General features: G+C 42.1%; 1 protein-coding gene across 1 annotated transcript; it reads left to right on the forward strand.

The window, feature by feature from the left end:
* Positions 1-30,084: 30,084 nt before the first annotated feature.
* On the forward strand, positions 30,085-88,993 carry LOC145401385 (uncharacterized). Its single transcript, XM_080273718.1, has 10 exons — positions 30,085-30,096; positions 54,484-54,763; positions 56,578-56,870; positions 69,754-69,841; positions 73,805-74,141; positions 74,673-74,752; positions 76,018-76,191; positions 80,074-80,303; positions 80,602-80,728; positions 88,347-88,993. Exons 2-10 carry the CDS (start codon positions 54,503-54,505, stop codon positions 88,503-88,505), a joined length of 1,749 nt encoding a protein of 582 aa, XP_080129844.1. The 5' UTR covers positions 30,085-30,096; positions 54,484-54,502; the 3' UTR covers positions 88,506-88,993.
* The last annotated feature ends 12,010 nt before the right edge of the window (positions 88,994-101,003 follow it).

Raw genomic sequence — 101,003 nt, forward strand, 5'->3', positions numbered from 1 at the left:
TTTTACGCCTAGTTAAACTGAACAGAGTATAGGCGTAAAACTGTCATCTCTCCATCTTGAATGCTGAGTTGTGAGGTAACCTATATGTTCTCGTTACGAAGAAGTGCTATGGAAAGGATGCATGTAAAGTCGTAATATTGTCTCTGCCGCTAAGCTGTGGGACATGCTGTAGGCTCCAATAGGACGAAAATCTCAACCAAGTTAAAGTACCGTAAATGAACTAACAGATGAGTTATAAATTCACCCGTGTCTGTACAGTATGATTGAGCATATCTGAAAATGTTGCTTTCGATTTTCAGTGAAATGTGGACAGGTGGGCACTGTGTCAGAAAGGAGTTGATTAGCTTTTGATGTGGATACAAATCTGAATTCAGGAACAAATAATAACATTTATTGTCGTCGGCGGAGGTATACCTGCTTTGAGATGGTGTGCATGTAACAGGGCAGACTAAGACAGTAAAATTAATTACCTCCGTCAATAACGCTGAACAGAGGTTGGTTTATAGATCATAGCTTACATTGGCGTCGGCTGAGGTATGAGTATGCACACTGTTTCCCAGTTGTACTTGCTACGGCCGGACTATTTTGTTCATCCCTGGTAGATGCTGGTACTGACGGGGTTAGGCACAAAAGTCATCAGCCCTTTCTATGTAAGGACATCTTATATATATATATATATATATATATATATATATATATATATATATATATATATATGTGTGTGTGTGTGTGTGTGTGTGTGTGTGTGTTTTATACAGGGAAGAGGAAACCAAAGGCCAGAAGCCCGCAAACCGTTCCTTCCAAGAAAAAAACAAAAACAATACGAAAGAGAGCCAAATTCAAGATTCGTTCATTTCGAGATGCCTGGACACACTGTGATTGAAAGACTGGAGATAATAGGAAGTAGGAAATACTGACAGAGCGAGACAGTTCCAGAGTTGACCTGTTGCATAAATGAAGGACTGGGAGTAACGGTAACTCTTGCATAGAGTTGACAGAGAAGGGATGAGAGTTCGTTGCTAGACGGGTGCGATGTGTGTGTGTGTGTGTGTGTGTGTGTGTGTGTGTGTGCTATTCTTGTGGCAAGGCTATGATGTTTAGTGTAGGAGACCTCAGCCATTCCTAAGAAGAAGATCGTCTGGCAATAGTTAAGAATAAACAAGAAGTCATCGAAGTGAAGCGGCTGTGAGGAATTCACTATTATCGCATTATCACAGGCAAAAGTTCGCTTGTTATTCTACTGATTCTACTTCAACGAAGGGCGTATCCTTCACTTTCCTGCCACACACATCAAAAAGCATCGACTATGGGCAGAAAAGGATACCAGGTCCTCAGCTGAGGAATATTAGACAGCAGAGAAAACTAAGAAGTGAGAGGTGAAATAACATGCAGTGACGTACCTGAGGGGGGCGGGGGGACTGTTTGAAATTGCCTCTCGGGCCCTTAATTGAGGGGGGCCCCCAAAGCCTTAAAAATTTATAAGCTTGTTTATTAATATTTAAAAATATATATATATTTATCATCCCGACAATCCTGGCTGAGGTATTAGATAAGTTTTGAGAATGAATGGGGCTAGGTTCATTGCGGGTGCCCCCCTCCAGGAGGGGGGCCCCCGCAAAGAGCCTAGCCCCCCGGGCTTCCAAATCTCTAGGTACGCCCCTGATAACATGCAGACTTTTTTGCCTCGAGTCTACAGTACTTGAGTTTGGACGGGCATGAAGGAAACACCATGAACGAGATGGAAAGATAAAGTGGGAGTTCGTGAGGCAGGGTGGGTTGTACTGGCAGGAAAGAGAGAGAGAGAGAGTATTGTGTAATATGTCGCCCACCCTGCACCTCAAACCACCTCACCCCACCACGCCTGTATTAATGAAACACAGTTCTCTATACTAAGACGCCGAGGGAGGTTAGTACTCAAAGACGCCAGCCCTTTGCTCCTTCCATCTTAACTTGGCTCAGATTTCCGTCTGTTTGCTATTTCTTGTAGCTCAGTGGTAGACTAAGACAATACCACGACTCGGCGTTCTTTTCATAGCACTTCTTCGTGACTAATACCATTTTTCACTGCTAATGTGTTGCTCAGACTCTGCATTCAAGATGGAGAGATGGCAATTTTAGGCCAAGTTAGAGTGGACAATGGTATAGTTAGAGGCAGGTGTTGTGGAGTGCATTGCTTTGACTGAAGTAATCTGCGGGGAGGATCTCTGCGTTAGGGAAAATTCAAGCACGTTTTCCTCAGCGATTTATTTTCCGCACAATCATAGGTGATATCTCGTTGCGTTAGGAGGATTAGAAGGACATTTCCATAAGCGACATATTTTCCATACCATTCTAAGGGTGTAGACTCTGACTGGTGGAAGCAGGAGATGTGGACTGACTGATGGAGGCCGAAGTATGGAGCGATTGGTGGAGGTGGGGGTGTGGACTGACTGGTTGAGGCAGAGGTGTGGACTGATTGGGTCAGGCGGAGGTGTGGAGTAATTGGTGGAGGCGGAGGTGGGGACTTTGATTGGTGGAAGCAGGAGGTGTGGTCTGTCAACAACACTTCATCAAAATGCATGCCAACTGCTATATGAGGGAACCAGTTTTGCTCCCTTCCCCCCTCCTCCATTTTCATCATGCATTGTGTCTTCTTTTCTTAGCCTGGCGATTTAATTCAACTTGAGAGTCATCTATGCCCGTTTTACTCTAACTTGGCCCATATTTTCATTTTACAGCTTATATTGCGTACCTCAGTAGCGAAAAACACAGCGTATCTGCAATCGTTCCACAGCATTTTTTTATGACAAGCATCACATTTTAGTGCTAACGTACTCTTACAACGAAGAATTCCTGATAGAGAGAAGACTTTTTTTTTTCTTTTGAGGTCAAGTTAGTGTGCAAAGAATATACTGGAGAAGGGGATTGATGAAGGGTTTGTCCAACCCCTCCTGCTTGAATAGTTTTTGTTGAGGTGAAGAACATAGGCCTAGTGTGAAGCCAGCAGAAAAGAAGAAGGAGGAGGAGAAAGAAAGAGGAAAATGAAAGTACAACACCCTCTCCTTACAAGTCTGACCTTCCCCGAGTTCTTGACCTTTGACCCATTATTCTGTAAATCAAATCACTTCATTTAACTCCGCGTTTACGTCATCGATTAAAGCGGTTAATTACACCACGGTGATGTCTTATGTGTTATTCTTGGCGCTACGAAACAAACGTAGTCTGTTTAGGTGTGACGTTTGGAACGGCTGTGGTTAGAGGTTGCGTTCATTTCCTCGTTCACTGCGAGAGGTTAAGTGTAATTGTCTAGAGGTAAAGGTAAACTAATGGCGACGTTACCGGAATGAGAGAGAGAGAGAGAGAGAGAGAGAGAGAGAGAGAGAGAGAGAGGAGAGTTACACAACACTTCCTTACCCAGTTCCTCGTGGCTTTAGTTACTGGCCCATTGTTTCGTTCACTTAATCCCTTCACTCCGATTGCCTTTATTTATTATGTTGTTATTTGTTAATTCTTTCAAACGGTTACATTAATTTTTTGAGACTTCGAACTGGGAGAATTACACATAGCCATCATTGCCCCTTTAGTACGAGTTTTAAAATTTAGTAAAATTTTAGGAGTAACAAAAATATAATACGTCATAGTGTAGAGAATAGCCCCTTCAACCCGGGGACGTGGTTTTCTGTTTTATGCTTTTCTGACGATTTTATTCAACTGGGAGAGACTTTTCAAACTAGAGGGGTTAGAGATAGGGCTGTATTCTCGTCGGGTTGCGGAAGCTCCCCGACACCTTTTCTTGAGCGATTTATTTTGCTTATTGCACCGTACTGTCCTGTGTTGTATAAATCCTTCAAACATGGCCACCCTTTGCATAGATAACCTGTAAAATTCTATTAACCAACCATATCCAAAAATAAATCGCTAAGGAAGAGGTGTCAGGGAGCTTTTTCAACCAATGAGAATACCAGGTCTAGTGCATGAATGATATATAGAACGAAAACCTGCGTAGTATGTGTGTGGGGACAATTTTCAATTGTCACATTAAATCCACTACATTCATTGACATCTTGATTCCATACAGAATAAAATACCAGGTGCCAGTGGTAATGTAGTCTCATCACCAGGCGTTTATTAGACTTGAATATATAAAATCCTTAGATAATAACCTGTATTGAAGGGAAATATGACTTAAAATTAGTGCCGATCGGCTACACGCGGATCCGTAAAGCAGTCTATCTCTGCTGCATCCCAGTCGTCAGATTTGCACTTCAGGTCCCTATTTAATGAGAGGGGGTGACGGGATGAAGTTGAAGGCCATTGGTCTCCCATATAAGAGAAGGGTGACATTCCTATCATCTCTTCTTTACCGACTGGTACGTCTAATATTTCCTCGTACGTTACCCATGCATATGTATTTAATATTGACATAGTTTCCACAAAATATGTATATGCGAATCTTACCATGCTTTATGCGGAAGTACGATGTGACCTGGGATAACATGTGAGAAGCTTGGTTAATTCTTGGCCTGATTTGGAGTAAAAGAGAGAGAGGTGGGGGGGGGGAGCTGTGTCAACATGTATCCATATACCAGTCGTTATTGTGCTAGTTACTGATGACCTTATGAGTAAATTATGAAGGAGACGATTTTTGGCCATCGGGTAGTCAGTAATCTCAGTTCCATAACGCCTGAGACTGGACCCATGTTGATATACCATTTATTACTCAGAAATTAACCCAAGAATAACCTGAATTCTCTCACACAATTCCTGGAGCACCTTCTAAGCTGCGAAGGAAGAAGTGGTGGAGTCCCCTAACGTGTGGAGAAAACTGCCCTGGCTATGATGATCAGGTGGCCAAAAAAGGGCATGGCTTATTAATTATACTCGTGGGACTGGTTAAAGGCTCATTTAAGACTGGTGGTGGTGGAGGGAGGGGAGATTGGAAAATTCCCCAACTATGACATATAGTTAAAACACGATACTTCCCTACAGTAATCTAAGACCAAGTCCTTACCTTCTTTCTCTAGCATTATTTTAATTTCGTATATCTCCTACTAAGCCCGTGATTGAAATAAAAACAATAGCAGTGCCCCTAACCTCCTCTCTCCCCTTCTGCTCTTCCCCCCCTTATGCTTATATTCCCAGCTACTAGTTTGACAGGGTGACGCATTTTGTTGTGTGAATTTACAAGGAGGTGGAGCGCCCCTTTGGCTGTCAGTGTGGTATTGGATGTGAGGAGGGGCACACACACACTCTGTGCTTCCTTTTTTCTTACTAATTATATCGACAGGACACACGAACTGGACAATATATATATATATTTTTTTTTTTGTACTACCACTTGCAACGTACCCATTAACAATATCATCCTTAATACAAGTAACGCAACATCAAACTCCAGATTCATTCACCTCCCATCACATCAAGGTTAACACCATCCCAACACTGCTATAACCACTACTAACACCAGCCCAGCACTAGTATAACCCCTACTAACACCACCCCAACGCTACTATAACCACAGCTAACATCATCCCAATACTACGGTAAATAGCCTGGTTTAGTTAGACTGGGGGATCGATTTGACTAGTAACCAGTACCACGGAGATGCATTACTGCCTTATAACTAAGGCTCATCGAAATTCATGTCCACTGCGTTGTATTCAAGCTGTGGGAGTTGCTCAGTTCTAACAAGTAAAAACAAACGGAATATAGTAACACCATTGCTAGCTCCAAACTTGTACCACGCCGCAAACCAATGAAACCACCCCAACTGCGCTCCTACAAACACTGACTCTAATTTTCCCGCAACACACTATCACCTCAGTTTCTAACACCATCAGAAATTGCAGCACCACATCTAACACCATCCGTGTCACATCCCACACATCCCTGTCACAGCACAAAAACCCCTGATATACCACACTATACCATACCACCCCTGTCACACCACAAAAACCCCTGATATACCACACTATACCATACCACCCCTGTCACACCACAAACACCCCTGCAAAACACCTAACACCCTAATCTGACCCCATCCACACACCTTTGCCAAACTCCTCCCACCCCCTCTGTCAGCTCCACTCCTCAGCAAAACACCTCTTCATATTTCTCACCCCAGCACACCACTCCTGCCACACCCCACACACCTTTCTCACCCCACACACCATCCTCGTCACATACCGTACCATACACATCTGTCACTTCCAGCACACAACTCCTGCCACATCACAATTTTTAGCACCCCACGCACCGCTGACCCCCCACACACCACCCTTGCCACACCTCTCGCACCCCATCATCCCTCACACCCATCCCACTTACATCCTGCCACACCTCCCACACTTATCAAACCCCACACACCACCCTTGTCACATACCACACACCTCTCACTCCCCGCACACCACTCTCGCCACATCACACACTCTTTATCACCCCACGCACCTCTAACCCCTCACACACCACCCTTGCCGCACCTCGCGCACCCCTCTGTCATCCCTCACACCCCTACTACTTACATCCACACACCCACATCTACTCATTCCCACCCACCGACATCCAGTCACCCCACACGCTTTACACATTTCTCACCCACACTTACCCCCACACACCCCACACCCTCTACGCCCCCCTCGCCCCCGCACACCCCACATCCTGTACACCCCTCACCCCCACACACCCCTCTCACCTACACACCCATACCCATCACTAGTGCTCCAAGATGTGGGTGGGAGGTGTGGGGTTGCTGCTGCGATCGGGTGCCATTCTGGGCCTGCCCCCACACTGCTTCGGTGTTCGGTGAGTACTATCCATCATGTCGTACTTTAAGATGCTTTGGAGATTTCGTAACACCTTTTCCTTAGCGATTCATTATGTACAATACAAGTCAATACCTCTGTATGCTACTGATCTAAACATTCCTTTTTATTTTTTTTATTTAACCTGGCCTAAAATTGCCATCCCTTCATCTCAAATCCTGTGCTGTAACACTAGATTAGCACTAGAATATAATGCTAGTCACAAAGAAGCGCTGTGTAAAGGATGCAGAGCTGTGACATTGTCTTTTTGTGCCATTTAGCTTCGTGAAGTATGCCGCAAAAAGGACGAAAATCAGGGCCAAAGGAAGGTGAAAGAACTATAGGCGTGATCTGATTTTTACTTATATGTTTATTTTATCAATTTATTTATTTGACCCTTTAGAAGCCAACGGATATTAATTAACCTCTTCAGTCCGATAACGCGATTTATTCCTGCCACTTCCAGACGATGATAGGTAAGATTCTCTCTCTCTCTCTCTCTCTCTCTCTCTCTCTCTCTCTCTCTCTCTCTCTCTCTTTTAGCTGTAAAATTATAAAGATTAGAATAATGAGCAAAGAATAAAATTAACTACAACTCGGGACACTGAACATGGTCAATATTTTTCGATTTCATCTTGAGTTTCAACTTGATTTTTTTGCACTCCCTCCACCATGTGTTTGCCCGGAAGTCAAGATGAGGTCGAGAGAATATTATTCTCTCTCTCTCTCTCTCTCTCTCTCTCTCTCTCTCTCTCTCTCTCTCACACACACACACACACACACACACACACACACACACACACAAATAAACCGGTCCGTACAGGAATAATGAGTTTAGATGAGGAGGACAAGCAAACAGGAACGCACGGCGGGGAGCGGGGGGGGGTGGCAGGTCACAGAGGACGGCTACTGATCCAAGTCACAAGGTGAACAAGGGATAAAAATGTCATGTGGACTGCGATGGGCTTGCAAACAGAAGTGGTCATGGTGTTCAAGTTACTACAGGGAAGCCGTCTGTCCGGAACTGAAGAAAATCGCCTTGTGGAAGGAAGAGCAAAATGTACGTCGTCATTGCCATAACCCCTCCATTCCTTTGACGCGCGCGCGCGCGCGCGCGTGTGTGTGTGTGTGTGTGTGTGTGTGTGTGTGTGTGTGTGTGTGTGTGTGTGTGTAAACTGGAAGCATAAGCCAAAAATAGTATATATATATATATATATATATATATATATATATATATATATATATATATATATACTGTATATATATATACATTTTTTAGAAGTTATATGAACGTATGGCAATAAACAACCACGAAATTATGATTTAGTATCCGGTGATATTTCATGTATTTTCCGGGCTGTCATAGTAACTGTAATGTAAGCAGGTTATACTATTGGTAAATTAGCTTTCCTTCACCTGTATTAACCTGGAAGTATAATCGGTGAAATTATTGGATGGATGGAGTAGAGAGGTATATGAGAGAAGGGACAGTAAGTTGGGGGGAAGGCAGCGAAATGGCAGGGGACAGGACGACGTGGAGGCGATTTGTTTGAGGCCACCCTTTACGGGATTAAGGCGTCTGGCTGTAGAAAAATGTATCCGTATGACGTCGTGGGTCGAAGAGATTGTCTTATTTCCAGATTGTGGGCTGCTGCCGAAAAAGGTTAAGAAGCACAAATCCCACCCCAGCTTAGCAAAACTCTCACGTACCGAAGGGGGTTATGTCCCTTTACCCCTTACAATACGATATTGTCTTGTTTATAATATCCTTGCTACTGCCAGACAATTATCAGGCTTTTTATGGCAAGAGTTTTCGTCTACAAAAAAATCGTCTGGATTCCTCCGTTCTAAAAAGTGATACGTTCTAAAGGCGGTATTCTCGTGCGATGAGGAAGCTTACGAACACCTGTTCCATACCGATTTAATTTTGATTCTGTTCAGTTAGTATCGTGTGTTATTCATGCTATCTACGTGGACATTAAAAAGATACCAGAAGCAAAAAAGATCTTAATGGGTAGTTTAGAATATGATGTGTAAGGAAGAGGTGCTGGGGAACCTCCTTACCCGACGAGAATACGGACATAAGAGTCGTATTCTAGTCGGTTAAGGAAGCTCCCTAACTCCCTTTCCTAAGCGATTTATTTTGCTCATTACGTCTTACTGTCATATTGCGTTATATATATATATATATATATATATATATATATATATATATATATATATATATATATATATATATATATATATATATATATATCTTTGATGTCACCATACTCCACATAAATAACGCACAAAAGGATATTAACCATATCTATATCTATATCTATATATATATATATATATATATATATATATATATATATATAGTCACCATACTCCACATAAATAACGTACAAAAGGATGTTAACCAGCCATCCAAAAATTAATCGCAAAGGAAGAGGTGTATACTATAATTATAGGCAGCTTCCTTACCCAACGACAGTACGGGCCTAAAGCCGTGGTCACGTGGGGCATTCTCGAACAATTCATGCTTCCAGATTTGCTGTTTTTCTCGATATAAGGACATTCGAAAGTTTTCGGAGCAATTATTTCGGAAAATTTGCGGAGGAGCGTGTCCGCCTCGAGCCGAAAGACATCCAAAAATAATAGGGGTCAAATCAGTGCTAATAGACTTCCAAAAATAATAGGGGTCAAATCAGTGCTAATAGACTTCCAAAAATAACAGGGGTCAAATCAGTGCTAATATTATAATTAATTACGTAAGCTGTAATGCAGATTTTCATATTTGATTATTATGTGCCGTATTAATATTATTATAGATAAAAAATTCAAGCAATTTTAAAAGCACAGGGATAGTCGGGGCTATTCAACTGGCGGCTCGCCGGCCATATCTGGACCTTTAGTCGTTTTTGTTTGGCCCTTTGACCGACTCAGAAGAACGAAAATAAACAAGCATAAAACAAAGTTTTGCGCATTCCATTTTATTGATGTATTTAGCGTAAAATGTAAACGCAAATAATATATGAATTTCTCGTTTCTTTTTGTGGATAAGTCATTAGATAGAGGGAAAAACTACAGGTAAAATAATTTATGGCCTTTTTGTTAATCTGAGTTCCATAATTCGGCCCCACTTCCAGAGTAGCCCTGCCGTTGATGTTGGTTTGTCCACCCTCTTGTTTACCCAGAAACCGGCCACAGTTCAGCAGCAGTCACCAGTACCATCACGCGAGTCCAATAACATAACCAGAATAGCAGCAGTATGGTTGATGTTCATTTGTTTTCCTACTGCTACAGAATGATTCGTGTGATCACCTTTGAAAGACTTTCATTGCCCTTGCGTGTGCTCTTGCTCGAAAATGTCCCCGTGTGACCCCGGCTTAAGAGTGGAGTTTGAAACGGTGTCCATTAACCACATCAGTATCAGGAATCTATATTTTACTCATGCTACATTTACACGGCTTTACTAATCTGTACGGTAGTGAAGAGATGTGCAAATTCCGGCTACTTCAGCTTCCTTACCTTGTGTTTGTCGGTACTGGGGATAAGGTTGAGGTGGTGGTGGTGGTGGTGGTGGTGGTGGTGGTGGGTGGTGGTAGGAAGGGGTATGGTGAAGGTAACAAGGACTCTCGGCAATTAAGCTTTAGCGCACTTGCTCAGCTGTCAGGCAGGCAGGCAGCAATGGAGTCTGCAACGAAACACCTTCTTAGCCCTCCACAGTGCAGGCCGACCCCCTATCATGGCTGATGCGCTGTGACGGACGGAGATGGCACAACTTCGCATATATATATATATATATATATATATATATATATATATATATATATATATATATATATATATATATATATATATATATATATATATATATATATATATATATATATATATATATATATATATATATATATATATATATATATATATATATATACCGGTATATATTTACTTATTGGTGCCTGTAGGTCGTATTCTAGGTGACCTTTGCAGTTTTCTTGGCACCTATTCCATAGCGATTTATTTTGCACGTTCTACCTGAGTATCCTCTTGTATATTATTTATGCAGACCCTCGATATTGAAGTTTGTAAACATCATACAAGAAAATGTTAATTTGTAATATCTCAGAACAAATCGCTAAGGAAAAAGTGCCACGAGGCCTCCAGAGATCCACTAGAAGGCAATTTTAAGGCTGAACGACTATGCGGATGACAGGCGCACCACTAGGGAGTAAGTTGTCCCATCTCGGTTTATCGAAGGCAGCAAGAGACCGCCAATATCAATGACCCACGGAGGATGGTCAGAAATGCAGTATACAAATAATGGAAGTGAACTGAGCTTAGGTTGAGTTTGGAGGAGGGAAAGTTAAGTAAGAATCCATTTTTTAAAAAGTGCAGTACTTGAGACAGGCTGAGGAGCAATTTATGGAGGACAGTACATCGAGAAATGGTCAAAGTATTAATCTAGGAAGTGCAGCACATTATGGATTAGGCAGGTTGTTAAAGTATAGTACATAAGAAAGGTCCATCCATAATGACAAACACTGCCCTTAATATAGCCAGTTATTAAATCTGTGAATTATATCAAGTTTCGAAGCCATCACGAGAAATTATAAAAGATTTGATCAAAATCAACCCGTTCACGACGGTGATGTCAGTTTTATTCTTGAGATGACAAGAATAAGAGATTTCACCGTGCTAAAAAGGTTGAGATTAACTTTTACTATTATTATTATTATTAGTATTATTATTATTATCAACACAAAACCAAAACGCGTACGACACAAACACAGTGACGTTTAACAACGACATGAGGCACAGGGGCAGACGGTGGGTCTCAGAACAATAAGGATAGTGGTTGTGGTAAAACAAATAAGAAAGTGGTAGTGGTGTGGTCAAGAGGGGATATTCATGAAGTGGAGAAGAAGGTGCTTCATTTCCGCCACGTCATCATACAAAAACACACATGCAGGTTGCTAAGATCTAATAAGACGCAAGAAGGGCAACTTAGGCGAAAACAGGTGCATATTAGTAAAAACTCACTATTTGTATAAGTGCGCGTCCACACGTGTGCTGGAACAAGTGCTGGCAACATGTATACAACACAATAACAAACAATCTGCAAGCATGCTGGGAACAGAAGCGTCCAGATCATGTTGGCAACATAATGATGAAGCCTCAGCTGCCTCGTATGGACACACTTATCCCTTCACCTCTTCTGCCAGCAGGTTTGAACCTGCACTGTAACATGTTTGCATACATCTGTCCAAATACTGCTGCACACATGTATCTAAACATATTGCCAGCTGTGTTGTCAAAACATGTTCGAGTACACGTGTGGACGCGACCTAAACTTACTCTTGACGTTTCGAAACTAACTACTTCCTCTTTTGTCAGTCTGTCACATTGCTTTGCATTGCCGAAGAAAAATGCAGTTGCATTCGAAACGTCCAGAATAAAGTCTCGCCTTTCATTAGTACGAGCTGACAGGGTGCGAACATATGTTGCCATAAGAAAAGACATTACCTATGTTCACCTTCAATGTCTGTCACGACTTGGATGTCCAACTTAGTTTTAAAACCGTAGGAAACTAGGAAGCGATCCCACTTCCATTTGTATCAGTGGCTCTGTCTTTTCACTCCACTGAACCATTCCCCCTTCGAAGAACTGAAAATCTTTTTGGTCCCTTCCAGTTTTCTCAAAGACTGCCACGAAAAATAAGAAAAATTAAGTAGTTAGATCAGTGGTTCTCAATCTTGCAAGGCTGCAAAGTGATTGCACACGAACATGTACGGGACGTTTTAGTTCAGCGCTCAGTCCTTCGTCTGTGACACACTGCACTGGATTCGTGAAATCTGACCTAATCCTTGAAAAAAATGAGCAGTACCTCTAGATTCAGGTACAGAAATATTGAGCACTAACAGTCGCATTCTTCACACAGTTCACAAAATGTTTATGCGAGCCACCAATTTCTGACGGTTATTGATGGAACAGTTGACAACCCTAGCCTAGGTTAGCCTACATGCCTCGTTACAAAGCGTATGCACCACCACAAGTACCTTAAGTTGGGGGCTTGCTAACACCTCTGCAATCTGTTTTAATCACTTCCATATGAAAGATCATTCAAAAACTTAAAAATAAAAATAGATATTCAGTATAGTCTAACGGATGTCAGAATTCGCCTGAAAGTAAGTTAGATGATTTACGGGGTTTACTGGAGACTACTTCTAACAGTTCAAAAAAATTTTCTGTGCCGTACGTCCATGGTTAAAGGTTCTAAGCTTACAAAAATAAATACAGATAAAAAATACTGTACATGCAGATCAAGCCAAGCACACGTATCATGCAAGAGAAGCAGTCACGGATTTGGGTTGTTCATGTTGTAACCCGGTGGACTGCAGGCTTAAATTTCTCCTCCCCTATAGTCCATCATTCTCCTTTCGGGGGATAGGGAGGGAGCTGAGGGATGTTTGTATAACCGGGCAGTGGAATCACCCGGTTATAACAGTGCCACCACATGAACGTGTCTTTCTCCAGCACTTTTTTTTTTTTTTCCTCCAAACATATCCCCTGACACCCTAGGCCGTGTTCTAAAAAGGCTCCCTGCTTCACCTCATTCCCAGTTTCTCTCTCTCTCTCTCTCTCTCTCTCTCTCTCTCTCTCTCCGTGTGTGTGTGTGTGTGTGTGTGTGTGTGTGTGTGTGTGTGTGTGTGTGTGTAAGGGAACATTTTTCCTACCACAGTGCGTTTAACCAGACAATGATCCCTATCCCCTTTCAGTTCAGCTGATGCCTAATGATAGTCATACTGGAGAATTAATTTAACTATAGTCGCGGCGCACGACTATGAGGTCGTCATTATCGTACCGTGGCAACCTACCATTCAAAAGTGCGTCCGATTTCATATCAATTTATACACGAATCATATTATTATACACGAATGTATTATACACGAATATTATTATACACGAACATATTATACACGGATCACATGCGTCTCATATTATACACGAAATCAGACGCACTTTTGAATGGTAGGTTGCCAGGGCACGATATTTTCAACCTCAGAGTCGCGCGCCGCGACTGTAGTAACAAGTGCTCGTGGGCCCTTCGGGCCCCTCGCACTTGCTTCGCGTTTATGTGCTGTTCTAGTGTAACGTTGTCACTTGGATTTTTTGCAGCTAACCAATTACTCGTGTTATTTGCAGCTTCGGGAATGGAACGCAAGTTGTCCGAACGCAAGTCCGAAATACTTTAGTTGTAGCTATGGGCAAAAATTTCTACGGAGATCCTATGCCGGGCGCCAGGAGTGGCGTTTTTTAGTCAAAATGTGATCGCTAATTAAATATAGTAAAAGTTTTTCAATCGTGATGGGATCAAGTTTTTTCACATCAGCGAATTTTTTGCGATTTCTGTGCCAATTTTGGTGCGATTTGAATGTGTAATTTCGGCTGCCCAAAACACACACACACACACACACACACACACACACACACACACACACACACACACACACACACACACACACACACACACACACACACACAGGTGCAGTGGTAACGTTCCCGCTTGCCAACTGGTGGACGGGAGTTCGCGCCTCGCTCAGGTTGCGAAAAGTTTCACTGACGAAGTGGGTGGTTACTGTCCCCCTTGAGCAAGGGGACGAGTGTGCGCGTGTGTGAAGGTCACAGCCTTGCCCTTAGATTGGACTATATGAGCTCTCAGCTCGCTTCCGGGAGGGTAAAAGCTGACCATCACGACCATCAAGTGATCCTGACCGACCCGGTGAATTACACACACACACACACACACACACACACACACACACACACACACACACACACACGTCTACTGCTATAGTATATTAGAAGGAGACTCCTACTTCAACACAAGGCTCATTGAATTTCATGACACCACGACTTTGTAGGCCGTTCAAGTTGTGAGTGTGGTCCAGTTCCCTCATAAAAAAAAAAAAAAAAGGATTTATTTCGTCTTCACATAAATCATTTAAAGACTGAATTAATATAAAACTGTTGATAAGCATTCAATCTGGCCACCTGCGAGTTTTTGCCCAAGAGGAAGTTGAAAATGTCGACAATAATAATTTTCGATGTATTGGCACAAATCGTGTTTAAAATCGCAAAATATTAGGTCAGAATAGCTTTGCCAAAATATCCAGTACTTGCTGAATAGTGTTATGCTTCGACTAACTAAGGAAAGTACAGTATCGAAGACCGTCCTTCCTTTCAGTGTTTTATTGATTATTATTTTCCTTATTTACGGCTAAACAGAAGCATAACATTATTCAGCAAGTGCTTGATATTATGTTAAAGCTATTTTCACACGATTTTTTTTTTTTTTAAACTGATTTATGCTGCCACTATGAAAATGATTTGTGGAAATTTTCAACTTCCATGTAGCCCATAAAGGTTCAAATTATACCCCTCTCCTCCTTTTTAAAACTCTAACTTTTACTAAAATCGCCATCTCTGTCTTGTGAGTTGTATGAATAGATTAGCGCTAGATCACGGTGTTAGGCACTAAGTGCGATGAAAAAGACATAGAGCCATTGTATTGTCTTGTTTTGCCGCTGAGCTGTGTGAAATTAGCTGCTAAGGGGACAAAGATCTGGGCCAAGTTAAGGTAAAAGGAGTGTAGTAACAGACTTGATCAACGTGTTTCGCTAAATAGGTTTCTCCCGGGCACAAGGTGATATATTTTATTTATTAATGAAGTGCCGTTTTCAGCAATGAGATTTTGTGTGATTATTCATGTTCCGTCTAATTATACGGTACTCCCTTTTACTTGGCCTAAAACTGTCATCTCTCCATCTTGAGTGCAGAGCTGGAACAAGAGATTAACACTATAATATGGTGCTAGTCATGAAGAAACGTTAAGAAATGAATGTAAAGCCGTATTACTGTTCTTCTGCCATTAATCTACAAGAAAAAAATCGCAAAAGGACGAAAACTTTCGACAGTACTTGCTTCACCCTAACTTGGCCTAAAATCGCCGTCTCTCCATCATTAATGATGAGTTAAATCAATAGATTAACACTCAAATTTGAGGCCAGTCACAAGGACGTGCTATGGAAAGGTAGTAGAATCGTAGGCTTGTCTACTTCAGCCGCTTAGGCACATGCAATAAGTTGGATAAGGACGAAATCAGGGCTAAGTTAAGGTGAAAGATTTTGTTTAGGTGGACAATATAATTATCATCTCTTCCCGTCTTCTTTCGCCTCTTGTGTAGGTTGAAAGGCGGTTAGGTTATTGAGAAGTCTGCGTTTCTTACTTTTTATCCCTCTTTCCTCCCGTGTACTCCGTTGGTGGGGTAATGTATAGGTGTTGTATGAGAGAGTTTACTGGGAGTTGTGTAGGAGAGAGAGAGAGAGAGAGAGAGAGAGAGAGAGAGAGAGAGAGAGAGAGAGGGAGGAAGGATGTGTGTCGCGTCTATGGCTGTGGGATTATCTAAAATATTTACGATTGATTTCCTGTAGTAACGTAAGATTTATTGTTTTGCAGGGAGGGCTAGAGACACGGAAAGACTACACTCTCCTGTCTTTGTCCCCTCTGTGAAAAGACATGAGTCAAAAGCCTGAAATTGGTCGTAAATATGTTCGTGAATCTGGGTCCTGTTCTGCTAGCTGGAGGATGAATGTGGCGTCTGTGCTGCCTCGTATTGAACTGTTCTGTAAGCTAACCTCTGTGCCCAGCCGTCACCTCTGATACCCTAATTCAGAATATTTAAGGTGTGACTGCATTTGGCTATTTGTGACAGTACGATCCGTAGTTTTAGTATTAGTAATAACAGTTGTAGTAGAAATTGTTGTTGTAGCCCCAGGTTCATGTGAAACATGAACCCTGTGAACTGCAGGCTTAAGCTGACCTGCAGTTCACCCTCCTCCTCTCGGGGATAGGGAAGTAAATGAGGGACATTTGTATAACCCGCCCAGTTATATTGGCGCCACCATATGAAGGCGTCCCACTCTAGCACCAGTACGATCCGTCTAATAATGGTGTGCTTATACATTTTCCTACTGTCCGCACCACTAGGCCCGTTTTCTCATCAGTGGAGGAAGCTCCTTAACACCTTTTCCTGGGCGATTCATTTTATTTATTACGAGTAAAACGAGTGTTGAAAGTACCAGTTGGGTGACGCAGCTGTTTTAGTTATGAACTCTTCCATTTTCGATCGAGATTTTAGCATGACTTTGATATGCATTGCTGTTAATGACAAAGGCAACAATTAATACACCTCACTAACAACTTCCTCCTGAACCGAAAATGGCACGTTGATTTTACTAATGGGGTCTTTACCATATGCAGTGAGGTTTTATGAATAATCGATTAGTGTTATATCTAAGTATATTTCAGATTTTTTTTTTTTTAATAACTAGATGGGGTTTTTCGTCTTTCTGTAGATTATTTCCCGTCGTTCGTAGGCAGAAGAAGATCGACTCTGCACCCTTTCCAGAGCATTACTTAATGACCAGCAACATACTGTAGTATTAACCTGTTGTTATATTACATCATTCAAGATGGAGAGATGGTAGTTGTACGCTTAAAAGTGAACAGACCATAGCTGCGTACGATTTTAACTATTTAGAGAAGGGAAGACGCTGAATTAAACAGACTATATTTCACCTGATTTCACCTGCGTTCAAGATGGCACGTTAATTAGCTAATGCATTCCTTTAATTTCTGCAGATGACGTAAAATTGAAGTTTTCCACGACCATTGACAAGACTAAGATAGAAATGCCGAGGTAGCTTTACTCGTATTTCATTAGGCAGATTGATTCCAGCGTTCAGGATGACAAACTTATAAAGCAGTGGGGTTTGTACAATGTTATCGATGTGTTGTCTTACTAGTTATCTGTGCTGTATAATATTTAGAGAAAGGAAGACATCAAGTTCAGTAGTCCATATATTTCACTACATTTCACCTCAAGATGGCATGGTTTTAGCTAATTTAGCTAATGGAAGGCATTTCAAGACTGGTTTTCCACAACGTCAGGGAGTGTTCAGATGATTAGACAGGTAATACCCATATATTCCACTATACTTGGTATCCTTTCATCTGACAATGTTCTTATGAGTAAGACAAATAATGCCGATATATTCCACTATAGTTGGTTTCCTTTCACCTGACAAAGATCCCTAACCGCTTTGGTCAAGTGTGGTAAGACTGGAGGGCTGATTTGACTAGTAATCAAAGAGACTCATTCGTACCTCAGAACCAGGGCTTATCGACTTTCGTGCAAAACGAGTAATATTTACGTTGTGTGAGTCATCCAGTTCCGTCAGATGAAAAAAAAAACTATAGATAGATTTCAACCGCGTTCAAGACAACACACACGATTAGCGAATAGAATCGGTAAGTGTCTGCAGTGAGACTTACAATGACTGTTGGTAAGTGTTGTAAACAACCAGGTGTTTGCATTTGTCCAGTCTGGTATTTCGACAAATGGAGAGGAACGTGCAATCAACTAACATATATATATATATATATATATATATATATATATATATATATATATATATATATATATATATATATAGAGAGAGAGAGAGAGAGAGAGAGAGAGAGAGAGAGAGAGAGAGAGAGAATCTATATTTCGAGGCATGACAGTTTGTTTTGTTTATGGAGGAGTTGTATTTTAACATTCAGTCTGTTGTCTGGACCGTAGCCCACCCTTACTAATACGAATAGACTGGCAGATGGAGAGAGGAACGTGGGATCAACAATGCAAATTTTAGTCGATATTTCGAGGTAGCATGATTGTTTTGCCTATGGAATCTTTTAGTTTCTACGTAAATTAGCTGTGTTTGTTTTTGTCTAAAATTTCAGGTATGAGAATGTAGGCAGATGGAAAGAAACGTGGAATCGGCAAATATTAGTCGTTGAATTAAACTAGATACCAAAGCAGCACGTTTGTTTCTGGCAGTGTAGTTGTTTAGTTTCTACATATATCAGCTGTCCAAGAACTGTCTAATATTTCTAGATATGAGACTCTAAGCCGATGATTGGGAAATTGAAGTCAGCAAATATTAGTAGATTAGTAGATATATTACGATTGATACCAAAGTAGGCGTTTGTTTGTGGCAGTGTAGTCATTTAGAAGTCTTTGCTTTATCCTCCTTCCCCCACAACGGTACTGGCGGTCTCTCACCTGGAACAAGATTGGCTTCGTTTGTGTCAGGATAGTGGAGGATGGGTGTGGTTAATGTTCCGAGGTGGTGACACGGGGTGAGGGGAGAGGTTTATGCTTCCCCTCGCACCACCAAGCTAGCCTCCCTCTCCCTCGCTCTCTCTCTTTCTCTCTCCCTTCCTTCCTACTCCTCCCTCCCCCGCCCTCCTCACCAATCCATCGATTACCTCACATTTCCAGATGCACTTCTTGCCACGTCGGCCTTACCTTCCATGACAGTGTTGTTTGGAAGCGGCTACTCTTTCCAAAAATGCTTAATATAGAATTGTGGCAGTACACTTGAAGCTCGCAAGCAGAGATACGATAATGTTCACCAGCCACACCGGTCTCTGCCCTTCCAGCCGGAGTTTGCCTCTCTTGAGAACTGTCAAGCTCGTGTCTGCGCGCGCATCCAGACTGTTTTTGTTGTCGTTGCTGCTTTTGCCGCTGCTTGTCATAATCGCCCTAAAACTATTTCATTATTTGATGGCATCCTCATGTATTGAAAAAGCTTGTTTGGAGTCCTCGATAGTCGTGAGTCTGGAAGTAACACTGTGGTTGTTTTTGGCACTTCGTGTGGGTAGGCTGGCCAAGTATGGCGGGTGGGGTGGTGGGAAAGCGCAACAGATTGATATCGCCCGTTGTCTGTGTCTGTCGGTCCCTCGGCCCTCCAATGGCTCACAGGTCACGGCTTCATTCATGCCTCCATCATGTATATTAAAGTGATTTCCCTCATACTAGGGTTCCGTTTCTGGGTCGACATGAAGGTTCCAGGGAATCCGTAGTAATTAATAAATGGATGGGTGGATGTAGATAAAAAGATAGACGAGTAATAATTAAATAAATATGGTACTCGAGATAATCCCACTTAATCTTCAAACAGTGATTTGTTAAACTCGGAAGTGTCGGACGGGAGTCCTTTGCCAAGAGCTATAATTTATATTACAGAGGCCTTAATAATTACAGTAGACCAGAATTTTTAGAGTTTTTAAAAGTACAGTATATGTATGAATGCTTACCGCCTCCTCCTATCTCTCTCTCTCTTTCTCTCTCTCTCTCTCACACACACACACACACACACACACACACACACACACACACACACACACACACACACACACACACACACCATCATTCACTCCCCTGATTTTTCATTTCGCCGTCCTCAGACATCTCTGCTTTCTGTCTTTGGTCTCTGCTTCTTGGACTGTAATTTTTGCGCTGGGTTTGTCGTCGCCGCGCCGCCAGCCGCCAGACCCAAGCCAGGCAGCGGATTTCCGTCATGAATACCATTTTTCCACTTCGTCCTAAGTTTTATTTTCTTTTTTTTTTTTCTCTTTGTCTCAAACCAGGCCTGACCTAACGTAATCTAACCTAACCTAACCTAACCTATCCTATCCAATCCTATCCCAACAGATTAACCAAAGTGACAGACTAACCTAACCTGACACTACGAAAACAAACCTAACCTAACCAAAACTTTCCTAGATAAGAAAGAGCGCAAAAATCGTACACAGAACAGAAATTAGCAACCACGCAACTCTGTGGGAGACGAAAGAGTAAGTTAGAGTAAGTTGAGTAAGTTAGGTGAGTAGCTTGGATAGCATTTGTCAAGAGCTGGGGATCGGGATTTGGGTTATCAAACTCTCTCTCTCTCTCTCTCTCTCTCTCTCTCTCTCTCTCTCTCTCTCTCTACATACATACATACATACGAAGCATTACTAATTTTTTTACTAGCAGGCTGTTTTGTTGGTGTGTGTGAGTGACACTTCTTTTATTATTATTATTATTATTATTATTATTATTATTATTATAACATTTCTATATTATTATTATTATTATTATTATTATTATTATTATCATCATCATCATCATCATCATCATCATCATCATTATCCGGATTATCATCATCATCATTATCAGGATCATCATCATCATTAACCGGACCTCCTTTCCCTCCGTAGGGCAGGGTGAGGAGTGGCAACGTCCAGACAGCCTAAGTTTGTCCAATCCAATGGGCCACGCTTCTATTCACTCATCATTCAAGCCCCCGGAATCCTAGGTCTATCTGATACGCCAAAAACTTTCACCACATTCTGTAACTTTACACAAACGTATCCGATATTATTATTATTATTATTATTATTATTATTATTATTATTATCATCATTATACATTCACTCTGTCTGCCCTTTCCTTACTTCCTTCCTCTTCTGTCTTTCTTTCCTTCATTCATTTCTCTTCCTTCTGCTTACGGGTGACTTTACACTCCCTCTTCTGTCGTTCTTTCCTTCACTCTTTCCTCTTCCTTCTGCCTATGGGTGACTCTACACTGAGTGACTAGTCAAGTGGTTTCTTGTACACTAGGAAACCTTTTACTAAGTTGGGTGGTAACAATCGCTCCAGTCGGACTGAGCTTTTGTTGGTTTATATCCAAGGAATGGTTGAGGTTTATTGCTCACGTAATGCCACTCAGGGATGAGGCTGGTCACCCTTATCTTACAGTAAATGTCAAGACCAAGTTGCCTAGCCCTGGGCTCTTACTCCCCTCATTGGGCAACATAGGATTGGATGATGGATGGATGGATTATTATTATTATTACAGGGTATTATTATTATTATTATTATTATTATTATTATTAATGCTATTATTAATATTATTAATATTTTATTTCTGCATTATTATTATTATTATTATTATTATTATTATTATTATTTTATTATTATTATGTCCTCCGTACGATTTTATTAGACTTAGATACTTTTGGAACTGTGAGGGTTAACAACAGCCTTCATTCACTCTAATACAATGTGTCTCCCGAAAGATGAAGAAAATCGTCAGGAGGAAACAAGAATAGATAACATAAATGCTTGATTGAAGGTGTTAATTTTTGACAGGTGTTCTACTTGCCTTAATTCTTTTTGGTCGACTAACACACACACACACACACACACACACACACACACACGTCAAGGTTAGGTCTGAAGGATGCCAAGGTCAGGTCTGAAGGATGCCAAGGTTAGGTCTGAAGGATGCCAAGGTCAGGTCTGAAGGATGCCAAGGTTAGGTCTGAAGGAAGCCAAGGTTAGATTTGAAGGATGCCAGAGTTAGGTCCGAAGGATGCCAAGGTTAGGTCTGATGAATGTCTGTGTTAGGTCTGAAAGATGCCAGATATAGATGCGTGGGATGTCGAAGTTTGTACTCGTATTGTCCAGTAAGTAGCATGGAATATTTCGTGGTTACTTCTCGTTAGCGATTTATTATGCGTATTACCCCTAGGCTATGTATCCTCTTGTTACGGGTACGTTAGAAGATACATAGGTTAGTACTAAAATTGTAAAGTAAAAGAATATTTTAAGAACTGTAATATTTATAATGAATCGCTAAGGAAAAGGTGTTACGAAGCCTTCGATGCCAGTTAGAATGCAAGCAGTGTGTGACTCATTCTTTTTTCTCTTTCTCTTTCTTTTTCTTTCTTTTCCTCTTCCTTTTTTTTTTTTTTTTTTTTTTTTTTTTTTTGCGTCAGGTTAGTGTCATTTTTCGGTACAGATCGCCATATCCGGAACACATCGTAATTTCTTGAAAACTACGAATTTTCAGGAGATTATGATGTTAAAAATTGATGTGAACACCGAAAACAGTGGCAAAACTTCATTAAAAAAAAAAAAAAAAAAAAAGCCCCGTGGTAGATGAAATCTTGCCTACATTTTTTACATTTTTTAAATTTAGTTTTTGTACAAGTCGCAGAAGTGACGGTGTTGGTAGGTGGAGGGGATGGGGTTGGGGGTAGACATTTAACGAGGCTGACAACACCAGGGGGTGGCTGCATCATGGGGGGTACTTGTATAACGCTCGGACGATCAATGTTTTGTGGCCGTGGCACTACACCCAAGTCTCCTGATATGCTATACCTAACGTGTGTATTCGATGTAAATATGCAGTAACAATATTTTTCATAGAACATAATGCATATATATAAGCGGAACAGCCCTGTTTAAAATAACGGGTTAACAACCACGCAACGTAAAAGCAGTTACTTCGTGTGTCTGAACATTGATATATTATGTCCACGACCAGTTTTAAAAAGATTTGGCGCAGTGGCATGTCAAGTAAAGGTGTCACAACTCAAAACTCTTGATTACAGTCGCCATCTATTTTTTTCGGCCAAGTTTAACGCGTGTTCTCGGTCGGTGGTCATGGTCATTGGCGCAAATTTTGTCCGTGATGTAGACTGGGACGCAAGGCGGGGGCGTGCGTGTGCTGGTGACGTCACTGGCACTCTGTAGTAAACATGGGACAACTTCCGGCACTGCGTTGCTGCTGTGATGACAAGCCATATTGGGTCGTATTTTCGTTGGCATTGAAAGCATCGTATTTTTTTTTTTTTTTTACTGGGATTATGCATGTTATACATTATGTTCACCAGTTATTTATATATATTTTTTCAGTACATTAGTGTAATGGATGCTTATAGAGGTTGAGGGAGTGGACTTTCTGACCACTACTTGGCGGTGGCCAGAATAAAGATCCAAGTAAGGTGGAGAATAGAAGGGAAGGATGGGAGGAAGGAGTAGTTGCAAAGAGAGTGGAAAGGTTACAAGAGGATGAGAAAAAGGCAGAATATAAGAGAGAAGTGGAGGAACGATTGGGTAAATATGAATTGGAGCAGATGGGGGACGTGGAAGGTGTGTGCAAGATATTCACAGAAGTATGTGCAGCATGTGATGTGGTGTGTGGGGTGAAGAGAAGATGGAAGGGGGTGCAAGGAACAGCATGGTGGAATGAAGAGGTGAGACAGGTTGTGGCACAAAAGAAGAAAGTATACAATTAATAGATGAGAAATAGGGACGTGGAAGAAGTTGAGAGGCGGAAGAGAGAGTTATATGTAGACAGGAAGAGAGAGGTGAAAAGATTAGTAAGAGAGAGTAAGAAGAGATTGGATGAGGAATTTGGAAGGAATTTGAGTGTAAAGTGGAGGGACTGTAAGAAAATGTTCTGGAAAGAGGTGAAAGAGTAAGACAGGGTGGCAGTGAAGTTAGTAGGGGAGTGAAAGATAAAAATGGTAGATTACCGTATTAGTGGAGAAGGGAGAAAAAGTGAGCAGATGGAGAGAACACTTTAAGGAATTGTTGAACATACAGGATGGAAGTAATGCGAGTATAAGTGGCTGGGGAATGGCAGAGAGAAGGAGGGAGGTGAGAAGACAGGAAGAAATCAGTAGGATAAAAGTTGTGGAAGCAATGAAGAAAGTCAAAATGGGTAAAGCCCCAGGAATTGATGGAGTGTGTAGTGAAATGCTGAAGCATGGGGGAGAGATAATAGTAGAATGGATGTGGAAGATGTGCAGATTGGCCTGGGAGGAAGTTTTGGAAGTCAGGTATCATTATTCCCTTGTACAAAGGAAAAGGGGAAAAAGAAGTGTGTGGTAATCATAGGGACATTTGTCTTCTTAATATAATAGGAAAAGTGTATGGTAGGGTACTTACTGACAGAGTTAGGGAAATAACAGAGGAATTAGTTGGAGAAGAACAGGGAGGCTTTAGGAAGGGAAGAGGTTGTGTAGATCAGATATTCAATCTTAAATCTTTAGTGGAAAAGTTTCTAGAGAAGGGAAAGAAGTTGTATGCGGTCTTCATGGATTTGGAGAAAGCATATGACAGGGTGGATAGACAAGGATTGTGGAAAGTATTAAGAATATATGGAGTAGATGAGTTGTTGAATGCTGTGAGGAGTATGTATGATGGTGCTAAGGCTGCAGTGCGTGTGGAACTGAGTGAATTTTTCTCTTTGAAGGTTGGGTTGAAACAGGGATGTGTCATGTCTCCATGGTTGTTCAATCTGTACATGGATGGGGTAATAAAAGAGATACAAGGTAGGGCAGTAGATGTTGGAGTGGCCCTAGTGAGAGAGGGTAGTGTTTGGAAACTCCCTGTACTGTTGTTTGCAGATGATACTTTGTTGTTAAGTGAAGACGAAGGGGAGCTGCAAGGCTTGGTGGATGAGTTTGGGAAAGTGTGTAAAAAACGGAATCTAAAGGTGAATGTAGGGAACAGTAAAGTGATGGTCTTTGAGAGAGGTGAAGTCAGTGAATGTACAGTGAGGTTGGATGGTGAGGAAATGGAATATGTGAGTACGTTTAAGTACTTGGGTAGTGTGATGAGTAAGGATGGAAGTTTGGAGGGTGAAGTGCTTGAAAGGGTACAACAAGGAAGAAAGGTTGCTGGTTCCATGAAAGCAGTGATATGAAATAGGGAAGGTAGCATGGAAGTGAAAAAGTTATTATATGACAGTATTGTGATACCAACTCTAACGTATGGAAGTGAAGCTTGGACGTTGTTGGAAGGACACAAGTCAAGAGTGAGAGCAGTGGAAATGAGTTATTTAAGAGAAGCCTGTGGAGTCACATTAAGATACAGGCTGACAAATGAGGATATGAAGGAGTGTTGTGGTGTGGATGTGGATGTGATAGGAAGCGTTATGAGGAACACACTGAGGTGGTTTGGCCATGTGGAGAGGATGGAGGGTGAGAGACTGACAAGGAGAGTGTATGTGTGAGGTGGAAGTGGGAGAGGGAAGGGGAGGCCGAAGATGAGATGGAGGGATGGAGTGGAGAGGTATATGAGAGAAGGGGGGGGGGGTGAGTTGGGAGCAGGGCAGTGAAATGGCGGGGGACAGGCCGACGTGGAGGCGATTTGTTTGTGGCCACCCCGTACGGAATTGAGGCGTCTGACAATAGATAGATAGATAGATTTTCAGTAGTGTTATTTATACATTCTTAGTAGTTGGCAATGTTATTTATATATATTTTTGCATGCATAGTGCCTCAGCAATATATATATATATATATATATATATATATATATATATATATATATATATAATATGAGGAAGAGACGCTACCTGGCTTTCTGTGCTTACGAAACAAGCATGTAATACAATTGTATCAAGGGGAGGGGCAAGGGAGACGAGGCAGGAAGGGAAGGAAAACTTAGCTATCTAAAACACGAACTATTCACTTATGCATCAGTCATCTACTTCAGCAAAGCCCTATCAGGAGCGTAGGAGCCCCAGGCAAGGCCATCCATCCCTTAACTGCTTTACACTAACAATAAACCGCAACCACCCATGGGAAATAGACCTTTATGAGCCATATCCGGTTGGAGCGCCGTGACTCACTACTCCACCAGGCATCTAAAAATACGTCCGTACTCTATTTTTCCTCTTCTCACTGGCCTTTCTGTCCAACCCCGTCCCTTCCTATCTGTTACTGACCCCCAGGGTTCTGGCTTAGGATTTACTCCTTCACTGTCATCACGTTTTTATTTCAAGCTTGCTACCCACATACAGTTTTGTTCAGTTTAAGGAGGGGCTTTACGAACTGGTGGGGTTAGATACTGGCTTCAACAACTTTCACTACAAATCTAACTTAAGCAGAAAAAAAAAAAAAAAAAAATCGTCGAGGCAACAAGAATGAACCCTTTAACCCTGATAACATGTTTTATACTGACTTAATGATTTTCTACTATATTATTTCTATTATACTATTTCTGCTACACTATACTATTTCCTACTATACTCTTTCTCTTATACTCGTACTCTACTATTTTCAACCACACCATCTTTTCTATACTGTATTATTTTCTAATGTACTGAACTGATTAGATACAGTAGGCTATTGGGCTTCATTAACCCCTTCAGTACGAAGGTGTTTTAACCTAGGAGATCAAGTACCAGCAAGAATGTAGCGAAAAATACGTCCTTAGGCTGAAGGGAGAACTTACCATCAGGCTCAAGTGACACGAAGAGATTGTCACCCCTGCTAGGCCTCGGGGAACGGGCCGTTATATGTCCAGATTCGGGAGGGGGGGGGGGAATGGAATTACCCTGACTCAGAGTAGTCAAGAATGTGCTGCTTAAACTCACCGTATGTACTGGCGGCAGCATAAGTCTTGTTATCCCTCCTGCATCTACCCCCATGGGCAGAGAAAATTAATGTAGTGAATCCGTGGCAGCTGACACCGATGAATTTATTCGGCCAGGAAGTCAGTGTCATCAGCTTCATTGCTTCGGATTCAAGAGGGTGATTTTCAAAGTCAGTGGAAGGAAAAGCAATGGAGGCGATTTTTTTTTTTTTACTGCTGAGTAGGGCGACTTGTTTTTCAGTGATCCAGGATAACCTCGCAAGAGGCGTAGTCCTCGTCTGAACCAGTTATCACGGAAACTGCTTTACTTCCGGCATATTTAAAATTATATAAACATCCAAACTCAGCTATAAGAAAATAAATGCATTGAAAGTAGAACCATCACCAGTGCTACATCCATTCATCAATAAGTTAAAATCTTTCAAAGCCTCTGCTCCTCCTTCCCTCCCCCCTACACGCATGCACGCAGGCGCGCGCACACAAACATACACTATCTATCTATTGTCAGACGCCTCAATCCCGTTTGGGATGGCCACAAACAAATCGCCTCCACGTCGCCCTATCCCCCGCCATTTCAGTGCCCTGCTCCCAACTCACACCCCCCTCTCTCATATACCTCTCCACCCCATCCCTCCATCTCATCCTCGGCCTCCCCCTCCCTCTTCCCCCCTCCACCTCATTCACATACACTCTCTTCGTCAGTCTTTCACCCTCCATCCTCTCCACATGGCCAAACAACCTCAGTGTGTTCCTCATAACGCTTTCTATCGCATCCACATCCACACCACAACGCTCCTTTATATCCTCATTCGTCAGCCTGTCTCTCCATGTGACTCCACAGGCTCCTCTTAAATAACTCATTTCCACTGCTCTCACTCTTGACTTGTGTCCTTCCAACAACGTCCAAGCTTCACTTCCATACGTTAGAGTTGATATCACAATACTGTCATGTAGTAACTTTTTCACTTCCATGCTCACTTCCCTGTTTCTTATCACTGCTTTCAAAGAACCAGCAACCTTTCTTCCCTGCTGTACCCTTTCAAGCACTTCACCCTCCAAACCTCCATCCTTACTCATCACACTACCCAAGTACGTAAACGTACTCACATTTTCCAATTCCTCACCATCCAACCTCGCTGTACATTCACTGACTTCACCTTTCTCAAAGACCATCACTTTACTCTTCCCTACATTCACCTCTAGATTCCGTTTCTTACACTCTCCCAAACTCATCCTCCAAGCCTTGCAGCTCCCCTTCGTCTTCACTCAACAACAAAGTATCATCTGCAAACAACAGTACAGGGAGTCTCCAAACACTATCCTCTCTCACCAGGGCCACTCCAACATCCACTACCCTACCTTGTACCTCTTTTATTACCCCATCCATGTACAGATTGAACAACCATGGAGACATGACACATCCCTGTTTCAACCCAACCTCTAAAGAGAAAAATTCACTTAGTTCACCATCCACACGCACTACAGCCTTAGCACCATCATACATACTCTTCACAGGAATCAACAATTTCCCATTTACTCCACATATTCTTAATACTTTCCACAATCCCTGTCTATCCACCCTGTCATATGCTTTCTCCAAATCCATGAAAGCCGCATACAACTTCTTTCCCTTCTCTAGAAACTTACACAATCAGAATAAAATCGCCTGGAGATAGCCGTAATAATGAAAAGGGTACAGTAGCTCTGCACAGGATATACTGATTGGCTATGTAATCCATTCAGTACTGTTGGTTTACCTAGAGCTAAAACTGTCTCTCTGTAGCCACACAGATCCATCATCCATCGTCTAGTCCTATGCCGCCCCATGAGGAGCGTAGGAGCCCAGGGCTAGGCAAGTTGGTCCTGACATTTAAGATGAGAGTGACCAGCCTCACTCATAACTGAGTGGCATTACGTGAGCAATAATCCCCAACCACCCCTTGGGTATAAACCTACACAGGCTCAATCCGATTGGAGCGCCGTAATTACCCATTAAACCACCAGGCGCCATAATTTGGGTATATGGTTACCACCCAGCTGAGTAAATGGTTTCCTGGTGTACAGGAAATCGTTTGGTTTGTCACTCGTTATAGTCACCCATAGGCAGAAGGAAGAGGAAAGAATGAAGGAAAGACAGAAGAGGGTGTGTAAAGTCACCCGTAGGCAGAGGAACGAGGAAAGAATGAAGAAAAGAAAGAAGATGAAGAAAGGAACAGAGGAAAGGGCAGACACTCAAAGAAGTACTACATCGAGTGAGTGAATGGTGAGCGCCCCCACCTACCACAAGCCACATTGATACAGTAGATATTTATTTATACTGTAATGAATATATGAGAATATCGGATGCTTAATTGGACAGCCAGCTCTTATCTACGATATTAATACTCGGATATTAGCCTCTGTGGAGTTATGAATATACAAATGATACGGGATCTTCTGTAAATGCCGCCTTCCTTGCCAGCCCGTCTTAAGACTGCACTGAGGCACAACAGTTCACCTCTTCTTCGTTGAGGGGTCCGGTCCTACAGTCGTGTAGCGAACGGACTACAAATGAAGGCATTTGGTCATAACTTTCATTATCTTAAGGTAATACTTATGAAACAAATGAATGAGTACATTACATATGTGAGCGTACGGAATTTCTTGGCGTATAAAGTGCAAGGCGCGTAAGTTACATATGGCACTCAGGAGTTGCGCAACATGGAAGATGGCTGCTCTGCGCTCACGTGTCGCTCATAACACTTCCCATTGCATTTCGTCCACTTCCAAATTGGTTTGAAAGCCCTGCGCACTAGTCGAGACTGTGACGAGTGCTCTGCTTAATAACTTCATAATCCTTTGTTAAAAACAATTGGAAATAATTTATTTAACTAACATTCTGATATTGGATACATGTAAAGAAAGCGAGCTAGAAAAATTAGTATGTTTGTTCGAGAAGCAGACGCTGTACTGTGAGATTTGTTTATGTTCTTCTTGGGAACCAAAAGACTGTCCCTATTGCCATTATAAGTCCTTCTAAAATATTGGTGCTACCATAATTGACCTTCCTAAGAATTGGTATATTTTTTAAAATTATATATAATTCTTAAACTTTAGATAAAATAATTATAAAGCTAATATTTATAAAGAGTTAAATGCTCTATAGTCATGTTTTCATTCAGGGAGGCTCACCTGCGCCACCCTTCATGGATCCATCCCTGATTCAAATGCTAGGTACGTGAATTATATCTTGCACGTTTTACCATATATTGTCATTATAGTCTAGAGATTCTGTAGAGATGAGGAAGAATGGGCAGTTCTAGTACGCGTGTTGCCGTTGTCACGAATCGTTAAATGGAGAAGAGGGAGAATTTGGCGTTTAAATAGATGCGCGGGAAGAAGCTCCCCAAGCACAGCGTCCATGGCGGCGGTGGGGAGATGTAACGTGAATTATCCTCCCGCCCCATACGCCATCACCACTTTAGTTATGCTGTGCCTTATATACTGATAAAGCCTCTCGCAGATGTAAAATGCTCTCGCAATAATGAGCTTTCCACCAACTTTGTAAATTGTGTACTCTTGGCGCAATTCTTGAAATAAGCGAATTAAAGTACTTTAGTGTATGGATGCCACATTAATATACGAGATGTTAAGGGTGAATTTTGGGAATCATCTGGGTGGGAGAACATCATTACGTAATAAGTGCAGAATGCCCGGTCACTTATTAAAATGAATAATGCCCTTAATGTACGCTGTTAGATTTGCCAATAAATTGTACAGGTTAGGACCAATTATATGTATAGCGAGGTACTGGGTATGATTTTCCTACGTGTCATCAGCATATGCTCATATTATGACCAATCCACAGTATATTGTGAGGCAGATTGTATACGGATTCACAATCGTTTGAGGAGAGTAGTGTTGATTTGGTGCTAAACTGTTCAATTATCTTGGTTTGGTTAGTCAGTAGTTGTGCTTTCTGGTTGTAGTATACCTCTGGGTGAAGAACTTGTCAATACTCGTATATTCATGTGAATAATGTATATTTTTTTCCCTTTCTAATGAGAAATTTGGTAAAATTGGGGAATTTCACTTAACCGAGGGACAATGAAATTCACCTGATCATATGTGAATTTAAGCAGTGCTAAGCATTTTCCCTTGTATAAGGATCAGTTACAGGTTCTTTTTTTTTATATACTAAGTAAACAAGGAGATGGGGAGAGATTTTTTACCTTCTTTTTCTGTATTTTAGTACATGTAGCTACGTTACTAACCTCACCTTGTTTAATTTTAATGTAAATGCAATGATTGAAGGAGCTGCACAGCTTCCCCCCCCCACTCCCGGCTCTTTATTTACTAAGCACTTAAAAGTGAATATGCAACAAATGTGTATACAGGAGAAAATGCTTAAAATTGCATTTACCAGTGGTGAACATAAATTCAGTCTCTGTTAGTTGAGTATACTTCCAAGAAAATACTAAGTTTTAACATTTTGACTTCAAAGAGTCATACTTAGCATATTATTTTGGCTATTAACACCAGTACTGTGCTGAAGAGGGACATAACTTAGGGGAAAAAAAGAAAATGCACATTTGGGCCAAGAGTAAAGAACTTCGTAGTACTGTAAATTTTAACGAATTGTATTTTATTTAACTCATGGCAGTCAAAGGATTAATCTTTCATTCATGCTGCAGCCAGATCATTTAATGTGGCATAGGAATGGCCACAGTGTATAAAGGTAATATCAGTCTCCACTAACATACTAATGAAAAGAAAACACCTTTTGTTAAAGCCAGTCAATTTTATATAGCTTACGGGTGGCCATATGATAATTTAGGGTTAATGGTTCTGTCTGGTGTCCTCAGTGCCACTTTGTAAGCTTTAGAGTACTTAGTTTCTTTATACAGTTCATTTCATTTTTTTTTTTTTTTTTTTTTTTTTTTTTTTTTTTTTAAATGATAGCTCATACATGTCTCAGTTGTACATCTGTCTGTTGCCAGACACCATAATCCCATAGGGGGTGGCTGTTTGTCTTTGAGTTAGCTGTCTTAGGGGAGGGGCACTAACCCTCTGCCATTGTTGACATGTAAGGAACATATGTGGGTTGGGTATTTTTTTTTTTTTTTTTTTTTTTTTTTTTTTTTTTAAATGTGTCTGACTCTGGGCATAGGCTTCACAGCCTGCTATCAAGGCCCAGCAGTCCTCCTACATACCATACACCTCTACATGTCACCACTTCGGCGCCAACACCCACCGTCCATATTGAATACATGCTAGGGCTGTCTCATACAGGACTGGTGCATTGGTATTAGCGGGGGTATTTTTACGACATGTCAGCGGGTCTTCTGGTAGATCAGTAAAGCCTGATTTAATGAAATTCAAATCCTTAAACTGTTCCCTGCCCCAGCCGGGATTTGAACCTGGGCCCGTTAGGACCGCACGCCACCTCTCTACCGGTTGAGCCACCGCGGTTGCCACCTAGTGTTGTAAATGGTTTCCTGGTGTACAGAAAACCATTAGGGTTGTCACTCAATGTAAAGCCACTCAAAAAGGAAAGAATAATAATAAAAAGTGACGGGATTGAAGGAGAAAAGAAGAGGGAACACAGCAAAAGAATGATAAAGGTGAAGGAAGAAGAATGCAGCACTACATCAAGTGAGTGGATGATGGTTGCCACCACCTACTTACCGGGCTTATGAGTGTACATGTGGCACACTGTAAGTTGATTAAATACTGTAACATTTTGACACCTGAGGGGTGGGGGGAAGAGATTGGCTTCAGTATATATATGAATGAAGTAGAGATTATAATGTTATACTTCCTGGTTTAAGATAATATCATAGTATAATAAAAAAGCGGACAACTCTACTTAGTGTGCAGTACGGCACACGAAACCCCCCTTCATAACGTACCCCTTCAGTCAGAGGGGCATCTCCTAACCCTGATGAAATCATCAAGCTTTTGTCACGTGTATTGAATTAACAGTATGCAAACATGTGGAAGCATATGAAAATATAAAGTGGAGGCACCAAATTTGAATAACTACTTCTGCTAACATTTTAAACTGTGGACTTTGTGGACATGTAGGTCACAAGCAGAACACACCATCACCAAGATACCAGTGGTGTGGAAAAAACATAAATTTTATTAATTTCCACAAATCTCTGACAAGAGAGCAGTATAGTAAACCCTCCTTTTTATGAACCTTCATTTACAGAATTTCAGTCTTATTAAATACTTTGAATCAACAGAACAATTTCCTCTTGTGGCGGTTAATTTAAGAAGTAAGTTACTCTGGAAGTATTTGGATCAAACTCATTGAAGTGCAATATTCAGAAGTGTGTCAGCTGTTAGAATGTTTACTGGTTGGGTGGGACAGTTTTTGTGTTACCAAAATTTTTACTTTTTATTAAAGACTAAGTGTTTTTTTTTAGTACTGTTCTGAAGAGTGGAGCACTTACGGGATGCTACATCATTAACCGATCCACTGTCAGAAATGCATTAAAAAAAAAAAAAAAAAAATTGGAGGAAGTGCTGTGTCCTACAGACAAACACCATATACCTGTACTTGGTGAAAACACCAAACTTTGACTCTCTGTCATCAGACATTAAAGTATTTTATGTACAGTATTGATACTGTGTACTTAGGGTTAGGAACTATCTACCCCCCCCCCCCAACTGCTATATACATACAGCACACCCTCGATAATTGCTAGCAGACCCTTGATGCTAAACCCAATAGTTCATTAAAGCCAAACACCATGCGGTGTGGTAATTTCCCGGGCGTTGTGGCTTTTAGCGCACAAAGATTGTTAAATGTATAGTGTCGTTCGGCCATACAGTTGTACACAATAACATACAGCTTGGTCTAATGGCCCCTTTTTTCAGTAAACGCTCTATTTATGGCTTCTCACGATAATGGTCACCCAGAGACTGATGCAGCTTTCTGTGGGATACAGAGGAATGCAGGTGTGTGTGCTTATATGTGTGTGTATAGGGGATGCCACGCTGGTCAATATTTCCCGCCTGTCTATTCTTTTACTGAACAAATTTTGCTAAAAGAACAACGTTTGGCCAGCACAGGGTCGTCATTAAAACCAACATTTGTTAAAACAGGATTTGGTATATCAATGGTTTACTGTACAAGATGTATCGTGCATTGCAAACTTGCGTACTGCAGCAATACACTGTACACTCTTTATATTTGTTTCCATGCAGTTACTTGTGTGCTGCAGCAATACACTGTACACTCTCAATATTTGTTTCCATGCAGTTGTTGGCTAAGTTGCTCATTTTATTTGGCAAGACATTCATAGCTTATTTTGGTTTGTCATACCTTGCTGTGCTGGTTGACACTCATTACCTTCTACACAGTACATGTGCAGCACTGCTTTAAGTGTTATTTTGCTTACATGGGCAGATATTGTAAAACGGAAGAGTAAACTACTGTACAGGCACTTTTAACCCATGTATGATTTTAAGCATTCATTTTGCCATCAGTCAGTTTTATAACCACACAGGCACACGTGACCCATATATGATTTTAAATATTCTTGCTGCTGCTAGACAGTTTTATTCATCATAAGGCAGACTTTTTATGATGAAGTTTGAAAGTTTATAGTATAATATCTGTGTGTTATGAGGCACCAGGTGTATGGAATGGTGTGTGCTTACTTTCTTAATGTCAGAAAAAGCTCTGATTTAAATCTTTATCATGCCCATAACCAACCTACAACACTCCTCTATATATTAAGTACAGCGTCGCTGCAGTATTGTTGCCTGCCCATTCCACCAATTTCATCTCAGATGTGAACATGCAGTATACCTCGCTGTTACGGATAAATTTTGGGGTAATGCTATGTAATTTGACGTGTCTGATGTTTGGTAGGACAATAAGGAATCCATGTTTGGTATGCAGTGTACATTATCATTTGGTGGGTTCCATGGAAGGACAAATGTTCACACTGTTATACATTCTGTGGGATTAGACTGTGCCTTGACACTCAGAATGTAAAAATTAGTTTTGAATCAGTAGTAAACTACAGGGTCATTCCATGAAGATGTCATCCTTTTGTGTCAAAATCAGAATTGCTTAAAAGTATACAAATTATACATCATTTTAAAGCTTAATCATTGAATTTTATGAATCTGAAGAGAAAAAGAGCCTAAACTGTCAACTGAGGGAGCTGCATAAAAAATTGTCATATTATGTCACCAAAGAAAAATCAATGCTGAATTTAGCAATTTTCATATCATTGACCAGATTATGTTATTGTTTGGAATGCTGACATTGTGTTTTATTAATGGATCTGTTTGAGTTGTGATTAACACTACAGATGTTTACGTATATGTAGTGGTCAGAATGTAGCATGACCTTTAAATGGAAGTATTTCAGGAGTAACGTGTCTCTCGTTTTTTCCCCATTTTTCCCATACACAGCTACTAAACTGGAGAATACCAACATAACCTTATATTGTAAATAGGCATCCCAAGGCCTTAATAATGTAATGTTGGGATACTTTGAAACAAATCCTGGTAAGCCGTATGGTCTGTCACACATGCTACATGCCCACTGTGAGGAACATTACCAGAAAATGATGTAACGTTTCTCACACACACCTTTGAACAAAAAATCAAAGTAGCTGCACTGAAGTCCAATGATAAAACCCCTGTGTTTGTACCTTTAAGTTTTTATTTTTTCTTGACAGTAAATTGATTTTGCCTGGTAGCTGGCGAGTGTGCTTTACCATCATGTCCCCAATGACTCCAGCTGATTATTTGAATTCTGCTGGGATTCATTTTACACATGTATCATTGTGGAGTGATGGGTCAGCAGCCCACTTCAAGAATAGGTATTCTATGGCAGCTCTAACCTTTTGCAAAGACATCCACAACTGCACTGCTGAATGGAACTTTCAAGAAAGTTATCATGGCAAGGGCCCTCATGATGGGATTGGGGCTTTACTAAAATGAAATGTCTACAGGCAGCTTTTGCAAAGGCGCTGTACACTAAGGTCTGCTGTTGAATTTTATGAGGAGGTTGAACAAATAACAGATAAAACTGAACTAATGTATGTGTCTACTGAATATATAAACACTGAGAAGTCAAAATATGTAGAGATTTGGAAAAACTGTAAGGCAGCAAAATCCATTCAGCAGTGCAGGTCAGTAAAACCTCTTGACCACTATAAAGTACCGGTAGCATTGTATCATTTGACTGCAGACCAATTACCTTTTAAGCAGTGCTATCTTCAGGAGACTGGCTATGACCTACAGTCTGATTCCAGTACTAGCAGTGATAGGGAAAGTACACCATCTCTTGTAGAAATGTCAGTCATTCATGTCCCAGCCTGAGTCACAGAGTACTACGATATTGAGACAACACAAAAACCATCCCCAGGTAACTATGTGCTAGTTCATTACACTACCAAAAAGTTGTCAAAGCATTATGTTGCAGTGGTAGAATCAGTTCCGGAGCCAGGCATGTTCGAAGTTAATTATTTAAGAGAGGCACTGAGAGAATGGGTGATAGCCAGTTTCATTTTCCTGACAACCCGGACAGAGATGAGATCTCAGAGGATATGGTTGTGCAGGTATTGCCAACTCCTCATGTGTCAAGAATGACAAAACATTCAAGGGGGTGAACTTTCCTTCCTCAATCAATTAGTCTAAAAGGATGAATTTTCCATCTTCGATGAGCAAATAGTTGATCCTTAATTTTGTTGTTGTATCACTGGTGTGATTTATGGGTAAGCTTATCATGTAACTTTCAGTTCAGTTATTGGCTGTAGGGTTACATACATGTTATAAGGTAATTCATGTTCATAATATTCAAAATTACTTTGTTCTTTTCCACTGCATCACCCCCAACCCTGCTTTACAAGAATCATGATGTTTTGGTTAATTTATCATGTTTCACATTAATACATGATTTACATTGTTTTGTGATAATTACAATTACTGTAACCTTCACAAGAGATGATTTTGTAATTATATGAAAAACAAAAATCGCACAAGTAACATTTCTCACTTTTCCTGTAATGTGTCTCACGGTCATATTTTCAACAGTAGCAAAATTCTTAGGAAAAATAGAATTTGCTGGGTATCGTTATGGTCCTCATACATGACATTACTGATATAAAGCACTTCTTGACTGAACTAGTAAAATCACAGAGTTACTGAAAATACTCATGCAAAGTAAAAGGTGGGGTAGCATCGCGGTAACGTATCTCACGCCACTTTTAAAAATTTATATAAAATCAGAGTAAAAACATATGAATAATCTGATTATGGCATAATGTAGTGTGAGGTGTTGGTAGTATACCTTGTAAACGACATTTATTTATATTGCCTACATAAGTAAATACAAGTAAGAGTAGATCAGTAACTTGTCTCTGATTGTAACGTTTCTCACGATGGAATGACCCTACAGAAGAGAGAGAAAAATAGGCAAAAAGTGGTACCTAATTTATTTACTTCGTTTGATCAGCCACTGTCACTTTGCTTAATTGGCCCTTAGCTAGTTCATTTGTTAGGGTCAGTGTCGTCGGTACATCCAAGTTTGGATTAATGTGATTTGATATATAGAGTAAGGATTTATTTTAATATTGATTGCCATGACTTATGGCTGGCCACCAGTGCCCCTCATCACAGAGTACAGTATACTTCATCTACCGGTAGCTACTATATAGCTCACCATCCCAGCTTATACCCACCATCTCCTTCACATCCTCCCCACCCAGAGCAGAAAGACCTTAATTGACTTACTGTTTATCATAAACGGTTTTATGACAGAACTAGTTTGGCACATGCCTTCATAGGACTCACCTGAATTTATCTAAAGTACCTGATGTAACAAAAAAGATGTAGACTGGTAGACTTGGACTTCTGTTGAGCTGTATTTAGAGCTTAAATTGGTTGAAATGAACTAGATATTTTTAGATTTTTGAATGGTTGTGAAGAAATCTTCATAGACCTGCGATTTCGTTTTGACCTTAAGTAACATTTGAAACTAAAGTTTTTTCATGACTGAGCAGGAATGGATGGATGTGAAGGGCCTGGATGAAGCTATATTGGTCTCAGTGATGTAGTGCTACCATCATGTGACTACACTGAGTGACAAGCAAATGGTTTCTTGTAACCCAGGAAATCATATACTACGCTGGGTGGTAACCATACAGTATAATCGATTGGACATTGATCTAGTGGGTTCAGGCGCACAAACCAATGTGTCTCAGAGGTTTTAATTTGAGTGGTGGTTAGGGACTGGTGGCCACAATAATCACGGGAAAGACTGGTCATTGGTCTGAAATGTCTGGACTGAGGGAAAGTCCACTCCTGGACGCTCCCGGTGGAGGAAGTAAAGAACTACGTACGGTAGTAGATAGATATTCAAACGACCTGAACTTACCAGAAAGAATCCGAATTCACCCAAGCCGACATTTTAATAAAGTAAGGCGACACTGCTTTATAGTGAGGATATTAAGATGGATTAAATTTCACGCATTCGCTCGGACATGACTTTTGGCTGCTGTGGCGTGAGGGACATTTAACTCCCGGGCTGCCATGACTCACCCTAGTTCAATATATCTGATGTTAGCTTGTAACAAGGTATTCCGGCCATGACATGGTTAATGTTAAATGTAATAACTCCCAGGCTCACATGACTTACCCTTCGCAGAACAAAATCGTTTGCCGGTGAAAGAAATATATCTGAGTTGCTCCGACCCTGAAGGGGTAAAAAGCTTCATTATCGGGTGTGGGCGGAAGTTTCAAGGTCACGTGACGCGGCTCCACTACGCGCTGGCAAACCATTGGAGGGGAAGGTATAAGTTTTTTTCCTTTGCCAGGCCACTCATGATTTACGGTAGTTTTCCTTTCGTTTCTGGTATTTGTTTTTACAGGAAGAATGAGAGATTTGGTAAGAGATTTGCGCCGTTTACCACGTGTCTGTCTGCAGAAACGACTCTTTCGACAAGGAGTTGATCATGAGTCCCAGTCAGCATCTGGTGTTGTCAGTACAGTAATAAATTTGTCGCTCATTTCTGTATTTACCGATGTGGAAATTTTTTTATTGTTTTACCATTTTCTTTCGTTATTTTCTTACAGTAATACAAGATCTTGGAAATTGGCGAAAAAACAACTTAGTTTCTCCAGAATAGTCAGTTGGAAATTACAGTCGCCAGTGGACTGGGGTAAAGACAGGCCACGTAGCGCCCTGAGTGTGCTTCAATTAGGTCACTTCCCCCCTCCCCACCCGTTAACGTCTTAATATGTCACCCCGAGGCTGTATTGACCGCTTCACTACGATGAGTAAAATCGTTCATGTTTCGAAACAGTTGCGTCGAGCAATATGGGCAAGCATCATGTTTTCTCATTTCTCCTGCTTTGGTTTTTACCCTTCCTGCTTTTCTTGTTCCTCGTTCTGCAGTATAGTTTTCCTACACAGTCCCTCTCCTTTCGTCGTAAGAGGATTCTCATTTTCCCTCTACTCCTCGTTCTGCATTATGTATATATTTCCCTCGTCTATAACCACCACCACCACCACAGCCACCACACAAGGTCATTCTGTGCCTGCATAATGCCCATGAGTGTGGTGGGGCTACAAGTGTGGTGCTAGAGTCACTTCGTCATAAAAAGATAAGCTTTTGTGTTTCCATTTTCCTCGTAGATCCATCCTACCGAGCATAAAATAGTGGGAATAAGGTTATGACGCGTTACCTCCTTTCCTGTTTTGATATACTCTTCCTGCTCCATTTTCCATCTTCATCTCGATCACTCCTTTCCCTTCCCAACGTTAGCGTCACCATAATTGCGTTAAGTGTCTGTATGAGGTTCAGTGCAGGGCCGAACCTTTTCTTCAGGAGAGTGATAACTATAGCCAAAATTATCCCTCTACTATTAGTCAGGTACGAATGGGAAAGAAGTGAGGACACTGAACATATTGAAGAACTAGTTGTAATACTGGCGTCAGCTGTGTAATATTAGGGTCAGTTTTCTTTGCGGTGTTATTAGCTTGAAAGTTGAAATTCTTTAGTTGTTTTATTATTGTCAGTGTATAGTATTAACTAGAAACCTGAAGTGCCATGGTTTTAATAATAGTGTCAGTTGTGTACACATTATTAGAAATCAGCCGAACATTTGTCGCATATAAAAGGAAATACTGCCAGCACCATCATCAAAATTTGATGCTTAGACTCGGAACGCCATCAGATCTCTAGACGAACACGCAGCAAGCCCGCGACCCTGACTAAAAGACAAAGCACTGTTATTCCCAAAATAAACCTTCGTGAGTTGCAGCGACCTCAAAGCTAGTCCAGGATATACTGTAAGAGTAGTAGTATGAAAACTTCCACTTTGGGATTCGAACCAATGCGCCGCAGTGCGTGAGCTATACCCCGACTAGAGAAACCTCAAGCATTAGACCACCAAGTGAGTTATTTGTTCTCATATGTAAATCCAATGACCGCGATATGAGAGAGAGAGAGAGAGAGAGAGAGAGAGAGAGAATACACTTAACGGGTAATCAGAAAAAAGGATACCCAGACATCTCGCGAGCACGAAAGCGTTTAAGTTTTGAGTACGATTCTCTCTCTCTCTCCCCCCATTATTCTGGTTATCACGGGACTTCCCTTGGAGAAACATTTTGCTTGCAAGGAATCATGAACTCACAACCCTGTCAGCACTAGCACCATATTTTATTCCCATTCCGTTTATTACATACGACCTCATTCAGCATAGGAAAGACGTCGTACTGAGAGATGGTGGATTGCGTAACATGTAGTAGCTAGTAAAAGAATAAGTAGATCAGTAGAAATTGGATAGTTATAGACGGAGACTGAGTCATAGATATAAATAAACTGAGATGGATATAGACATTAGGTTGGATAGATATAGACCGGCTGAGATGGATAGATATTGACGGAGACTAAGATAGATAAATAGCAGACGGTTAGATGGATCGAAAGGCTTTACAGCAGTCAAGAGGGTTAAGAATTCCGCTTCACTTAAGATGGAACCTCAGGAAGTGTAGAGGACCTTTTGTGCGAGAGTCTTGGTAGATAGACGCAGAAACTTGATGAATCGGATTCGCATCATCAATCTGGAACCCTAATAATCCAAGTGTAGAAGAAGTTTTCGGAGACTGAATCACCCGCTGAGTTTGTTGGCCTTGTGACTGCTGCAACATCAACAACAACGACACCCTCACTCCTCACTTTATTGTGTGTTCAAGGGCGCATCTGTGTTTCCTGACCCTCCCCCCCCCCTACCCTTCCACCGCCACCAGTCTAACTTACCGTGGCCAGCATTAATCTTATTGCCACTGTATCATTATCATTATTATTGCCAGCTGCCTTCGCTCTTTCGTCTTCTCTGTCTCTTTGTCAGTCTGTGTAATTATATATGTGCATGTCTACCTGTAGAATTCTCTCTCTCTCTCTCTCTCTCTCTCTCTCTCTCTCTCTCTCTCTCTCTCTCTCTCTCTCTCTCTCTCTCTCTCTCTCTCTCTCTCTCTCTCTCTCTCTCTCTCTCTCTCTCTCAGCTGGCCAGAGTCAGGGGGCGTCTGCAACTCACAAACCCCCTATCCTCCCCCCCCCCTCCTTTCAACCTTCCTCCACCTCTTGCAAACCTCTCGCTCCCCTCCCGGCTTCACACATTCATCCCTTCCTTCCCCCCCCATCTCCCTTGCATCCCTTCCTCTTCTCTCCACGCTTTTAACCCACCTTCCCTCTGTCCTTCTTCCCCTGGCCTCTTCTCTTCTCCCCTCCCACACATCTTCTCACATTCTCTTTCACTATTCCATCCTTGTCATTACCCTTCTCTCCCTGTTTCACCTTCCCAACGCTCACTGCCCCCTCTTCTTCCCCCTCCCTGTCTTGTCATTATGCTTCTCTCCCTCCCACTCCTGTCATCACCCTTTCCTTCCCCTTTTCCCCTCCTCCTCCTCCTCCTCCACTCCTCCTCCCTTGTATGGCTGTCCTCTCCTCTCCTCCTAATACCTTTCCCTCCCTTCCCTTCCACTTCACATAGCCTGTCTCACAAAAAAATAAATAAATAAATAAGTAAAAATAAAAGCCTCGTGATCAAACATGTCAGGAGGTGAATTCTGTACACAGGTATGGTTCTGTTAGATCTTCAGAAAGCATTCGACACGGTTGATCATGGCATACACAGTGACAAACTACAAGCGATGGGCATAGGATCTGTAGATTGGTTCAGATCATACCTCAGCAACAGAAGACAAAATGTTGATGAAGTAGAATCAAAATTGATGAATAAAACTTGCGGGGTGCCACAGGGAAGCATTCTTGGTCCACTATTATTTTTATGCTGTCAGTGACATGATTCTGATTGTCACCTGTAATCTTATGTTACATGCGGATGACAGTGTACGTTATTTCTTGTGTCCAGAAAGGAGCCTAGAGTAGTATAAGACACTTTATCCAAAAACTTTGAATCCTGTCAAAAGTGGCGCGTAGACAGAAGATTATCACTACATCTGGGGAAAACAGAATCGATTTTGTTTGGCTCAAAAAGGAAGTTACAAGCAGCAGAGAATATCCAAATACAGTGCAATTCAATTAATATTTTGGAAGTACCTGTTGTGAAATTTTTAAGACGCAGACTAGATGCTACTATGTCTGGGGATGAAATAATGGGCTCAATATTAAACAAATCTACCCGTAGATTAGAATTCCTGTACGGACAGGCAGGAAGTTGGCCAACAGCAGCAAAGAAGACCTTGTGTCAGGTTGCTCATACAGTTTCACACAGTGTATACGATGTCAGCATGGTACTGTGCCCTCGGCAAAAAATCAAAACAAGCTCCAGGTCCTTCCAAATAAAGTAGTAAGGTATATACTGAATCTAGAATCTAGGTCACATGTAGGCTGTCACGAACTGAATGAACTTGGAATGTTATGGATAGGAGATAGGGCAAAACAACTGAGACTGCACAATACTTATAATATCTATTACAGCGTTACACTTGAATATCAAAGGGAAAATTTTGTAAAATTTAGGGCCTGTGCCTGCCATAATACAAGAGGCAGAATGTTAAGTTTTGAAGTACCAAACATTAAAGGGCAGGAAGTGTGTACATTCTGTGCAGCACCCAAAGACTGTAACAGTTTGCCTCACAGTATAAAAGCAAGCAGAGGCCTTTATTCTTTCAAGAAAAAAAAACGATAAGATACCTTAACAGGCTGCCTCTGTCAGAGCTGCTGACTTTTTTTTTTTTTTTTATTTTTTTTTTTTTTTTTACCACTACACGCTGTCAGTGTTAGTTTTAAATCTGTTACCGACAAATTATTATTATTATTTTTTTTGCTGACTAATAATACTTAAGATTACATGTAGAATAAGACTAACTACTCCCCCTTGCCCCCAGCTAACCCTGATCCCAAAAGAAGCACCCCAGTAGCAATACGCCGCAGAGGCCTTATTGGGTTATCCTTGGTTGGTTTCAAGCACGGCTGATACTTTTAGACACAGGTTCAGTGTTTAATGTGCCACTTCTAATTGTAAATGCCAAACCGGGTAAACAGTATTAGCTGTTATTATTATTATTATTATTATTATCATCAAGGGAAAATGGCTGTGTTGCTTACTCCATCTCTTAGAGTAACTAATAGATAGACAAAAAAAAATGTTAATCCAATAGTACCCCATTCGAAACTAGGGGCCTGATACTAAGCTACTCTAGTCCAACAAAAATGGTTAGGAGGTTGACCCACGCCCCTGGTATCATTTTATGTGACAAAAGAGCCATCTCACATGCCTACTGTATCACTAAACCACCAGGCAAGTAGACCACATATATACTTCACCGTGAACTGGTATAATGACAGCTAGTCCATGTACTATGGGTCACAAAAGTATACTGTAGGTGCACAGGGGGTCCGATACCTACCGAGAACATTCGAACGACTGCTGATGTTCACCAACGTCTCATTATGTATGAACAATGTCTTCTCATATAAACATAACATTTGCTATATGTTTGCAAGAGGATAGTGCTAGTTGGCTATATGACACCCAAGGTCAGGGCAACCTTCGTGTGGTAGGTCGGACACAAATATTTCGGTGACCTTCCTTCTGTGGTCCCAAATGTTTTACGCATATTGTGCACCGATACTTTTGTGACCCACAGTACCCTTTCCCAGCTGTAAGGGCCTCTTGCCCACAATACTCTCGTTTACTGTTTTGGCCTTGATATTGCACATCTTCATTAGTTTGTCCTTGTCTCAGAAAGTTATCGAATGCTTAGCTGTCTTTATCTGATGATGTAATATATGGTTCCTTTTTGCTTTTGCTATCTCCAGACGAATTTGTTCATCTTAGGAGATATTCTGAATTGGAAGGGTTTGGTAAAACTCCTCGGCAGTACGTTTCCCTTTGCTAAATAAAAGTGGAAATAACAGGATCAGTATGAGGATTGCGGCGGTGTATCGAAGGGAATAAGTATAAAAAGTCACTGTTAACTATGTAAGGTATCATTTCTTTTTCTCTGGAAAGTGTGTCGCCTTTGGAAATAATAAGGGCTGAGGTTCACAGTCTTAATGATCAGTTCCTTGCCGTAATGATAGATGTGTTTTGGCTCGAAGAATTGTAGGCACTGAGTATTTACTACATTCCTTCCTTGCCCTTCCAGTTAATAAATATAGAAATAAACATCTCAGTCACAGCAACAAAATTGTGGTAAGAACAAGTGTCATGGAAAGATTTTTACACTCGTGACCTTGTCGACAACTTGCAAGAACAAATCGTAACCCTTTGTATCCGGGTGACACTTTTAGTTTATTCTTACTGGTGCCAGAGGAGTTTATTCGGTTTAGGAAAACCCTCTCGTAATAAAGGGTTTCTTGAGGCTATATCTAACCCCACCAGTTCTAGAAAGTTGAACAAAATCCTCAGGAGATGGCAAGAATTAAAATGGAGAGAGAGAGAGAGAGAGACGTCCCCAGGCTCAATGGAATAGTAAACAAAAGGTCATTGGTTACAAGTTGTGTGTATCACGGTCCATCGCCGAGGATCCCATACGCGCGATAGACATTCCCTGTCGCTACTGCTGTAACTTTATCTTATCGTGGTCCTGATTTTTATCCTATTGCAGCTTATTTCACGTACCGCAGTGGCATAATAAGACAATACCGCAGCTCTGAATCCTTTCCATGAGGCTTTTTATGACTAGCATTATATTTAAGTGTTAATCTTAATTCATGATTAAAAAGTTGCAGTTTTATGCCAAGTTAGAGTAAAAAGGGAGTCAGAATTTTTAGTTTTTTTTTTTTTAGGGAACAGCAAGAGAACAGTATCTTCCCTTTTCTCTCATTCTTCTTATAAATACAGATTAATTATAGAGGGGGAGTGATCAGATGTTTGTGGATTTAAACCTGGTTATCGAACTCCCAGAAAAGTGTTAAGTCCTTTTAACGTCTGAACTGTGTCGACAGTGAAGTGGTGTGTGTGTGTGTGTGTGTGTGTGTGTGTTTGTACAAATAACAAAGATGGTATGTGTACAGGTGAAGGTGCAGAGGGATGGTGTGTGTACAGATAATTGTATACATGTGACGATGGGATGGTGAGGGATGTTATGAGCGTGGTGGTTGCTATGGTAACGAGTGCACTGTGCAACGCTGGACTACCATAGCAACTCTTACATTCTCACTCCCTGGACATACGCTGCCCTAATGCAACGCGTCTGGAGAGAGAGAGAGAGAGAGTGCATGGGACGAGGAAGGGAAAGGGGAGGGGAGGGTGAGAGAGGGAATGAACGGGGAGGGAGTGGTGAGGAGTATGTGGGAAGGAATGGTGGGAGAGAGAGAGAGAGAGAGAGAGAAAGAATGAACGGGGAGGGAGTGGTGGGGAGTATGTGGGAAGAAATGGTGGTAAAGAGGGAAGGAAGGGGGAGTGAAGGAAGAAAGGGAGTGGTAGGGATGAAGGGATGTGAGGAAGGGAAGGGGGATGGAGGGAGCGGTGGGAGGGCGGGAAGAAAATTATGTGATGAAGGGAAGGGAGGGAGGGAATGGTGGGAGGGACTGGGAGGCGTGGTGGGGGAATGGTAGGAGGAGGGGAGGGGGAATGGTGATTGGGGGGGAGGAGGTAGGGAAGTGGGAGGGCAGCAGAGAGTGAGTCATATTTGGGAGGGAGGGAGGGAGTCGACCGAAGGATTTGCAAGGGTAAGGAAAGAGAGAGAGGGGGGGAGGGGGGGACGGGGGGAAAAAAGATAGAGAGGGGGAAGGAAGTGAAGGAAAGGATAGGGAGTGAACAAAAGAGAAAGGGGAAGAAGGAGGGAATCTCGAAGAATGGGGAGAGGAAAAGATAGAGAGGGGGAAGGAGGAGGAGGGAGGAAGTGATGGAGAGGATGGATGGGAGGGGTAAGGGGGAAGAGGGGGCGTTAGAGAGAGGGAGGGAAGGCTGGAGGAAGGGAGGGAAGCAAGAGGGAGAGAGTGTGCGCGCAGGAATCAATGACAGCCAGAGAAGGGAGGGGGACGGGAGGTATTAGGGAGGTGGGAAGGAGGGAGGGACGAAGAAGGAGACGAGGGGGAGTGGAGAGGAGAGGGAGGAGGAGGAGGAGGAGCAAAGTGGAGCCAGAGCAAGGAGGTCGACCACTACACCCTCACCAGGTAGCTCCTCATTCTCCACCAATCCTCTCCTCCACTCGCTTCTCCTCCTACTCTTTCCCACTTCTCACTTTGTCGCTCGTTGGCTTGTATCCTTGCATTCCCCCCCTCCCCTCTTCCTCTCCTCCCGTTCTTCTCTCCCTCCTTTCCCTCTCAATCCTCTCCCCACACTCCCTCTCACTTCTCATTCAGTCCTCTCCTCTGCTTGCTTCATTTCTCCTCACCCTCCAACAGTCCCCTCTCTATCCCACTCCGTCTCTTCTGTTCCAACCACCACACGTCAACTCTCCTCGTCCTACTCCCAGTTCTTCCTCCCACTCCTCCCATTCTTCTTCTATCTTCCTCTTCTCATCTTCTCTCTTCTATCCTCACTTCCTCATTATCGGCGTTTTTCTGTGACCTTGCCCTTCACCCATTTTTTCCACCGCCGTTGCCTCCTCGTGTCTCCGGAACCCATCATTGTTGGCTTTCCTTCTTCCTTTATTCCACCTCTTTTTTTCTCTCCTTCCCGCATATTACCTTCGTAGCCTTTACTACCCACTCATTTTGCTTATATTTTTTATTTCTTTCCATCTCTCTTTTCTCCACTTTCTGTGAATTTATTCCCTCGGTTTTTTCCTCCTCAGTTTTTCTTTTCCTTCCATTATCTTCCTCCTTCTTTCTCACATTTATTGAACTCTTCTGCCTTCACTTCTCTTCGCCCCACCCACATGTATCCAACCATCCCCCCTCCGAGCATGCACTCAAGCACATACACCCAACCTTCAGCCAAACCTAACCCAACCCAACCTAACAGCCTAACCTAACCTAACCTGACCTTCACTCCGCTCTACCAACCTACCTTGGATGTCGAGACAATGGCCTTGGGAGTTTCATCAGCGACTGTGTGTGTGTGTGTGTGTGTGTGTGTTTGTGTCATTTTTACGTGCATGGACGTGACCGTGCAGTAAGGGTTGGGGGAAAAAAATGTTGGACTAAATCCAGTGTGCAGAATTTTGCTGTCGAACCCTGAAGTGTGAAAGACAAGAAAGTGTGAGAGAAAGAATAAAGTGATATCTAACTGTTGGAGAAACGTTAGTTATTTCTAGTGGAGCCATATTAGTAGAGAGATACATAATGTAAACCACCCTTAAGCTACATGAAATGGTTTGGTGTGTTACGTGAGGCAGTGACAGAGGTAATTAATAACAAAATATGGCAGTGAAAAGATTAATATAGACCGGAATCGTGTGGGGGTGACCAAAATTTATACTTGTGCCTATACCAACGAGGGAATGTGATCGATACTGCCCACTGAGTGATGTCATTTCTCCTCACCTGTGTACAGTATAATCGCATGGTGCATTTATGGCAGTAATTATACTTTTTTTTTTTTTCCAAATTGCCGTCTTTCCATTTCGACTGCCGAGTTATAACGAGAGGTTAACTCAAGAATATGATGCTAATCCCTAAAAAGTGCTGTGGAAAGGTAGCACTGCGGGACTGTCTTTTTCTGCTACTGAGGTACGCGAAATGAGCTGCAAAATAACGAAAATCAGGACCAAGTTAAGGTGAAAGAACTATAGTGTTAATCGAAGTGACAGGATTTGCTCATCTGAATAAAATCGGCTAGTGTTTGTATGTCCATAGAGGTAAAAAGGTTATTGGCAAGGTACGGAATTGCTTATCCGAGCAAATTTGTCTGTAGGCCAAAATCTGTACCCAGTGCGTGCATCCCCACTGACCAATTACTTGATACCTGTTGAGTGTTGCGATTTGTTTCACCTGTGTAAAATCGTATCTTGTAAGCTTGAAACGTGTCAGTGTGTCCATAGCAACGAAAGCATGAACCAGATTGTCTGTTTTTTACGTGAAGAAATACAACCAAATAGTTACTCAGGACTCTTGTTTAACCGATTGATTGTCATGGTGTATCTATTGTGCCTAAAATCGTTTGGTGTTAGCCTGAATGAGCACGTCCTTAGTAGCGGAACAGTTAATCGATATTCCTTGTAACGCCCTGTCGGCTGGAAATCTCACCCAAACAGTACCGCCTGGTTTTAGTGTGAATAAAGTGACTGTGTCCACAGCAGCGAAAAGATTAATAGATAAACTATAACTTGCAACCCTTGTATTGGCAGGATGCATCTCAGCTGAACAAATCATAGTGGTGTTATTCTGTATAAGATACTGTATCACAGTGGTGCGGCAGTGCCAAATTAATTGTGTGGCGTTAGCGTTAATAAAACATAGTGCTTCCACAGCAAACCAAGATTTAATGGTGATATGGAAACCAGTCTTCAGTAAACACATGTGGCATGACGGTGAGCAAAGAAATAAGGTTTGCATAGTTCTTGCAGAGCAATGATACAGTTTAAATAGTTTAATTCTTTACATATGTGGGCGTGAAACCTGTTACAGCAGAAATAATCAGGCAGTGGGGCGTACGACGGAAAAGATCAGAATCAGAGTCGGTTTAGTGCATCCAAACATTTGACCTTTTAAAATTATGGTAGTCCTAATACGACAGATATTTAGAGCTGGTTTACATAGTCCATACATTAGACCTGTGTTGAAAGAAATGATAACCGAGACAGTCCTTGCATCAGCCTTGGCCTATTACTATAGAAATAATCAGAACTGTTGTAGCGTATCCTTTTTTATACCTGCTATTGATTGAATAGTCTAATTTGTTTCATGACACTCCAGCAGTGAGGCGTATTACTTTAGAAATAGCCATAAGACCTATATAACATCTACATTTGAGTTGTATTACGGTAGAAACAATTGTTTTATCCATACATGGCATTACCTCAGAATGCCCCCCCCCCTCTCTCTCTCTCTCTCTCTCCACACACACACACACACACACACACACACACACACACACACACACACACACACACACACACACACATTGAAGACATCTTTGTTATTTATATATTGGCATCTTTTATTTATTAATTTTATTTATTTATGTATCAGTTACTATTGGGCAAATTGATCCTGTGTTTGTTTGGCATGAAGTACCGAATATTACCTTCACAAACTGGGCTGTAATCCTCAGAAATCTGGCTTAGTTAATGTGTGTGTGTGTGTGTGTGTGTGTGTGTGTGTGTGTGTGTGTGTGTGTGTGTGTGTGTGTGCGTGTGTGTGTGTTTCGGGATAAGTTACGTGTCATGTGAAGTGTGTTTGTCAGGATGTATATGCCAGATGAAGTCAGATGTCAAGTGAAGTGCTGTGTTAAAGTGTTATACAGTTAAGTTAGGTGTTAAAAGAAGCCAGGTCTCGTGTAGTTAATGGAGGTGTGTTAAAAGATAAGTCAGGTGTGTCCGAAGTGAAGTCTTGCGTTTCCGGTGTGAAATCAGGTATGTTGGATAAATAACGATACAGGTGTCCAACCGTTGGGCAGTATATAAGTTAATGAGTAGAAGAGGGGCGGGGGGAATAGAGGGAGGGAAAGCTGGTCTCTCTCTCTCTCTCTCTAAGTATGCTTTCTAATGTGTTATTACTTATAGGCTTGATAAGTTTTATGGCCAAATGCCCCATTTTGGTGGGAGGGGGCTTTTAATTCGTGCTTTGTAAGAGTAAGGCTAGAATTATTTTGATCCTCAAGTGATTATCGTCCTACATCGCAGTACAAAATTCCAAAATATTCCCAAAATTTTATATAACTCTCCAGAGTCCCGCTAAATTTTTGCCGTTACAGGTAAAAAATATAAACACTAGATGGATTTGAATAACTACAGAATTTAGTTTAAAATTATTTCCCAAAGGAGGGGGGTGCATCAAAGAATCTTAGACAAATGTGGGGAATGACGAAGGAAAAAGTTGGATAATAGGTGAATAAAATCGAGTAGCTGTAGCAAAAATAGCCCGGTAAATATCCCGCAGCTCTGAAGGGGATTGATGACGTCGTGATATTCAGTGACGTCTGTGAGGGTTGCCATTCTCGCCAGATGAAACACACACACACACACACACACACAGCCTTGACCATCGTCATAACTTCATTCTCTCTCTCTCTCTCTCTCTCTCTCTCTCTCTCTCTCTCTCTCTCCAAAATTAGGTTGAAGCAGGTTAGCACAGAGAGATAAAGAAACTGAAGAATATAGGATGCGGTAAGATATCTAGGATGGAACGTGATTACTGGCGTTAAATACATGATACTTGTGTAGGTGGAATTAGGATGGAGCATGTCAGTTAGATAGGATGGTTAATAGAGGTTAGATATTGTGAATGTTGTAGGATAAGACAGGATTAATGGGGTCAGGATGATGGTGTAGGATGGATGGGGATGTGAGGGTGGTGGTGTAGGATGGTTGGATGGAGGTGAGGTTGGTGGTGTAGGTTGGATGGAAGGGGTGAAGATGGTGGTCTAGGATGGGTAGAGGGGGTGAGGGTGGTGGTGTAGGTTCGAAGGAGTGAGGGTAGTAGTGTAGGATGGATGGAGGGGGTGAGGGTGGTGGTGTAGGTTGAATGGAGGGGGCGAAGGTGGTGGTGTAGGATGGGTGGAGGCGGTGAGGGTGGTGGTGTAGGATGGAAGGAGTGAGGGTGGTAGTGTAGGATGGATGGAGGGGGTGAGGGTGATGGTGTAGGTAGGGTGGAGGGGGTGAACGTGGTGGTTTAGGATGGGTGAAGGGATGAGGGTGGTGGTGGAGGTTCGAGGGGGCGAGGGTAGTTGTGGTGGATGGAGTGGATGAAGATATTGAAGGGGTGAGGGTAGTGGTGTTGAATGCAGGGGTGAGGGTGGTGGTGGAGGATGGAGGGGGTGAGGGTGGTGGTGGAGGATGGAGGGGGTGAGGGTGGTGGTGGAGGATGGAGGGGGTGAGGGTAGTGGTGGTGGAGGATGGAGGGGGTGAGGGTAGTGGTGGTGGAGGATGGAGGGGGTGAGGGTGGTGGTGGAGGATGGAGGGGGTGAGGGTAGTGGTGGTGGAGGATGGAGGGGGCGAGGATGGTGATGGAGGATGGAGGGGGTGAGGGTGGTGGTGGTGGATGGAGGGCATGAGGGTGGTGGTGGAGGATGGAGGGGGTGAGGGTGGTGGTGGAGGATGGAGAGGGTGAGGGTGGTGGTGGAGGATGGAGAGGGTGAGGGTGGTGGTGGAGGATGGAGGGAGTGAAGGTAGTGGTGGAGGATGGAGGGAGTGAGGGTAGTGGTGGTAGATGGAGGGGGTGAGGGTAGTGGTTGAGGATGGAGGGGATGAGAGTGGTGTTGGTGGAGGATGGAGGAGGTGAGAGTGGTGGTGGAGGATGGAGGAGGTGAGGGTAGTGGTTGAGGATGGAGGGGGTGAGGGTAGTGGTGGAGGATGGAGGGGGTGAGGGTAGTGGTGGAGGATGGAGGGGGTGAGGGTGGTGGTGGTGGATGGAGGGGGTGAGGGTAGTGATGGAGGATGGAGGGGATGAGGGTAGTGGTGGAGGATGGAGAGGGTGAGGGTGGTGGTGGAGGGTTGAGGAAGTGAGGCTAGTGGTGGAGGATGGAGGGGGTGAGGCTAGTGGTGGAGGATGGAGGGGGTGAGGGTGGTGGTGGTGGATGGAGGGGGAGGGTAGTGGTTGAGGATGGAGGGGGTGAGGCTGGTGGTGGAGGAGGGGGTGAAGGTAGTGGTTGAGGATGGAGGGGGTGAGGCTGGTGGTGGAGGATGGAGGGGGTGAGGGTAGCCTAGTGGTGGAGGATGGAGGGGGTGGTGAAGGATGATGAAGGATAGAGACATGGAGCATGGTGTAGTATTTGCGCTTCACCAATTATTGATCCCCTTGCCTCTCTCTCTCTCTCTCTCTCTCTCTCTCTCTCTCTCTCACACACACACACACACACACACACACACACACACACACACACACACACACACGCAGGAGGGGGGGAATTTTTGTATAATTTCAGTATTGATGAGTCTTTACCCTCAGTAATTACCCATCCCCACCCCAGGGGGGCTCTGAGACGGGTATTGTTTTCACGTGGTTTGTCTGTCAGTCTGTCTGTCTGTTTACAGTTTTACGTGAAAACTATCTATCTATCTATTGCCAGACACCATAATCCCGTAACTGGTGTGATTTTGACTAAAATTACAGGGATGATGGGCTATGGCCCTCTGATTGAATTTTGGACCAAATTGGGCCAAGGCCCAGGCTGTAGGCCCCCCAAATGTAATAAAACGGGGATGAGTAAAATTTTTTTTTTTTTTTTGCCATAACTTTTTTCAAATTCGTTATATCGACATGAAACCAAAACCTAAAGGTGCATCTTTCAAATCTGCATCCTATAACATGCCTCATTACATCAGGGGCATCACCCCTGAGTGAGTGGTAGGGGAGCCAGTGTCAGGTGAGTCAGGCCTAAAATTTCAAATGGGCTCAAAATTACCAGTTTTCACCAGATTTACTCCAAGTTTGATATGTGACATCTTTGACTAGATATCCTGTTGTGTTTATGCGTCAGCACTAAAGTGACTGCTGGGGATGGGTTTGCTGTGCCTTGGAACTGCTTCTTGATGGGACTTTAGTATATTCCCCTTGATATATTCTGTATTAGCCCTCTCATGGTCGGAACAACTCGAGTACCATACAGTATTGTGTTTTATTTCATTTAACATTTTTATTTCATTTAACATCTTATTCAGCAAAGAGTGAGTAACACTTGCATGGTTTCTACAACATACTTTTAATTTATTTATTTACTTTTTTATCACTGGGACATAGGAGCCTGAGTAACACAGGTCTGCTCTATACATACAAATAAAGTATACAGTATATATCCCACATATTTGGGTACTGTATATTGTAAGCTTCTGCTCATGATAATCTAGCACGTGTCAGCGAGATGGGAATGTAAGTGAAACCATTAACGCTAGTTATGTTTATGACTTCAAAGTTATGACCTCAAGAAACACAAATTTCTAACATCAAAGCTAGTACTATAGCATACTGAGCTGAAAGTAAAAATACAGTACCGGTACCGGTAGTTAGCGGTAGTTGATATTTACTCAGAACCCTAATGAACCTTCTTTAATGAGGAGTGCTCATATTTGCAACATATTTAGCACAGACCATGCATACTTGTTTCAGTGGAGAACTTTATTTTTATTTATGTTATATTCTTTGTACTGCAAAAGATTTTTTTTTTTAAAGTCAAGAAAAGACCACTCATATTGAAGCGGTTGTTGTTGCTGTGGCTCCAGGCTTATCTGAGTGAACCACTCATACTGAAAGAGATGTTGTTGCTTTGGGTCCTGGCTCAACTGATGGAACCCAGTGGACTGCAGACTGAAACTTTCTGCTGTCTACTATCCTCCTTTCAGGGGGTAAGGAGAGACATGAGGGACATTTGTTTAACCAGGCAGCAGAGCCACTCTGTTATATCAGTGCCTCCAGACGAAAGGGTCCCACCACACCACATATTGTTAGGGCAAGGGAGGTGGTGATGTGTATGAAAGCCAACACAGCTGCATAAGCAAGAGATGCACAGTAGTCTTCTCAACTCAGGTGATACAGTGTGGGCAAAACTAGTATGTGATTCCCCCTCAGGTCTTGATTAGTTGTAGGATTTTGTGCATTACATTACAGTGTGCCCCTAATAGAGTTGCTCTTTTCTAATTACAAGCCAGTAATATTTCCGGAATATCAGTTGGATGTTGTTTTAAACTTTAGCTGGAGTTGGAAAATTTGAAGACCTGAATGATAGTAATTTCATGTGTGGTCCATTTCACTGTGCACTGTTGATAATCCTTTTTTTTTTCTCTCTCTCTCAAGCTGGTCCACTCCAGTTTATAATAGGAAAGCCAGTTTTGGTGATTATGATAGTGATATTTGCTCCATGACAGTTAACTTGTGATCTGACATAGCTTTTTGTACACAGCTTTGTAGTAGAACCAATAATGATGATGTTTGTTGATGGATGTAATTGAGCAAATGATGATGATGGCTTGACAGGAATGTGGTAAAGTTGAGGATGATGATGATGGTAGTGGTGATTGTCGACTGGGATATAGTTAAGCGTGATAATGATAATGATGTTTGTGTGCAGGGATGTAGTAGAGTCGAGGATGAACCTGCGTTACCGAGTGAGTCGCAGCCAGAGCAGCGGCCCTGTTAGCAGCAGCAGCAGTGGCGGTGGCAGTGGTGGCGACGGTGGCGGCAACAGCACCAACACCACCACCACAGCCACTGCCAGCACTCATCACTGCCGCACACCCCTCTCACCGGCACCCCCAACACCTCACAACCCTCACACCACCCTAACCAAGGCCCCTGTGAAAGCACCTAGAGCACACAGGGCAGTCAAGAAGTCCAGCCATGCATATGAGGTGACTTGGTTGCATTCTGTACATTAGATCATATATACAGTATGTATGCTTTGGTTAGGTTAGGTTGTCTAGATGTGTCTAGATATACAGTCCTGTATATTGGCTCATAAAACAGCATAAAAAGTTATTCTACAAGAAATTTAGCCTTGCATTTGTGGTGAGGTTTGTGTGTATAGGTGTACGTAGTCTGACATATTGTTTGTGATCGTAAACCAGAACAAATTACCAATGCACAGTCTGAAAAAAAAGCTTCCAAAGTGACCCTCACACAGTACGACTCCAAACAGATATGAGCCCATCTTTATTTAAAAAGAAAGAAAAAAAAAGCAATGACTTCTAAAAATCATTGTGTTTCTGTATGTGGTTTAAGGAGCTCCATTTACACTTACAAAATTAAGAGATGCACTTTATAACAAGACATACCAGCTATTTCAGAAATGACATGAGACTTTAGTGTTCATTCTAATTTCTGTCATACCCAGATGTTCAGATTCAGTACGGTACATATTTTGCTGATTTTATGCATGAAGGATCAGGTATGCTCACAAACTGCAGTGTTTTTATTGTTAGCATGTCACTTTGACAAAGTATTTTTTTATCAAAGTATTCTGTTATACAAGTCTTAGCGAAATAGCCGGAGCATGTATTCACTATGGGCAGTGGTTATTAGGGCCAGAGTGGTTACATGTGAAGATGTGTGGAATGTGGAGTGTCTGCTGACCTTAAAGGAAGAGACTGTCAAAACTTTGTCCACAGAAAGAGAGAGAGAGAAAAAAGTGGCCAATAATCCTTTCATTAATGTGGGGTCCTGAGCTAATGGAAGGAGATTCAGACCCCTTTTAGTCTCTTTGAATAATACTGGTTGCTTCAGCAAATGAGGAAGTGAAGGAGCATTGTGGTGTGGATGTGGATGTGATGGGAAGCATTAGGAGAAACACATTGAGGTGGTTTGACCATATGGAGAGGATGGAGAGCGAGAGACTTAAGAGGAGAGTGTATGTGAGTGAGGTGGAGGGGTAGAAGGAGGGGGAGGCCAAGGATGAGATGGAGGGATGGCGTGGAGAGGTATATGAGAGAGGGGGGTGTGAGCTGCGAGCAGGGCAGTGAAATGGCGGGGAACAGGGCGACATGGAGGCTATTTGTTTGTGGCCACCCCTTACGGGATTAAGGTGTCTGGCAATAGTTAGATAGACTTGCACAGTGTTGAGATAATGGAGGACTGCAATTTTCACTGCACATATAAAGATTACTGTTAATATATCTTAATAATAGTTGTCACTTAAATCTTCTCTTGGTAACCACAGGAACAAAACAAGAAACTAAACATAATGCTATATAAAGACTAACTAGGCAGTGTTGATAGTGCTTCCTCTTTTCTACTTTCGATACTCACAGGACCCAGCCTCACCTCATCCTGTAATGGGAAAAAATCTCATTCTCTTCTCTCTGTACCTTACTGTACATTACCCTTGGCTGGACAAAATAGGTCATGTGTTACTGATGACAGTGGTGATGCCGACAATGACAGTGGTGACAATGGTGGTGAAGATGATGGTTAAATTAACGTAGTCCATATTTAATTCACACAGTCCTCTTAATTCACATAGTCTTCTCTGAATCCACATAGCCCCATCTATATTCACATAGCCCCATCTTAATTCACATAGTCCCATCTTAATTCTTATAGCCCCATCTTAATTCACATAGCCCCATCTTAATTCACGGAGCCCTCTTGTTAATTCACTTGTCCCTCTCATGATGCATATATCCCTCTCTGATTCACATGTTTCTCTTACCTTTTCTTAAAAAAACAGCAGGAACAGAACGAGAACCTGCTGTTGTCTCCGGCGCAGTACAACAGTGTGGTGAATGTGTCCCCTCACCACAACTATCACCACCACAACCACCGCCATCCTTCACATCTCCACCACCACCATCACCATAACAACAACCACCACGCCCCTCTTCCGCCGCCTCTCCGCTCACGTCGGTATGTCTCCAAGTTCCCAAAGGTGCGGCGACGCCCTTCTCCACCTCCGGTGATCGACTCCGACAATAACATCATCAAGCCCAAGTTACTCTCACCGCGCCCACTCAGAGTTAGCAAGTGAGTTTGCAAACCCGTGTCTTTCTCCTCATCCCCCATTGCCATTTCTCACCCTTTTCTGCCACATTTCAATTCCTCTCCATTTCTTATATATTTTGTGTCTTCCCTCATGGCATTTTTCACTCATTTCTTCCTCTTCTATTTCTTACTTTTCTTCCTACTTCATCAGTCCCTCCATTTCATACTTATCTTTTTTATTTCCATTCCTTACCTTCCTTTTTAAATCTGTTTGTCCTTAAACTTAATTTTGTACATCTCTTCTATCTTATGGCATTTATCACTTTTTCCTTCATTTTCCATTTCATATGTTTCTTTCTATTTCTCCAGTCCCCTCTATTTCTTGCTCTACTTTTATTCTTCTTATGCCTTCATTTTCTTCTACCCTTTGCCTCTTCTTGCTTCATGTATTTTTGGCCCTGAATTCTTTTTGCTGCATCCCTTCTCGCTCAGTGTTAATTATTTCTTTTGCCTTTTCCATTTCAGACTTTCCATTTCTTCATTCTTAGCTGCCTTTTACATCATTTTGTTGCTGAATTTAATTTTGTGTGTGTCTTGGTGGTAGGTGGTGGTGACCATCATCCACTCGTTTGTAGTGTTGCCTGCTTCTTCCTTCACCTTAATCATTCTTTTTCTGTCTTATTTCTCCCATCTTTCCTGTCACTTTTTATTACAGTAAACCCTTGATATATTGAACTAACTGGCGGGAGGGGTGGGTCGTTATATTCGAAATTCGCTATATCCGATGGTGGTTATTAACCCCTAAACCCCGGGTTTGGGGCTCGGCCGCTTACCCTCTCAGCCTAGGATAATCAGCGATTTTTGCCTCGTTTTTAAATATTTGCCAGAAAAAAACTACTTAACCTAGAGTCAGAAACTAAACAGGAGATGAAAGTACAATACAAACCTTTGGCTATGCGATGATGTTATCAATAGACTGGTAGGTAGGCAATCAACAGTGGGAGGAGGAGGGGAAAACAAGTGACCAAAATCCACTTTTTTTCGACATTTTGCTGCCTGCCTGGATGTACTGTGCTCGAACTTCTTGCTTATTCCTTGTTTATGGTGAATTCAGACATATAAGCAAAAATATCTCCCTTTTTATTATGGCCATGCATAATATATGAGTTACTTACACGAACCATGTTTTTTTTTTTTTTTTCGTACATCGTACGGCACAAATCTTTATCACAATATTTTCACATTATATATATATATATATATATATATATATATATATATATATATGTGTGTGTGTGTGTGTATGTATACCATCATCATCATCATCATCATCATCATCCAGTCCTACATTACCCCATGAGGAGCGTAGGAGCCCGGGGCTAGGCAAGTTGGTCCTGACTTTAAGATGAGAGTGAACAGCCTCACTCATCCCTGAGTGGGATAACATGAACAATAAACCCCAACCACTCCCTGGATATAAACCTTCACCAGCTCAATTTGACTGGAGTACTGTAATTACCCACTAAACCACCAGGCACCATAATTTGGTTATGTGATTACCACCCAGCGTAGTAAATGGTTTCCTGGTGTACAGGAAACCAGTTGGCTTGTCACGTAGTGTAGAATTACCCATAGGCAGAAAGAAGAGGAAAGAATGAAGGAAAGAAAGGCAGAAGAGGGAGTGTAAAGTCACCCGTAGGCAGAAGGATAAGGAAAGAGTGAAGTAAAGAAAGAAGAGGAAGGAAGTAAATAAGGAAGGCAGAAAGGAAAGGGCATACACCCGAGAGCAGCACTACATCGAGTGAGTGGATGGTGAGTTTTATATACATATATATATATATATATATACACACACACACACACACACACACACACACACACACACACACTATTTTCTAAGCTATCTAACTGACTGCGACAGGCAGAGTGATGGTGGAAGGTGGCAGCGGGGAGGAGGTCACGTGTCACCACCATACTAACATGTATACACTCGCAAAACACCCACAATTTTTCACATTATTATTATACAGGGAGGTCCCAATGATACGATTAGTTAGGTTCCATTTGGCATAGTTGTATAATGAATTCTCGTATAACGTAATACGTAACTAATGGTAAAATATGGGTGGAGTTCAAGATCCCCATCAAAGGTAAGTTTTCAAGCTAAAATATACGATACCAAACGCAGCAAACATATCTATATTACTGAACTGTAAAGAAAGCAACCTGAAAGAGCAAATAGTGTGCAAATAATGACTTCACTTTAATTAAACATATAAAACATGCATCACTCATCAGTAGGTGGTAATGATGTGTTGGAGGTGGAAAGGTGGCCTGCCGGTCGCCAGCTGAGCAGTGTTGCCAGATTCCCAAACCCATATTATCGTACCCAACGTGTTAAAATTATTGCTTTTTTATCAAAGTTATCGCATTCGTAAACAAAGGCATTTCTTCACATAAATCGGTAATTACAGTGGAATTAATATGTTCATATGTGGAGTGATTAACATTACTGAATTTGTTTAACTGTTAAGGACCTACCAGATTATAATTCTGGTTATCATAAGGGTTACTAAATCCTACTGTTGTACTAGTCTTACAGTAGACTTGTTAATTTTGCAATCCCCGATTTTTTTTTTCAGAGTATGAAATTATGAAAGTTACCGCATTATTGCATGCATGCTATCGCATATCACAAAGTGTGCTAAAATATCGCATTTTGTGATAATTATTGCATGTCTGGCAACGCTGCAGCTGAGCAGTCCCACTACTTCTCTCCGAGGTTGAGAGAAAACGGCGGTGACTGTGTTTGCTGAGATGACTGAGTTACAATCCTCACACCTCGCCTCAGACGTATTGGATTTTTGAAATCATATATTGAAAATAGTCCCTAATTTACCCAGGTCATATCATTAGTTTCTTGTATATCTAGTGGTCATATAACGGGACCCACCTGTGTACATATATACAGTTTATATATACTGTATACGGAGCCTCTGTGGTACAGTGGTAAAGTGTGCGTTTTCGTACACTGAAGAATGAGGGTTCATGTCCTGCCAGGGTAATAAACTTTGGGAGCGTTTTTCATGCCACATACTGCATTGGCGGGCACAAGGGGTGCTGTGGTTGAAACAGTGTCTCATACTGTAAAGTATGTTTGCACCCAGTCGGCTTGTGCGGGCTGATTACACTTGGTTCACAGACTACACACACATATCCAAAGCCACTCCAACACAACAGTTACACTTACAAGCACTTCTCACCCTACATACAGTCTCAACCAGACAGCCTAAACCACTTGGTAGAGATACATTGGCTGTATCATCCCCACTTCAGTTGGGATAGGACGGTCCTGCAGTGGACACTCAAACGGCTAATGAGACGAGATGAGATATATATATATATATATATATATATATATATATATATATGTATATATATACTGTATATATATTCTCTCTCTCTCTCTCTCTCTATACAGTTCTACCCCTCAGTATGCGCCTATATGGCCGGCAGAGGACGTTGCATACTAGGAATTTGCGTACTCTAAATACATAAGCTTATGGGAAAAATTACATATGGGTGGCACCCCCCTTCATGGGCAACCCTTGAGGCTCCTTCCAGACCTAAGTATTGTACTGTACAGGGAAACTAAGACATATTATCTTAAGATTATGGCTTTACTAAGTCAACAAAGATAGGGCTTAACTAAACCAACAAGAATATGGCTGCTCACCTTAACCCAAGAGGACAACAGGTGAATTGTCTTCTGCACCATTCGATTTCGGGACAGTTCGGCATCAAGTCAGTTCGCCGTCACAACAATAACAATTCACCGTCATTAATGAAGACAGCTATGGGTGATGCTAGAATAATTCAAAGGCGACTACAGCGAGGAAGAAACAAGTTAATTAAACCACCAGTGATGGAGAGTAGAGATTGTCTATAAGCCATTCCCTGGGGAGGTTCAAGAGGATGATATAATGTCTGAGGTGTTAGAAATAGACTTTGAAGGGTTTATGAACGAAGTGAGTGCATTAGCTAGTTAAAGTGTCGAAAGTGCTGGTGATGAGAGTGGTGAGGAAGGTGGTGTGTCGAGTGGTGCAAGAGAGAATTCGCCATCGTCAATTTACCGTCAGACAGTTCTCTGCCAAAACATGGACAATTCCCTGGCAGGACAATTCGCACCCTGGACAATTCCCTGTCATACTATAAATACATTATACATATTATTAATTACCGGGTAATCAGTACTTTAATAACTATCAGAGTCTATGTTCAATAGTGTAGGCTTTGGATATTAGTTATTAGTTACACCTTTAGTCAATATGGACTAAAGTTGCAACTAATAAATAATATCCAAAGCCTAAGCTATTGAACATTGACTTTTATGGATCCCCCTGAAATATAGTTATTAAAGTATTGATTAATTAATAATATATTTACTGATGGGGAATCGTTCATGTTTTGACTAGGAATTGTCTGACGCCGAATTGTCTAGGAACTGTAGCGTGCAACTCCTGCACCACTCAACACACCACCTTCCTCACCACTCTAGTCACCAGCACTTTCAGCACTTTCACTAGCTAATGCACTCACTTCGTTCATAAAGCCTTCAAAGTCTATTTCTGACACCTCAGACATCGCATCATCCCCTTGATCCTCACCATGAAATGGCTCATTTACAAGTCTCCGCTCTCCATCACTGATGGTTGGCACTTCTTGTGGTGGCATTGTTGCATGCTCAGGGTAAACCTCTTATTTGGGCCACTCTTCGCTGCTGTCTCGCCTGTTGCAAGTTCAATTTTCATCACTATTAAAAAATACACTAAACTTCAATAAAAAATAGGTCCTCGCGTGCAATGAGGATCACGTACTCTGAACTCGCGTATTGTGAGGCAGAACTGTATATACAGTAATCCCTCCACTATCCAGTGTAATAGAGCCAAGGGCATGTCCAGAAAGTGGTCCCGTCCCGGAAAGTGAGCCCCTGGCCCCTGGACTGGTACACATAAGGACCCTAACCCAGCCTAACTTTGAAAGCCACCTAAATAACTCTCTACCGGACATGCATAGCACCTATTTAAACCTATTTAAGACCCTATTCACACCAATAATGGACATAAAGCATGAAATAAATGAAAAGGAACCAAAGAATGAGGAATTAGAAATGACAGTATCACAGCAAGGGTACTTACAGCACGTCTGTGGCTGCCTTCTCTAAAGGCTTTGGCAGTGGTGAAAATGCTCTTGAAATATGTACAGTAATCTAGTGTTGTGCTGCACTTACAGTAATTCTTTGCACTGTGAGTTATAATTGTTTAACACTGCACATTGTTAATTGCACCAGGCCAGTTTCAACCGCCAGTTTTGACTGCCAGTTTGCACTCCACAGTTAATCCTTTGCATTCTAAATTCTAATTTCTTAACACTGCACAACACTGTAAATTCCCGTGTGGTCTAATGGCGAGGTATTGCAGTTTATTCAGAGTTTATTCACAAAAAACAAGCATGTGTGGCTTCCACTGCGATAAGCATCTGCTTACGATCGAAGTTAGGCAGTAACTGGTGGTGCCTTGGTGGTGACTGGGAAACAGAGTTGCCAGATCACAATGGCCACATTACCAAACTCCTCAATTTTCATTGCCAAATTTAACTTTTCATTACCTAATTCGTAAAGCTAGCATTTATTCTTCGCTAATTATATATACAAGTGTAAATAAATGTAATCACTTTCCTCATAATTAACAGCATGTTGATTATTTTCATGCTATATTGGCCAACAGATTAATCAGAGAGCGCATACAATCCACCATCTTCATCCTGTGTATCCTCATACATGTGAAAAGTCCGTTTGGTAATGCATTATTCTGATTCATTACCAAACTGGCCCACATTTAGTAATGAAAAATACCAAATGGCAACCCTGACAGGGGACGGGGGAGTAAGGAAGGGGTGAAGGGTCCGTGGTGTAACAGCCATTCAGTGCCGCGCGGCAATTTCAAATTACGGGTAGGGAAAAAATCGGATTTTGGGGGGATTATTTTCTTTTTTTTGGCCATTTTTGGGTTCCGAAGGCCCAGGCCCATAATGTTCGGTACGTGGGGTGTCCGGAAAGTGGGCATCCGGAAAGTACAGGGATTACTGTATATTCTTCCTCTTCTGTCTTTGGCCACTCTTCGCTGTTGTCTTGCCTATTATGAGTTCAAATTGCATCACTATTAAAAAATACACTAAACTTTGATAAAAAATAGGTTCTCGCATACAATGAGGACCGCGTACCCTGAACTCGCATACAATGAGGACCGCGTACCCTGAACTCGCATACTGTGAGGCAGAACTGTATATATATTCTTCTTCTTTTGTCTTTCCTTCACTCTTTCCTTTTTTTTCTGCCTATATTTGACTTTACACTCCCTCTTCTGTCTGTCCTTCCTTCTTTCCTCTTCCATCTGCCTGTGGGTAATTCTACACTGAGTGACAAGCCAAATGGTTTCCTGTACACCAGGAAACCACTAACTATGCTGGGTGGTAACCATATAACCAAATTATGGCACCTGGTCGTTTAGTGGGTAATTAAGGTGCTCCAATCAGATTGAGCCTGTGTAGGTTTATATCCAAGGTGTGATTGGGGTTTATTGCTCACATAATGCCATTCAGGGAGGAGTGAGGCTGGTCACTCATCTCAAATGTCAGGACCAACCTGCCTAGCCCTGGGTTCCTACTCTCCCAATGGGGCGACATAGGATTGGATGATGGATGGATGGGTGGATGGATGGATGTATATATGTATGTATGTATGTATGTACAAAAGGTATGCATAGTACGCGAGCTCATAGTACGTGAATCTCGTTATATGCGAGGACCTATTTTTTATCGAGTATTTTTTAATAGTACGTGAATTGAACTCGTAATAGGTGAGACGGCAGCAAAGAGTTGCCCAAATCCGGGGCTGAGAGCAGGAGACCACAGCAGAACAGCCAGCACCACCAGTGAGGGAGAGTGGAGACTTGTCGATGATGGAGATCAACCAGGTACTGTGTGCCCTAGATAAATCCAAGGAAGAATTCAGGGACATCAAACATTGTCAGTTGCGAGTGGAGGAAGTGATGACTTCACTGGACAGAACCTTCTGCTACTACACAGACAGGCACAACCAGGAGGTTAACAGAAGGAAGCCAACCCTCATCACCCATTACCTGCTGCCTCAAGGAAGTAAGGAATCACTCCCTTGAACCTCAGAAGAGCCATTTCCTGGGAAGGATCAAGAGGATGATGCAGGGTCTTAGGTGTCAGAAATAGACTTTGAAGGGTTTATGAACAAAGCGAGTGCATTAGCTAGTGAAAGTGTTGATAACGAGGGTGGTGAGGAAAGTGGTGCAGGAGGTGCATGCTAGGTGCCCCACCCTGCCTTGGATCCCCTTCTTACATCCATCAAGCCTGTTGTCCTCTTGGGCTAAGGTGAGCAGCTATACTCTTGTTAGTTTACTTAAGCCATTTTTCTAAGTTGGAGGGTGGCAGAGGGGAGAAAAACACCCATGATTTTTCAAAATTTGCTAGATCAATTATACTGGTCACCCGGGGTGTAGAGTATGTTTTGCTAGATAGATTTTGGGGTTGTCACCCAGGGTTAAGGGGTTAACTGAGGGATTACCGACCCAAGGTCGCTATATCCGTGGAGTCGTTTGGTCCTGCATGCGCAGCCACAACCTACTCTGTGAAGTTTCTCATGGAGAATTCAATAGTTTATGTAGTTTTACAGTACATGTACAGTAAATACCATCCTGTATGAAGTTGTACATATAAACACAATGCCTATAATGTAATGTAGTACTGTTTCAGTACAGTTAGCGTGCCGGGGAGTGCCAGGAAGTGATGCTGTAGTCACCACAGGAATAGGAGGGAGACAGGTGGGGATTTCTGAAGAAGTTAGATGCTGACACCACACAGTACACCTGCACACTAGCACACACAACACTGTTCACACCAGAAATTTTTGTACTGTATCACTAGGGCACTATACTTAATTTTACATTTAATACAAACTGAACACTCCCGAACAATATTTACAGTTCAGTACAGTACTATATACACTTTACATGACACTTTGTTCACTCTTTCATCATCATATTCTCTGAATATCATTTCTGGTGGCTCTGGTGTCACTTGTTTCAGGGAGGAAGGTGTGCTGGTGCCAGAAGTCCAACTGGGAAGGCTCACAGAGGACGTCGAAGTAACAGACACACTTGAGGTCTCTGACACAGTATGTTTCTTTTTTCCTGGAGGTGAGGCAACAGGCTTAAAGAAGTCTGAAATTTTCTGCTGGACTTGCCTGGCTTGGTTTCTCCTCATAAAGTCCAGCCTAATCTGTCTGAGGAGTTCATAATTCTCCCCCAGAATGCTACTAATGCCCTCTGCGACAGCTAAGAGTGTGTCTGCTGCATCAGTTGCAGCAGATGGCCCATGTGGCCTTTCCTCTTCCTCCAACACAGGTGGTTCAGGCGTGGCCTTTTCCTGCACTATTTCCTCCTCTGTCAGGTGGTGGTATCCAGGCAGACCACCATCCTTGTCCAGCCACTCTTCCACCTCTTCTGCAGGGATGGAGCCTTGGCCAGCTGCAGCCAACATTTTGGCTGCCTTTGGTGGCCCAAACCTCTTGAAATCTGGCTTCTGGACTGGAGTCTGGGTTTTTAGGAAGTTACACCACGCATTGCAGAGAGTAGTCACTGGCACTTTCCTCCAAGCTTTTGCCAAGTTCATAATTGCATCCTTGATATTATATTTCTTAAAATTGTCAGGTGTCTTCCCCCTGGTGTCCACATACCCCTCCTCCTCCATCCCATCCTCTGTCACGACTAAGCACTGGTCCAGGTAAATATTCCGATAATGTGTTTTCGCACTTTGTATCACCCCCTGGTCCATGGGCTGAAGTAGGGCAGTTGTGTTAGGAGGTAAGAATATTGCCCTTTTTATCCCATCCTTTGAACACCATTTTGTAGTGGAAGGGTGGGCTAGGGCATTGTCTAGGAGGAGCACAGCCTTAACATCCTTCTTACTGGTCCCAAACAAGGCCTGATGCTGCTGAACGGAGGGATCAGAACTGTTATGAACCCAGGTTGTGATTATCTCCTTGGGTAAACCAGGCAGAAGGGTTGCTGTGGTACTTTGTAGGAAGCTTCCCCATAATATCTTTCAGAGCCCTTGGCTTCCTGCTCTTACCCACAACAACTGGTTTCAGGCGGTGGGACCCGTCAGCGTTTGCACACGCCAACACCGATATGCGGTCCTTTGCACTCTTCCTCGGAGTGCTGCTGATTGTCTTGGAGGCCTGTGTATTTTGGGGGAGTGACTTCCAAAAAAGACCAGTTTCATCAGCGTTGAAGATTTGGAAGTCGTGGAGGCCCTCCTCCGCCTTCATTTGACAAAAGTGGTTTATGAAGGGGTCCACTGCATGGCTGTCAGCGCTGAGAAGCACGCCCGTTATTGCCTTATTTACAATGCTGTGACACTGCCTAAAGCGCCACATGTTGAATGTCAACGCCATAAACAGGAACGCCCTCTGCTCTCTCCTGCGTGTACCACTTGTACACTGCCTTTTCGAGATTTTCCATGAGAAGTTGTCGCTTGTGATACAGTTCCTTCCCCTTCTTGCCGGCCTCCACTGCTTTCATGGCCTCATTTACTTTCTCTTTCCCCTTGATGAGGTCATGGACTGTTGTTTTCTTGAGGTTGTAGTTATTCCAGAGATGACTTCATGTAGCCCCTTCCTCAAACTCCTTAATAATTTGAAACTTTTCAGTCAGGGAGAGAATCTTCCCCTTCCCCTTGCTTGAGGATCCAGGGCTTGTTGATTTTGAAGCCATTCTTGCCACTGGTCAGAAGTGTTGGTAGGTCGCACATGGTATGAGAGGTCACGCACCCGAGAGTGGTAAGGCAGGAGAGAACCAGACGGAGCCAATGCTACTCACAGACTGAGAAATACCCAGTGTAGAAAGGGGTGAGGTGCATGGGCTAGCTAACCTACGTGACGTCGTGCAGGTGATGAGCCATGGGAGCCAGATGCACGTGTACTTCCTCTGCATATGCTGCCCAAAGGTTGCTGTATCCGGCGGAAGTTCACTCAGGGAATGCTGGGTCGCGAACTTCCTCCGCATACACCAAACAAAGGTTGCTGTTTCCGGCAGAAGTTCGCTCTGGGAATTGTGGGTCGCGAACTTCCGCCGCATACACAAAACAAAGGTCACTATGTCGGGCGGAAGTTCACTCTGGAAATGGTGGGTCGTTATATCCAAAGTTTGATATAAAAAGGTTCGTTATATTGAGGGTTTACTGTACTCTTATTTCCTTTTCAGGTGGCTTTACATTGAGTGACAAGCCAAATGGTTTCCTGTAAGCCAGAAATCCATTTACAGAACTGGGTGGTAACTATATAACCAACCCAAATGTGTTCCCTGTGTGTCAGCATGGGGATTAGCTGAGGTTAAGGTGCCCCTCCCCGTAAAACAACTAACTCAGAGACAAACGGCTGCCGCCCCTTACGGGATTATGGCATCTGGTTATAGATAAATAGATATGTTTTCGCACTATTTATGTTTATCATCTACCTCATTCTTTACCTCTTTTCCTACATTTCTACTCTGAACTTCTGTTTATGCCATGTTGTTTTGTCACATACTGTACACTCAGATACTAGTGTGTTGTTTTTCAACGAATCTTTTATTGTTGTTAGTGACTCATAGATTTCCAGGCCGCTTTTAAATGCAGTTTCATTATTGAATTCAGAGTAATCTTGACGTTCTTTTCTTAAGTCTCCCACTTCTGTTTTCCATTTTAGTGTTGCAAGTACCCAATATACTGTATTTACATTGCTGCAGTTCTGTGCCATTTGTACAGTAATCCCGCATATTTCGCGGTAGTTAGGTTCTTGTAACCCCCGCGAAAAGTCAATTCCGCGAATACTCTATTAACAATTGAAAACTTGCACTTGTGTCCACCATGCTGCCCATCACACAGTCCATGTCCATACTGACTGCGAGACAATTCGCCGTCAGACAATTCCCCGTCAAAACATGGACGATTCCCTTCAGAACAATTCGCACCCTGGACGATTCCCCGCCATTCTATAAATATACTAATCAAAACTTTCATCAATATACTTATTATTAATTAATCAATACTTTAATAACTATATTTCAGGGGGATCCAGCAAAATCTATGTTCAGTAGCGTAGGTTCTGGATATTATTTATTAGTTGCACCTTTAGTCAATAATTAACTTGTTTCTTCCTCGTTGTAGTCGCCTTTGAATTATATTCTAGCGTCACCCATAGCTATCTTCATTAATGAAGGCGAATTGTTTTGTGTTTGTTGTGACTGCGAATTGTCCCGAAACCTCCATACTCATCCCGAAATACCTTCTTACAAGATTGAAAGAACATACTCCATTATGAAGGAAAAACGTAAACACCGTACTGTAATACACAATTATCTACACATTTATTAACAAAACAGTACAAAATAAAAAGATGCATTAACTGGTGATAGCAAACACTCGCACGGTCGTTTCTTAGCTTGTCCAGTAACACAATTTTCTCTGCTAAGGTCATAACTTGATCGTTTTGTCACTCTGGAGTTCTTACTAATTGTATTATTAGCCTTTGGTGAGGCTGGCTTACGTCCTGGGGTCATGTGGAAAGCAAGTGGGAGGCAAGAGGCTCATATCATAGTGTGGTTACAACCACAACATCCACTTACGGCAGGCAGGCATGGACTGAAGAATGCGGGGCAGAGAGCAGTGTTGCCATATCCAAACAACGAAATTATGCTAGGGCAATGAAAAAATTATGCTAGATTGAGCATATTTGTTCCAAGTAAAAAATGAATTATGCTAACTTGAAGGTAAATGATAAAATTCTATACATATTCGTGCAACATATTAATTATGTATTGTTTACTATGAAAATATTAAAATGAACCTACATACAGTAAGAGGATAAATATCGGTATCTACCCATACTGCTTTTTCCCACGAAACTTACGTTTTTCTGATGGATTTTGATGTGATTCGTTCGATTTTGAGCATCATTTCCGTCGGAAATAACCAGATTTTGATATATGACCCCCCCCATCCCCCTGAAATAATGAGGGATCTTTGGGGAATCGGGGGTTATAGGGAGGGGGGGAAACACAGAAAATGGTCATTTCCGACTGAAATGAAGCTGAAAATCGAATGAATCATACCAAAATCCATCGGAAAAACCTAGGTTTCATGGGTAAAGTACAAAGCTCAAACTTATCCTAACCTAACCTAACCTAACCTAATCCAACCCAAGCCCAAACTGAAAGTAACCAACTATTCAAACATCTTACCTTATTCGTCTCTCCCTCTCTCTCTCTCTCTCTCTCTCTCTGATTTGTAGCTTTTATAAAATTATTCTAAAAATATTCCATTCCATTCTAAATTATGCTAGAATGATTCTAAAACTTCTAATATGCTAAAAAATATTCCAGACTCGAAAATTTGATCAAAATTATGCTAAAAGAATAAAATTATGCTAGATATGGTAACACTGGCAGAGGGGCCACGGGAAAGGGACAGAGGGTGGCGTGAGTTTACCGCGCTACAATTGGAAGCTGCGGGAATTTATTTATTTTTTTTTTCTGTATATTCAAGGATATTTTTGTTGAACTTATTTATGCTAAGAAAATCCGCGAGAGGGCAAAACCGTAGACAAAAAATCCGCAAAAAATGCGGGATTACTGTATAGTCAATTTGTTATAATCCTCCCCCCTCCCTTTTTTCCATAAATCTTGTGCTTCATATCTACAAGATAATCAAATGAAGAGAATTTAATATAATACTAACTAACTTTACCCAGCACTCTTAAAAATACAGCTCTCTACATGTATTGAAGTGGTACTTTCAGGCGACAAAACGAGTCCCCGCCCACATTTAGGCGCAACACTGCCAGTCGACCCCACAGCAAGCGGCACCGCACACCTCATGCACCCAAGGTAATATCTTCACACACAGTAGGTAGAAAATATTAACATTTGGTACCATTCCTGTGTTTCCCCCTTCACGTTGGTATTGTCATACCTTGCTTAGTCAAGTACTGTTCAGTATTTCTGTGCTCCACTTTCATTACTGTAAGTCCTTGGAGACTGTAGGAACACTGTCCATTATCCTGCAGTATGGTCATATTTCTTCTGTATCATTCTTTTTACCATCTGACTTCTGCTTAACCCCAAGACCCCAGGAATGTTTTGGGCACGGCCACCCTCTCCCTACGGCAGTATTTCCTAGAACAGCCTTTTTTCAAACCTTCATATCTGGGAAAGTATAGCAGTTAGGAAAACAAATTAAGGACCATATTGCTTATCAACTCTTCTTTTTGCCAGTGAAAGCATCCCCATGTCTACAAGTGGTCGCGTGGATAAGGAAGGACGTGAAGAAGATGAATAACTTATGGCACTCAAAGCAGGATGTATTCATGAGTATGTGTGGCCTCGATTTTGGCATCGCTTTCAGTGTGATAACTTCTCCACTACTAGATAAACTAGGCACAACGACGTGTAAGGGATTCCATATGGTGTTATCACCGAGCCCTTTGCAAGTATCCTTGGGCAGAGGTTTGGCAGGGGTGGATGAGGCAAGGGGTCTGCATGAGGCAGGAACGATCTCGGATGAGGAGGTTTCAGAAAGCATTGTTCAATACGTGGCAAAGTCACAGAGAAGACTGAGGTACGCTTGCGTCAGGTGGCGGGAGCCTCTCTGTACCCTCTGGTGACGAGATCAAATGACAGTCAGTTCAAACTGTGGTGGGAGTGCAATTGCGGCTCCTCCCGTCACCTGGCGGTCTCCGTCCAACCCTTTAATGATGATTGTATCTGTCCCTCGGCATGTAGGGGTTAAAAAACAATTGGACTGAAGAGATAAATCTTTAACCCCTTCATGGCCGAGCCTCCAGAAGTTGTTGGGACCCAATGGCCAACCATGGGGCTGATCCCCCCCCCCCATTGAAGATGAATGTTAGGCACATCTGGCAATGCAATGTTTGGCTTCCTAGACCCATCCTGTGCTGCGCAATGAAGCACGAAAAAGTGCGCAAATTTACGCTGATGATACCAGCAACAAATTCCCCCACACCCCCCCAAAAAATCAGTGATGCTGAAACGGTTTGAAATGACTTTATATGTGTAATACAAACAAAATCAGTACATAATATTGTAGGTTTCATTAAAAAAGCAATTACTGTCATTTTTTTCACATTTTTTGATGTTTTTGTGATATGCAAGTATTGAGCTATTTCTGTGGCCTGGGTGGTTTTGTTTGTGTCCAGAAAGAGGCAAAAGATGATAATTTTAGACTCTAACCAGAAAAGGGCCCACCTCTGTGTGAACAGTCCAAACTGCAGCGTCAAAAGTTTTATACGACTTGATAGCACGTCGCACTAGGGAATTGGTGTGAAGGGAAGGGATGACTATACATTCATATATTCACCACAAGAACAGTTCATATGTTGCTGAAATGTTTTTGCAGTGCAAGAGATATGTAAAATGAACAAGTTCAGTAAATAATTGTACTTGTTAAAATATAATTATGAATGTTTTCCCTCATTTTTGTGTTTTTAATGTTTATTCCTGATTTTTTTTTTTCCTTTTTTTTAATGGGTGGTCTAATTCATGTGGAAAGAGAGAATAAGGATGCAGTTTTTAGTTTATTTCAAGGTAATGGGTGCTGCTTTGTGTGTATAGGCCAAACCATCTCGACTGGAGATAATAATGGGTGCAGCTTTTTGTTTATAGGCCAAACCATCTCGACCAAGATTCGATACGACCCGAAATTTGTGTGTCGAACGAGGGAATTAGTATGAAGGAAAGGGAAAGTTTTAAATTCGTATATTCACCACAAGAAAACCTCAAATTATGTTGCTGAAATGTTTGTGCAAAACAAGAACTATGTAAAGTGAACAAATTCAGTACATAGTATATTACAGTATGTCTGTTTACCTAGTGCCAGATGCCCCAACTGGAAGGGGTGGCCACAAAAAATACACCTCTATGTCAACCTGTCCAAGCCACTTCATTGCCTTGCTCCCAGCTCACACACCCCTTCCCTCATATACCTCTCCAATTCATCCTTCCATCTCATCCTCGGCCTCACCCTCCCTCTCCCCCCCTCCACCTCACTCGCATACACTCTCCTCGTTAGTCTCTTACTCTCCATCCTCTCCATGTGGCCAAACCACCTCAGTGTATTTCTCCTAACGCTTTGTATCACATCCACATACGCTTCCACACTACAGCGCACCTTCACTTCCTCATTTTTCAGACTGTCTCCCTATGCAACTCCACATGCTCCTCTCAAGTAACTCATTTCCATAGCCCTCACTCTTGACTTGTGTGCCTCCAACAAGGTCCAAACTTCACTTCCATACAGTATGTACCTATAAATAAAAATATAGTTATGAATGTTTTCCCTATTTTTTGCTTGTAATGTTTAATTATTTATTTATTTATTTAGAAAAGAGGAAGAAGATAATGGGTGCAGCACTTTCTTTTCTTGACTTTCTTTAGCTTTCTTATTCTTACTTATGAGGGGAGCAAAAGACTGAAATCCACTCCTGGCAGATTCACGAGATGTACTAACAGAGTAGGTCTGTGTCAACATCTCCCAGACCTTTGTTCCCTTTCCACAAATATTCGCAGATTTCTACAAGTTGTGCTGCATTGACGCTGGCGGCCACGCTATGGAAAAATATTGTTCGCCACCGGTGGCCATGGAAGGGTTTATGGGTACTGTCCGGCATCAGTATTGTTATACAGTCAAGTCACTTATGGCGTCTGCTTCTATGGCACGGTTTTCTCTGACACGGCAGCGTGCCAGACCCCCCAAAACGAATCACACGCATAAACTATACTATGGCGCGGCAAGGTTTGAAACGCACAGGCTTATTCTCCTGGCGGCTGGAGAGCGAACCTCAGCCCTCCGCCGTCATTCAAGCCCCGCTCAGTGTGTAGCCAGACCACTTGTTATCTGATCACCCTCCCATTTTTTGTGCCTGTTGTTACGTATTGTGACACAGAAATGGCGGACAGGAACATGCATTGACTGATTGCTTGATTGTATGCATGTGTAAAGTGGGGAACAGTGGGGTGAAAAGGGGGACTTTGAGCGAACGTCCAGAACCAAATGACGCGGTTTTCTGTGGCAAGGGCGTGGTCCAGATCCAATTAATCATGCCTTAGGCTGCTTGAATGTACTTCTGTCTATCTATCTACTGCCAGATGTCTTAATTTCATAAGGGGTGGCCACAAACAAATTGCCTCCATGACGCACTGTCCCCTGCCATTTCACTGCCCTCACCCCAGCTCACACTCCTGTCTCTCATATGGCTACTTCATTATGATAAAATAATGAGCTGGTGAGAAGTGACTTTCAAATCCCAGTGTTGTGATCAGTAAAGCCCAAGAAACTTTTTCAGAATATTGTATGAAAGTTTCATGAATGTTGAACTAGAGTTGTGCGATATTGTTGTCTGCAGCTGGACGGTGAGAAGTATTGGTAAGACATACACTCTTAAGTAAGACGTACAGACCCTTTTAAGTAAACGTTGGACCTTCTTAATAAGACATTTGCCCTGTTTAGGAAGACTTAGAACCTTGTGGTAAGACTTATGGTCCCTTTTTAGTGAGATTTGAATTATCTTTTCACTCTCATCTTAAATGTCGGGACCAAATGCCTAGCCCCAGGCTCTTACGTTCCTCATGGGGCAATGTAGGATTGGATGATGGATGGATGGATTATCTTTACAGTTGATGAGACTTACGAACACTTTGAAGTAATACATGCGTTTTTCCAAGACATACACCTGTAGTTAGTAAGACATAATTACCCATTCTAGTTAGAAATGCACTGTCTTAGTACGACTTTAACACCTTGTTAGTAAATCTTATTAACTTTTATTGTGTAAGGTACTAAAAGAGGTGCAAGAGATGAAGACGGCTGCGATGGACACGTCTCTCTTCTCTCCTGTGTACGCGGTAGACTCTACGCCACAACCTCTGCCAACAGTACCTCTCTCTGACCCTGCACTGGTTGCCGAGCCCTCACCTAATTGCACGAGGGAGGAGGAAGAGGAGGACTACCTGGAGGAGAGGGAGGAGGAGGATTTGGAGGAAGGGGAAGAAGAAGACCAAGAGGACAGCGGGCTAGGTCGGACCCAGGACTCTGCACCTGATCTGAGCCATCTCTCTACACACATCCGTCTGGACATCCCTCATATCATGGAGTCACCTTCAGCACAAGAGGGTTAGTCCATTTGACACCTAATGGTCTATTGATGTCAGTTTATTTATCTACCTGCCTGCCTGTCTTTCTGTCTATCTGTGTCCATATTCCTTAATCGTGGAGGGAGTGGCCACAAATACATTGCCTCCATTTCACCCTGTCCCCTATCATCAGGCTACCCTCCATCCAGCTCTCACCACCCTCATTCATCCATACCTTCACCTGTGTAATTTCATTAATTTTCATTGTATACCATATCTAGGCTCAGTCTCAGTTTTCATAGATAGATAGATTATCACAGACCAGATCTTAATATCACATGGGTTACATTACACTTAGTAAATGTTTATTGTAGCTGATTAGTGAAGTAATATTATCTGAGGTTGAGCAAAGCTTTGAAGTGTTTGTAGTGCCATCATACTGAAGTTTGAGTTTCTGTTGTACTCAAGTAAAAGATGTTCTGTCATCTAATGTTATCATTTATCATTATCCTCCATACAGAGTGCACTGATGTGGTTATTGTTATTTTTTTTATTTTTATTTTTTTTTAAGGGCTGGAGCCAGAAGAAGCAGAGATGATGATAACACAGGTGTCCCACTGCACAGTCCAGGAAAACAAAGAGAATTATGAGGTAAGGGTGTGATGGGTTTAGTAACAATACTTTTTGAGGGCAGGGACTTCCCTTACCTGAAGTAAAATATTGGACCTGGGAGTAGCCAGAGTAAGTACTTACGTAAAGCCCTGCCCAAGAAGAGCTGTGACATTTAGTATGCAGGTGTTTCTCTTAACCCCCTGATGCTGGGCACCCTGCACCCTATCCCCATCCCACAACTGGGCTTATTTTTGTAATTTGGATTTTCCAAAAAAAAATTTTGAGCCAGGTAGACGAAGTCAGTGGTAATTTTTTTTGTACGAAATGTATCTGTGTGTGTGTGTGTGTGTGTCTGTGTTGAAAACTCAAATCTCAGAAAGTATTGATTGTAGAAGGGAAAGCTATTATTAAAAGTTGTTTCAGAGTCATAACTTGAGTTCACATGTCACTCAGTCAGCATTGGGAGTCATCCAGGATTGGTACATAACCTGGCTCACAGATGACATATAGTCTTGTATATATTTTTTTCCATACAGATCAATCACAAATGATACAAACACATAGAACAAGCATGTACCTACCCTCTACTGGTGTGTATCTCTACTAGTGCATGGGTGCCTGGCTGCAGTCAGTACACACGTACTCTGCCCTTTCAGGCCTCCCCACCTCTGTCCCAGCTAGCCTCTCCCCACATTCTCAGGCACACGAGAGAGCCTGCCACACCGCACTCAATGAATTTGGTGCACTTTTAAGATGAAACATTCCCGCGATATATGAAAACGTCCCCAGACATGAACTGGTTCCTGCTGACCACATGTCTGAACATGCCCTCAGACGTGAACCGGCACTTGCTGACCGCACGTCCTCAAACATGAACGGGCGTCAGGGGGTTAAATGATTATCTCTTTGAGTCTGGTTATGCAGATGTCTCTTAGCTTCTGCTCTCTCTCTCTCAAAAGGAAGGCAGCTTCCACATGTAGTCCACCAGGTTCACATCCTGATAAACCATTATAACAGCAGCAGCAAGTTGACATAAAGTTAAAGGGCAAAGACTTTCTTCCTCATCATGGGTCAGGGTGGCCAGATCTTAAACTGTAATTACATATCTGTAGGTCATATATTACTTACCTGCAGGGAATTTGTAATATGAAGCTTTGTTTTCACATGGTAAGAATGAGATTATCCCATTTTAATTAATACTATAGACAGTTCTAAGTCAGTGTGTTCTTACTTCTATACCTAGATTTTACCCATCCCAGTTATGATAAAGAGGGATGATGATGATGATAATGATAATGTCACAGGCTGGCAGTGCATATGAGAGCTCATGTGATGAGGGTTATGAGGAGTGGGAGGCGTTTGATCCGTACTTCTTCATCAAGCACCTGCCGCCACTCACGCCAGAGATGAGAGCACGCAACCCAGCGCTACCACTCAAAACTCGCAGCTCACCAGAGTTTACGCTGGTCCTGGATCTGGTAAGGAAGGGAGTCACCGATGCTGGGGTCTTGCTATAAAGTACAGGCATGCCTTATCAAAACATTAACTTTGTCAAGTTCTTGCACATAGTAGTGCTTACTTCAGTACTCCACTGTAATTTTGTACTGCATTTTAATGGATTCTGGTAGGTGAGGATGCCCACCATTCACTCACTCAATTTAGTGTTACCTTCAGGTGACTGCACAGCATAACAAACTAAATTTTTTCATGTAAAATCAGGAAAACATGTAGTACGTTGGATGGTAACTATTTAGTCAGTAACTAGGCTGGCTGTCTCATGAGTTACAGCACATCAGCTGGATGTGGTTCATGAGAATCTGATTCCATTCCATGGAGTGGTCGGGGCTGCCAAGGGGCCAGTGGCTGACCACTCTGGCCCTATATATTTGGACTAATTAGTCTAGCCTCAAGACCCCCCGCGTTCCTGGAAAGATAATACTGATTTGGATCGATAGTGGATTTTAGTAGGTAGAATTATGGGATGCTAGTATTGTAGTGGTTATGAAGCTGGATTCCCCCCCCCCCCCTCACCAGCTTAGGTTTGTCTTCAGCCCTTAACTGCTTTACTGCAGTGATGTTTCTATTTTCATCCCATCTCCAGATGATATTTGGTCACCTTGGGATTGATCATTCAAACTGCAGGGATTAGGTGTAGCCATAATGAATCCCTACAGGTACACAACACGAGGTCCCCTTTAAGTATAATAAAATTCTCACGAGGTAGCAAGAATATAGTAGAAAACATCGTTGGCTTGGAGGGGTTTTGTGTTCTGGATAATGATGCCCTAACTGTGGCCCTTTAAACCTCAAGGGAATAGGGAATGCTATAGTGTTTGGTTATAGATACTATAGCGTTTGGTCATAGTCATCATCATCATCTGGACCTCCTTTCCCATCCTAGGGCAGGGTGAGGAATGGCAACATCCAGACAGCCAAAGTTTGCTCAGTTCAGTGAACCATGCTTCCAGTCATTCATCATTCAAGCCTTCAAAATCCTGGCTCCATCAGATAGGCCAAAAAAAATTTCACCACATTCTGTAGCTTCACATATACTTATCTGATCTCCTCATGGGGCAACACAGGATTAGATGATGGATGGATGGATAGAGCCAATCCAAACGCTGTCACGTTAAAAAGGGGGGCCAAATCCCTGATTATGCACTTTTCTGCACAAAATTCATCTAGCCAGCTTGATCTCTTGTTAGTCCCTTAGCCTGACCAACTTCTATACCTCTTTTTCCTCACACACACATCCACCATATCCCCCCACCTTCTTCTTGGCCTACCTCGCTGTGTCCCTCCTCGAGATTTGGTCAGATATACCTTTTTCACCACTCTGTTGTCATCCAGTCTCTCCACATGACCATACCGTCTCAGTACACTCTCTTTGATTCTCGGGTCTACAGACTTCCTCATTCTGCACTGTCCACGAATCAGATTATTCTGTATATATCCTATCCACTCTGTCCTCCACATACATTCCTCAGCATTTCCGTCTCCACTGCTCTCACTCTTGACTTTTCATTTTCATGTCACACCATAGTCTCACATCCATATGTTAGTTGACACTAACACTCTATATAAGCCTTATGCAGCTGCAACACTCAAGCCTCTGTTTCATATCAAGGCCTTCATAGCACCAGCTACTTCCCTACCTTGTGTCGCTGTGCATGCCACTTCTTTTCCACGTTTTCCTGTCGTGTATCACTGTGCCCAGATATTTGAACTTTCTCACCAATTCCAATCTCTCTCCATTCACTGTAACATCACACTGGGAGTCACCTTCTCCCTCAGTAACCATCACTTTACTCTTTTCTACATTTACTCTCAAGGCATGATGCTCACAGACATCAACAAAACTCTGCACTAGTCTACCAAGCTCATGTCCAGTGTTTGCAAATAGCACTGCATCATCAGCATACAACAAATTTGAGATATTCCATCCATCACCATTCATTATCAATGCCATCCCTCTCTCCATTACTTGTGTCTTAACTTTTCATCACTACATCCATACATATATATATATATATATATATATATATATATATATATATATATATATATATATATGTAGAACAACAATGGGGATATCACACAACCTTGTTGCATGCCAGCATTGATTGTGAACCACTCACTCACATGCCCATTTACTCTTACGTATGCCTTACTACCATCATAAAAACTCTTGATGGCACCTAGAAGCTTACCTTCAACACTGTACATGCACAAAACCTTCCACAGTCCTTCTCTATCTGCTTTGTCAAATGCATTTTCTAGATCCATAAATGCCATAAACACCCAATAGTCCTTCTCACAGGGCTTCTCCATTATCTGTATCACTGCAAATATTTGATCCACACATCCTCTACCACTCCTAAATCCACTCTGTTCGTCACTCACCAGGACTTCTGATATCTCTGTTACTTTCTGTGTTATAATTCTTACATATACCTTCCGTACAACACTCAGTAGACTTATGCCACAGTAATTCTTTCACTCACTTAGCTCACCTTTATTTTTGTACAGGGGAACAGTCACTGCCTTTTTCCACTCAACTGGCACAGCTTCACTCGTCCGTGCCTTCTTACATATCTGCAGCAAGCACTTCATTCTGCTCTCTCCACTACATTTGTTCATCTCTGCATACGCTTCATCAACCCCAGCTGCTTTTACATTTTTCAGCTGCTTCACAATGTTCTTCACCCCTGTGAGTGTCATGTTTTCTGGCACTGCATTCCTTCTTTGTACACCCCCAAAACCAATCATTTGCTTTGCTCTATCCAATCCCATTTATCAGACTTTCAAAATATTATTTCCATCTGGTTCATACTTCATCCCCATGGGTTAATAACTTGCCACTTACATCCTTCACACTTTCACATTTCTTTCCTGTGTCACTTCTTTATTTCCACACCTCTTTCCAGATTAACTTCCTATTTTCAGAGTAATTTGCATACATTTTTCTCCTAACATCATCATTTACCTCCTCCTTTTTCATCTTCATTACTGGTAGTCTCTCTACTTGCTTCTTGCCCTCAATATATTTAGTTCTTATTTCAGCCAAACTCCTCTCCTGTATCCTCTCTAGCCACTTCTTCCTCTTTTCTTCACTGCTCTCTTAACCTTTTCATCCCGCCATGCCATACCTTTCTTCTTTGTTGTTCTTCTTTCCACACCGCACACTGCTTTAGCATTCCGAACTAAGCAGTCCCTATATGCATTCCACAAGCTGTCCAGATTTAGAGGAGATCATAATAAGGTGTGGAAATGGTAGTGACACTGCTAGTAGGTGGTCTCAGGTCTAGTGGGTACAGATGTTGATTGCAGTTAGTGAATGGGACCTTTGTTTTGTGGAAACCTAAACAGTTAGTTAAGGGGATTATTTAAAAGTGATGAGCTCTTGAATGAAGACACGTAGAATTGGTGGAGGATTTGGGATACCTCAGTACAGTAATAGAAGATTAAATATGTATATGATGTGCAGTGAAGGCCTTGCAATGAAGCAGATGAAACAGCAGCTGCAAGAGGACTGTATGGAGATTTGTTAATGAACACATGAACATAAGGTTGTGGGATTTGGGTACAGTATGGCATTCAGTTCAGAAGTCATCTTGTACTTGTTTCACATCCATCATTCAGTTCTTTAATGTCCCATCATGAGTGTGGGGGCCTGGGGCTAGGCTGCTCATTGAGATATTTAAGACAAGGGTGGCCACTCATTCTGCTTTAAGTGACATTTTTTGAGCAGTGAAATCCAGCCATCCTTAGGACATGAACTGTTATGGGCTACATCTGGCTGAAATACAGTACCTTAACCCACTATACCAGCCTTTGATTTTGCTGCATTGGTTTTGCAGGATGAGACACTGGTACATTGCAGCCTTCAGGAACTGGAGGATGCTACACTCAGCTTCCCAGTGGTGTTCCAAGATGTCAATTACCAAGTGTTTGTCCGTACCCGACCCTTCTTCAGAGAATTTCTCGAGCATGTGTCTGGGCTCTATGAAGTCATCCTGTTCACCGCCAGTAAGAAGGTCTATGCAGACAAGTTGATGAATCTCCTTGACCCACAGCGGAAGTGGATCAAGTGAGTGTTGCAGATACAAGCAGAGGGTTAAACTGGTTGGGTAAGATCATGGGGTAGATTGCTGATCAGGCAGATTTTTCACACACAGGTGTCGCAGTATGTGTAGAACTTTAGAAGAACAGTACAAACAGTGCTTGATATAGGGATCATTAGTTGAAGGTGCATCGGGCATTTATATAATAAAAATAATCCAGATCGAATGAAATATTGTTTCTGTTAAGAGTTTTACGAAATGAGAAATGGAGCTAAAGCAACAGAGCAGAATTTATTCACAACTAATGAATGCATTTCTTTAAAGGTATCGATTGTTCCGTGAGCATTGTGTTTGTGTTCAGGGCAACTATGTCAAGGATCTTACAATCCTTGGCAGAGATCTCTCCAAGACTGTAATTGTTGACAACTCTCCTCAGGCATTTGGTTACCAGGTATGTAAAGCAAATAACACTACTATATCCATATGTGAGGTATGTTGCTGTTGTGACCCCAGGCTTATTTGACCAGTATCCTGGTGGACTGCAAGGAACCATCCATTTCAACTGCATGCTCCTTGAGGTTTTTATTGAGGTTAAGTTGGAGAACTCTCCATGTTGTGAAAGTGAGGTGCATGAGATGAGTAAGTGTGCTGTATTATGGGACAGAGGGGGGCCAGCATTACAATGAGGGCATAGTGGATTGTTTGAGATGTATTTTGAGTTGGTACTGAAGCAGAGAAGAGAGATGGTCACATTAGAGTCTGGATAAGTACACTCGTCTCTCTCTGGGATGAGTAATTTTTGTTGGATGAATGTCGTGCTGAACTGTAAAGGATATTAGATGGCCTTAGTATGGCTTCGAAGGAGTGTTAGGCTAGGCTAGAGGGGGCAAGGTGTGGATCCATAGAGTAACAGTAAGGTTAGGCTAAGGTAGGCTTGGCATGGCTGGCTGGGGCTAGGCACGCAATCATGGGGTCAGGGTTAGTTTAAGCAGTTAGATGTGGCTAGGTATTGATTTGTAGGGTTAGGGCGAAGTTAGTTTATGCTTGGCATGGGTACATAGGGTTAGGATGGTTAAGTTAAGCATGCCATGGATACATAGGGTTAGGGTGAGATTAGGATCCTTGGAGTAAGGTAAGGTTAGACTAGTAGGCATAGATACATAGGTTAGGTTAGGATAAAGTAGACTGGATGTGTATACATTGAGTGAGGATAGGTTATGCTAGGTTGGACATGGATACACAGGTGCAGGGTGAGATTGATCAGTGATGTTAGTATTGGTTATGTTTGGATACATGGGGTGAGGGTAGGGTAGATTAGTCTAGTCTTGCTTGTTTTTGGCCAGGCAAGGCATGGATATGTTTATGATGAAGTGAGGCCAGGCCAGGCTGGGCCAAGCATGGATACCTCAGGGGAGACTAGGCTAGGCAAGCATATCATAGCATGGAAACATAGGGTGAGGTTAGTTTAACCCCTCAAGACCGATGCCACACGATCGTGCTTTTGTGCATTTTGACATGCCACCCTATCCCACACGATCGATAAAGACACACAAAAAATTGGGGGAGGGTAACTTCACCCCTTTGGTGATGTATTTAGGATCAGATCAATTAGAGCTAGAGTGTCTGAGGTGGTATGGCATGATTTGCCCCCTAGGGTGGGGGAGAAGGAGCCCCCCCACCACTGCCGTCACTTGACCTCCCTCAGCCCCATTGCATCATCTCCACATTGTCCCCTCCCAACCCACCATACCCCAACATACCCCCTACAGCAGTGTGTGTGTGTAGCAACCCTTCTCCCCTCTCTCTTCTCCCCTATCCCTCCATCCTCCTCTCCCCTCCAGCCACACACACTCCACCTCCACTTTTCGCCTGGCGTGTTTTGTTGCTATGGGCGTATCCCACGCTGACATTTCATGCCTAGGGAACACTTCACATTGACATTAATTATGTATATGTAATTATTTACTGTAAATAATGCATTTTCTGTACATATTCTGTTTTTGCCCTTGGGGGATTGGTAACTTATATGCATCTTTGATGGGCGATTGTGTGATAACTAATTGGTCAGTCTGGCTGAAACATACATTTTCAGGTGTGTAACTTCAGTCTCTTGAAATGTGGAAGAAAAACTTTCACCTCGGTGAAAGTTGAAAAATCGACCCTGTTTTGTGGCTGGAGGGACAGACCTGCTGAGCGAATTGAGTACTTTAGGGGTTAAGCTAGACATTGGTACATTAGTTTAGGCTGAGGTTAGGTTAGGGTTGGCTAGGCCAGACCAGCCTTGGTAAGTAAGGTCAGGGAGAGGTTTGGTTAGGTTTGGCAATGATGTTGGGATGCATAGGTTCAGGGTAAGATTGAATTGGATTAGCTTAGGCTTCTCATGGATACATAGAGGAAGGGTTGGTAAAGCTGAGTCTGGAAACATAGGATCAGGGTGAGGTTGGGGTGGACCACAGATTTCCACAGCAGGCATGAGGCAGGAAGACTGAGTATGTGGTCTGTCAGTGGTATAGTGGAGAAAGTCTCAGTTTGGAGAATGTCCTTCATTAGTCTGTTTAGCATGGGATGTCATTATTATTTTACTCTCTCTCTGGACAGTTTTATACACCTTAGGATGTACTTTTCAAACTGCAGAGGAAGAATTTGATTATCTTGTAGCAACAAGAACAAGCTAAAGACAGCATCAACCATATTCACTGGTTAATAAGCCGCAGTGGAAATCTGGGAGAATGTTGGAGGCTTTTTATGTCATCTGTGTTGCCTGGGATCATTTTCAGTTTTAACCCTTTAACTGCGGGTGTCATCCCAGAATGACATTGCAAAAACTGGACCAAACCGCGGGTGTCACTCTTGAATGTTTGTGAATATTTTGAATACCGCGCGTTTTTTCCGTGCGCCAGTTGTTACAAGGGAGAGTAGCTATCAAGTTCTTTCACTCCAGCCGAACCCCCCCCCCCACCTCCCACCCCCTGGGCCCTCCATCCCACCCCGGACCAAACACGCATCAGTATCTGTCCAGCTGTGTGAGTGACAACACTGCTGATGTGGCAGTGAAGTGCAGGCAATTACAGTGCCTTTTACCTGCCTCAGTGAACACAGAGTGGGTGTTTATTGTATGTGCAGTGTTCATATATGTTTATAGTATTATTATCAGAATGAGGTTGGCATTTGGTAATGGTGTGTGAGCGAAAAATAGTGATTACAACACTGCTGATATAGCAGTGAAGTGCGGGCAATTACAGTGCCTTTTACCTGCCTCAGTGAACACAGAGTGGGTGTTTATCATATGTGCAGTGTTCATATATGTTTATAGTATTATTATCAGAATGAGGTTGGCATTTGGTAATGGTATGTGAGCGAAAAATAGTGATTACAACACCGCTGATGTGACAGTGAAGTGCGGGCAATTACAGTGCCTTTTACCTGCCTCAGTGAACACAGAGTGGGTGTTTATCGTATGTGCAGTGTTCATATATGTTTATAGTATTATTATCAGAATGAGGTTGGCATTTGGTAATGGTGTGTGAGCGAAAAATAGTGATTTTAGATCGCTCACTTCTAATGGCACTGCCCATCCAGTGATAGTCAACGAAATCATGAAACCTACATCATTCCAAAGCCGAAGGTTAGTACTTTCTAATGGTACCTTATTTTTCGCTCTAGATTTATTCTGTGCAGTTATAAAGGTTTAAAGTTTGTTTACATTTTGGCTGGAACCCCCGCGGGAGAGGCCAGTTGGGGCAAAACAATGCCCGCGGTTAAAGAGTTAAAGGCTCCAACATGCTTGCATGTGTCGGCCTTGGTCACCTAATGATGGCTGTCCATGCTGCTCAATTTCTGGCAGCTTCCTTATTTAGTCCCTTAACGCTGAGGTCATGCTCAGTGACCGCATCCCAGCTCTTTTTCAGTCGCCTTTCACTACCCAACCCCCAACATTAACACTTCTCACATTCTGCACCCAATTATCATCCCTCATCCTCTCCTTATGCCCACACCATCTCAATCTACCCCTCCTCATCACAAAACCAGTACACTCTAGTCCTATCCCAGCGCTCAATTCTTCTATCATAAACATGGCCCCCCCCCCCCCTTCTAGGCCTTGCACTCAAGGACGCACTGCACCTTCACCTAATCATTGCCATTTCTGTATATTTGAGGTTGCGAATATCTTCTTTCTTTACTGCCCAGGACTCCCGACCATACAGCATTAAACTCCTAACACATGCTACTTACAAAGATCCCTTAGCACAGAGGGAGAGCCCTCTCAATGTCAGGAGAGCCAACCACTTCCCACTCTAGCTACAGAGCTAGCTCTGGCATCACCTCCTGCACATGACATGTCTCCCAAAGAACAAAACTTTTCTTTACACTCAAGAGACTAGCCAGTAAGTTCAGCCCTTTCACTCCTGGCATTATCCATATGCACTCCCTGACACACTGCACACATGAAATCAGCATTATCTCACAGTCTACCTCTAATACCAATGCATATTTAATGCATCCACGTATCACAAACACTGCACAAGATGGAATTACTTCCCATGCCGTTGTGACAGATCACACATGGCCACTCTCTCTCTTTGACAGTACCACCTCTAGCCTTAGATACCATCACTTTTGTTTTGTCTGCATTTACTCTTAAGCCCTTATGCCCCATACCATCTCTCCACTTCTTAATTCCTCCGTCTCCCTTTCATTTTCTGCAGTCAACACCAAATCATCAGCATACATCTCCCACAGGAGTCCATTTCTGAAGTCATGTGAGAGTGCACCATGATAAACAACAAGGGGCTCAAGACTGACCTCTGATGCACACCAACATTCACAGACAACTCATCACTCAAATCTCCATTCACCCTTACCAGGGTGTGAGCACCCACATACTTGGCCATAACGACCCTAACCAGCCACTCCTCGATCCCAAGCTTTCTCGTTGACCACTTCACTACCTCTCTAGGAACTTTGTCAAAGGCCTTCTCCAAATCAACAAAAATAAAATACAGTTCCCTTTTCTTTCCTATATATACTTCTTGAAGCTGTTGAACAATGAATATGGCATCAGTGTCCCTTTGCTTAGCATAGAAGCTGTTGAACAATGAATATGGCATCAGTGGTCCCTTTGCTTAGCATAAACCCAAAGTGCATCTCATCAATATTCACTCTTATCTCTAATTGTACCTTCTAGAACCTTCTCCATTATCTTCATTATCTTGTCTAAAAGCTTTAAGCCTCCATTATTTCCCCTTTCCAGGGCATCACCCTTCCCCTTATATACATTTACAAGTACGCTCTGGGACAACACTCATATGAAATTGTATTTATCAAGTCAGTGACTAACCTCACTATGTATCTCCTGAGGCTTTCAACATTTCAGTAGTCATCCCAGACACAGCTTCTGCCTTCCCCACCTGCATCCTGCCGGTTTCCACATTCACAGTTGCAGCATCAATCAAAGGCCAAGGGCCAGACACTGGATCTGCTGGCTCCAAGCCTTCCCTGTCCAAGTCAAACTCCTCATGCAACAACCAGGTGTAATGCTGTCTTCATGCATCTTTAATATCCCCACTATTCACCACTACCCATCCTTCACCATTCTTCACACACTGCTTACCTATGATATCACTACTCCCCCTCTTCATCTGATTTGCCACCATAAAAATCATATTTTCCTTTCCTCACAATTTCGGTTATCAAGTAAAAGTCTCTGTGGTTCAGACTTTGACCTGTAAATCTCTTTTCTAGCCCTGTGCTTGACAGCAAAATATTCCTCTTTGTTACCACCCTTCTTCCATTCCTGGAAAAACCTTCTTTTTTCTTTGCAGCTTCTACACCCTCATCCCACCACCAAGCCATTTTATGTCTTGGTGGGCCTCTTGTTCATCCACAAACTGAATCAGCAACTCTCAAGAGGTTGGTCTTGAGGGCTCTGTACTGTTCATTAACACTTCCATCCACATCTCCCTGTTCAGCCACCACTTTCCTCATCTGACTATAGAAGACATCTCTTATTGCTTGGTTTTTCAATTTCCGTATTTTCCTCCTAGGTGCATAGGTCCTTAATTTCATCACTCGCTCCTTAAGCACCATGATACATATCAGTAACTTGTGTTGCTGCACACACTCCTTACTCCCCTTAAGTTTAACATCCTGCACTAATCTCCTATCAGCCCTCCTGACTAGGAAATAGTCTATCTGGCCGCTGGTTCCTCCCCGACTCTTTGTAATCAACTTACTCTCTCTTTCCTGAAATGTGTGTTTCATACAATCATGTTCATTGTCTCCCCAAACTCGAGTATTCTTTTCCTTCCTCATTTCTTGTACCATATGCACATTCCCCCATGTATTCCTTCATAACCTTGAGCTGCCTCACCTACATAACCATTAAAACCCCCTCAAATACTACAGTATCATTGTCCCCCCAAACCACTTACTACACGTATTAAGTAATCTCCAAATCGGTCGTTTAAATCTCTTTCTAGTACTACAATCTCATCATCCCCCATACCACTGACTACACATTTTAAGTCATCCCAAAGCAATCCTTCTCTACCTCATCCAAGCCTCCCTGTGGAACATATGCCGAAATAATTGTGAACACCATCGCACCGAACAAAATTTTCGCTATTATCCTATCACTTACTCTCATAACATTCTTGACATATTCCACCCATTTCTCCCTCACCAGCACACCCACACCCCTATATCCATCTATTCTACCCTGCCAGAACAACTTATAGCAACAATCCTTCCGAGCAGTCTTTCTGGCCGATCCACCTCTATATCGGGCATCATGCACACTTCCCACATACACCCACCTCCTACTCATTACCTCAGCCACTTCCCCCACTCTATCTCTCAGACTTCCCACGTTCCATGAAGCCACTCGTATTACCCTTGAGTGATTTAATGTCCTCAGGCTTGCTGTGAATTACACTCTTTAACTTGGTCATAATCGGTAAAATAAGAAGGGGAGAGACATGCCATAGGCCCCACTGACTGCACATTCCTAGGACCAGGCAATAGATCTGGGACCCCTAGCCCACCAGCCTTGACCAGTGGCTGTGGTAGTGGCCTTGGGGCACCCTGCCAGGACAGCTACAGGGACACCTTCCAGGCGCACCTAGGCACTGTACCTGTCCCACCATTATACACCTATTGATAGGGCAGCCTCCTGGGGCGCTACTCCCAGGTTCAGGTCCCTCTCTATCGGGTGGAAGTGGCAGCCTGGGAACCGCAGTGTCATGTACCCTCTTGCACAGGTTTGAGCCCCATCCCACCCCCGCTCCACAATCAATGCTGGCGGAGCCCTTGTCGTGCTTTCCCTCAAAAGGTCTGCCACTAGGTAGCGGGGACAAAGTTTTATGGCCACATGCCCTTGCTGGTGTCAACCTCTGTGACATAGTGGGTTATGTTGTGTGATATGTAATAAGTGCATGTGGTGTAGTGTATGAGATAGTTGGAGGAAGTGTTTTGGAGAGTATGCTGGTCAATTCTCCATGTTAGTGTCACACTGAAAAAGTCAGCAAAAGGGGATGTAGGGTACTTATTAGTTTAAATGATTGGCACAGGTACATGAAGAGCTCCCTGTACTCATTCAACGTCTTCTGTCTTGTTAGGTGGCTTTCAGTCAGAGGTTAATTCATATTGTCCTAAGTGAGCCTGCCATTATGTTACGTATACAGTAGAATAGGAGTAATGCAGATATCCAATCCTTACTTCCCACCAAAAGGGCTTAAACTGAGCTTCTTAGTCCTGACCGTTAAGGCAAGTGGCTCATTGCTCTTCCCTGAATGGTATTATGTGAGCAGTAATCCCAGCTGTCCCTTGAATGAAAACTTCTTTTGGGCCACATTCAGTTTGAGTGCCTGAAGCTGGCTAGAATTCCAGACTTCCAGTTGGTTATATGATTACTGCTCAGTTTAGTAACTGGTTTCTTGAACAACAAGAAAGCATGTGGCTTGTCACTTAGTGTAGAGCTAGCTCAAGGTGGCACTGCCCCAACCTATCTCCAAATTAATAGCAGAACAGTAAGTTTGATGTGCTTGAAATATGTGTCATCATTTCCCCAGATCAACAATGGCATTCCTATTGAGAGCTGGTTTGTGGACAAGGAGGACCGAGAGCTGGAGAAATTGTTGCCATTCCTGGAGTCTCTGGTGGACAAGGATGATGTGCGACCATTTATCCGTGAGAAGTACAAACTGGAAACGTTCCTCCCACCGGACTAATAACCTGCTGCAGTACCGTCTCTTTTGCACCGAACATTCTCATGCTGCTGTATCATGCACGCTGTAGCAAGTAGAGTTTTTGTCACTGTGTCTCAAATAATTTTGCAGAGCTCAAGTGATCCAATAAGAAACGGTGCCTGATCTTAAAAAAATAATTATAATAAAAAAACATTGTAAGGCTTCTGGTATCCTGGCAGGTTATTACCGACTGAGGTGTAATGTACTTTTAAAACTTCAGCAAATGGAAAATGATTGCTACAACTGGCTCGATTGCACTTGACACATCATAAGAGTAAATGTTAGATCCAGGTCTCATGTTCACAGTAATAAAGGTTCTTGGTAAGCAGCTTTACCATCTCAGAGAAACAGTTGATATTTTGAACTAGTGTATTATGATAAATTATAACCATCAAAACTGACATGCCATAGTTATATGGCTGTGCACAAGGTAGCTACTGTATTTATGGTGTATAAAGTATTTTTATTTCTGTTTATATTTTCTACCCTATATATAATATACATGTATGTGGATTACATATGCATTTTATATTATATATCAAGTATGTGTTCGGGGTATGTACATGTATGTACTGTAAATAAATAGTGTAAAAGTAATTGTAAAATAGTGGAAGATTATGTTGGAGCCTGAATCTAACACTTACTGGAGACTTTTTCTATCCATGGCAAAACCATTCAGTACATATGGTGCTGTATATGGTGTATCTGGTGAAGAGAAGTGATAAAGGAAAGGTTTTGAAAAACCTCATATAAATATGGTATGCTAAAATGCTGGATGCATTGCCATTCGTGTTTGGATGATGGTAAGGGAAAGGACCGTAGGATACAATTAGAGAGGGAAGTCTGTGGTTAATTGATGAATGTTCCAGATTCACATTCATAGACAGGTATTAGTCTTATAGCTACAAAGTATTAATGTTCAAGTGAAATCTAAGCAACATAGAGAATACTTGCTTTGTCACATAAAAATATGTAGAGGTTATCAGAGGGGTGTAATAGTGCCAGTTGACGTTGACCAATCCCCCTCATACATGTTGGAACACAATGGGAGAGTATTTGTCATCCCTTGCAAGATCACTTGTATCATATGCCTTCGTACCGAGTCAGGATGTGAACACATGCTTAGAATTGAGTGAAGTGAGTTGCACACACAGTGAAACTAATGTATCCAAGGTCTTTCCAACATCACTTTTGTTAAACTTTTGCCGAACAGTGTAAATGTACTGAATAAACTGCCAGAGTCCTGTGTGTGACAGAGTGAAATGCCAATATAGAGGAGTCACGTCGGAGTCAGCAAGGAGAAGGTTGAAGTCAATACGAAGATGGGAGAAGGTGCTGTGAAATCAACAGGGAGGAAAGAGAAACCGTATTGAGAATGAAGGTACAACCAAGGTGTTGAGAGCTAGGGTTTTTCTATACCTAAACCTAGGTCATGTAGCAAAGTGGTTTTACTTTATTTAGCCATGGAGTTTCTGCATCTGTGATAGGGGAGGCAGCACAGGGGTGAAAGAGATTAGGGCTTAGATCACAAACACTTACTTCCTGTCAGTAGCATTTTTCACAGGAAGGATAAGGAAAGGCAAATGCAGCATATTCCGTGTTTTGTGCTCTTCCAGAAAAAAAATTCATAGGAATGGTAGGGAAAATCCTTGTGTTTTGTTTGTGAATCTGGGCCCAGTAAGATCATTCACATTTACATTGGATTTTAGTATTGGTGTTCACTTCTTTAAATGGAAGTACGATAAAGTTTACAGTACTTTAAAAAATAATTTTATGGGATTTTTGTTATACTAGCTACCTCCTATTGCTGCTTCACATTTGCAAAAATTCTGGTAAACTACCGGTATGAATTTTTAAATTTTTTGTTATGAAATTCTGAATGAGTTAATTGTTTAATATTGAGAAAGCTAGAGAGACCAGTCGGGTTATTAAGAATGTAACCTTGCAAACCTCAAAAGGTGAATAGTTGCAAGACTATGCTATGCCAGCCAGCTTGTCCATAAACTTGCACTGTACTCCAAGCATTCCCCTATAATTGGGTAAAGTACCAGTAATTTTCATGTTGATAAAATAGTCATATGTGGTATATTCATTTTTATTCATAGATTCCGCACTGATCTTTCATGAGTCACGGATGTTAGCTGAGAGGGTGTGACTCTGTGGGCAAGTTAGCTTATGTGGAGTAAAGTATAGAGGAAAGTGCTGTGTTAGGTAAAGCAGTCAGCACTTGAAACAGCTGGTGATATAGATAAGTAAATACAAATTGCATAAGGAACACAGATATTGAGTATAGTTACTCAACTTATTATTCTCAAGTGTACAAAAGATTTATTGACCTTATATAAACTCCATTTTATAGGTATCACCTGTAATGTATATGAAAATATTCCAAGGAGTTTGCTTCTTGTAAAAAAAATATATTATTTATGAAGCACAAATTGATTATGAATTTGTATAATAGGATAACACTTAAGTGTATCATTAAGTGAAGATTCTTTAAAATCACATTGTACATAGTGTGAAGAAACACAGGGAGGTGTGGCCATGACGGTGATGACTGTGAGATACATTATTACTGTATTTTTATTATAGCCCCTGCCTGGATACTCACCCAGTATTGCCTGTGTACTGTTGTATTGTCTTCAGAAAACCTGGATTCCATTGCCATATTGTCTTAAACATTGCCATACTGTATTGTTGTAGGAGAATGTGGATATCTTTGCCCTTTTGTCATAAGAGAATGTGGATATCATTGCCCTATTATCTTAAGAGAATGTGGATACCTTTGCCCTGTTATCTTAAGATGATGTGAGTACCTTTTCTGTATTGTCTTAAGAGAACGTGCATATCTTTGTCCTATTGTTTTTAAGAGGCGGATATCTTTGTGCCAGTGTTATAAGAGAATTTGGGTATCTTTGACCAATTGTCCTAAGAGATGTGGATATCTTCATCTTAGTCCTGTTGTCTTAGAATGTGGATGTGCTTACCATATTGTCATAAGCAGATGTGCATACCTTTACCACAGTCATGCAAGCATGTGGATACTTTTGCCACATTGTCTGAAGCACTTAACCCCGAAGATCTAATTTTCATTATATTTTCCTATCAGTAAGTGATTTTTTTCTATATAGAGAGACCTGTTCCAATGAAGAGATTAGTAGAGATGTTTATTCCCAACCCTTTGGCTCAGAGATCCTTCTGAAGTTTAATAAAATCACATTAAGATGGCATTAATAAAATAGTTACCTCCTAGGTTTGAACGGATTAGGAAAATGTGGGTACAAGGAACATATTTTACATTGTGTTCTTGCTACCACCAGATCATTTTACTCTGGTTGGGAGAAACCTTCCAAATGATTTTCTTTGGCATAGAAATAACCCTAGACAAAGATGGGTTCATGAACACAGCAACATTTGGACACAACAAAGAAACTACCACCACAGTGTACAAACAATATATATGTTTAGTGATAAATTATGCAAGCCCTGCATGGTCTTTTAACCTCACTAAAACACACTACAACTCTCTACAGACCGTACAGAACAAGACCGTAGAAATAATCACAGGCTGCACAGCTACTACACCCACAGACCACCTACACCAAGAAACTAAAGTCCTCAAAGTCAAGGATCACCTAGACATGAGAGGCATCCAAATTCTCGTTGCAGCCTCCACAAACCACCATCCACTACACTACATGGCAGCACATCCACCTACACCAAGGAACATCAAAACAACACCCAGCACACAATATTATAAACAATACTGTCATCTCTCCCCCCTTGCCCGCCTCAGACCAACTTCTAGAAGCATATCCATACTCAAATCACGCGCTGTTCCATTCAGTCACTTAAAGACAACACACAGCTGCATGCACGACTTTCTGGTATCCACCCTTCTGGATCCTATCTCCCTAGTGAGGACAGGGTCCACCTGGCCAGGCTGAGATGTGGACATCATCCAGCCCTCTCGAGTTATCAGAAGAGGCTGGATGACTCTGTCACTGATGCCTGTCCAGGATGCAGCACAGCACCCCATACTATTAAGCACATTATGGAAGACTGCATTGCATACAGTCACCTACGCCAACAACACAATATACACTCCTTGAGAGTGGTGTGGGAAAGCCCGGTCTCGGCTGTGGCCTTCCTTAGGGACTCGGGGCTGTTCGGCCAGACTGCCTAGGGAACAACTACTGCAACCATTTCACTTCAGGAGGTCTTCATTAAGTTGAGTAAAATTACTAGCTGGTAAGAATTATGAGTATATTAAAAAGGTATTGTAGCAGTGAGGGTCATGGAGAAAATATGGTTACTTCTGCCATAGATGTTCAGGCATTCTCTCTCTCTCTCTAATTTCCTTTGCTATGCCTGTTTCCATTCTACATTTCATTAGTTCTTTCTGCCTTCTCCATTTCTTTCATTCCAATTTATTTCTCAGTTCCTAACCTCTTGTGACATATTGGTGTCAGTTTATTTATTTCTTTTTTTTTTAACACTTCCCATGCTTGCTTCATCCTTTTGGATTTTCTTTAACATGAGAATGAACCTGAAATGGTGGTATATATTGGTCTCAGTAAGATTAGGTCACAGGTACAATGCTTGACAGTTGAATGGGTTGGACCTTTTGGGTTAGGTTTTAGTGGCTTATCTATTTACAGTTTGGAGATTCACAACTTCAGTGCAACATCCATGAATCTCCAAAACAAAAGACATGCCACCAAACCCAACTTAATGAACCAAACCTAACCATAAAGCAGCATTACTAACCAAACTTATTTCAAACCCATATTTACTGGTGTGTTGCTTATTTCCTTGCATCATGGAAGGTCAGAGTTTCCACTGTCATGTGCTGTGAGGTGGTGGCATTACCATTTCACCTAAGCTTACCCCATAACAGAATAGAAGAGTTAGGATCTCGCCCATAAAAACGAGAGACTAGGTAATGTAGCAGACAAACCACAGAAAAGCCAGAAACTTATAGGTGTGTGCTTAGCTATTAGGCTATGTTAATTGCACAGGAACTGAGTCAGAGCATTGTAAGATGGTTTAAGCCTGATGAAGTTATTGTGACCCAAGCAGTAATATGAGCACAGGCTGTCCTCATTATCAGTCAAGATATCACAAATGTTTCCATACAGTCTGATAGTTTAATATTAAAATTGGCAGCTTATAATGAGGACATTTGTTTTTTAAATATGAACACCTGTTTACACATACTGAGTAAAAATGACCACTGATATTGTGTGTGAGCTCTGGCTAGGTGAGTCTGTCTAGGGTCGTAATCTAAGTGACTTTGGAAATTATTAGCACCTTTTGCTGAGCACACTGTTCTGCACATTACAGCACAGTAACCTGTATGTTACTATGTAAACTGTGATTATTGAAATGGGCAGATAATACAAGAGAAGGTTATGGTGTACTATGATTGCCAAGAAGAGTGCCACAAAACCTCCTATGCCAGTTACTTTGAGTATGACCCTTAGAGCCATTGAGGTGGACATGTCCATATTCTCTTGCATCAGTACAGCTTGCCCAGGTGTTAGTGGCAGCTCAGCATTTTATTTGGAAAACACATCAGTGCTGTGTGGAAGTCAGGAAGTGAGAAGTACTGTACATTAAAAACTAATTATTAACCCTATATTACCCTCTTTCAGGTATAGGAATCTGACACTAAGCTGCTGTTGTGCAGTCTCAGTTACATTAGTGTACTTAAATGCAGTACTAAGATACTGTACACGGAGTCCATTAGAGACTAACCCAATAATTATTACCCCATTGAGATATTGGGATCTGACTCTACAGTAGGCTGCTGTTGTCCAGTCTCAGTCACAGTAGTGTACCTAATACAGTACTAAGATACTTGGAGTCCATTAGAGCTGTATGATGTCATTGTCACTTAAGTATGTTTTCCATACACCCAGACCAAGTGAAATCTTGACCAAGCCTAATCAGACTGTTAGCTGTATGGCTAAATCCTGATTTGCAAAGAGTAAGTTTTTTTTTTTTTTTTTTAATGGATTCCCTACATTGTCAGCAAATTTTTACCCAATTTCTGCAGCATGCAACAAGTGTATAATGTGTATGGCCTCAAAGTAGCTAATGATTATGCTATATGCTATAGGATGCAGGCTGATCAGACTTAATAATCATGGGTATTCCTGAAATGGCAGTCAAAATTTGAAGGGTTTATCTGCAGCCTTGCCATCTGTTTTAAGAATACATTACTTAGGCCAGTATTCTCAGTGGTTGAGGAGACTTGCTAGCACCTCTTATTCATTTCTTTCCGCATATGACCTGTTCATAAACCCTCATATGTTACTTGTGCAGTCTTGTCAGTGTTAAACTGAGTTAAGTAAAATACAGGATGAATAGTGATATGATAAAGACGAACAGTGAGGTATAATAAGCAAAATAATTGCCAAGGAAGAGGTCCTAGGTTGTCTTCATAACCAACAAGAATACAGTCCAACTACTAGTCCAGGTAAGGAGGTGCAACTGCCACATGTAACTACTGCAGTCATCTCTGCCATTTACTGTTGTTTACCTTTTCCATATTGATGTTTTCCTATGCTCGATAGTCCCTCATAGCTGCACAGTAATTTTTTCTGTTATTGGTCATGGTGTGTCTCAAGTTTATTACCGTTTATTGTCTGCACTTAACATCATTGTTTCTTAGTACAGCAGTAGCTATCACAATGGGTGTTTTGTTTTTATCAGCACAATTACTGTCTGTTAATTTAAGAACTATATTGCTTAAGGAGCAATTTGAGTAGCGGGCAGCTGGCTGTGATTAAAAAGCAAAGTTTTTAGCAGTTCAGTTGATGAGTGACAGCATTGTGTTCAGATTATAACAGTAAAACTGTATGTATAAATGTGGAACAGAGGGTGACCTGTTGATATTGTAATTCATCATATAGGTGTTGTTACTGTTTATTTCATGTTATTGCTGACCTGTACCAAGTCTACCTCAGGGCTGCGACTCTGTGGCCCTTTTTCTCGTAAGCTTTGCGGGTTTTCCAGCACCTCTTTGCTAGGTATGCATCTTTATAACACATTTGCATTTCTCCTCTCCTATTTATAATGTTTTAATACAGATGTACTGGTAATTTGCACTGATAACACACGAGATTATTAATATTTTTAGTTAAGGACAAACATTTTCTTGCTATTGTCAGGTTATTTATATTTAACTTAAAGAGAACCCCCAAGTTACGAAGGATTTAACCCTTTCAGTCTGGGTGATGCCCTTTTGGTTTATTCTTGCTGCAGCAGGATGATTTTATTTGACTTGGAAGAGGTCTCTCACGCTGCTGCAGGATGATTTTATTTGACCTGGAAGAGGTCTTTCACGTTGCTGTGGGATGATTTTATTTGACTTGGAAGAGGTCTTTCACACTGAAGAAGTTTATTATTGTTATATCTAACCCCCCTCAGTTTGAAAACTCTGTCCTAAGGTGGATAAAACTGTCAGTTGGCAAGAACGAAAAAAAAAAAATGTATCCCAGGGCTCTGTAGGCAAAGTAAGACTTCATCTAACTTCATTAGCTTGAAAAGTCTATCCTGAAGATGAATAGTTGGAAGATAGCAAGAATAATGTCTGTCTATCTATCTATTGCCAGACGCCTTAATCCCTTATACGGGGTGGCCATGAACAAATCACCTCCACGTCATCCTGTGCCCCGCCATTTCACTGCCCTGCTCCCAATTCACACACCCCTCTCTCATATACCTCTCCACTGCATCCCTCCATCTCATCCTTGGCTGTCCCCTCCGTCTCTCCCCCTCCACCTCACTCACATACACTCTCCTTGTCAGTCTCTCACTCCATCCTCTCCACATGGCCAAACCACCCCGGTATGTTTCTCCTAATGCTTCCTATCACATCCACATCCAGACCACAACGCTTCTTAACATCCTCATTTGTCAGTCTCTCTGTCCATATGACTCCACAGGCTCTTCTCAGATAACTCCTTTCCATGGCTTTCACTCTTGACTTGTGTCCCTCCAACAACATCCAAGCGTCACTTCCATACGTCAGGGTTGGTATCACTTGGTATCACAATACTGGACTGTCATGTAATAATTTTTTCACATCCATGCTCACTGCCCTGTTTCTTATCACTGCCTTCAAGGAACCAGCAATCTTTCATCCTTGTTGTACCCTTTCAAGCACTTCATCCTCCAAACTTCCATCCTTACTCATCACACTACCCAAGTACTTAAACGTACTCACATATTCCATTTCCTCACCATCCAACCTCACTGTACATTCTCTGACTTCACCTCTCTCAAAGACCATCACTTTACTCTTCCCTACATTCATCTTTAGATTCCTTTTCTTACACACTCTCCCAAACTCATCCACCAAGCCTTGCAGCTCTCCTTTGTCTTCACTCAACAACACAGTATCATCTGCAAACAACAGTACTGGGAGTTTCCAAACACTACCCTTTCTCATTAGGGTCATTCCAACATCCGCTGCCCTACTTGTATCTCTTTTATAACCCCATCCATATACAGATTGACCAACCATGGAGACATGACACATCCCTGTTTCAATCCAAAGTTCAGATAGAAAAATTCACTCAGTTCACTATCCACACGCACTGCAGCCTTAGCCCCTTCATACTTACTCTTCACAGCATTCAGCAACTTCCCATCTACTCCATATATTCTTAATACTTTCCACAATTCTTGTCTATCCACCCTGTCATATGCTTTCTCCAAATCCATGAAGGCCACCTGCAACTTCTTTCCCTTCTCTACAGACTTTTCCACTAAAGATCTAAGAATGAATATCTGATCTGCACAACCTCTTCCCTTCCTAAAGCCTCCCTGTTCTTCTCCAACTAATTCCTCTGATATTTCCCTCTGTCAGTATCCTACCATATACTTTTCCTATTACACTAAGAAGACAAATGCCCCTATGATTACCACACACTTCTTTTTCCCCTTTTCCTTTGTACAAGGGAATAATGATACCTGGCCTCCAATCCTCTGGGACTTTACCTTCCTCCCAGGCCAATCTGCACATCTTCCACATCCTTTCTACTACTCTCTCTCCCCCAAGCTTCAGCATTTCACTACACGCTCCATCAGTTCCTGGGGCTTTCCCCATTTTGACTTTCTTCAGTGCTTCCACAACTTCCATCCTACTGATTTCTTCCTGTCTTCTTACCTCCCTTCTTCTCCCAGCCATTCTCTAGCCATACTTGCATTACTTTCATTCTCTGTGTTCAACAATTCATTAAAGTGTTCTCTCCATCTGCCCACTTTTTCTCCCTTCTCAACTGGTAATCTACCATTTTTATCTTTCACTCTCCAACTAACTTCATTGCCATCCTGTCTGACTCTCTTTACCTCTTTCCAGAACATTTTCTTACATTCTCTCTCCACTTGACACTCAAATTCCTTCCAAATTCCTCATCCACTCTTCGTACTCTCTCTTACGAATCTTTTCACCTCTGTCTTCCTTTCTACATAGAACGCTCTCTTCCATCTCTCAGTTTCTTCCATGCCCGTATTTCTCATCCATTGATTATATGCTTTCTTCTTTTGTGCCACAGACAATCTCACCTCTTCATTCCACCATGCTGTTCCTTGCACCCCCTTTCGTCTTCTCTTCACCCCACACACCACCTCAAATGCTGCACATATTTCCTCTGTGAATATCTTGCACACCCCTTCCATATCCCTCATCAGCTCCAATTCATATTTATCCAATCGTTCCTCCACTTCTCTTATTTTCTGCCTTTTTCTCATCCTCTTATAACTTTTCCACTCTCCTTACATCTACTCCTTCCTCCTGTCTTTCCCTTCTTCTATTTCTCCAATTTACTTGGACCTTGATTCTGACCACCCAGACAGTCCACTCCCCCAACCTCTATATACTCTTGCATACATTACACATCTTCACATCCTTTCATCCACACACACATAATCAATCATTGCCTTCCTTTCATTCAGTTCACCATCCTCCCTTCTCATCACTCGCCATGTATACCTGTGGATCATTTTGTGCCTGAAGAGGGTATTGGCTGCCACCAATCCCCTCCCGGCACAAATGTCCACTAAAGCACTGCCATTCTCATCTATCTCAGCAGGCACACCCCACTCACCAACTACTCCATCCACCTTCACATTCCCTACTTTACCATTTATATCACAAATCAAAAACACTTTCATTCCTTTCAAACTTTTTGATGCACACTTCCACATTTGTCCAGAACTCTTCTCTCACTCTGCTTGCACGATCTTGTATTGGCGCTTACACGCATACAGTTGCCCACATTTGTAGTCCAACTTTCAGTCTTACCCAAACAATCCTTGAACCAACTGATCCATGCTCTTATATTCTCCTTCCATCTGTTACTCACAACAAGACACACTCCTTTTGCCCTCTCATTCTCACCTACTCCTGCACATATACCCCATCCATAATCCCATTCTCTCACACTCTTACCTCACCATTTAGTTTCAGTTAATCCGCATACATCCACTTTCGCATCCTCAAGCACCTGGACAATCTCTCTCTCTTTCACCTCTTCATTTGCACCCCTTACATTCCAGGTCGCCATCCGTATCATGTTCGTTGTACAGTCCTTAGTCGTCATCTTTTGGTCAGTCCTGGTCCGAGGCTTCTTGTTTGTATTTTTAGTTAGTTGTTTTCCAGGGAGGGGCACTAACCCTCTGCCAACCCACTTGCTGCCATGTAGGGAACACATGTCGGTTGGTTATAAGGTTACCACCCAACGTAAATGATTTCTTGGTTTGCAGGAAAGCATTTGGCTTGCCACTCAGTGTAGAGCTACCCTAAAAACAGGGTACCACTACACTAAGTGGGTGGATGATGGGCACCCCCACCTACCATAAGAATAAGCTTGTAAGATAGAGGTGCCAGAAAGCCTCCCAAACTGATGAGAATATGACCCTGTGTGTAGGTTGGTTCAGCAGCGCGATATCCGACAAAAATGAAGTTGTATGTAACAGTTTAATGCTAGTCTGAGGTAGAGCTGCATCACGCATTACCCTGCACTCCTCAGTACCAGTTATCTCGTATGTTTTTGTCAACACCATTTCCTTTATTTAATCCCTTCCCTGTGATGTCATTTATACTACTGTATACTGTACTGTACTGTTTTTGCTGTCACTGGATGATCTTATTTAGCTTTGAGGAGGCCCTCATAAAATAATGTTACTCCTTCACTGCAAGAGGTTTCTAGTGTTAAATTGTCTGGATGTAGCGAGAATAAATTGCAGTAATCATGGTGAAGGGTTCTGCGCAGCACTGAATAATAGTCTGGCAGTAATAAATTAAATATAAATGCACTGACAAGGAGGAGGTTATTACTGTTCTTACCCTCTCACAATACAAAAACTTCAGGCCTATCTCTTATACCAGTAAAAAGTACTATACCTATGCACCATTATATAAAACTGGTACCGTATTGACCATCATGGGAATTTCAAGTTCATACTAGAAATATCAAATTCTTCTGATAAGAAATTATACCCATCCTTCCATCCACCAGTCCTATATATTGTAACTGATATGTGGGTATAATTTCTTCTATTAGAAGAACCATGGCATTGTGAAATATATAACTTCTCCATTTCCTCATACAGGCTCTGTTATACCATTTCTTGATCCAACCCCCATTTACATGGTGGGAAAGAGACTGATGACACTAATTGAACCCTTTGCTGTATTACTGCTTGATACAGTGTAGGAAAGTCTCTTGGTCCCTTGTTGTGAAGGAGTTAACGAAAGCTCTGTCAAACACTTCAGTTCAAAAGTCTCTCATGTTGAGTAAAATGATTGGGAGGTAGCAAGAATGTGCTAAAAAGATGTCACCATATTATCAGATTGACTTGTATGTTATGAAAGGACAGACATGGAGCACATACAGTATACTGTATCTCATCCCCATAGTTTTATGTGGATAGGATAGTATTTGTTTTCATATACAGGACATTACTGCATTTATATGAGACTAGGCTGCTTAAGAAATCTAATTTATATATACAGTACATTTAAATATATTTACAGTATTGTATGTGTAATAGAGCTTAAAACCCCCAAATACATGGAAACTGTTGTAATTCTTATGAGGGAGAAAATTTAGTGCGTAATCAGTTAAATAGCATCAAGGCTGTATATAGAAAACATAATTAGCATTCAGTAAGCGATGAAAAAAATACTAAGAAAATTAGCATTCAGTAAGCGATGAAAAAAATATTAAGATTAGGCAATTGATTGTTGTGTAAAGTATTATGGCATTGGTACTGGGTGAAGGTTGATAATATCTGATACTGTTTGTTCCCCTTCCCCCTCTTCCTGCTTCCTGTGTTCTCTCTCTTCCTCCATTGCCACATCTTTCCATCCTTGACCCAGTAACTGCTTCTTTGTTTTTATATTTCTTAACCTTGTATACCTCCCTCTTTTTTCACTCTACTGGGTATTCCTCTCTTCATGCA

This window comes from Coenobita brevimanus, chromosome 55 (assembly GCF_032717465.1).
Source record: "Coenobita brevimanus isolate Jiangsu-jjx chromosome 55, ASM3271746v2, whole genome shotgun sequence".
NCBI classification, from domain to species: Eukaryota; Metazoa; Arthropoda; class Malacostraca; order Decapoda; family Coenobitidae; genus Coenobita; species Coenobita brevimanus.

Excerpts from the sequence above, each read along its gene's own strand:
- LOC145401385 (XM_080273718.1), top strand. The coding sequence starts at position 54,503 with ATGAACCTGCGTTACCGAGTGAGTCGCAGCCAGAGCAGCGGCCCTGTT. Across the intron at positions 56,871-69,753 it reads CGCCCACTCAGAGTTAGCAA|GCGACAAAACGAGTCCCCGC; the intron begins GTGAGTTTGCAA and ends TGGTACTTTCAG. Across the intron at positions 74,753-76,017 it reads AAAACAAAGAGAATTATGAG|GCTGGCAGTGCATATGAGAG; the intron begins GTAAGGGTGTGA and ends ATAATGTCACAG.